The 136,483-nt window shown below is 54.2% G+C and overlaps 7 protein-coding genes and 1 long non-coding RNA gene across 36 annotated transcripts in view; 5 read left to right on the top strand and 3 right to left on the bottom strand.

Annotated features, from left to right (window-relative positions):
* Positions 1–1,751: 1,751 nt before the first annotated feature.
* Positions 1,752–12,781, bottom strand: CDC25B (cell division cycle 25B). 8 transcript variants are annotated; one of them, XM_054467933.2, is made up of 16 exons: positions 11,312–12,763; positions 10,286–10,371; positions 9,577–9,628; positions 7,691–7,732; positions 7,518–7,554; positions 7,136–7,273; positions 6,923–7,045; positions 6,628–6,762; positions 6,079–6,159; positions 5,781–5,957; positions 5,505–5,600; positions 4,910–4,972; positions 4,650–4,748; positions 4,319–4,452; positions 3,178–3,289; positions 1,752–3,036 (listed from the first exon to the last, which is right to left on the bottom strand). In XM_054467933.2, the coding sequence occupies exons 1-16, from the start codon at positions 11,509–11,511 to the stop codon at positions 2,896–2,898; spliced, it is 1,716 nt and encodes a 571-aa protein (XP_054323908.1). In that variant the 5' UTR covers positions 11,512–12,763; the 3' UTR covers positions 1,752–2,895. The 8 variants fall into 8 exon arrangements, 7 of the variants coding, with proteins under 7 accessions (XP_054323908.1, XP_054323906.1, XP_054323909.1 ...); XM_054467931.2 differs by having other exon boundaries at positions 10,286–10,413; positions 11,312–12,761; XM_054467934.2 differs by having other exon boundaries at positions 7,151–7,273; positions 11,312–12,760.
* An 8,884-nt stretch (positions 12,782–21,665) lies between these two features.
* Positions 21,666–24,313, top strand: CENPB (centromere protein B). The gene has a single exon (XM_054467929.2). It carries the CDS (start codon positions 21,667–21,669, stop codon positions 23,476–23,478), a length of 1,812 nt encoding a protein of 603 aa, XP_054323904.1. The 5' UTR covers position 21,666; the 3' UTR covers positions 23,479–24,313.
* Positions 24,314–26,683: 2,370 nt separating this feature from the next.
* Positions 26,684–30,646, top strand: SPEF1 (sperm flagellar 1). 2 transcript variants are annotated; one of them, XM_063659035.1, is made up of 7 exons: positions 26,684–26,968; positions 28,378–28,489; positions 28,801–28,957; positions 29,162–29,201; positions 29,343–29,403; positions 29,608–29,731; positions 29,833–30,646. In XM_063659035.1, exons 1-7 carry the CDS (start codon positions 26,860–26,862, stop codon positions 29,938–29,940), a joined length of 711 nt encoding a protein of 236 aa, XP_063515105.1. In that variant the 5' UTR covers positions 26,684–26,859; the 3' UTR covers positions 29,941–30,646. The 2 variants fall into 2 exon arrangements, with proteins under 2 accessions (XP_063515105.1, XP_063515104.1); XM_063659034.1 differs by having other exon boundaries at positions 26,853–26,968; positions 29,608–29,845.
* Positions 30,647–40,205: 9,559 nt separating this feature from the next.
* Positions 40,206–54,575, top strand: ADISSP (adipose secreted signaling protein). 4 transcript variants are annotated; one of them, XM_054467940.2, is made up of 7 exons: positions 40,206–40,504; positions 41,865–41,918; positions 47,902–48,006; positions 49,411–49,553; positions 52,481–52,619; positions 53,567–53,689; positions 53,925–54,575. In XM_054467940.2, the coding sequence occupies exons 3-7, from the start codon at positions 47,988–47,990 to the stop codon at positions 54,023–54,025; spliced, it is 525 nt and encodes a 174-aa protein (XP_054323915.1). In that variant the 5' UTR covers positions 40,206–40,504; positions 41,865–41,918; positions 47,902–47,987; the 3' UTR covers positions 54,026–54,575. The 4 variants fall into 4 exon arrangements, with proteins under 4 accessions (XP_054323915.1, XP_054323917.1, XP_054323916.1 ...); XM_054467941.2 differs by having other exon boundaries at positions 40,407–40,958; XM_063659037.1 differs by lacking the exon at positions 40,206–40,504 and adding an exon at positions 41,116–41,316.
* Positions 54,576–54,984: 409 nt separating this feature from the next.
* On the bottom strand, positions 54,985–75,336 carry HSPA12B (heat shock protein family A (Hsp70) member 12B). 2 transcript variants are annotated; one of them, XM_054467944.2, is made up of 13 exons: positions 75,217–75,331; positions 69,354–69,413; positions 67,151–67,248; positions 65,679–65,803; positions 62,986–63,172; positions 62,476–62,580; positions 62,042–62,158; positions 59,710–59,884; positions 58,783–58,869; positions 58,247–58,351; positions 57,874–58,132; positions 57,194–57,297; positions 54,985–56,595 (listed from the first exon to the last, which is right to left on the bottom strand). In XM_054467944.2, exons 2-13 carry the CDS (start codon positions 69,394–69,396, stop codon positions 55,940–55,942), a joined length of 2,061 nt encoding a protein of 686 aa, XP_054323919.1. In that variant the 5' UTR covers positions 69,397–69,413; positions 75,217–75,331; the 3' UTR covers positions 54,985–55,939. The 2 variants fall into 2 exon arrangements, with proteins under 2 accessions (XP_054323919.1, XP_054323922.1); XM_054467947.2 differs by lacking the exons at positions 65,679–65,803; positions 67,151–67,248 and having other exon boundaries at positions 75,217–75,336.
* Positions 75,337–99,339: 24,003 nt separating this feature from the next.
* Positions 99,340–121,297, top strand: SIGLEC1 (sialic acid binding Ig like lectin 1). Of its 3 annotated transcripts, none has more exons than XM_063658973.1 (21): positions 99,340–101,014; positions 101,388–101,747; positions 102,054–102,350; positions 104,202–104,468; positions 104,842–105,096; positions 106,646–106,945; positions 108,820–109,077; positions 110,146–110,481; positions 110,938–111,195; positions 111,392–111,694; positions 113,350–113,610; positions 113,740–114,051; positions 114,596–114,847; positions 115,162–115,431; positions 115,521–115,772; positions 116,090–116,389; positions 116,692–116,952; positions 118,018–118,320; positions 118,580–118,682; positions 119,055–119,127; positions 119,512–121,297. In XM_063658973.1, the coding sequence occupies exons 1-21, from the start codon at positions 100,966–100,968 to the stop codon at positions 119,737–119,739; spliced, it is 5,298 nt and encodes a 1,765-aa protein (XP_063515043.1). In that variant the 5' UTR covers positions 99,340–100,965; the 3' UTR covers positions 119,740–121,297. The 3 variants fall into 3 exon arrangements, with proteins under 3 accessions (XP_063515043.1, XP_054323923.1, XP_063515044.1); XM_054467948.2 differs by having other exon boundaries at positions 119,649–121,297; XM_063658974.1 differs by having other exon boundaries at positions 115,521–115,583.
* On the bottom strand, positions 117,608–119,755 carry LOC134738883 (uncharacterized). The gene is made up of 2 exons (XR_010125103.1): positions 119,590–119,755; positions 117,608–117,878 (listed from the first exon to the last, which is right to left on the bottom strand). It is a non-coding gene; the product is annotated as an uncharacterized LOC134738883 (long non-coding RNA).
* A 5,251-nt stretch (positions 121,298–126,548) lies between the features above and the next one.
* ADAM33 (ADAM metallopeptidase domain 33) overlaps positions 126,549–136,483 on the top strand; it is a 14,346-nt gene continuing 4,411 nt past the window's right edge. For 2 of the 15 annotated variants that reach the window (XM_054467950.2, XM_054467951.2), the window contains exons 1-14: positions 126,551–126,741; positions 129,039–129,118; positions 131,463–131,539; positions 133,508–133,625; positions 133,763–133,839; positions 133,919–134,108; positions 134,328–134,393; positions 134,477–134,548; positions 134,701–134,867; positions 134,954–135,038; positions 135,119–135,261; positions 135,714–135,891; positions 135,986–136,075; positions 136,283–136,478. In XM_054467950.2, the coding sequence (XP_054323925.1) occupies positions 126,645–126,741; positions 129,039–129,118; positions 131,463–131,539; positions 133,508–133,625; positions 133,763–133,839; positions 133,919–134,108; positions 134,328–134,393; positions 134,477–134,548; positions 134,701–134,867; positions 134,954–135,038; positions 135,119–135,261; positions 135,714–135,891; positions 135,986–136,075; positions 136,283–136,478 (1,636 nt within the window). In that variant the 5' untranslated portion in view covers positions 126,551–126,644. Of the gene's footprint in view, positions 126,742–129,038; positions 129,119–131,462; positions 131,540–133,507; positions 133,626–133,762; positions 133,840–133,918; positions 134,109–134,327; positions 134,394–134,476; positions 134,549–134,700; positions 135,262–135,713; positions 136,076–136,282; positions 136,479–136,483 lie in introns of those variants that run through there. The other 13 variants (XM_054467953.2, XM_054467954.2, XM_063659429.1 and 10 more) reach the window with 11 other exon arrangements.

Genomic DNA, 136,483 nt, shown 5'->3' on the forward strand with positions numbered 1-136,483 from the left:
TATCTAATAGTGTCTAGAGCATACTAATTGTCCCATGGCTGCAACTAAGACTCTGATGGTGAGTTACAATGGGGACAGATGTGGCCATGGACATCAGCACTTGGCACAAGGCCTGGGCATTGTAGACACTCAGCCCATGTTTCCTCCTCACCACGTGGCCTGATCCCGGAGTGGGAAGAGGACGCTCACAGCAGAAGTGAGGCTGCCCAGCCCCACCTGCCTGGGGGCTCTGGGACTAAGATGGGAGGTAAGGGGGGATGGGATACTCCTGGGAAGGCTGGAATGGTTGCTCTGCTTAAGTCTTCTGTGTGCCCTGGGGCAAGTGAGTGCCTTCTCTGAGCTTCTGAAGCTGCTTTCCTCTGTGAAACCAGGAGGAATGGTGGCTTCACGAGATCCCCTAAGCACTTAGGGTGGAGCAGGCATGCCAGCATGATGGCGCCCAGGGCCCATCGTCTCCCCTCCTCCATCTTCCTTTCTCAGGGGTCTGCACAGCTGTTTCCCCTTTTCTGGGGCAAATCCTCTCACCAAATAAACATTTGCCTTTCTATCGCTGCCTGCTAGGTGGAGGGGACTTCTGAAGCCTTGAGGTCCCTTCCCTCCCTGAGAACAGCCCAGCCCCAAGACCAAAACCACACCCCAATAACTCCCACCTATTGTGCCCTTGCAGAGGGCTCTGAACCAGGAGTGAAGACCAAGCTCTTGGGCATAAGAAACTTGAGAGAACAAGCTAGAGATAGGGCAAGTGTCCTTTAGACTCAGCATGGGGATCTGGAGTCCCCTTTTTCTGTTCTGATAGGAAATAGCCTCCATTTTCCCAACTGAAAAATGGGGTGGATAATCATTGCATCACCTACTTCACAACATAGATGAACTGTCCCAGAAAGTGGTAATCACGCCTGACATGTGTGTGCACTGTGTGTCAAAGACAGCATCTTATATATACAGATGCAAAGGAGTCCCTCCCATCGCACAGCTCCCATTTGTGTGGTGGGGGGAGCTGGGGGAAGGGTCACCTGCAGTGGTATTCAGGGAGGATTTCCTCAGAGATCTGGGTTTGGCCTGTGCTCCCAGATTGGCCCTTTCCCAATTTCTTGAGGGAATGAGGCTGGCGAGGGCCCAAATCTTAAAAGGCCATGCCAGGAGTTCTTTTTTTTTTTTTTTTGAGACGGAGTCTCACTCTGTTGCCCAGGCTGGAGTGCAGTGGTGCAATTATCAGCTCACTGCAACCTCTGCCTCCCAAATTCAAGAAATTCTTCTGCCTCAGCCTCCCAGTTAGCTGGGACTACAGGTGTGTGCCTGGCTAATTTTTGTATTTTTAGTAGAGATGGGGTTTCACCATATTGGCCAGGCTGGTCTCGAACTCCTGACTTCGTGATCCGCCCACCTCAGCCTCCCAAAGTGCTGGGATTACAGGCGTGAGTCACTGTGCCTGGCTTTAAGTTTATCCTGAGGACAATGGGGAGCCATTGATGATCCTTGAGTGATGAGGTCACTCTTGCCTTTTGGTGCCGAGTTTACGAAGGGCAAGCCTAGAAGTGCTTGGGAGGCCAGGTGAGGGGAAGGAGGGGTTGAATCCAAAGTCCTGGCAGGAGTGTCACCCAAGAGATGGAAGACATTGGGAGAAGGGACAAGAGCATGAGGGCACCTCTCCAGCAACTCTTCCTGCCTCTGCTGACCCTGTCCCCTACCCCAATCCCGCCACTGGCGGGCTGCTGGGGTCTTACCCAGGGCCCCACAGGACACAATGCTGGTTTCTCAACTTGCTCAGTGCTTTATTGAACCAGGGCCCTAACAGATGACTCAGCAGGGCCTTCAAGCACAGCCCTGCCCCCATCTTGAGATTCAGAATCCAGAGGGTGCTCAGTCCTTGGTTTAGCTGCTTCTGTGACATTTCCTCTTGAATAGTTCCAAACCCTAAGTGTAAAGATTTTTGTCCACACAAATAGACACACATATATTCCTGCTGCAGGCTGTCATGCTCAACAAAACGCTCCCACCTGGTTTGGGTGTGCAAGGCACTGTGCATCCACGGCCATCCACCCATCCATCCAACCTTCCATCCATCCGCAACAAGACAGCAGCAAGTTCTGACCAGTCAGGCCCCAGGGTTCACAGCAGTAGGGGCTGGGCTTCCAGCAGGCTCACGATTCAGGCCTTAGCCCTTGCCCTGGGAGCCCCCAAGGATAATAACATCCCTTTCTGGGGCAACAAAACTGGGACCGAGTGGGTAACTGATATTTGACAGGGGAACCTAAACAGTCTATGGAAGTGTCCTGAGATAGGTATAAAGTCAAACAGACCAAGCACACAGGTAACACTGAAATAGGAAAGAGTAAGAGCTTCTGTTCAGGCTGGAGGTGCTCATATGGTGGGACAGGAAAGGGGAAAAGAGAAAGGGGCAACATGGCAGACATACCACGGTTCCTACAGAGGTTAGGGGCAGCCCTGGCCCGGGAAGTACACAGGGCAGAGCGCTGACTCCCAGGCCAGGAAGGAGTTTAGCGCTGACCCATCCTCAGGGACCATGGCTCTCCCCCAGCCTCAGCTGACACACACACAAAGGAGCGTTTCAGGACACAGGAAGATGAAGGGTTAACCCTAACAAGGAAACAAGAAGCTCCTGGAGGACACAAAATACTGCCTTTAAGCTGGTATTAACCCAACTTAACTAACTGAACAGACTGGGCTCTTCCAGGGGTGGGGGGCACCAGGATATGGAAAATGATGGGATGACACAGGGGAATCGGGGCTGGGGCAGACAGGCAGGACACCCACACCATCTTTCCCATGGACAGCACCTGAGGCCTCCGGCAGGCCCTCAGCCCGGCAGGCCCATAGGGCAGCTGGCTTCAGGCCTCGAAAGGCAAGGGAGGTAGCAGGACTGATGCAGGCCCCTCACTGGTCCTGCAGCCGGCTACAGAGCTCCCGCCGGCTCCGCTCCCCAGCCCAGCTGCGAGTCTTGAGGCGGAAGGTCTTTAGCTCATCCTTGAAGGCCTCGTGGTTCATGGGCCGGTAGTCCTGGGGTTCACAGAAGTTCTAGGGCAGGACAGGAGGGGTCAATGCAGTGGAATGGGTAAGTTTGGCAGGGACCCAACCCTCCCACCCCCTCATCCCACGGCTCCAGCCTGGCGAAGCCAACCCTCACACAGAGACTGTGGCCTTCCCCACCCACACTACCGGGTGTTGAGGGAAGAACTCCTTGTAGCCGCCTTTCAGGATATACATCTCGGGGTAGTAGAGGCTGGGGTAGTCGTTGACAGCACGGTCTCGTTCCCTGATGAAACGGCACCTGGGGTGTCACGGGCAGGGTGTGGTCAGAGTGGGGCATGCAGTGGCTTGTACATCATGGGACCTATCCCACACATCCCCTCCTTTGAGGGCCTTGGAGAGCCACAGAAGGCTTTAGAGCACAAGAATGTAACCACAAGAACACTTTTAGATCAGTCTGGCTACAGAAGAGGGTGGGGAGGTGGAAGGAAGGAGGTAAAATCAAGGGGATGAACTCTCCATTTCTAGAAGGCAGTTGCACAATCTTTGTTAGAGATATCTGTGCCTGGACCAGGAAAGGAGAAGCAGGAGAGGAGACAAGTGGGCCAAATTCAAGGGATCCATTCAGGCCACTCCTGGACAAGACCCGGTGAGGATCAGTGGTGGGGAGAAGGGAGGAGGAGGACCCAAGACTGAAGCCAGTGCCCAGGCCCAGTGCCAGGGTGGAGGTGGGTGCCACGTGCTGGGATGCCTGGAGAAGTTGGGAGGGCCTCAGGGATGTGACTCTGTAAGGGGTGTCTGGGTGCAGATTCCTACCACATGGGTGAGGCCAGGCTGGGGAGCCACTAGCAGTCAGAGGGACCAGTGGCAACCCAGGAGGAGGCAGGGGTGGGAGGACAGATGGCCAGGCAGAACAGGAATAGAGACAGAAGGAGCTCAGCCAGGGAGGCCCAGGTGCTGTGATGCCAATGGAGGAGGTTGCAATGGAGACCTAACAGCACTGAACAGGCAGAGGGTCAGTGTACTGGGGACTGACACAGGGCCCTTAGATTTCGAGAAAGACATCGCTAGAGACTTGGAACTAGATTTTCTGAGGGTGGCAGTAATGGATGTGGGGTGGACATGAGGCTTGATAGGCAGGACAGTGAGGGAGATGGGAGGCGGGTACCATGCACAGTGAAGTGGGGCTGAGGTCAGCTCTAGGCCATCAGATGGGACAGAGGAGGACCTGGACTTGCACCCCTGGCCATTTCAATGGTGCCAGCACCTGTGAGCCTGGGCAAGGAAGGCCGGGGCAGACACTAGCTGGCTGGGCGGAGCTGGGACTCACATGCGGGGCCCACGCTCAGATGAGAATTCACAGTGGAAAATGAGAATGACTCTCTTGTCCAGGCTACAGGGTGTGATGGGGCTCTGCAGCAGGAAGCTCTCGGCGTCGCGTTCCAGGGGCAAGTTCACCGCAGTCTGTCAGAGGAGCCAGAGGTCAGGCATAGCCCTGGGTCCAGGAGGCAGGCCCCTCCCCCTGCAGTCCCTCTCCTTCTCTTAGTAGGAACCCTCCCCATGAGAGGGGGCACCTGTCCTCCACCCATTCACCCTCTTGGCAGAGCAAGGACCTAAACCAGGTGGGATCTTCAGGGCCTCTCCCCATTGCCCCACCTTACCTTGATGTGCCCGCCTTCATACTCATAGGGGTATCTGCAGTCTACAATCACAAACTTATCCACGATGTTGCTGAACTTGCCCATCAACAGGGCCACCATCTGTAGGAGGTCATGGGGGTTGGTTCCGGCAGGTCAGGCTGGCAGCTGGAAGGTGGCCCTAGCCTGTCCTCTGGCCTAGTCCATACAGCCTGTCCCCAGGGAAGGTCAACAGTGGAGCTACAGTCCCAAATGTGCCTAGAAAATGGCGCAACACTGTTTACCGTTTCTGGTGAGATGTACTTGAGGTCTTGGTGCTTTCCATCTACTGTCTGTAGGAGGAAGGCCTGAAGGGAAGGGAAGGGATGCAGGAGAAAGGAGAAAGTTAAATTGGTAAGATCAGGAGCCTAAAAGAATGAAGTTTCATTCCCAAAATCAGAGGCCACACCTGCTTTGGCCTTCAAATTCAGTTCTGGTTCCCATGGCAACTGAGAGGCGCCTCTTGGGTCTGACACCCAGGGAACAACCTTCCAAGGGGAAAGAGAAATGAAAAAGGGAAGTGGAAGAGATGAACTCCACACTCTGCTCCCTACCCTCTGCCAAGCCCGAAGCTGAGGCATGAGGGGGTTCCAAGCCAGGTATGAGCTTGGAAATAAGATGGAGACGCAACAGATGCCTGGACTGACTTGAGGTGGAGTCAGGAGACAAGGAGGGCCAGAGGGAGGAATCTATGTGAGAACAAAGGATGAAAAGATACAAAGGACAAAGAAAAGGGGGGCTCCGGGGAGAGAGGGAGGAACCCAAGCAGCCCCTGGGCTAGAAGACCCCTGGTCAGTAAAAGGTCAAGCCCCCAAGGGGCCCCTTCACTGCTGCAGGTACCTTAGAGTAATCTCCAATCAGCTCTCGGTGGTCACTGTCCAGGAGGTTCTCGATCTCATCGTGACACAGTGATTTGGAGCGGAGGACGCGGGCTTTCTGGAAAGTGAGTCAGATGGAGGCCAAGGTCAGGGTGGGGCTGCCCTTCAGTGCTCTGTCTGGCTGGTACCCCCTTTCTCTGCCATGCCCAGGCTGCCACCTGCCCTCTGCCACAAACTTAGCCAAGGGGGTGGCTGCCCAGGTGCATGCCAAAGTGGATCCTAGGAGGAAGGCACTCACAGGTTCCTCAGCCTCCTGCTGCTCCTCAGGAGGGGTCACGCTCCGCCTCCGCTTATTCTGCACGGGTGTGTCCCTGTCCTGGGGCCGCTCCAGCCTCTTGAGGATGGGCCGGATCACGCTGCAGGGCATGGATGGAGAGCGGAAGAGCCGCTGGCACTTGCTGTACATGACGAGGTCCTGGCAGGGACAGCAGGTTAGGGATCAGAGTGCCCAGGCCCCACCCCATCCCTCAAATCCACTGGAGAGTAGGATGGACCCCATGCCTCCAAATTCAGAGGGGGCCACCCCAGAGGCCCACCTGTTCATCTTCCTTTTCCAAAGTCTTGACCAGTGGGGCACTAATGAGACTCTCCATGCCTGGGGGAACTGCATCATCGTCCTGAGGCCAGATTAGCAAGGACAGGGTCACACCCACAGGAATAGGCCAAACCCCTCCAGTTCCGGAATCCTCCAGCACAGCCTTCCCTGTTTCCCTGGCAAACTCCAGGTTGGGGTGAGAAGCTCCCCTACCTCCCAAACCTGCCCTCCACTGTGGCACCAGCCACCTGCCTTTCAGGGCAGCCTTTAAAATTCCAAGCTGCCTCTTATCTCCCCCCTCCCCAATACCTGGGCCCCCTGATGGTGGGCGTTCTTCCTACCAGGAAGAACTAGTTCCCCCTAGTCCACCAGGCCCCTAGTCCCCCCTAACCTCTCATTGGCCAGAGGTTAGGCTGTGACTCAGTTACCTCAAATTCTTCTTCTGACACTGGAATGAGGTCACGGTCCTGCCACAAGGGCTCAGAGCTCTCTTCTTTTAGGCGAACCCAGGGATAGGGAGGTAGGGGCCTGGTGGGACAAGGCTGTTTACCTTTAAGTCACTCTCTAGGATGTCCACAAATCCATCATCTTCCTCAGTATCCCCCTCTGCAGGGGTCAGAGAGAAGCGACCTAGGGCCAGGGGGCTGAGCTCCTCCACTTCCATCTTCCGCTCAGGACTGAGACACTGTCCACATGACAGACAGACACAGACTTAGAGGTAGAGATAGTTCCCACCCTCATCCTCCTGAGGAAAAGTTCCCAGTGCCTGGGGGTTCAGGGCCACCCTCCTCTTCCCCGAGGATGCCTCCCCAGGCCCCTTCCAGGGGTCTGCTCTCTGGACATACCATCAGGTCGGGGGCCGAGCTGGGTCTCTGGGCAAAGGCTTCCCTGCGGCTGGCCCACTCTGCCAGAGCATGGGTGGAGCTGGGATGTGTGGGCTTCCATGGCATCTTGAAGACAAATCCATCCTGCAGCCAAGATGGGAGAGGAAGGTCCTCACATGCCAGGGAACCACTCCAGCATGCCCCCTCCTCTCCCCGGAGAGCTCCCACTCCTGCCTTCCAGAAGCGCACATTCTCCTTGTCTTCCCCAGAGCTGCTGGCAGCTCCACTGCCCGCCTCGTTCTTCCTCCGGCCGTCGGGCGCCTGGGAGTTGGTGATGTTCCGAAGCACGGGGCTGTGGCCCAGCAGCCTCACCTAGAGAGCCAGGCAGGGCGGCAGGCAGAGGAATGAAGGCTGCATTCCTCCGGCACCAGCCCAGGCCCTACCTTCTCCACCTCTCCTCCAGCTCCTCCCACTTACCTACCTACCTCTGAAACCCTATCTCCCACAGCCTGCCTGGGGACACCCAGCTGGGAGGTGATCCCTGGATGCATCCTGCTCATCTACCCCATGCCTGGCCAGCATGCCTAAGCCTCAGTCAGGCCTCGAAGACACTCACCGGCATAGACTGGAAGCGTCTGATGGCAAACTGCTCGCTACAGGAGGAAGTGGGGACAGGTGAGAGCTGGGAGAGGCAGGGCGGGGACTGACAGCATGCAGCATGCCCTTCTGGAGCCCTGTACGTCTTAGGGGAAAGCTTGTGGTAGATGGAAGAGGCCCAGGAACACTTACTTTCGAATGACCCGGCTGGCTGCCTGGATGGCCTGTTCAAACCTAGGACAGAGAAGGGTCCCATGCAACCCATGCTCCCTCCGCACCCGTCACCCACCCCAGCACCAGGCCCCTAGTCCCCAGCACCAGGTCTCCAGTCCAGGGGGTAGTGAGGGCAAAGACAAGGGCCAGGGCTCAAGGCAGTGGAAGGGGTGGGGTAGGAAGAACGCCCACCATCAGGGGCCCCAGGTATTGGGGAGGGGGAGATAAGAGGCAGCTTGGAATTTTAAAGGCTGCCCTGAATGAAAGAAAGCCCAGAGAATGGCAGTAATAGAGACAGCTGGGGCAGGTCACAGGGTCAGGGAAGCATCACCAAGGCAACAGTCTCGCCAGCCTGCACCAGGCCTTCCACCTGTATGCAAATCACCTCAGCGGGGCCATATGGCTGCCAGGAAAGGCATCCATCCATCCTATGATGATAGGCCAGGGGCACCCAGCAATGTGGGTGTCTCCAGGGCCTGGACAACAGCAAGGCTAGGCTTCCTCTCCCCTGTGAGGAGCTGGCCTGGCTCCAGGTCCTCCGAGGACTGGGGCATGCTTTAGGGCTCCCCCAATCAGCTCCAGTCTGATACAGTAGACCCCCTAGTGACAAACGTGCAGGGTCACATCCTCTCCTCCCTCCTATGGAATTTTCCAGGACCAGCCTCTCTCCCACCCCCTCCTCCTGCCTTAGAAGAGGCCAGCAGGCAAGGAATTCCAACACATGTTCCCTCTGAGGCCCCGCCCCCCAGCCGTGTTACAGGAGACCACCTGCCACGTGGAGCTTTTGTGCATCTACACACACACACACACACACACACACACACACACACACACACACACACAGCTTCTGAGAAACTCTGTATAACTGTCAAAGCAGGTGCAGGGCAGGGAACCACTCAGGGATAAAGTATGAGGGGGATGCCCCCCTGGGGGAGCTGCTGTGCCCAGCCAACCTGGCATCAGGGACGACCAATTTCATTGGCTTGCACATGGGCCTTGGGGGTAGGGCAAGATTGCTCTGTGCTGCCACCAAAACCAACCTGCAGTCCCCCAACCCCACCCAATCCTCTCCCCATTTCCTGTTTGTGAACCGATCTGCAGCCCAGCCCAGTCTGATCAAAGGCAATGGGAGGTAAGACAAGTCACTACCCTAAACCCAAAGCCACAGTCCCCAGCACAGGCCAGGGACGCCCAGCTGTCCCTACTAATGGCTGGCAGCTGCCCCGCTGCTTGGGCTTTAACAACTGGACGGGAACAGCTGTGCTCTGGAAGACACCACCCATGCCCACAGCCAAGGGGAAGGTCTGTCCAGGCCAGAGCCCACAAACTCTCTGTCTGTTCCCTTGCACAAAGGGCCTAGACCAGGGCTGGCCAGAGGGTAAAGTGTCATCGAAGTCAGAGGTTGCTGATCGGCCAAGAGCCAAATCAATCTGCAGGCAACTGTATTTTGTTTGGCCTAGAGTGAGTTAAAGTTTTGAATTAGTTGGATCATATTTTTAAATTGTAATATTTCACAGAAAAAAATGGGTATAGGCAAGAAAGAAAAACGGGACATACGCTGGGCTTGTATTCCTGCAAGACATGGGCTGTAGTCTAGTATCTGCTCTCCCAGTGGCCACTGTCCCCACTATCCCTGGCCCTGAGCCCACTCTCGGTTGGCTCCCATGAGAGCAGATCCTTCTCTGAGACAGGGAGCAGAATGCCAAGGCCTGAGAAGGTCAGTGAGCCCCCCGGCCATGGGGATCCTGAAGCCACCCCATGGTCTGTCTGCTTTCCCAGGCCTCCCAGGTGAGTTTATGGTAGAACTAGGATTCTTAAAGACAGGTGCTGAATGCTTGGTAGTACACATTCCCATCTCTACTCACGTCTGCTCTGCCATCTGGGGATCCATAGGACTGGGGGAATCCATGCAGAGACCTGAGGGGACAGAGCACCTTGGTTTGAAAGTAGTGGCACTTTCTGTATTCTTTCCCCACCATGTCCCAATAAGAAAAAAAAAAAACAACAAAACAGTTTCTAGTTTGGCTTTGACACATTAGAAAACGAAACAAAAACCCAACCATGGACCCTGAGAGCTGACACATCGTTCCCCAAATGGTACAGGGCTCCACTCCCTGTTTACTATGGAAGTTCCTTCATATGCGTCTTTAAACCACAATGCTCACTAAGCATTTTTGTTGAACTAGTTTAAAATAATTTGTTCTAGAAGAGACAACAGATTTTTAAAGAGGTTATCGGCTAAGAATGTTCTAAAGACCAACTCTCAGCCCTGGGTGCTTCCCAGGTAGGGTTGTGGTTTAGGAACTTTGGTGCGTGATTTTACATAGGTAAGATCTCATCTGCCTAGAGGGCCCCACCCTCTCTCATCCACTCAGCCAGTCCTCGTTGGGTGTGGTGAGCCCCACAAGAGGTGTGTCTTCCTCCCATCTCTGTGGAGGGTGGGGGAGAGGCTCCTGGGCCCACCAGGTTGTGGGGAGGATGTTAGTTTGATCGGCAGGGAAATTGGGAGGCCCAGGCAGCCCCCACAAACTCTCCTGGCACAGGCAGATCTCCCCAGGCTCTCCTGGGCCTCACCTGCATCAGAATATTCGGAGGATTCAGACGACAGGGAGGATTCAGATGCCCGTCGAGACAGGGATAGGCGCGTCAGGCGGCTGTGGCTGCGGAAGAGCAGGGTCCCTACCTGACTCTTTGGGGTTTCGCTGGGAAGGGAGCAGGGACCCGGGAAAGGAGAAAGGTAAACGTGGGGCTCAAGGCCTGGCTAGCCCACATTCCCACTCCCTTGCTGAGAAAAGAACTGAACGAAACACTACACCAGGAAAGCAATGGCCCCGAGGGCCCCCTCTTCTCAGGTCAAGGCAGGTTCATTCTACAGAGGCCCTAAAGGGTCTTCTTCTTCTCTTTGTTGACTGGTTTAAGAAAGGTCCTCCCAGGTGCAGGGCAAGGTGAGCCCAGGGTGTGAGCAAGGGGGCCTGGCTGGAGGCCAGCCTAGGGGTTGGTGGTCTAGCAGAGCCACCCCGGAGAGCCTTCCCCTAAACTGTCAGACCCCCACCTTTCCAGGACCCTTCCTGAAGGATGGACCAAGACCAGGTTCTCCTACTGGAACAACCCAGCTCTCCCCTTGCAGACTTAGGGAGCAGGATCAGTGTTTAATTAATTGCCTTAATTCTGGGGGCAGAATTGGGGTGGAGGGAGCAGGGGCATGGATGTGTGAGTGCTCCACGGCTCTGCCACCCTCAAGTTCCCTCTCCAGGCTTGGGATTCCCATCCTGGGGCAAAATGGTGTCTATCTGGGCAGAGATTAGGGAGGCAGCGTGGTGGAGGCACAATGAGGGAGGAGGGAGTGAGGGGAAAGAAGACTTGGAGAGGCTTGTGCAGACTCAGAGCAGGTCACCTGGAGGGTGTGGGGGGCACAGCCCAGGTCTCACTTCCCATGTCCTGGGCCCCTATGAAGGGACAAGGGCGTACCTCTCCACTGCTCAGGATGCCTCCCCGGGACTCCACCTGCTGGATTAGACTACCATGCCTAGTTCTCCAGGAGGCCCAGGACTCCAGACCGAGCCTTTCACCCCCATATCCAGCCTCCTTGGGGTGTCCTACCTGCCGAGCCCGGCGAGGTCGTGCATGGTCTGGGTGAGGGTGGTGACCGGCGAGGAAGCGGCCGCGCGCACCGGGGACCCCAGGAGGCCATGAGATCCCAGCAGGAGGCCCGGGAGGTGGCCCGGACGCTGGGCGCCACCGCACACGCCCGCTGGACTGAGAGCCGAGCCTGGCGCGGGCTCCGGCTGGGGCACCTCCATCGCGGCGGGGCCGGCAGAAGGCTGGCTGGAGGGCCGGGCGCAGGGCAGCCAACAAACGCCGGCACAGCTGGCTGGGCCGAGGGAGGCAGCGGGCGAGGGGTGGGGGAGGGAAGGGAGGGAGGGAGGAAGAGCCACAGGGCCAGGCGCGAGGGAGGAGAGGGATGCGGGGAGGGTAGGGGGCGAGGGACGCGGGACTCAGGCACCAGCCTGGGAAGCCTCTAGTTGCAGCTGCCACTTCCACCTCCTTATATATTCGAAAAATAACAGCAGCCGCGCCGCCGGAGGCCACCAATGGGGTAGCGGGTTAGATGAGGGCGGGATTGAGGGCGGGGCCCGCAGGGCAAGAGGCGCGGAGGCTGGATTTCCAGGCTTTCGGTGGGCCGGAGGAATTAAGATTTATCCCACACACTCGCACATCCCCCTGGCGCGAGGATCCTGGCCTCCCAAAATCCGCCTCTCGCGACATGGTTTGGAGCTCCACACTCCCAAAGGCAGCAGCAACGCCCTAGGGTGGCCTCCGCAGGACCCCCCACGGCATGTCGTCACCTGGGATCACCGCTAGGGACGGGGAGAGGCTCCAACCGGCTCCCGGAAGTTTGCTAAACCCAGCTGGGCTGTACGGTCTGCGTTAGATACCCCATTTTACAGACCTGGACGTTGAGGCGTGAAGTTCATTAACTCAATCAAGGTCACGCGGTTGGGCAGGCTGTAGGCCAGGATTCGCTCGCTCCAGGCGCCTCTGACCGCGCAGCCTCCCCGCCTCCGCGACTGGCTGCGCTGAGCAGCAGCAAAACGTCATTCGCAGGCGGAGCGCCCAGCGTAGGAGGTGGGAGGGCAGTGGGGCCCCCAAGCGGAACTGATGGGCGCTTTCGGGGGACCCCAGGTTAGATGTTATCCCAACCGGCCCAATTTTCGCGGCAGCCTCAGTAGAGGCTCTAAACGGTGGAACTAGGAATGGATTTCCGCGGCTGGGGGTCGAGGAGGGTGTCAGCAACCAGAGAAGCGAATTAAGTATCACGCCCATTGATGATTTGGCTAACTTGGTGCCAATGGCACCATATTATTTAATTGGTGTTTCTTTGATGACCAGACCAGAGAGGCTGAATTTGTCATTCGTTTTAAGCGGAGCATCTTCCAATTATCTTTTTTTGTTTTGTTTTGTTTTTTTGAGATGGAGTCTCCCTCTGTCAACCCGGCTGGAGTGCAGTGGCGATCTCTGCCCACTACAACCTCCACCACCCGGGTTCAAGCGATTCTTCTGCCTCAGCCTCTCGAGTAGCTGAGACTACAGGAGCGCGCCACCACGCCCAGCTAATTTTTGTATTTTTAGTAAAGACGAGGGTTTCACCATATTGGCCAGGCTGGTCTCGAACTCCTGACCTCGTGATCCACCCACCTAGGCCTCCCAAAGTGCTGGGATTACAGGCACAAGCCACTGTGCCCGGCCCATCTTCCAATTATCTAAATGCCTTCCAGCCCCGCTCGTTTTCCAGGCCTCCTGGAACAAGAGGCCTGAAGGCTGCACCCAAAAGCCAGTGGGTAGTGAGCAGCTTTCGCATCCTGTCTCCCCAGGTTAGAAGTGGCCTCTGGCTGGGCGGGTGGTGGTGCAGGGGGCGGGCTGCAGCTCAGCAAGGCAGGAGCACCCCTTCTTGTGCAGTCCCAGCCACCCGGACCCAAGGTACATTGGATGGGGGTGGCAAAAGGGAGGGCCTGGTGATGGGGGGCTGGGTGGGCCAATGCATCTGAAGGGGAGGGGAAGACCCCAGCCCCACCTGAGAGGGGTGGCCAAGGTGGAACCGTGACCTTTCCTTTTCTCCACATTTTGCCCAGCTCCTGTGCTGTGCAGAGAGCTCTGCAAGACTGAATTTCCGGTTCATCCTCCCTGGGTCAGGGGTCATGCCCTGGACCTCCAGCCACTACTTCCAGTGAGGATGTGACTGCCCTTAGTGCCAGGAGGGAAGGGGAAGTGCCCTTGTGAAGCCACCCAGCCCAAAAACCAGAAATAAAACTGCCCCGAGATTTGCATTTTCAAAATAAACACAACAGGTATCCCCCCACCCCCCACCCAGCCAACATACGTCTGCACAGGGTGTATGTGGCAGGGCAGGCATTATACTATTGAATCCCTTGAAATCCCACAGTTAGGTCACCTCTGGGCCAGTGAGGGGGGAGGTGGGCAAGACCACAGAGGGGTTCTGGGTTTTTTTGTTTGTTTGTTTGAAATGGAGTCTCACCGTGTTGCCCAGGCTGGAGTGCAGTGGCACGATCTCGGCTCACTGCAAGCTCTGCCTCTCGGGTTCAAGCGATTTTCCTGCCTCAGCCTCCCGAGTATCTGGGATTACAGGTGCCCGCCACCATTCCTGGCCAATTTTGTATTTTCAGTAGAGACAGGGTTTTGCCATATTGGCCAGGCTGGTCTCGAACTCCTGACCTCAGGTGATCCACCCACCTCGGCCTCCCAAAGTGCTAGGATTAAAGGCGTTAGCCACCGCGCCTGGCCCACATACATAATTTAAAATATTCTAGTAGCCACATTTAAAACAGTAAAAAAGAAACATGAAATTACTGTAATATTTTATTCAATGTAATGTATTCAAAATATTATTTGACATGTTATCAATATAAATTAATGAGATATTTTGCATACTTTTTTGGATACCAAGTCTTCAAACTAATATGCATTTTACACCCCCAGCACATCTCAATTTGTACTTGGAACATTTAAAGGGCTCAATAGTGCTGGCACTGTGGCTCACACCTATAATCCCAGCAACTCCTGAGCCTGATGCAGGAGAATTGCCTGAGGCTAGTAATTCAAGACCAGCCTGGGCAATATGGTGAAACCTTGTCTCTACAAAACATTTTTAAAAAACTTAGCCCGGTGTGGTGGCCCCTGCCTATAATCCAAGTGACTCGCTGGGCGCGGTGGCTCACACCTGTAATCCCAGCACTTTGGGAGGCCGAGGCAGGTGGATCACAAGGTCAGGAGTTTGAGACCAGCCTGGCCGACATGGTGAAAACCCCTCTACTAAAAATACAAACATTAGCTGGGCCTGGTGGCACGCACCTGTAATCCCAGCAACTCGGGAGGCTGAGGCAGGAGAATCACTTGAACCTGGGAGGCGGAGGTTGCAGTGAGCCAAGATCACGCCATTGCACTCCAGCCTGGGCGAAAAGAGCAAGACTCCGTCTCAAAAACAGACAAACAAACAAAAAATCCAAGTGACTCTGGAGGCTGAGGTAGGAGGATAGCTTGAGCCCAGGAGTTTGAGTCTGCAGTGAGCCATAATTCCACCACTGCACTCCAGCCTGGGCAACAGAGTAAGACTTTGATTCTAAACATAAAAATAAATTAATTAATAGTTCAGTGGCCACTTACGGTTAGTGGCTGTAGGTCTATATCTTTACAAGCGTAAATCCGTCTGTATTTTAAAGAATATACAAACAGCATACAAACATTGTTCTAGGCTGGCATGCTGGCTCACACCTGTAATCCCAGTACTTTGGGAGGCCAAGGTAGGTGGATCGCCTGAGGTCAGGAGTTCAAGATCAGCCTGGGCAACATGGTGAAACCCTGTCTCTGCTAAAAATACAAAAATTAGCCAGGCATGGTGGTGTGAGCCTGTAATCCCAGCTACTTGGGAGTCTGAGGCAGGAGAATCACCTGAACCCGGGAGGCAGAGGTTGCAGTGAGCCAAGATCGTGCCACTGTACTCCAGCCTGGGTGACAAAGTGAGAGTCTGTCTCAAAAATAAATAAATAAATAAAAATAAAAAACATTGTTCTATACCTTTCTTCATCTTACTTGGAGATGGATCCATATTAGTACCATAACAATATATATTTACTCAAGCCCCTAATGCTGAACATTTAGGATATTAGCTTTCACAATGATGCAGTAAGTATGCCCTTACGTGTCTGTGTGCTATCTACAAGATGAATTCCTAGGGAGGAACTGATGGGAGGCACAGCATTTAGTTTGTTTTCTGTTTTTATTTTGAGTCCAAGTCTCTCTGTCACCCAGGGTGGAGTGCAGTGTTAAATCTCGGCTCACTGCAACCTCTGTCTCCTGAGCTCAAGCAATCCTCCCACCTCAGCCTCCCGAGTAGCTGTGATTGTAGGCGCGTGCCACCATGCTTCGCACATTTTTGTATTTTTTGGAGAGACTGGGTTTTGTCATGTTGCCCAGGCTGGTCTTGAACTCCTGGGCTTAAGCGATCCACCAGTCTCAGTCTCCAAAAGTGCTGGGATTACAGGCATGAACCACCACACCCAGTAGCATTAAGTATTGAAATCTCCTTTTCCCTTTCTTGAATCTCATCTCAAGCTGACTGGACTATCGAAGGACAAGGACCAAATCATTTACCTCTCTCCCAGGCTCCCAGAACCTTGCTCCCAGAACTTTGGTTCAAGACCAAAGTTGGCCACGACCCTAATATCCCACTTCTCAGCATTTCTCTTAAGGAGATGATAAACGTACACACAGATGTATGTTCATTGAGTTATTGTCTTCAATAAGGGAGGTGATTCCTCTACACTGTGCAATACCTGCAACCTTTAAGGAGAATGGGCAGTCAGGTGGGGATGCCTGCTTGGTAGGGGCTCATTATTGAAAGACTACATATTGAGATCATAGCAAATGGACTTCTGAACAACAGGTTCCTAGAGTAAAAGAAGTGTAGGTGGTGGCTCATGCCTATAATCCCAGCACTTTGGGAGGCTAAGGAGGAAGAATCGCTTGAGCTCAGGAGTTCGAGACCAGCCTGGGCAAAATGGTGAAACTCTGTCTCTACAAAAAATACAAAAATTAGGCCGGGTGTGGTGGCTCACGCCTGTAATCCCAGCACTTTGGGAGGCCCAGGCAGGTGGATCACCTGAGGTCAGGAGTTCCAGACCAGCCTGGCCAATATGGTGAAACCCTGTCTCTACTAAAAATACAAAAATTAGCCAGGTGTAGTGGTTGGCACCTATAATCCTAGCTACTTGGGAGGCTGAGCAGGAGAACTGACTGAACCCATGAGGCAGAGGTTGCAGTGAGCTGAAATTGCGCCACTGCACTCTAGCCTGGGTGACAAGAGTGAAACTCTATCTCAAAAAAAGCAAAAAAAAAACCCCAAAATTAGCCCACCATGGTGGTGGGTGCCTGTAGTCCCAGCTACCCTGAAGGCTGAGGTGGGAAAATTACTTTAGCCTGGGAGGCTGAGGTAGCAGTGAAGCAGTGAGCAGTAATTGAGCCACTGCACTCCAGGTTGGGTGACAGAGCGAGACCCTGTCTCAAAAAAAAAAAAAAAAAAAAAGTGTGAAATTCACTGATGTAGCTATTTATTGACATGAAAAGATGTTCACAATATGGGCTACAAAATACTATGCCAAGTGTAGTCACATTAAACACAATATGCATGGCCGGGCGCGGTGGCTCACGCCTGTAATCCCAGCACTTTGGGAGACCGAGGCTGGCGGATCACGAGGTCAGGAGATTGAGACCATCGTGGCTAACATGGTGAAACCCTGTCTCTGCTAAAAAAATACAAAAAAATCAGCCAGGCGTGGTGGCGGGCGCCTGTAGTCCCAGCTACTCGGGAGGCTGAAGCAGGAGATTGGCATGAACCTGGGAGGCAGAGCTTGTAGTGAGCTGAGATTGCGCCACTGCCCTCCAGCCTGGGCGACAGAGCTAGACTCTGTCTCAAAAAACATAAAATAAAATTTAAAAAACCACACAATATGCATGTGAAAACATTCTACAAGGATATTCTTTGAGTGGTGGAAATAAAGTTGATTAAATGTTTTTATCTTCAAAATGTTCTGTATTTTAAAACATTTTTCAAAGAACAGGTATAAGTTTTTTGATTATCATTATTATTATTTTTTGAGACAGAGTCTTGCTCTGTCACCCAGGCTGGAGTGCAGTGACATGATTTCAGCTCACTGCAACCTCCACCTCTCGGGTTCAAGCAATTCTCCTGCCTCAGCCTCCCAAGTAGCTGGGATTACAGGCACTCACCACCACACCCGGCTAATTTTTTTGTATTTTTAGTAGAGACAGGGTTTCACCGTGTTAGCCAGGATGGTCTCGATCTCCTGACCTCGTGATCCGCCCGCCTTGGCCTCCCAAAATGCTGGGATTACAGGCGTGAGCCACCGTGCCCAGCCCGAGATGTTAACTTTTAAGCAAATCTTTTTTTTTTTTGAGACAGAGTTTCTTGAACCTGGGAGGCGGAGGTTGAAGTTGAAGTGAGCCGAGATCGAGCCACTGCACTCCAGCCTGGGCAACAGAGTGAGACTTGGTCTCAAAAAAAAAAAAAAAAAATTCCAAAATGGACTGTGGTGACAGTTGAGCATATCTGTGAACTGTACAATTTAAATGGGTGAATTGTATGCTTTTTGAAATATATCTTAATAAAACTTTTTTTTTTTTTTTTTGAGACGGAGTCTCACTCTGTCACCCAGGTTAGAGTACAGTGCCGTAATCTTGGCTCACTGCAATCTCTGCCTTTCCTTTCCTTCCTTCTTTCCTTCTTTCTTTCTTTTTCTTCCTTTCTTTCAAAACAAAGTTTGTTACCCAAGCTGTAATGCAGTGGTGCAATCATAGTTCATTGCAGCCTCATGCTCCTGGGCTCAGGTGATCCTCCCGCCCACCCCAGCCTCCCTAGGAGCTAGGACTACAGGCTCAAACCACTATGCCTAGCTAATTTTTTTTTTTTTTGAGACGGAGTCTTGCTCTGTCGCCCAGGCTGGAGTGCAGTGGCGTGATCTCCGCTCATTGCAAGCTCCACCTCCCGGGTTCATGCCACCCTCCTGCCTTAGCCTCCTGAGTAGCTCGGACTACAGGCGCCTGCCATCATGCCTGGCTAATTTTTTGTATTTTTAATAGAGATGGGGTTTCACCTTGTTAGCCAGGATGGTCTCGATCTCCTGACCTCATAATCCGCCCGCCTCGGCCTCCCAAAGTGCTGGGATTACAGGCATGAGCCACCGCGCCCAATGTTGTTTTCTTTATTTTTATTATTTATTATTATTTTTTGGACGGGTGAGGTGGCTCACGGCTGTAATCCCAGCACTTTGGGAGGCCAAGGTAGGCAGATCACTTGAGGTCAGGAGTTTGAGACTAGCCTGGCCAACATGGTGAAAACCTGTCTGTACTAAAAATACAAAACTAAGCCAGGTGTGGTGGTGTACGCCTGTGATCCCAGCTACTTAGGAGGCTGAAGCAGGAGAATCGCTTGAACCAGGGAGGAGGAGGTTGCAGTGAGCTGAGATCGCACCACTGCACTCCCAGCCTGGGCAACAGAGTGAGATTCCATCTCAAAAAAAAAAAAAAATTAAAAATTAGCCAGGCATGGTGCCTCATGCCTGTAGTCCTAGCTACTAAGGAGACTGAGGCTGCAATGAACTATGATCGTGCAACTGTACTCCGTCCTGGGTGACAGAGCTAGAACCTGTCTCAAATAAACAAAAGGAGAATGGAAAGCTTGCTGAGGGGCCTGAAGGACAACTTTGGGCAGGCTGGACCAAAAGAAGAGAAGGTGAGTTATGGATTTCCCAAACAGTCCTAAAAGCAGAAAGCTGGGACTTACAGAAAGAGGTGGGGGAGCCCAGGGCCTCAGATGGATTACTGGGGTAAATGGTCACTTGAGAGGGGATGGAAATGGCCCCGTGCACTGCTACAGGCAAAGGGTAGATGAGGTATCTGGAAATGGCTATGATATCAGCATATGATGGGCGTGGCTTTTCTGTCCTAGAAGTGATTGTGCAAATGCCCTTTGTATGGCACCAAGGAGGGGTCATAGGAAAGGAAGAGAAATGAAGGAAGGAAAGAAGGAAGGAAAGGAAGGAAAAGAAAGGGAAAGAGAGAAAGAAGGGAAGGAAGGAATGAAGGAAGGAAAGAAAGAAGGAAAGGGATGAAAGAGAGGAAAGAAAGAAAAGATGGATGGCAAGGAGTTCTCATCCAGGTAATCTTAGATTCATTTTTGCCCAGTGACCACACACTCCTCTTGGGCCAAGCAGTGCTCTGGAAAAGTCTCCCACGTGTTCTTTTGGACCTTGAGATTAAAAGAATATCTTTTATATCTCAGGGATAGGGAAGGCCTCTCTAAGTAAGACACAAAACCCCGAAGCAATAAGGAAAAAATTGACAGGTTGAAGATTAAAAACTTCTCATATCCAAAAGATTCTCTAAGCTAAGTTAGACAAGTGGCAGACTGAGAGAAAACATTTGCAACATACTTAACAAGATCTTTTCTTCAGAGCATGTAAAGAGCTCCTAATAAAAGTCAAGAAAAAGACAAACACATGGTCAAAGGATATGACTAGAAAATTCACAGGATTCAAATGGCCAAGAAACATATGAAAACAAAAATTTGCACTAAAACAGCAGTAAGTTACACTTTCTTCCTTTGGCTTCCAGAATGCCACAGTAGCCTGGTTTTTCTCCTGCTTCAGGGGCTCCTCCCCTTCAAGAGTCTCTATTTGGTTCTTTCTTTTTTTTTTTGAGATGGAGTCTCACTCTTTTGCCCAGGCTGGAGTGCAGTGGCATGATCTTGGCTCACTGCAACCTCTGCCTCCCAGGCTCAAGCGATTCTCCTGCCTCAGCCTCCCAAATAGCTGGGACTCCAGGTGAGTGCCACCACACTTGGCTAATTTTTTGTATTTTTAGTAGAGATGGAGTTTCACTATATTGGCCAGGCTAGTCTTGAACTCTTGATCTCAGGTGGTCCCGCCTGCTTCGGCCTCCTAAAGTGCTGGGATTACAGACGTGAGCCACTGCACCTGGCCTCTTTCTTGAGCTCTTAACCTTGGAGGACCCAGGGCACTGTCCTTGGTCCTCTTTTCTTCTTTGTCTACACTCACCCACAGCTTCATCCAGCCCCAGGTCCTCAGCCTATCCCCCTGGGTCACAGCCTTCCCCTCTGCTAATGCTGGAGTTCCCCTTAATGCTGCCCTAAGAGATTTTTAAAAACACAGCTATACATTCATTGTTTTAAGAGCTTGGCATTTTAATGTCTTGCTGCAGGAGAGCGAGGCTTCAGGGATTCACACTTAGGTATATACATGATGTTATTTCTGTAAATGCAAACACATACATTTATGGCTATATGCATGGAAAAGCCCAGAAAGTGACACACCAAGATGTTATGAGTGTTTATCTATGGGTTGTGGGATTACTAGAACTTTAAAAATGTCATTAGCACCATCAAATAGATTTACAACTGTTAATGCTGATTTTAAAAATCACTTAAGTGTGTAACAATAGGTTACATACACTAGTGTTCATTCATAGCTGGAATGCTACACAATCATTAAAAAGCGTGTTGGCAATGATACTTACCGATATGGCAAAATTCTCACTACTTGGTGCCAGGTAAAACAGCAGGAGATGCCAGATATACAGTCTATACAGTCTGATGCCAGTTTTATATAATAAATTTTAAAAGAGAAAACTACATGCATCTAGAGAAAAGACTGGAAGGAAATGTATCAAAATGTTACCTGTGCATCTCTCCAGGTGATGTGAAAAGCGTTTTTCAACTTCTTGAATTTTTCCGTTTCCGCAAAAAAAAAAAAAAAAAAAAAAAAAGTGCGTTATTTTTACCTTAATTTAAAAAAACAAATAAACAAAAACCCTGGTTCTTATTCTTTTTGAGCAGCAAGTCGCTGTCCGCGGGGCGCAGTAGCGATGCACCGCGTCCTCGCCCGCGTTGCTGCCGGGTCGCCGGAGGCCGCAGCACGGGCAGGTCCAGCAGGCCGCAGCGCCCCCCCGCGGTATGTCCTGGCGGCGGGAAGGGGGTGGGCGCGGAGGGCGGGGAGGAGGTGCCGGGCGTCCCCGCGCTTCCCGCGAGATCCCGCTCCGCCCGCTCCGCCCCGCTCGCCGCGCTCCCAGCTCCCCGCGCCGCGGCACTTCCTGCCTTCCGCGCCCGCGCCGCCCGCTCTCGTCTGCGCCCGTCGCTTGCCGCCCGCCGCCCGGCGACGCGCCCGCCGGCGCCCCCGGAGGTGCCCCCGGCCCGGCCGGGTCGTCGCCCCGCCGCCGCGCCCGCGAGCCGCTTTGTCTCGGGCGGGGCGCGCGGGAGAGGCCGCCAGGTGCCCCCCGCCACGGGCCCGGGCCCCCCGCCCCGGGGCGGCGGCGGCGGCGCCGGGCCCCGGGGCGGGGGGCGCGCCGGGATGGGCCCCAAGCGGCGACAGCTGACGTTCCGGGAGAAGTCACGGATCATCCAGGAGGTGGAGGAGAATCCGGACCTGCGCAAGGGCGAGATCGCGCGGCGCTTCAACATCCCGCCGTCCACGCTGAGCACGATCCTGAAGAACAAGCGCGCCATCCTGGCGTCGGAGCGCAAGTACGGGGTGGCCTCCACCTGCCGCAAGACCAACAAGCTGTCTCCCTACGACAAGCTCGAGGGCTTGCTCATCGCCTGGTTCCAGCAGATCCGCGCCGCCGGCCTGCCGGTCAAGGGCATCATCCTCAAGGAGAAGGCGCTGCGCATAGCCGAGGAGCTGGGCATGGACGACTTCACCGCCTCCAACGGCTGGCTGGACCGCTTCCGCCGGCGCCACGGCGTGGTGTCCTGCAGCGGCGTGGCCCGCGCCCGCGCGCGAAACGCTGCCCCCCGCACCCCGGCGGCGCCTGCCAGTCCGGCCGCGGTGCCCTCGGAGGGCAGCGGCGGGAGCACTACTGGTTGGCGCGCTCGGGAGGAGCAGCCGCCGTCGGTGGCCGAGGGCTACGCCTCGCAGGACGTGTTCAGCGCCACCGAGACCAGTCTATGGTACGACTTCCTGCCCGACCAGGCCGCGGGGCTGTGCGGAGGCGACGGACGGCCACGTCAAGCCACCCAGCGCCTGAGCGTCTTGCTATGCGCCAATGCCGACGGCAGCGAGAAGCTGCCCCCGCTGGTGGCCGGCAAGTCGGCCAAGCCCCGCGCAGGCCAAGCCGGCCTGCCCTGTGACTACACCGCCAACTCCAAGGGTGGTGTCACCACCCAGGCCCTGGCCAAGTACTTGAAGGCCCTGGACACCCGAATGGCTGCAGAGTCTCGCCGGGTCCTACTGCTGGCCGGCCGCTTGGCTGCCCAGTCCTTGGACACCTCGGGCCTGCGGCATGTGCAGCTGGCCTTCTTCCCTCCGGGCACCGTGCATCCGCTGGAGAGGGGAGTGGTCCAGCAGGTGAAGGGCCACTACCGCCAGGCCATGCTGCTCAAGGCCATGGCCGCGCTAGAGGGCCAGGATCGCTCAGGCCTGCAGCTGGGTCTCACGGAGGCCCTGCACTTTGTGGCTGCCGCCTGGCAGGCAGTGGAGCCTTCAGACATAGCCACCTGCTTTCGTGAGGCTGGCTTTGGGGGTGGCCCTAATGCCACCATCACCACTTCCCTCAAGAGTGAGGGGGAGGAAGAGGAAGAGGAGGAGGAGGAAGAAGAAGAGGAGGAGGAAGAGGGTGAAGGAGAGGAAGAGGAGGAGGAAGGAGAGGAGGAGGAGGAGGAAGGGGGGGAAGGAGAGGAATTGGGGGAGGAAGAAGAGGTGGAGGAGGAGGGTGATGTTGATGACAGTGATGAAGAAGAGGAGGAAGATGAGGAGAGCTCCTCCGAGGGCTTGGAGGCTGAGGACTGGGCCCAGGGAGTAGTGGAGGCCGGTGGCAGCTTCGGGGGTTATGGTGCCCAGGAGGAGGCCCAGTGCCCTACTCTGCATTTCCTGGAAGGTGGGGAGGACTCTGATTCGGACAGTGAGGAAGAGGAGGACGATGAGGAAGAGGATGATGAAGATGAAGACGACGATGATGATGAGGAGGATGGTGATGAGGTGCCTGTGCCCAGCTTTGGGGAGGCCATGGCTTACTTTGCCATGGTCAAGAGGTACCTGACCTCCTTCCCCATTGATGACCGCGTGCAGAGCCACATTCTCCACTTGGAACACGATCTGGTTCATGTGACCAGGAAGAACCACGCCAGGCAGGCGGGAGTTCGAGGTCTTGGACATCAAAGCTGAGTCACTGGACCTAGCTGTGCCCCCAACCTAGATTGGCAGCACCACCCCAGGGCAGAGGACTCTCTGGGCACCCACTGTGCATGGAGCCAGAGTGCAGAGCCCCAGATCCTTTAGTAATGCTTCCCCTGGTCTTGCAACAGGCCCGGTCACCTCGGCCGGGCCTGGGGCTGAGGTCAGCCTCACTGCCTGCTTATTGCCTCTTTCTCAGAATCCTCTTTCCTCCCCATTTGGCCCTGGGCTCAGGGGACCAGGTGGGGCGGGTGGGGAGCTGTCCGGTGCTACCACACCGTGCCCTCAGTGGACTAACCACAGCAGCAGCCAGGGATGGGCCCTGGAGGTTCCCGGCCAGAGAGTGCCTCTCCCCTCTGCCATCCACACCAGGTCTTTGGTGGGGGGGACCCCAAAGCCATTCTGGGAAGGGCTCCAGAAGAAGGTCCAGCCTAGGCCCCCTGCAAGGCTGGCAGCCCCCACCCCCAACCCCCAGGCCACCTTGAGAAGCACAGTTTAACTCACCGCGGGCTCCTGAGCCTGCTTCTGCCTGCTTTCCACCTCCCCAGTCCCTTTCTCTGGCCCTGTCCATGTGACTTTGGCCCTTGGTTTTCTTTCCAGATTGGAGGTTTCCAAGAGGCCCCCCACCGTGGGAGTGACAAAGGGCGCTTCCCTTGTGGGCAGCTGCAGGCCCCATGCCTCTCCTCCCTCTCTGGCAGGGCCCCATCCTGGGCAGAGGGGCCTGGGGCTGGGCCCAGAGTCCAGCCATCCAGCTGCTCCTTTCCCAGTTTGATTTCAATAAATCTGTCCACTCCCCTTTTGTGGGGGTGAACATTTTAACAGCCAAGGGTGCATCCTTCATGGTCTGGGCTTGCGTCTGTCTTGGGGGACATATTCGTCCTGGCTCCCTTTGGTCCTTGCTCTGGTGGGACATGAAGGCAAGTATTGAGAGGGTTGCCCTGACCGGAAGAAGGGCAGGAGGAGACCTCAAGCTTGGGGTCACTTGGCTGGGGCAGGAGGGAGGGAGCCATCAGTCTCTGGGGGCAAATCAATATGCACGTGGGGACTAGGCCTACCGAGGCTGGTTTGAAGGCCTTTGCAGGAGTGGGGTCAGGACAGAAAGAAAGGAGTGTTGGGGCAGCTTCTGGAGTCCAGATTGGAGTTTGGAGGGGCATATAGGGCACCCTTTGGTTTACCTTTGGTGCCTTAAGAGGGAGCCCTTTAGGCCTTTCAGTGATTGGCATATCCAAGCCTGGTGGCCACCTCTAGGCATAGTGGCAGGAGGAAGGTGAAATTGCTAGGAACAGGTTGAACCCCCAAGAGGCAGAGGATGGTTGGTAACTCCCTGTGCAGTGCCTTCCAGGGGGCCCCCAGTACAAAGGTGAGGTCAGGTCCCTTTGCCGATCCTACCCTTTTTCCTTTCAGAGCCAGCCCCTCCCTCCCTACCCCTCCCTCACTGAGGCCCTCAGGCCCCAGCGGTTCCAGCCAGGGGAGGGCCTGGGCTTGGGCATGGCTGGCAGCTCTGGGCCCCAAACCGGTTTTCCCACCTCACCTGAGGCTGGCACATCACTTCTGTGTTTCCTTCCCATCCCCGGCCCGCCTTTACCACCAAGTTTCTCCTCTCCAACACCGGGAATGTTAATGGGGGAGTATCCAGTTCATCTCTTGTCCCTGGCCTGCCCTGGTTATGGCCCCTTGTGGAAAATCAAGACCATTATATATGACTTTAAAACAAGAAATGGGGGTGACTTCCACTCTTGGCCTGCACTTCTGGCATTCAGGAATCCCCTCCAGGCCTTGAGGGCTTTGAAGTGACAACAAAAAGTAGTTGGGATACCCCTTGCCACCACCTTCCCTCCCCAAATCCAAGCCCTGGAGTTGGAGACCAGAAGGCCACAAGGAAGCCCCACCTGCTCTCGAGTGAGCAGGAGGAGCATTGCCTGCTTGCCCAGGTGCTCCTGTTTAACCCAGCTGCCTCACCGCAGGTTCCAAGGCAAATTACTTGCATTTGTCTCCTGCGAAAAAGAACAGTTCTTGCTGGAACTGAGACTGTGTCATTAATGATAGTACCAGCTGATACTAATAGGGCCCCTGCTCTGTGCTAAATGCTTTAGATGCTCACAAAGCCCCTATAAGGTAGGTAAAGCCATGAGAAACCAGGCAGAGGTCCGGTCAGGTGCCCAAGGCCGTGCCATTAGTCAAGCTCTCTTCTCATCCTGACTCTAGAAGTACCTCTTCTCTAAGGAGGGACCCATATTCCTAACCCTCCTATGGGTACTGCAATGAATTTCTTTCTTTTCTTTTCTTTTTTTTTTTTTTTTGAGACGGAGTCCTGCTCTGTCGCCTAGGCTGGAGTGCAATAGTGCGATCTTGGCTCACTGCAACCTTTGACTCCTGGGTTCAAGCGATTCTCTTGCCTCACCCTCCTCAGTGGCTGGGATTACAGGCATCCACCACCACGCATGGCTAACTTTTTTGTATTTTTAGTAGAGACGGGGTTTCGCCATGTTGGCCAGGCTGGTCTCGAACTCCTGACCTCAGGTGATCTGCCCGCCTCGGCCTCCCAAAGTGCTGGGATTACAGGTGTGAGCCACTGCGCCTTGCCTGAAATGAATTTCTAATCTATGGAATAGCTCATTGACGGGTGATGAGGGGTTTGGGACAAATAAGAACCATCATCATTTCACAAAGGAGGAAATAGAGTTAAGAAGTTAAATGACCTGCCAAGGTACTGGCCTTGAACTCTGGTGTTTCCCTGGGAGTCTGGGTTACCTATTAAATAACCACTAGAACACTGCTGGGAAGGGTGAGTGGCAATGGCCCCATGAGCATAGAGTTTTGGAGAGGGACGAAGCAGGAAGCAGTTGTATCACGCAATCCATTTGGGTGGCAGATTATCAACAATGCACCCCCAAATAAAGGGGACAAACATTGGAGTGCTCCCTTCATTTGGGACTAAAGGGCTAAAGGGCCAAGAAGGGGAATCCCCACCCTAGGGGTGCAGATGCAGGAATTCTGGGGTCCTGGTTGGCTTTGGCTAGTCTCAAAATGGATGAGTGGCTGGTCACCAGGTGGCGCGGGCACAGAAGTGATGCTTTCTTGGGAAGAAGACAAGGGCAGCTAACCGCCTTTTGAAAGCTCGGGCCTGAGAGGAGGTAGCGGGGAGGGGATAAAACTACAACTCCCAGAAGTCTTTGTTCACAGGCGAGTCGGGGATGGTTTCCATGGTTTCAGAAAACAATATGGCCGCTCCCAGCTGGGACGTGAGTCTCTGGATTAGGCAGGCAGAGGCAATTATGGGCTTCTGCAGTGGCGAGAAAGGAAGCGCCTGAAGGGTCGTGAGGCCGGGGCTGGACCCGGCACCGCTGGGGCGGCCAGGCCTTGAGGACGCCAATGGCGAGCAGCGTGGACGAGGAGGCGCTGCACCAGCTGTACCTGTGGGTAGACAACATCCCTCTGTCCCGGCCCAAGCGAAACCTCTCCCGGGACTTTAGTGATGGAGGTGTGTGCCCTTGTGTGTTCATGTTCTGTCCTGTATGTTCGTGTGTAACGGGTCTCTGCGCAAACTCTTTGTGTTTGTGTGCTTATGGGAGTGGGGAGGAATCTGCCTCCTGGGACTTCAAATTTTAGACGTGTGTGCTTGTTTTCTATTTGCATCTGTGTGTGAACGATGCGTGTCCATATATGTATGTCTACATGTTCTATCCTGTGTGCATGTGGGGGGAGTGTGTGCCTCTAACTCCCTCCAGGGACATTAATGATTAAGATATGTGTCTGCATATGTATTTGTGCATTTCTGTATGTGCTCACTCATTGCTATGTGTTCTATGTCTTGTGGGAGTCTGAGCATGTGTGTGTTCATATGTGTGTTGATATGTTTAGTCTTGTATTTGGGGGGGTCTTGTGTGCGTGTGTTTCTTTGTGATTGTGAAGGTGTTTGTGTTTCTAGGAATGTCTCCTGGGATCTCAATGACAGAAATACATATCTGTCATCTTTTCATGTCAAGTACTTCTATGCATCTCTGTATCTGTATATTTGGGGAGGCTGTGTGCATATGCGGCTTTTTGTGCTTCTGTTTATGTGTGTTCTACATGTGTGCCTATGTGTGTCTAGCATGTGTTTGTTCTGTGTCTACACATTCTGCCCTATGTATCTATGTGTAGGGGGATCTTATCACATGTGTCTCTGCTTATGTGAGTCTTTTACTCTCCTGGAACTTTGGTGTTGGAGTGTGTGTGTGTGTGTGTGTGTGTGTGTGCGCGCGCGCGCGCGTCATGCATCCATGTGAATTCCCTGGGCTCCTGAAAGCTTATCTTGGAGACTCATTCTTTTTTTTTTTTTTTTTTTTTTGAGACAGAGTTTCACTCTTGTTGCCCAGGCTGGAGTGCAGTGGCATGATTTCAGCTCACTGCAACCTCCACCTCCTGAGTTCAAACGATTCTTCTGCCTCAGCCACCCAAGTAGCTGGGTTTACATGCACCACCATGCCTGACTAATTTTTGTATTTTTAGTAGAGACGGGGTTTCACCATGTTGGCCAGGCTGGTCTCGAACTCCTGGCCTCAGGTGATCTGCCTGCCTCAGCCTCCCAAAGTGTTGGGATTACAGGTGTAAGCCCCTGCGCTGGCTGACTCATTCTCTACTAGAGGATCAGAGACTCAGTATTCCCATTCCTAAATTAATGGGGAAGGGATGCAGCTCCTCTGAGGTATGCTGGAGACTTAGTCTCCTCTACCTATCACTAATCTTAATGTCTTTGTCTCCCTCCTTATCCTTCCCCTTTCTGCATCTCCACCCCTCCTATTGGGTTCCATCACTCTGCCATGCCTGATTCTCCCACCCCCACCTTCTCTCACCTCCTCCTTCCTTACCCATGCCCCCACTTTCCATGTCTGCTCCCCTCTCCCTCAGTCCTGGTTGCAGAGGTCATCAAGTTTTACTTCCCCAAGATGGTGGAGATGCACAATTATGTCCCTGCCAACTCTCTCCAGCAGAAGCTCAGCAACTGGGGTCATCTGAACAGGTAGCAGAATACCTGTTCAGCCCCATCATCTCCTATGGTCTTGGTTGCCCAGGCTGAGACTGTTTTGGTGGCAGGGTGGGGAGGGTCAACGCAGACAGAATCCCTCCGGTTACAAAATCAAGAGACTCTTCTATTCGGAAGGAGGCAAGGAACCTCGGGACACCCACACAAGGAAGCTCAGATGCGATGCGCTTTCACTCCCCCAGGGCTGTGCACTCAGAACAGCAACCACCATGCCCCCTTCCGTCTCCCCCATCCCCTCGCTTCATTTCCCCAGGACCCAATCTGCTATCCCTGTGTCTACCCCTCAGGAAGGTACTGAAGAGGCTGAACTTTTCAGTACCGGATGACGTGATGCGCAAGATCGCGGAGTGCGCCCCAGGCGTGGTGGAGCTGGTGCTCATCCCGCTGAGGCAGCGCCTGGAGGAGAGGCAGAGGCGCAGGAAGCAGGGCGCGGCCTCCTTACAGGTGCCACTCCGCTCCAGCTTCTCCCACTGCTCTGGGGGCTGGGTGGGGGGCGCTCCCCAGACCACAGAAAAGCCAGCTTGGGTGATAAGTGTGGGGGAGGGGTGCTTGGCTAATAGAGCCTGGCCTGGGGGCCGTGGAAGGGACATGGGGCTCCTTGGGGATGACTGAGCCCGGGCTTACAGCGGACCCCCGGGGTTCTTTCAGGAGCTGGCTCCCCAGGATGGCAGTGGCTACATGGATGTGGGTAAGGTGGCCTTTTCCATTTCTCCCTCCCGGTTGGAGCTTTCCTTCTGTCCTTCCCGTTGCTTGTGAGAGTGGAAGTAGGGAGGGGGAAGCAGGAGAATGAGACTCCAGCACAGTCATTCCTCCACTTGCCTTGTCTCAGGTTTATCCCGGAAGGCCCGAGGTGAAGGTGCCCCGGACCCCCAGGGAGGGGGTCAGCTCAGGTAAAGAAGCTGGAAGTTCCCGACTTCACCAGGCTGGTGATCTCTGCACACAGCTGGGGTTGGGGGGCACGGTACGCTGAGCCTGAGACAGTCGGGAGGCAGGAAAGGGGCTGGGGGGGAGAAGGGAAGGCCTGGTCGAGGGCACTGAAAGGGTGAGTGTAGGGCCCGAAGTCCAAGCCTCCGCTAAGCTGCTTCCCACCCCAGCTGGGACCGGCCGCCGGCGCCTCGGCCTCCAGCATATAACCAGGCGTTGCAGGGCGATCCAAGCTTCGTCCTCCAGATCGCTGAAAAGGAGCAGGAGCTGTTGGCCTCTCAAGAGACTGTGCAGGTGAGGGGTCTAGGAAGGCTGCGGGTGGGGACTCGTGGCCAGCAGAGGCCGGGCAGAAGGGAGCAGGCCGCCAGGCTTGACCCCTGCGCGGTGCGGCTTAGGTCCTGCAGATGAAGGTAAGGCGCCTGGAGCACCTGCTCCAGCTCAAGAATGTGCGAATCGAAGACCTCTCCCGGCGGCTCCAGCAGGCGGAGCGTAAGCAGCGGTGAGCCGCGGCCCGGGCCGCGCGGGGACGCCCGGGTACCCGCCAGAGCCCCGACGCCGCGCCGGACCCACCCACCGATGGACAGACCATTGGGAGGGCGGAGCCTGCTGCTCTCACGAGCCTCTTGAGGCCCGAGTGCCCTCCTTCCTTGGGATGGGTGAGCGTGGGAGGAGATGGGACAGGAACTCTAGGAGCGGAGGCCCGGGACTGAGCCGCCTCCTCCCACTCCGGAAATCCGGGTCAGGAGAATGGACCGCTTTCCAGAGCCCAGAAGCCACGTGCAGAGACCTAGCCTGCCCCCCAAAGCAGTGTCCAACACCTTGGGCCCGGCCTTGCAGCTCCCGGCGCTGGGCCTTGGGGGGCGGTCCCTTGGCTCTGTCCACACCCCCAGAATCAGGTCCCCGCCCAGCTCCGAGGACGGCGGCGTCTCCATCCAGGCCAGTTTCCCATGCCCTCAGCCATGGGGGAATCTGTCCCGGGCCGCTGAGGGGCTCCCCTGCCCCTCCTGGGAGCTTACCTGGGACCCACCTCGGCGACGGAGACCGCAGCAGCTCGAGAAGGGGTGAGGAGTGGGATCGCCAGGAGTAGGGAGGACATCGACGATGTGCCTGTAGCAGTCGCCCCTCCCTCCTCGCGCACCGGGTACTGAGGGGGAAAGTTTGAAGGATACAGCTCAGGGCTGCCCCATTAAAGTTAGTGTTGTGTTCTGTTTCCTGTGCCTGCCTTCTCTTTTTGCATAGATCTCTGAGGGAAGCGAGTTTCTTCTTGTTCTCCATCTCCCCACCCCCGCCTTGAGTGAAAGAGCTTTCTGGACCCAGAGTGGATCTCATCTTGTGGGTGGCTGGGTCCTGTGTGGCCACAGCTTGATATCACCAGGGGTCAGGTTTTGCACAGGATGACAGCCTAACTTCTAACCCTGGCCTAAGATTGACCGCCAAACCCACCCTCACAGTGTTCTCCAACCTTGTCCAAACCCAACCCCAAACCAGGCTTCAAATTCTTCCCAAATGTGGCCACGCACTCACCCTCAACCCTACGTAAGGACTGACCCGTAACTCGGCCCTCTGTACGACTCCAGCCCTGCCCACAGACAATCCCAACTTCAATGGATTGAGGCCAGGCTTTACTCCCAACCCTGGCCAACACACTACAGCCATGGCATGACCCTAACTTTAATGGTTTTTTGACTACCAGTAATGTGGAACATTTGTAAATCCTGAGATCCAGCTGGGCATGGTGGCTCAGGCCTGTAATCCCAGCACTCTGGGAGGCCAAGGCAGGTGGGTTACTTGAGGCCAGGAGTTCAAGACCAGCCTGGCCAACAGGGTGAAAACCCATCTCTATTAAAAATACAAACAATTAGCCAGGCGTGGTGGCAGGCACCTGTAGTCCCAGCTACTTGGGAAGCTGAGGCAGGAGAATTGCTTGAAGCTGGGGGGCAGAGGTTGCAGTGAGCCAAGATCGCACCACTGCACTCCAGCCTGGGCAACAGAAGGAGACTCTGTCTCAAAACAAAACAAACATCCTGAGATCTAACAATTCCATTCCTAGGCATATACCCAGCACATACCCAAGGGAAACCTAGGCTCTTGTGTTCTGTGTTCTGGGAGACATGTTACAGCAACGTTCATAGCCAACACTCTTTTTGTTTGTTTTTTTTTTGAAATGGAGTCTTGCTCTGTTGTCCAGGCTGGAGTGCAATTGCACGATCTCGGCTCACTGCAACCTCCACCTCCTGAGTTCAAGTGATTCTTCTGCCTCAGCCTCTCAAGTAACTGAGATTACAGGTGCATGCCACCACATCTCGCTAATTTTTTATATTTTTGGTAGAGACAGGTTTCACCATGTTGGCTAGGCTGGCCTCGAACTCCTGACCTCAAGTGATCCACCTGCCTTGGCCTCCAAAAGTGCTGGGATTATAGGCATGAGCCACCATGCCTGGCCCATAGAAACACTCTTTGTAATAGCAAAAGAAATGAAAAGAACCTGTATACATTATCTTACTGTGTAGCAAATTACCACCAATTTAGCAGCTTAGAACAACAAATACTTATTATTATATCTCACATTATTATATCTCACATGGGTCAAGAGTCCAGGCCAGGCTTGGCTGGGTCCTCCACTTCAATGTTTCCTACAAGGCTGCAAACAAAGGGCCAACAGAACTGCAGTCTCATCTGAAGGCACAACTGGGGAAGGATCCAGGCTTCCAGGCTTACTTGGTTGCTGACTGAATTCACTTCCTAGTGGGCTGTCAGACTGAAAGCTTCAGTGTTTTACTCGTTGTTGGCCAATGGCCACCCTCATTTCCTTGACACATGGCCATCTCCAGTATGGTAGCTTACTTCATCAAAGCCAGGAGGGGAGAGAGTTGATAGAGTCTGCTACCAACAAGGGAGTTACAGGCCTGGTGCTGTGGCAGAGGTGCACTTCTCAGAGACAGACTTAGCTATATCTGGATACCAGGAGCAGATGCCTCAAAGAGGAAGAACCATCAGGACCTGGCCCAGCCTTTGCCATGCAGGAGGCCAATAGGTGAGGTCGTGACACCAGCCATCAAACCTGTATTCTGGGCCCACAGTGCTACTGCTAAGGCAGAACTGTTAGCCTGCCCTGTCTCCTGGTCCTCGGGCCACTCCATCAGCCATTCCTACTATCTTTACATATAGCAGCCTACAGGTGAGGTTACATGGATAAAAGTTTCAGAGAATAGAACTCTGGGGGCCTATTGCAGACTATGGAGAGATCGTGGTGCTATAGCAAGGGTCAGTGTGTGTGAAGGGCTAATGGTTAGTTTGGGGCAAGTGGAAGGTCAGGTGGAGCCAGTGTTAACCTAAGACCAGGTGAAGTGCATGGATGGGGCTCAGAACAAGGTCAGGAGTAGTTGGTAATTTTTATTTCATTTATTATTGAATATTTTAAATATTACTGAATTCGACTAAATATAATCCTTGGTTCATGACACTCTCTCCCCATTTGTCCATAATCAACTCACTTATGAACACCTATAAACCCACCACCTGCCCCAAGAATGGAATTATTACAAATAACTTTCACTGGCCATGTGCTTCTTGCATCTCTCCCCCTTGCTTCCACTCAGAGATAACCACCATCCTAGATTTCATCCTTTCATTGCTTTTTCCTCCTTGTAGTAGATAGCTCCTAACGTGGCTCCCAGTAATCCCTGCCTCCTGGACGTCACCCCCATGTGTACCCTTTCCTTGAATGTAGGCTGGACTTAGTGACTTGCTTCTGATAAGTAGAATACAGCAAATGTGATAGGATGCCAACTTTTGTGATTACATTAGATAAGATTATAACTCCCTTATTTTTAATTTAATTTTTTAAAATTTTTTCTTTTTTTTTTTGAGACAGTATTGCTCTGTCACCCAGACTGGAGTGCAGTGGTATGATCTCGGCTCACTGCACTCTCCACGTCCCTGGTTCAAGTGATTCTCCTGTCTCAGCCTCCCAAGTAGCTGGGATTACAGGCACACGCCACCACACCCGGCTAATTTTTGTATTTTTAGTAGAGACGGGGTTCCACCATATTGGTCAGGCTGGTCTCAAACTCCTGACCTCAGGTGATCCACCAGCCTCAGCCTCCCAAAGTGCTGGGATTACAGCCGTGAGCCACCGCACCCAGCCATAACTCCCTTCTTTTTTAGAGACAGGGTTTTACTCTGTCACCCAGGCTGGAGTGCAGTGGCACAATCTTGGCTCACTGCAACCCCAGCCTCCCAAGTTCAAGCAATCTTCACACCTCAGCCTCTGGAATAGGTGGGAGGACGGGTGCATACCACCATGTCCAGCTAATTTTTTTTTTTTATGAGATGGAGTCTCACTCTGTCATCCAGGCTGGAGTGCAGTGGCATGATTTCAGCTCACTGCAACCTCCACCTCCCAGGTTCAAGCGATTCTCCTGCCTCAGCCTCCTGAGTAGCTGGAATTACAGGCACCTGCCACTACGCCCAACTAATTTTTCTATCTTCAGTAGAGATGGTGTTTCACCATGTTGGCCTAGCTGGTCTCGAACTGCTAACCTCAGGTGATCCACCCACCTCGGCCTCCCAAAGTGCTGGGATTACAGGCGTGAGCCACTGTGCCTGGCCGTTTTTTTTTTGTTTGTTTTTTTTTTTTTGTAGAGACGGGATCTCGCTTTGTTACCCAGGCTGGTCTCCAACTCCTAGGTTCAAGTGAGCCTCTTGCCTCGGCCTCCCAAAGTGCTGGGACTACATGTGTGAGCCACTGTGCCTGGCCCCTCTCCTCTCTCTAACCAACACTAAATCTGCTATCTTCTGGTTCATTCATTCGTTCTTTCCTCTATTTATTGAGTACCTACTATGTACTAAATACCAGGAATACAAAAATGAGTACAAAACATGATTTGTTCCCTCCAGTGTTCACAACCCTACAGGAGAAGAAGGCATGCAAGGGTATTTAAACTTTGTTACTTAATGTTTTGAATAGATAAAACATATATATGATTTAAAAAACACACATAAAAAGTGAAAAGTCTTCTTGTTCCCAGCACATCTCTAATAGGGAACCTCTATCTTTAGTTTTTATGTATCCTTCCGGAATGACTTTATGTGACTATAAACAAACATGCACATTTGTCTTACTCTTATTTTTGAGAGAAGAGTCTTGCTCTGTCACCCTGGCTGGAGTGTAGTGGCACAATTTCAGTTAACTGCACCCTCCAGCCTCCTGGGTTCAAGTGATTCTCGTGCCTTGGCCTCCTGAGTAGCTGGGACTACAGGCACATGCCACCATGCCCAGCTAATTTTTATATATTTAGTAGAGGCAGGGTTTCACCATGTTGACCCGAACACCTGAGCTCGAGTGAGCCGCCCGCCTCGGCCTCCCAAAGTGCTGGGAAAACAGGCGTAAACCACCGCACCCGGCTAAGGTTAACATTTAAATCAGCAGATGAGGCCGGGCACGGTGGCTCACGCCTGTAATCCCAGCACTTTGGGAGGCCAAGGCGGGCTAATCACCTGAGGTCAGGCACTCAAGACCAGCCTGGTCAACATGGTGAAACCCCATCTCTACTAAAAATACAAAAATTAGCCGGGTGTGGTGGTGATTGCCTGTAACCCCAGCTACTCAGGAGGCTGAGGCAGGAGAATCGCTTGAACCCGGGAGGTGGAGGTTGCAGGGAACCAAGATCATGCCACTGCACTCCAGCCTGGGCAACAGAGTGAGAATCCATTTCAAAAAACAAAAGGAAAAAAGAAATAAATCAGCAGATGAGTGAAACAGATTTCCCTCCCTAATGTGAGTGGGCCACATCCCATCAGTTGAGACCTAAATAGAAGAAAAAGGCTGGCCCTCCCCAAATAAGAGAGAATTTTTATTGCCTGATGGCCTTTGAACTGGATCATCAGCTTTTTTCTCGCCTTTGGGCTCAAACTAAAACATTGATTCTTCCTTGGTCTCAAACCTGCTGGCCTTTGGACTGGAGCTACATCATTGACTTTCCTGGTTCTCAGGCATTGGGACTCAGACTGGAACTAAACCATTGGCTCTCCTGGGTCTCCAACTTGCCAACCCACGCTGCAGCTCTTGGGACTGGTCAGACTCCATAATTGTGTGAGCCAATTCCTTATAATATGTCAGTCTTTCCTATCTTCCCTCTTTCCTAGTTCTGTTTCTCTGGAGAATCCTAGCTAATACAAAATCTTTCCTTAGCAGGCTGGGCACAGTAGCTCATGCCTATAATCCTAGCATTTTGGGAGGCTGAGGTGGGTGGATCGCTTGAGGCCAGGAGTTCGAGACCCGCTTGGATAACATGGCAAAACCCAATCTCTACTAAAAATACAAAAATTATCCCGGCATGGTGGCTCATGCCTGTAATCTTGGCTACTTGGGAGGACATTGAAAACTTCCTCTGTTTTTTTTTTTCTTTTTAAAGCCATATAAGATTATATTGTCTGTACCAAATTTATTTAAGAAGTCTTCTATTTATGAACATTTGAGTTATTTCCAATCTTTTGCTATCACAAGAATGCAACAATAAATAACCTCATATACTCATGATTTAGTGTCATGTGGAAGTATATCTAAATGACAAATTCCAGAACTGGGGTTCCTAGATCAAAGAATATATGCATCTGTAATCTTTGTTGTGTTTTTTCCTCTCTCTTTTTTCTTTTTTGAGTCAGAATCTCTCACTGTGGCCCAGGCTGGCGTGCAATGGCACTATCTCGGCTCACTGCAACCACTGCCTCCCGGGTTCAAGCGATTCTCCTACCTCAACCTCCTGGGTAGCTGGGATTACAGGCACCTGACACCACGCCCGGCTTATTTTTTGTATTTTTAGTAGAGATGGGGTTTCACCATGTTGGCCAGGCTGGTTTTTTTCTCTTTTTTTGTGTGTGCATTTGCAATCTTGATAGCTGTTGTGAAATTGTCCTCTACAAGGGCATGGCTCAGAGGAGAGGCTGAAGACTGGTAGTCCGTTGCCCTGCTTTGTTTGGTTAGCATGGTGTAGCGTTTTTTACAAAATTGCAAATTTTTATGTTGATGAGGATGTGACGCAACAGGAACTCTTATACTCTGCTAATGGGAGTGTAAGTAAGTACAATCATTTTGGAAAACAATTTGCCAGTTTCTTTTAAAATTAAACACATGCCATGGCTGGGCATGGTGGCTCACGCTTGTAATCCCAGCACTTTGGGAGTCCGAGGTGGGTTGGTCACCTGAGGTCAGGAGTTCGAGACCAGCCTGGCCAACATGGTGAAACCCCGTCTCTATTAAAAATACAAAAAAATTGGCCAGGCACGGTGGCTCACGCCTGTAATCCCAGCACTTTGGGAGGCTGAGGCAGGCAGTTTACCTGAGGTTGGGAGTTCGAGACTAGCGTGACCAACATAGAGAAACCCATCTCTACTAAAAATACAAAATTAGCCAGCGTGGTGGCACATGCCTGTAATCTCAAAAAAAAAAAAAAAAACAAAACAAAAATTAGCTGGGTGTGGTGGCATGCACCTATAGTCCTGGCTACTGGGGAGGCTGAGGTGGGAGGAGTGCTTGAGCCCAGGAGGCAGAAGTTGTAGAGAGCTGAGATCGCAGCACTGCACTCCAACCTGGGTGACAGAGTGAGACTCTGTCTCAAAAAAAAAAAAAAAGTGGAATTACTCATTTCATTTATCATTTTTATTAGGTACTGCCAAGCGTTTTCCAATGAGGTTATAGTTGTTTAATTTTTAATTAAAAAGAACAGAGGGCTGGGCACAGTGGCTTGTGCCTCTGGTCTGGTCCCAGCACATTAGGAGCCCAAAGTCGGGGAATCGCTTGAGGCCAAGAGTTTGAGACCAGCCTGGGCAACATAGTGAGACCCTGTCTCTGAAAAAAAAAAAAAAAAAAAAAAAAAAACTAAGAGGGTACAGAATACCATGTGTTTGGAGCTGTAGCAAGTGTTGTGTTTTTTGTTTTTTTTAAAAAACTCACCAGGTTCTCATGGTGAGTATATTTTTTTTTTTTTTTTTTTTTTTTTTTTGAGATGGAGCCTTGCTCTGTCGCCCAGGCTGGAGTGCAGTGGCGCAATCTCGACTCACTGCAAGCTCCGCCTCCCAGGTTCACACCATTCTCCTGCCTCAGCCTTCCAAGTAGCTGGGACTACAGGCGCCCGCCACCACACCCAGCTAATTTTTTGTATTTTTAGTAGAGACAAGGTTTCACCGTGTTAGCCAGGATGGTCTCGATCTCCTGACCTCGTGATCCACCCATCTCAGCCTCCCAAAGTGCTGGGATTACAGGCGTGAGCCACCGCGCCCGGCCGTGAGTGGATGTTTTATACATGCTCCATCTGTTCTCCTAACCTGGAGTTGTTCCTAATTCTTCTTGTCCTGCCTCCATCTCCAGGGAGCCTGGTAGGGGCCTGTGGTTTCCCTTGCAGAGCCATCTAACTTTGGTAAGGCCCTCTGCACAGGAAGCCCCAGAGCCTGGGCACCACTCGTGTGGTAACACAGACACATTGGGCAGTGATGGGGCAGCCATGTAACTCCTGCCCTGACTTCCTCCTGACACAAAGAGTCTAATTTTCTCCTGGAGGCTTTCCAGAACCATCTTTGGCCTTCCCTGAGAGCATGTAGTATCCCTAGATATGGGCAGCTCTGTATTTCAGCTCCTCCCAGTGGGCCAGACTGCCCGATGCCTGGGAGTGTGAGGAACATTTGGCAAGGACAGGAGACCACAGTTCTTTGTGTGTGGTGTCCCTCCCACACTAAACTGTGAGTGCTTTCCACTCCACAGAGCCTAGCACAATAACTTACTCATCAGATACATTCAGTAAATGTTTGCTGAAAGGAGTAGACAATTCGGAAATAACCCCGGGCTGTGCAGTTAGCAGCTAGTTTGTGTTTGAGAGAGCCCACACCAGAGATGGTTTTGAGAAGTTGGCTAGAAAGACTTTTGAAAAAGGCAGGCTTGGGCCAGGCGCGGTGGCTCATGCCTGTAATTCCAGCACTTTGGGAGGCTGAGGCAGGCGGATCACTTGAGGCTAGGAGTTTGAGACCAACCTGACCAACATGGTGAAACCCTGTCTCCACTAAAAATACAAAAATTAGCCCTGGGTGTGGTGGCGCGCACCTATAATCCCAGCTACTTGGGAGGCTGAGGCAGAAGAATGGCTTGAACCCGGCGGGGGAGGGGGTGGAGGCTGTAGTCAGCCGAGATGGCACCACTGAACTCAAGCCTGGACGACAGAGACTCTGTCTCAAAAATAAATAAATAAATAAATAAATAAATAAATAAATAAATAGGCAAAACTTACCTTGGTTGAAGAGGCCTTGAATTTTGGCTATGAGAAGAGACGGGGGAGGGCCTTCCAGGTTGGAAGGTGGGATAATGAGGGGGAGGGGATCACAAATGTCTGCACAGACCCAGAAGGTAATTAACCGTGAGAAATAGAGATTGGTGGGGACTATGGTAAATTGATGTGCTCTTAAAGGGGCTTGTAATGCCAGGCTGGAATGTGAGCCCATGTTGTTAGATCTTCTGATATTTCAAAAGAAGCCACGAAACCAGATTCCTGATTCCAGAAAGAGGCGGAGGAGGCAGGAGGGGGAAGGACTTCTTTTAAAAAGCCCCATGTGAGCTAAACAAAATACACCTACGGGCCACTTGGGGCCCACCGTCTGCCAACTTTAGACTTTCAAGACAAGGTCTAAAGGTAGTGGGGTGGGAGTGAGTAGAGTGGGCAGGAGTGGATGGGCTGAGATCAGAATGTGAAAAGCTCTCAATGTAAGCGCTGTGTCTCAAACGCGAGGGCACATGAATCACCCAAAATGCTGCTGAAGTTTGTGAAGCGCTACTGGAGACAGTCCCAGAGGGCTTTGGAGCAGGAGAGGGACGCGATGAAAGCAAGAGCTCAGAAAGATTAATTTGCCAACAGTGTGCAGACTGGAGATCAGCAGACAGGTTATGGGCCACAGGGTGGCAGACTCGAGGGCTCCTTTAAGGCAGCGACCCCGGCCCTGCTGAAAGGAGGCTGGCCTTCAGCCGCCCAGGCCGTCTCTCTAGTTCCGTTGGAAGCAAGGCGCTGCGTGCTCCGGCAGGCTTATTGAGGGCACTTTGGGGAATCCGTCCCCACGGGCGAAGTATAGGTGGGGTGTTCGCGAAGCGGCGGGCGGAGAGCACCGGCAAGAACCCCCGCAGACCGGAGGGCCACGCCTCTCGCTCCCCGGCTCATTGCAGGCGCCCACATCCCACCCCGCGGTGCTGAGCGAGGCGCATCTCGCTGCCATGGCGACCGCCTCCATGGAGACCGGGAGCAGAGGCTGCGGTCCCCGGGGGCGCGTCACAGGCTCTCCCAGCCCCCAGCCCGCGTGCCTTCTTTGTTCTGATGCTTCTCCAGGCCGGGCCGGGCACCCGGGACGCGTCTCGGGCCCGCACGGGGGCGCTTCTTTCGAGACAGGGGATGGGGTGGAAGGGGAAGAGGTCCAAACCCTGGGGTCGAAACAGGAGTGATGGAGGATTCCTCAGCTCCTGAACGAGACCAACACGGCCCGTATCGATGGCCGAAGCCGGCGTGGAAGCCCAGGGAGAAAGGCCACCTTCGGGAGCTCCACCCAGCCCCGAGACGCGCCCAACAGCCCTCCCTAGAGCGAAGGGCCCAAGCGAAGTGCGTCCTAAGCAAGGGTTAAGGCTAGAGGCGCTATACCCTAGGCGGAAGAAGAAGCGGGGGCGGGGCCTATCCGAGGCCCTCCTCCCTCTTCGAGTGGCCGGTTCTGGCCCCTGGCCTACTTGGGACGCCTGCCCGTCTTCCTCGCGAGAGCTCGCCCGGCAGGCGCGGACTAGCAGGGAGCTGCCTCAGCGACCCTGGCACGTGACGTAGGCGGCCCTCGCCAGTTGGCTATTCTTTGGAGCCTGCTCATTGGTCCGGAGCGTCCCTCGCCCCACCCCCCCAGATCAACCAATGGGCGGAGGCGGGGGCGTGCCGATAGGCGGGCGGCCGCGGCGCGGGGCTCCCTTCCTCGTGCTCGGCGTTGAGCTTCTGCAGCCGCCGCCGTCGCCGCAGCGGTCGTCCCTGCCTTTCCTGGCCCCGGGGTGCACCCCGCAAGGTGAGGCCACCCCTCTTCTCCCTGCCTCCCGGTTCCTTCCCGTTCGCCGAGGTCCCCTCCCGGTCCCGGCCCTGTCCTGAGCAGTCAGTGCCTGGGACCCCAGCGACCGTGATGGCAGGGCTGGAGTGGGGGGCTCCGCTGTCGGGGCCGGGCCTGGAGGACTCCCCAGCACCTGAACTAGAGTGATGTCGGATTCCCGGGGCGCAGTGACCGTTAGCTGGTGCAGCTGGGGTGTTTTCCGCCAAGCGATTGTCCGGGGGCACGAGTGCGGTAGTGAGGGCGGGGGCGTAATGGGGTCAGCGCCCCCTCCTCCCCACGACCCTGTTCATTGTCGCTGCTTCGCTGCATGACCTTGGACGAGTAGCATCTCTGAGCCTCCGAGCCTCAGCACCCTCAGGAAGGAGGGCAGTGATGTCTGGGAGTGCGGGCTCCGGAGACTCCTGCGTCAGCCGAGGTGAGTGAAGGTGGGGAGCGCACAGGATTATCTCCGAGGGACAGAGCCGCCGCCTCGCAGCTCAGGATGGATTGGATGGGGGGGATGTCCGATTACATTTCCCCCCTCCCCCTGAGATGACAAGAATGGGGTGTGGCGGGGGTGCCACACCCACAGGGATGGCTGCCGGAGAGGATAAAGGATCCTATACCTGGACCCCTGGGGCCTCGGGGGCTTGGGCTGCACCTCCCTCCCGGTGGTACGAAGGAGGAGGGACTGGATTTAGGTTCTGGACCGGTGTTTCCCTTAGTAAGCAGGGACTGAGAAAGGGAAGTCTCCGCTTGTCTTTCTTCTTGAATCTTGGCACTGGAAAGTGGAGGTAGGGCATTTTTCTGCCCCGGGGAGTTGAAGAAAGTCGGGGCAGCACCCCATCCCCCTCCCAGTCTGGTCTTCTGTGGAGGGAAAATGTAGCTGGATATCCCCCCACATTCTATCCATCCTGAGCTACGAGGCAGCAGCCCTGTCCCTGGGAGATAATCCTGTGTGCTCCCACCCTCACCTTAGCTGACCCCCTGGATCCAGCCTGGCCTCTGCTTCTTGGGACCTCTGGATCACAGGCCCAGGGCAGGGCCTAGGTGGGGCATGCGATCTGGAGGCTAAGCACCCACTAGCTGAGGGCAAAGTGGGGAGAATGCTGGGCAGAGGATGGCAGCACTTGTTGGGGAGGCAGGAGGGTGTGGGTGGTGAGGGTCCCTTCTCCATATTCCCCCACCCCCACCCCCAGCACCTCACTGTTAGAGGGAGAGAGAACAGCCATACTTATCTTTGCACCTTTGGCCCACTGGAGGGAGAAGGAAATTAAGTCACATTAAGGCTGAGGTGATGTGAAGCTGCCACAACTACTGACCTCCAGCCTTGCCTTTCCAGGCCTTGTTCTGAGTATGTGTGGCCCCTGCTGTGTCCAGTCCTGAGAGTCAGCAGGTCAGTGTGGCCCCATCTCAAGGCCTCAATGGGTGTTCTTTTCACAGGCGTGAGCTTTAATGGGAGGCTACACAGTGCTTCTGCTGGACTGAGTGCTTGAGCCAGGACTGAGCCCCAGGCTGGGGTAGGAGAGGAAGAGGTAGGGAGGGTGGAAAGGTTGCGGAGTTCCTGGCCCAGAGAGAAAGACTTCGAACCACAGTGAGAATGGGGATTGAAGAAGGAATGAGAAATGAGGTCTCAGACGTTAGGAGCATGCTGACCAGAGGTGAATGGGTGTAGCTCCTCTTCCTGCACCCTGGGCTGGGACCTGGAAGCTTGCTGACACTCCATCTCATGGGGGAGGGTATAATTTTTTTTTGCTGGAGGGGGTGGCACCGTGTTCCCCCCTGGTCATTTCCCAGTTTCCCAGGATGTTCATTCTGCACATCTTCCTTGTGAGCCCCTCTGGTTAAGGGGACTGGAAACTCCCAGCATCTGTTCTCTGACCCTCCCTAGGGACCTGGCTGCTTTGGGAGTGGGAGAGGGGGGAGGCAGGAGGAGGGAGGCCCCCTCACCCCTTGAGCTGTTTTCCAAGAAGGCTGATGTCCCTGGGGCCCACTCTAAGGGTCACTCCTGGCTCCTCCAGGATTGGCCTGAAGTGCCTCTCTGATGGTGCTGCTGAAATTGCTGTTGCTTTAGAAACCAGGCCTTTGGGGGTTTGCTTTTGCAGAGGTTGGGGGTGCATTGTCACAGAGCTTCAGGCACAGTTGCAGCAAACCCTGGGAGGAAGAGGCCACTGCTTATTCCTGTGTTACACATTAGGAAACAGGGACAGAGAAGTGAAATAACTCACCCATGCAGCTAGCAAGGGCAGATCCTGAATTTGAACCAGGACTGCTGCCTCTGGGGGCCGTGTGGATTGAGCCACGGTGAGGCCTTGGTTGGCACAGGAGGAGGCTGGAGGCAGGGCCAGGCTTGGGGTTGTGTGGTGGCCTAGCTGTGCCCTCTTTGCCTGTTTCTGATGAGGAATTGTATGTGGACAAGAGTCTAGCTCTCGGGGGACAGCGACCAGCAGGTTCTCCATTGAGAAAGGAGGTTTGGTTTTCCCAGTTTCCTTTGGGTTCCTGAAGTCACTTGCTTCCTGCCTCTATGTTCTCACTGTCTGGAGGGTTACAGGCCCTGAGTGTTTGCCCTTTACTGAGTACTGGCACTGCATGGATGTGGGTCCTACCCTCAGTGGGCATGAGTCATGTCCCTCTCAAAGCAGGCATGGACAGGTAACCAGCTGATTGCAGCAAGGCCTGAGGAATGCCAGTGGGAGGCCACTTGGTGGGAGCCAGGGAGAGGGAAGTGCCCCCCAGGGCAGGGGTGGGGTAAGAGAGTGGGGTGGGGAGTTCTGCTTCCTGAGAGCCCCCAGTGCAGTCACTGGCCCTGACCATATCATTTAGTGCTGAAGTACGGGCCTTGGCCAGGCCCTCCAAGCAAATGTGATGTGGTCATTCCTTCAACAAACATAAACCAAACACAGCTCCTCCCTGTCTGGTGCTGCGCTGAGTGCCGGGGACACAGAGTTTGACAAAAACACAGTCACTACCCTTGTAAGGTGAGGAAGAGGGATATCAAATGATCCCAGACATGAGAAAGGGGATTCCATAAAGAGCTGTAGTCCTGTCCTGGGATTTGCAGGGTGTGCATCCTTAAAAAAGAAATGTTGGGGCTGAGACCCTGTCGAAGGTGTGGCTGGGAGGGATGGGATTGTTCCTGGCTGAAGGGATGACCTGGGCAAAGGCAGGGTGGGGGGACGGTCAGGCAGTAGGAAGGGAGGAAGACAGGGAGGGTGCCCTGCATGGACTGGGTCAGAGTGTTTTGTGAAAAGGGCCTGCAGCCTTTGCTCACCAGCCACTGGTGCAGTTTAACCTGAGCCTTCAGGAAGCATCCTGAGATGGGGGAACCTTGTGGACACTGGGTTGTCACTGCCTCCTGGCTGCAGAGGAGGGCCTCACACTCTTGCACTTGGCCATTTGTCATATACTCTGAGTTCACAGCTTTGGGGGCAGCTGTAGTCCGGAGGCGGTTATGGCAGGCTGCTCTCCAAGACCAAGTTCCCTGGGGACAAGCTGAGCTTTCCAGGGCTGAGGCAACTGACCCCACAGTGGCCCTGGCCAGAGGTGAATGGGTGTAGCTCCACTTCCTGCACCCTGGGCTGGGGCCTGGAAGCTCACCTCCAAGAGGGGGTTGCTGGCCTGGTCCATTGGCCAAAGGGGGCTCCTGGTGGTACCCAAACTATGAACACCCTGCCCATGAGGCAAGGCTTGGGCCTGGGTGGACTTTGCCCACATTGAGAAGTGGGGAGTGAGGTGAGGCCACATCTGCTCCCAGGGCAGCTTGGCACCAGAGGGACCTTGAGGTCATGTCCTCCACAGGCTCAGCCCTAGACTATGAGGCCACCCTGTAGTTCCTCTTCTGTCCCTGGACTGACAAGCCAGTGTCACCCATCTCTAAGTTGTTCAGTGTGTTTCCCTGACAAAATAAGGACATACTTCTTTATATAATACAATTCCATGATCAACTCATTTCTTAGTGTCACCTCATATCCAGGCTATTTACATTTTCCAGATCCCCCAAAATGTCTTTTTTTTTTTTTTTTTTTTTTTTTGAGACGGAGTTTTGCTCCTTTTGCCCAGGCTGGAGTGCAGTGGCGTAATCTCGGCTCAACGCAACCTCCGCCTCCTGGGTTCAAGTGATTCTCCTGCCTCAGCCTCCCAAGTAGCTGCATGATAGGCATGCGCCACCACGCCTGGCTAATTTTGTATTTTTTAGTAGAGACAGAGTTTCTCCATGTTGGCCAGGCTGGTCTCGAACTCCCAACCTCAGGTGATCCACCCGCCTCGGCCTCCCAAAGTGCTGTGATTACAGGAGTGAGCCACCTCACGGGCCTTTTTTTTTTTTTTTTTGAGACAGAGTCTTGCTCTGTCACCCAGGCTGGAGTGCAGTGGCGGGATCTTGGCTCACTGCAACCTCCGCCTCCCAGGTTCAAGCGATTCTCCTGCCTCAGCCTCCTGAGTAGCTGGGATTACAGGTGCACACCACCATGCCTAGCTAATTTTTGTATTTTTAGTAGAGATGGGGTTTCGCCATGTCGGCCAGGCTGGTCCCAAACTCCTGACCTCAGGTGATCCACCCGCCTTGGCTTCCCAAAGTGCCGGGATTACAGGTGTGAGCCGCAGCGCCCAGCCCCCGCAAAATGTCTTCTTTGATAGGTAGTTCGAAACACCCTCTCCTTTATTTTTCTTCTTGCAGCTGATGTGGTGAAAAAAACAGATCAGTTGTCCTGAAGATTATCCTTTTTTGGTTTGTTAAGTGAGTGTTGATCTAGAACAGGGGTTGGCAAACTTTTGCTCTGAAGGGCCAAATAATAAATGGTTTAGACTTTGCAGGCCATATGGTCTCTATCATAACTACTTGAAAGTAACTTTGTTTTAGTGCAAAAACAGACAACATGTAAGTGAATGAAGTGTAGTGTTCTATTAGTAAAACTTTATTTGCAAAAAGCTTTATTTGCTAGGTCCGGCGGCTCACGCCTGTAATCCCAGCACTTTGGGAGGCTAAGGTGGGCGGATCGCTTAAGCTCCGGAGTTTGAGACCAGCCTGGGCAACTCTGTCTCTACAAAAATTAGCCGGGCATGGTGGTGCGTGGCTGTGGTCTCAGCTACTTGGGAGGCTGGGGTGGGAGGACTGCTTGAGCCTGGGAGATTAAGGCAGCAGTGAGCTGGACTCCAGCCTGGGCTGGACAGAGTGAGACCCTGTCTCAAAAAAAAAAACAAAAAACAGGCAGCAACTCTACCATCAGCTGTGTAATCAGCTGTAGTTTGCCGCTTTCCTATCCAGAACGATCTCCCTCGTTTTATTTTTCTTCTTTTTTTTTTTTCTTGAGACAGAGTCTTACTGTGTCACCCAGGCTGAAGTGCCATGGCGCAATCTCGGCTCACTCCAACCTCCGCCTCCCGGATTCAAGTGATTCTCCTGCCTCAACCTCCCAACTAGCTGGGACTACAGCTGCCCGCCACCACACCCGGCTAATCTTTGTACTTTTGGTAGAGACTGGGTTTTACTATGTTGGCCAGGCTGGTCTTGAACTCCTTACCTTGTGATCCGTGAAAGTGCTGGGATTACAGGCTTGAGCCACCGTGCCCAGCCTGCTTTCTTTTTCTTCTTGACATTTGAAAACAAAAACGAAAACAAAAAACAGGTCAGTCATCCTGTAGAATGTCCTGCCTTCTGGGCTTGTCTCATTGCTTTCTCATGGAGTCATTAAATTTGTTCCACCCTCCTCTGTGTTTTCAGCAAATGAGAAGTTGAAGCTAGAGGCTGGTTTAGATCCAGGTTAAACCTTTTTGGCAGGAATCCCTTATCAGTGATGCTGTGACTTTGGGCTGCCTTACTTCAGGAGGCATCAGTGTGACAGGCTGTCCTGCAGAGAGTAGAGAGATAGACCAGTATGTGACTGGAAGAAGTCACATACCTCCATTGCAAACTTGTGCTATTCCTCTTAAACACCAGGTCCTCGGCCAGGCATGGTGGCTCACACCTGTAATCCCAACACTTTGGGAGGCCGAAGTGGGCGGATCACTTGAGGAGTTCGAGACCAGCCTGGCTAACATGGGGAAACCCCGTCTCTACTAAAAATACAAAAATTAGCTAGGCGTGGTGGCGGGTGCCTGTAGTCCCAGCTACTCGGGACGGTGAGGCGGGAGAGTCGCTCGAACCCAGGAGGCAGATGTTGCAGTGAGCCGAGATCATGCCATTGCATCCCAGCCTGGGTGACAAGAGCGAAACTCCGTCTCAGGAAAAAAAAACAAAAACCACACCAGGTCCTCTGTCACTGACACTTGGGCGCCTGTGAGTATCTGCTTCCTGTCAACCTTCCCCTCTGGTTTAGCATCCACTGGCTCTTGTTGCCTCCAGCATTTGTTCCTTTAGGGGTTGCAGAATGACTTAGCATTTGGTCGTTTGTTATTTATTAGCAAGAATTCTTCCCGAAAGAAGAGCTTTCCGTCAACCACCAGGGCAATTTGGTTACAAGAAAGGCCAAGAGACAGGCTGAATTCTTTCTCTTTAATCCCCAGCTTTCGGAGTAAAGAGGGCACTGCTACCGTCAGTGGTGACAAATGAGGGCTTTTGAGGGCTTGGGTTTGTTTGTTTTGCTTTCTCTCTTCTTTTCTAATAATGTCTGTGAATGCACTGCTTTTATGTGTTCCATCTGTTTCCATCAGTTGCACTCATTATTCTTTTTGATGCTCAGATGGTCCCAGCTCGGCCCATTGGAGGCTTCCTGGGGCACCTCTCACTGCCCCTGTGCTGAGGCTGCCGTTGGGGAGCTGAGCCGGAGGCAGGCCTGAGACTCAGGGCAGGGTCTGAATGGCAGGTTCAGGTGGGGGCACACCCCCTCCACAGGCATCTGTTTTGCACATGGCCCTGACCGATCACCAGGAGGGAAAGCTCTAAGGGCACGTTTATTTTATGTGGTCCCCTGTTCTTGCCCACCATCGAGCACACTGTTGCCTCTGATCTCACCCAGCTGCATTGCTTCTGCGACCTGAATAAGGTAGCTCCAGGCCCAGCCTTTGGGGTCAGCAGCATCAGAACTGGTCCCTGGAAAATACCAATAAAGTCCTCCTTTCCAGGCTGCCCCTCCTGCCAGTCTCCAGGGGTGCTGGGGATAGGAGTCCTATGCTGTTGCTTTGGCACCTAGAAGCTACAGCTCAGCACATGCTGGCAGGACCCTGAGTCATTGGGGTATCAGGAAGCGGTGAGGGCTCTTGGTGAATGTGGGCAGTCGGTAGAGGGTGGGCAGAAGCCCCTGTGCTTGAGAGTACAGGTACCACTTGGGCTGCTGAGAGCAGTAGGGGTTTGAGTCCTTCCTAAAGGGAGCTCCTCTGCTGTCCTGGAGCCATGGGTCCATGGGTGGCCCTGACCCCTGCCCTCCCTACTCCCTATCCTTCAGGCTCCCACTGGTGTCCCTGGAGCATGGGAGGCTGCTGAGCGTGAGTGGCGGTGTCCCGCAGGAGCTGTGTGGCAGGGAGGGCGTCCATGGCTGCAGTCAACAAGGGTAAGTGCCTTCCTGGCCTGGTGGGGCTTGCACAAGCTCTTCCGGTGGGCCCTGGTAGGAGGGCCATTGCTGCAGGTAGGGCCTGCACCACCTCTGTGTGTGTGTGCATGTATGAGTGCGTGTGTGCTGGTGTGCAAATGTGATTGGGAATATGTCAGTGTTTGTGCCAGGTCCTGGGGCTCATGCAAGCCCTGGCAGGGACCCCTGCAGAGCCCTGCTGACTCCTTAGGCTGGTCTGTGGAGGTGTGTGCTCTTGTGTCCCTGCCGTTCCACTGTGGGGGTTGGGGGAGCTGAGGGGCTTATGGTGAGCACTGAGACTGGTGATGTGGGAGGGCCACAGCAGGCTGTGGAAGGGAATTTGGGTTTCTTTCAGAGTCCAGAAGGGATAAGGGAGGGTTTTAGGCCAGGGTGATCTGGTGAGATTTGAGGGTTAGTTCTGTGGGGCTCACCAGGGATTGTGGATGTGCCAGGCTGGTCCCCTGGGTCTCCGAGTATCCAAGAGGCCGGCTCAAAGCTGGATCAGGTCCTCCCACTAAGAGGACCCTGGGCAGGGCTCTTGGTGGGAGGGCCTAGGGGCCAGGGGTCAGAGGACTAGGGCCGTGCTCTCGGCCTCTGCAGCCTGATCATTCATCCACTCCAGGCCTTCAGCTCGGCTCCCGGCTACCCTGCCTGTCTCATCCCTCTGCCCTTTCTGGCCTTGGAGAACCCGACCCAGCTCAGAGACAGCTGAGGGCCTTGATGGTGCGCTAGGCAGAGGAAGGAAGGGGGTCTTGGGGTGGGTCTGGAAGCTTCCTTGGATTCTCTCTTCTTGCTGCCAGTGGCCAGTGAGGTTTAGTGGCAGCTGCAGCCTCGCCTAGGTGGGCTGAGTGTGTTTTTTGATCCCCTTTGTTTCTGCCACCCCTAGGCAGATCCCCTAGAGCCTGTTCCTGTCCCTGCCCTTTCAGGTTTGGGTCATGAGGTTGGGCAGGCAGGGGCCTCATGCACTGACACAGCTTAGGGATAGGCCCCAGGGATGGGGAGCTTTGCACTGTGAAGGAGAGCACTGGGCAGGGTATCCAGAGGACTGGGCTGAGCCCCATGCTGCCCTGGCTTGGTGGGAGTCTGGAAGACTGTCCCTTCCTGGCTCTGGCACCAGCCCCATCCCCTCCAAGCAAGGGTCATATTAGCCAGTCCCTGAGTCCCCCCACGCTCACTCTCAGGGGATGGATTTTTGTGGGAGGGGCAGGTCGGAGCCGGGGGAAGGCCTCAAGCCTCATGATCCTAGTGTCCATCTAGCCCTGAAAAGAGCCCAGCCAGTGGGAGCTGGATGATGTTAAGGGCAGTCTTAGGGGCGACGAGGGGACAAGGGGGAGGAGTTTCCTGGGGACAGGGAAAGCCCTCAGAGCCCTCTCCCACTCTTCCTAGGCAACAAGCCCAGAGTCCGGAGTATCCGCTTTGCGGCAGGCCACGATGCAGAAGGATCCCACAGCCACGTCCACTTTGATGAGAAGCTGCATGACTCGGTGGTCATGGTTACCCAGGAGAGTGACAGCAGCTTTCTGGTCAAGGTACATGCACACCTCCCCCATCAGCAGCTTCTCCCCCTCCCTGGCTCTGCCTGGCTTCTGGGTGCCTATCCCCATTCCTCTCAGCTGGGTTTATAGGCATGTCTGTGCCTTTCCCTGTGCCTTGGTTTCCCCATCTGTCAGATGGGAAGCAGTGAGATTTCAATGAGATGAGAGCATTTAGAATGTCATCCAGATCAAGTTGAGCAGAGCCATTGCTGTCATCTGCTTCACCCAGACAATAGCAATGGAAGGCAGTGTCGCGGCTGTGGTGCCAGTGGCCTGAGTTCAGGTCTAGGCCAGCCATTCTGGCTCTGTGACCTTGGGAAGGTCACCTGAGTTTCTCTTCTCTCAAGTGGAGACAATCACATCCCCTAGAGTTGGTGTGAGAATGGAAGAATATATGTATGTGATACAGGTGTGAAGCTAATTATGGCAATAACAAGGTGCGACTTTTTTTTAACCCTTCTTTGCCAAATCTCTGGCTGAGTTAGGCTCCTTGAAGTAGTATTATCACCCCCTGTTTTCTGCTTGGTGGAGCTGGATTGGGGAAAATGGAGACTGAGGCCTTCAGGTTGGTCAATAAATCAGGGGTCCAGAGTTGAACAGGAGTGCCCTTGAGTCGGGGGAGGTCTGGCCCATTGAGATGGCCCTGAGTGGGGGGTCTGCTGTGCTGCTCAAAAGGGGCCCAGGTTTAGCCTGGCCAATGGGTCGAAACCCATCTCTACTAAAAATACAAAAGTTAGCTGAGCGTGGTGGCACACGCCTGTAGTCCCAGCTACTTGGGAGGCTGAGGCAGAAGAATTGCTTGAACCCGGGAGGCTGAGGTTGCAGTGAGCTGAGATTGTGCCACTCCACTCCAGCCTGGGCAACAGAAAGACTGTGTCTCAAACAAACAAACAAAAAAGAACCTGGGGGGCCCAGGTTTGTATCCATTTCTGTCCAACTCTGAAGTTCCCACTCTTTGTCCTACAGCTGACAGCTTCCCCAAGAGAGTAAATGAAACAAACCAACACTTAAAAATAGCTCTCTCCCCTCATTGCAAAATCCACTCATGTCTTAATAGACATGAGAAAATTTGGAAGACAGAGACAATATGAAGAAATTTAAAAGTACCCACAGTCATACTATCCCAAAATAACCATGGTTAATATTCTGATGTGTGTTATTTCAGCTTTTTTTTTTTTCTTTTTGAGACGGAGTCTTGCTCTGTCACCAGGCTGGAGTACAGTGGCACCATCTCAGCTCACTGCAACCTCCAGCTCCCAGGTTCAAGCAATTCTCCTGCCTCAGCCTCCAGAGTAGCTGGGATTACAGGCGCGTGCCTCCACGCTCAGCTAATTTTTTATATTTTTAGTAGAGACGGGGTTTCACTCTGTTGGCCAGGATGGTCTCGATCTCCTGACCTTGTGATCCGCCCACGTCGGCCTCCCAAAGTGCTGGGATTACAGGCGTGAGCCACCACGCCTGGCTTATTTTAAAAATGTTATTATTTATTTATTTATTTTTCTGAAAACACTATGGCGATGGATCCAGCTTATTTTAAAAAGCTTTGTTTCCAAAAACAAAGGCTGGCATCACTGCGTCCACACTGGTTTTTGCTTGCTTCTGTTGTGAACTGTCTCCTACCTGTGTCAGTAAATAATTTTCCACGAGATTTTACAACTGCCTACTGGTCCATGATATGTGTCATCATTGACTTAGCTGGCTCCCTATTCCTGGGTGTTACAGCTGTTTTTGTTTTCATTGTTATAAATAGGGCAGCGAAGAGTATTTTTTTGCACATCTCTATTTCCCCTGGAAAATTCTATAAGTAGTACCCCTGGGTCACAGGTTCACAGTTAGCAGGTACAGCCAGAAAGCCGCCTTGAGGGGTGTGCCCTCTACCAGCAGAACATGAGGGGGGCACATGGATTGAGGTTTGTCACGTAGCAATATCAACCTGGTCCCACTGAATGGCTAAAACTCTCTGCAGCCAGTCCCAGTTGGCCCCCAGGGATGGGGCTGCCCAGCCCCAGTAACTGTGAGCAGGACTGTGTGTGCCCATGCGAGCTGGGAGTACAGCATGCACCCTTTGCCTTCTGGCCTGGCACCCCCGCCAGCCACCCTGCTCAGCAACCACCCTGGCTTGTGACCCTTAATACTACTGGAGTTTCCAGGAACGGCATTTGTCCCAGAGGGTGGTTGTCACCAAGCACTGTGAATGAACAACAGAAATTGCTTGGGTCGTGAGTATGGGCCATTGGACACAGTCAGTCTTTGAGTGGGCAGGCAGGCATCCACAGTCCGGTGCCAGCAGGGCAGCCAGGAGCCCCAGTTCAATGGCTGGTGCCAGGCCTGTCGGCCAGCTCTGGGCTGACACAGCTGGTCTACTGTCATATCTCTAATTTGATCCCATCCCTCATCCCGCGCTGTCTGTGGCCTGGTGTCATCCTATGAGCGAATGGAGGACCAGCATCCCTGACCCTGGGATACTGGCAGTGATGGGGACAGGTGGATGACCCATTGGACTTTGAACTTTCCCTTGTAGGCAGTGGGTGGTGCCTTGCTGGGTGCCATGCATGGCAGGAATGGCCAAGAAGTCTAGGGAGGACTTGACCCTGGCCACACTACATAGCCTTTGGCCAATCATTTTGTGGTTTCCATTTTCTTGTCTATGAAATGAGCCACTGGGGACTTTGGGGCCCGTGAGACAGATGCTGAGGATCTTGTTGACCAAGCTGTAGGGCTGGGACCCTCAAAGGGTCTGTGAAAGGGCTGGGGCCACTGGGCTGGGGGGTCGATCAGTTGGAGTGATGGGAGAGTTGGGCTTTCTAGGCTCTCTGGGGAAGCAGGTGCTGGGGCCCATGGGATCATAGGTGGCACAACTGGGTGGGCCTGCGGGAAGCAGGAAGTGAAGGTGCCTCCCTCCCTCACCTCTCCTGCTATAGGTTGGCTTCCTGAAGATCCTGCACAGGTATGAGATTACCTTCACTCTGCCCCCAGTACACAGGCTGAGCAAGGATGTCCGCGAGGCACCTGTCCCCAGCCTGCACCTCAAGCTCCTCAGCGTGGTGCCCGTCCCTGAAGGTGCGTCCCCTCCTCCAGCAGGGCCTGGATAGGCATGGGAGTGAGAACATGGGGTGCTCCCTTACCCCCAACTAGGGTGGATGGGCAGCTCAGCAAGTTGGGGATGTGGCACCTCTTTGTGAGCTTGCAGTGTGGCAGCATGGCAGGTCCCACACTCCACGCCTTGCTCCCTGTCCTGAACAGAAGTCCATGAGCTCATACTTGCCTGTACCTGCCCATGGTGTGATGGTTACCTCCATGGGGCAGTAACCAAGATGGGAGCTGCTGAGGAACTGGTTTGAAGCCTCCAGCCCTCCCTCCTGCCTCCCTAACCCTCTAGAAAAACCTGCTGGAGCTACACACACCGTGTGGATAACTCCTAGCACCCACCAGTCCCAGACCTTGGGTTTCAGGCTGCTGTTCCTATCAGGCTCACTTCAGGCCCTGCCCCACGCCCCATTCCCAGCCTGGCAGAGGCTAGGGTGTCAGTTTCGTGGAGCTCCAGCTTCAGTTTCATGTCCCCGTCACCAGCCTCCTCATGACCTTGCCCTTCAATGGACTGACACCCCTCAGGCCTTTACCTCTTGCCATCTGATCTGCTCCCCTCACTGCCCTGCCCCCCTCACTCCTCATCACCGCCTCTCCCTGCCTTCCTTTTGGGAGAAAACAGCCAGCCCTTCTTTTGGAGGCCTGAATTGGACCCTACTTCATTCACTCTTGGAGCCACATTGGGGTGGCCCACAGGCTGGAGGCATGTCCAGCTCACTGAAGAATGGGTTTTTGAGACCTGTGCACCCCTGCTAGGGGGAATGGGTCTCTGGGCTCTAGAAGGGCCATCCCTGCCCCTTTCTTGGGAGGCGGCTTAGCATGTAGCCCCCCCCATGGTGGTGGGTAGGGGCCAGTGAGTGCCAGGGGCAGGATCGGGAGGCTAGGGGAGGTGCTGACCAATTGCCCCTGTCCCCGGGCAGGTTATAGTGTCAAGTGCGAGTACTCGGCACACAAAGAGGGCGTCCTCAAAGAGGAGATACTGCTAGCCTGCGAAGGTGGCACTGGCACCTGTGTGCGCGTGACGGTGCAGGCCCGCGTCATGGGTGAGAGTGTGAGGCTCCTGGTTGGAGGAGGGATGCACAAGCTCGACTGCAAGGGTTTCTGTCCTCAGGGAACCAGGGCTGAACAAGGGATCCTTGCCCGGCTCGGGGGTTCTCAACCTCCTTGGCGGGTCCCTACCTCCAGCTGATCCCTGAGGGAAGGGGAGGGGTCGCCTTAGTGGGCCGCATGGGTGGGGCCAGGGGCCAGCATGGCACTGACTTGCACCCTGCCTTGCAGACCGGCACCACGGCACGCCCATGCTGCTGGATGGTGTCAAGTGCGTGGGCGCCGAGCTGGAATACGACTCAGAGCACAGCGACTGGCACGGCTTTGACTGAGGCCCGAGGCCCCGCCTGCCCCGGGCCCCTCAGCCTTAAACCCCGCCTTGTCCCCCCGACATGCTGCGTGATGGTGTGGCTTCCTCACCCCTCTCTGGGGTGGGCGTGGGGGTGGAGTGGCCTTGCCCACGCCTCTCACCTCTGCCTTCATTTGTGCTGCCACCCTGCCCCTCCCGCATCCTCCTCTCCCACTTCCTCCTCTCCGTGTGCCTCAGTCTCCTGCCAGAAGAAATGGGTTGAGCCCGAAAGGAGGCTGTCTGAGGAAGGGAGAGGGAGGGCCTGGGGTGGGTTCCCCACTCCCCACCCCAAGCCACAGGGGCTCCAACCAGGGTCTGGGAGAGGATGGAGCTGGCTCTGTGACGTCGTGGCCCCATTACTGCTGCTGCTGCCTTGCTTCAGCCACCTCTCCTGCCCCTCCCTAGTCCCCACTGCTGTCCACCATGAGTAGGAGGGAGGTGCAGTCCCCAGCCCCCCCCCCTCAGGTCTGTGTTACTTGGTTTTTAAGCGACTGGTTGGGATAGAACCTTAAAGAAATAAAACTTCCAGTGGATACCGGAGGCCAGGTGGATTTTTGTTCTCCTGGGGTTGGGGTAATGTCTACTCCTTTGCAGATGGGCCAAGGAAGGACTTGGGTAGACTCACTCTTTCAGGAGGCAGGGGCACCGCGTGGTATTATAGCACCTAGCCCCACAAGAGGTATGCACAGGTGGTGGGATTTTAGGCCAGAAGCTGGCTGCCAAGACAATTAGTTTGAATGAGGAGAGAGGGACCTCATGTGTAGGCCAGAGAGGTCTTAAAGCAGTGGAGTTGTTTGGGATGCTTGATGGGAGACAGCAGCACCCCCTTCTGGTCAGTTCCCTATGCACAGCTGAAAGCTTTCTCCCTTCTCTCTCTAGCACCGGGAACCCCTGCATTCCTCCCACTATTAGGGTCTCCAAACCATATCAGCAGGCTGTGGCTTCCCCTTGAGCATAAATGTTTTATTGTCACCTCAGGGCTCTCAGGCAGGTGGGGCTGTTGCATGTCACAGTTGGAGGGAAGTGCCTGACATTTCACACTTTAGGAAACTGAGGCCCATGGGCGGTCAGAGAATGTCCTAAAGGCACACCGAGTCAATAGCAGAGCTGGGACCACCCCTCAGTGCTTCCTCTGGGCTCCCCATCCACCCTCCAGCTGCCCTTCCATGGCTGGGGTGGGGTGCAAGTGGGGTCCTTCATAAGCTGCCCTTGGGGCCTTCCCAGATGGGTGTTTTGTCTCGAAAGAAATGCTACCCTCATATCCCCTCATAATTGCCTCCACCACAATATTCCCACCTCCCCATTAGAGATTACTGCCCTTTCCACAATTCACAGTCATATTTGGGTGGTCAGCACCACACCAGGACTGTGCTACCACACCTGTCCCCCTGGAGTCCACTTCCAGTCACTTTCCTACAGCACAGGGTTTTTCTGCCTGGCTCCCGGTTCGGGCCGAGTCCATCAATGAGTGAACTTCAGCCCTGCAGGTCCAGACCCTGCACAACCTACCTTCCTCCTGCGGCTCCTCCTGCCATCCCACCCCCACTCCTACTCGGCCGAGTTCAGACCAGGACTCTTCTGTTGCGTTCTTCCTTCGGGGTCACATGCCCCTTGCCGGGCTGCGCGCTCTGTCTTGCAAACCTCTTCTCTTACCCGTTCAGTCCTTGGCGGGTCCCTTCAGCCTGGCAGTCAGCGGACCAGTGCCCAATCCCAAAGCCAGTCTCTGGGCGTGTCCCCACCCACCCTCCCATGACCTCATCTCCCCGGGGCCGGAGGGCGTGGAAAGAGGCGCAGACTGCAGAACCATCGTTTCCCCCGCCCCACCCCGCTCCGCAGGCCCCTGGACCGAAAGAGGGCGGGGCCGGGCAGACGGCGCTGGCACCGCGCCGGCGCGCCCTCAGTTGGAAAGAAAGTCGATGGACGCGCGCACGGAGCGATTGGTGCTGACGTCGACGGCGGTGACCTTAATTTCGGTGTCGCCAAACTGCATGGCGGCGCGGATCTCGCGGCGGCCGGGAGGCGCGCCGGCGGTGTCCTGGCCGCAGTCGGCGGGCTCAAGCTCCAGGCTGAGCGCGCCGCATTTGCGCACGCCGGGGTCGGTGATGAAGCGCGCATCCTCTGCAGCGCAGCAGTACAGGTTGATGAGTACGCGCCGCTGGCCGGGACGCGCCGGGCAGTAGCTGCGCCGCACCTCCTCGCCCAGGGCCACCGACTGCTCGGCGGCCACGAAGCGCTCGAAGACGTCGGTGCACCAGCGGCGGCCGTCGCGAACCAGCAGCTTTTCGGGCGGGTGGCGCCCAGGCACAAAGCGGTTCAGCACGCCCACGCCATAGGTGAGCGGCGAGCGGCGGACCCGCACCACGCCCGGCGCCTGGCCGAACAGCACCGCGCCTTTGAGGATGGTGAGGCCCACGTCGTGCGGGACCACGACACGCAGACCGCGGGCGCCCAGCGCCGCCTGCACCGCGTGCTGCAGCACCGCTGACTCGGCGAAGCCGCCCACTAGGAACAGCAGCTTCACACCCTGCACCTCCGGCCGTGCCAGCAGCGCCTCTGCGGGACAGGACGGGGGGACGCGGGTGAAGGGGGCAGAGGAGAAGGGGCGGGGGAGAGAGAGCCACTGAGGCCACCACTAGGCGGCCACCGGTGCCTCCCCTCCCTAGCCTGTACCCGCCTGGCAACTAGAAAGTAGCCATTTGAGCACTTTCTTTGAGAGCTCACGGGAGTCCTCGAGGGCTTCGCCTCCCCAACACTCACGCTCCCCACTTCTCTCCCACCACGACGTGGAGGACAAGAGATAAGGATATGCATTTACACGTATTAAACACCTAGACATTGTGTGCAAGACATTGTGCTCATTCTAGGTACTTCAGCTCATTTTATCCGTGTGATAACGTTTTGAGAACCCAATACTATCACCCCATTTTATAAATGGGGAAACTGAGGCACCAGAAGTTTTTTGCCTTGGCAAGACTACATATCAACCCCCTAGCTCTTAATCACCACTGCACTTCATCCCCCAGGTGTTCTAGATGATTCTAGGTCTCATCCCAGTGTATGGATGTGTGGAGGTTTCTAGGCACTGATGGGGGGGAATTATTCCGCATCTGTTTATGTGGGGGCGGGTGGGGGACCAAGCTCAGGTGCTCACCTATGTGCTGGATGATCCCGCTGACGGTGGGCTGAAAGAGCTCGTTCATGGCTTCACAAGACATTCGGAGCATCCCCTGTGAGGACCACTTCACGAAGTTCACGCTGTTGGTGGTGAAAGGGGCAAAGATCCATCGGTCAGGGCCCAGCTGCTTGTCCCAGTTTGGGGTCCGTGGTCCTTATTCTCTACCTCTGCCTCCAGGCAGAAGTGCCTGGGCACCGACTGCACGTGGTGTCTGGAGGACTGGACCTGCTGGATGTTAGTCCCTTATCTCCACCCTACTCACTCAGGGGATTTAGTTGCCAGCCTGCTCCAGGTTCCAGGTACGAGGTCCTGGGAGGGGCCTCCCCTTGCTTTGGTGCAGGGAAACCAAGGAGCATGGGCCGGCAGGGCCCGGGGTAGGGGTGTAGAGAAGGCTGGGAGGAGATAGGCATTGCCGCCTCCCCGCCATGATTCTCTCTCTTGCCCCAGTTCGGGCAGCGGATTCCGTGGGTGGAGCCTGCTGGGCTGGGGCACTCACTCGCCGCTCCCCGCCGCCCCACCCCGACGCCCTGCTGGCTTAGTGTATATGTGGGATGAATCAGGCAGACCCCCACCGTTCCTTAGGGCTCGGGACCCTCCAGTGCACGGTCATTCCCGGGTCGGCAAACCCTGCCTGAGCCCGCGGGCCCAGGACCCACCTGCTCCTGCGCAGAGCGGTCTCCACGTTGTGGCCTCGCTGCTTGCGGTAGAAGTCAATGAAGGAGAAGGGCAGCGAGATGTTGAGCGCCCCCGCACGGTGCGGGCCAGCAGTGCGCTTGCGAGCCTCGAAGGCGATGGTCAGATCTACCCAGGCTGCCGGCCGTTGCCTTTTGAAGGTGGCGATGAAGTCCTCGCCGAAGATGCGGCACAGCAGCTGCTCGAAGGCCAGGTCCACGCCCACCGCGCCATAAGGGCCCCCTGGGGTGGAGCAGGGGGCGAAGGAGGCGTCAGCGCTCACCGGGCCGCCAGGGGGCGGTGGCAGGGCCGGAGCCCGGGTCGCGCTGGGTACCGGGGCACCGCCTGGCTACTCACCAGATGCCTTGTAGAGCTCCTTGAGGGTGCCATGGGGCTGCTCCAGCTGGTGCACCGTCAGGTCCACGGTGCCTCCGCCGCAGTCGGCCACCACGTAGCGGTCTCCTGCGGCGGCGAGCGCGGGCACACACTCATGGGCGGCCTCGCACCCTCAGCCCTGCGCCCCCTCCAGCCTCGCCCAGCCTCCAGCCCTGCCCCGGGTCCCAAGGCCTGTCTGCAGGGTCGGGGGAGGGACGTGAGGGGCTTCAGGTGCTTGAACCTCAGACCACCACATATGGGCGCAGGGTGTGGGGGAGAAATGGTTCCAGAGGCTCTGCAACTCCACCCGAGCGTCCGCGGAGAATCCCCTGGAGGAGTGGGAGTTAGGGGCGCCGCTGTGAGTGGGGTGGGGGTGCGGGTGACTGTGAGGGGACGGCCAGGTTAGGTACAGCGGATGGAGGAGGAAGAGACGGGCTTTGCAAACATGCCCTTCCCCCCATCAGTATATGGTGCCCCGTAGGGGCCAAGGATAACTCTCCATCCCCCTTTCCCTCTACCTGCTTGCATCTCTGCCCACAGCTCTCCTACGCCTGACTCCACCAGGAACGTGCGGCTGTGGCGAGACCTTCGCAGCTGCTCCCGAGCTGGGGGTCAGGAGACAGCAGGGAGTGAGATTAGAAGGAGGTGCTCCAGCTATGGCGTTCAACTCCCATCCTCCTGCCCAGGCCCTCCATGGGCACTGGGAGCAGCCAGTGCTCCTGAAACTCCAACCTGCTCCTGACTAGGAGAGGGCAATCCTGAACCCCAAACTCCCACCCTGTATCCAACAGCTGGGGGGAAATATTTATGGACACAGGGCCTTCCTTTAACCCAGGAGGTCTCAGGTAATGGCAAAATCAGGGTTAGAGGGGTTTGGAGGAGCGGAGGCAGGTAGGTCTTTGGAGTCTCAGAGGGGATTCAGGACTTAGGGCTTCTCCCTGCCCTGGGAGATGGCATTTGGGAGGATGACCATAGCTGTCCTTGACTTGGGTGCCTGGTCGTGGCAGCAGGAGCTTGGGGCTGATGTGTGTCGGGGAAGATGAGGGGAATGAAAGGGACAGCTGATGCAGTGGGCTGACTTCCTCCTTTGTCAGTACCCCAGCAATTTCCTCCTGGGGTAGGCTGTGTCTCCCCCAACCCTCAGACTCAGGGCTGGGCGGAGTCCTGCCCTCCTCAGACCTTGCTCCCCTAGGGCAAGGTGAAATCTCCACCCTGAGATTGGGCTGCCCTAGGTAGGGCATGTCCCACCCTGAGACGAGGTTGCCCTTGGGCAGGGCTGTGCCTCCCTCCCTCAGACGGGCTCCACCAGGCATGTTTCTGCCTGCTCAAATTGGGCTCCTCCAGGGTGGGTACCCCCTCCCCTTCATACTAGACATGGCTGAGCTTCTGGCTTCAGTGACCCTCTGACCCTCCAAGGGTGGGTGGTGTCCCTGGAGGTAGCTCACCCTGACGGAAGCTGGAGTCGATGGAGCGGCGCTCACCCAGGCGCCCACCACCTGGGGCCCGGCCACTCAGGTCCAGGAGCTGGTGCAGGCGCAGCTTGCGGCAGTATACCGAGGCAGCCTCGGGCTCCAGGGCAATGAGTAGCTGCTCTGCATTCTCTCGGGACACTAGTCCAGCCTGGGGATGGGTGGTGGGCAGGGTCAGGCAGCACTGTGGGCTGTCACACCTAAGATGGCACCGTGAGGTGGGGAACCGTGGCCTATGGGGCTCCCACCTCCTCCTCCATCACACCCCACCCATGTTAGGCCTCTCAGGCCCCTCTGTGCTGCACAAATTTGGAGCTGCCTCATAGCCACGCTGTGACCAGGCTGGGGAGGGAATGGCCCTGGCCAAATATGCCAACAAGTTGCCCAGCAGGAAAAGACTCTAGACAGAATGCAGACCTAGAACCCCTGGGATCTGCCCATTCAAATTTCCCAAGATAGCGGGGCTGCAGCAAGGTTCCCCTTCACAGGTACAAGTGGCCAGCTGAGCGCTGGCTGGGGGTGTTGGCAGAGACTCTAGCACAATGTGGGGGGATGTGGTGGCTCAGAGGAGGCGGTGGGGAGCCGTTTTAGCTCATTGAACCCTCTTTCTCCACTAGGCTGGTGTCAGACAGTAGCCATAGGCCACCCCACTTCCAGGAGAACTTTGTTCCCAGGGAATCTGATACAGCAGGGAGGAAGCTGAAATTCCAGGCACCAAGACAGGCCAATTGGGTGGAGAAAAACACTTGAGATCTGGAGTTATTTCCTTCAGGGCAGGGGATCCCTGTGGGAAGTACATTATGGTTTTGTAGGGTTCCCCAGATTCTGACCAGATAGGGGAGAGGGATAAGGGTGTGAATGGAGACTTTTCCCCAGGGCCAGACTTTCCTGAGCAGCCAGGGAATAGCGTGAGAAGAAGGAGGGTGGGGAAATAGGCAAGGGGACGCTGGGGGAGCAGGTGTTTGTTCTGGCTGGGGACAGCCTTGCTTCCGTCCTGATCCTTGCACAGGGATGTCACTGTGCTCCTTCCAGTGAAAAGTGTAGACATTTACAGACCTGGCCCTGGGTCATGCCTGGCCCATAGGTATGGGAGGATTGGGGGCCCCTCCAGGGTGTCTACAGGCAGGCTTGAGATCCCTTTTGGAAAGCCTAGGGTCTGTATCCAAGGCTCCAGGGTTACGACCAAGAAATGAGTCTTGAGGCTATGCCCTCTCTGTCTCCACTGGAGCCCCCACAACTCCTTGCTCTAGACCTTTGAGCATCTCAGTGGTAGGAAGACCTGTATGCATTGGCCAGAATCGCCTCCCTTTATTTCATAGTCCTATTTCCCCTGCTCAAGAACCAACAAAGGTGGGCAGTGGTGGGGGTGTCCCTCAAAATACTGATGCCAAGTGAAGTGAATGTTCTGGGTGCCCTGCCTGCCACTGTGAGTGTTGGCTGCTATTGGCTCACAGCTGCTACCTCCTCTGGATAACTGCCCTCAGCTGAATGGGAATGGCCTCACTTGGAGAGGTTTCCCTCCCATTTCCCCAGAACCAGTGACAGACCGATACGGATGTGCAAGAAGCCGGCCCCAACTCTGTGCTACAGTTCTCCCTCTGCAGCTCCCCATGGGATCTAGCTGAGGCTAAACCTGAGGCTAGACTCCAGCCAAGACCACATCCTTCATAGCTCCTTCTCCTGTCCCGCCTCCCTCTCTCGCCTTTCTCCTGAGAAACCTTCTTCAATAGACCTCACATATAAGACTCTCCATCTTGGCCGGGCGCGGTGGCTCACGCCTGTAATCCCAGCACTTTGGGAGGCCGAGGCAGGCGGATCACGAGGTCAGGAGATTGAGACCATCCTGGCTAACACAGTGAAACCCCGTCTCTACTAAAAATACAAAAAATTAGCCGGGCATGGTGGCAGGCACCTGTAGTCCCAGCTACTCGGGAGGCTGAGGCAGGAGAATGGTGTGAACCTGGGAGGCAGAGCTTGCAGTGAGCCGAGATCGCGCCTGGGCGACAGAGCAAGACTGTCTCAAAAAAAAAAAAAAAAAGACTCTCCATCTTGGGCTCTGCTTCTAGGACACCTGACTTAAGGCACTCTCTACACTGGCCTGGGCTGTGTCTTTTGTCCCTCTGTCTCCTGTTCCTGCAGGCCCACTCCCTCTCCCGGTGGGAGCAACTCTACAAACTCCCATCAGGAGCAGGCTGAAGTTCTTTCCACAATGACTCTGTGGTCTCAAGGGTGGTGGGGTGCATGCAAGCATGGGGACAAGCCTGGCCCTTCCTGAGCAGTGTTCTCGGGCCCGCCTGCACGTCCTCACCAGATAGGCAGCCTCCCGCATGAACTGCTTGGCTGGCTGTTTCCAGATGGCAGGCACCGTCAACACCCAGCGCACAGTGTCCTTCTCTGGCAGCGATGGGCTCTGCTCCCTCAGCTCCTGGTACAGGAGGGGGCAGTGAGAGGAAAGCTGGCTTGGAGGGAGGGTGGTCTTCAGCCTTCTGCGGAACTGGAGGTACTAATCAAACCACAGGAAGGACTTCCCAGCAGAGCTGGAAGAATAGGCCCCCCTCCCATCAGTATGGCTTGGTGCAGGCTCTACCAGACAAAAAGGGAGGAGGGTACTGGAGAAGATGACCTCTGAGCTCCGGCGGTGTCTACCCATCCAATGTCGGGGACGGGATGGGGGAGCGGTTTCGGATGAGGGGAAAATAGGGGGTCCCTGCCACAGTCGGCAGAGGTGGGGCCGCAGCGCACCTGAAGGGCGTGCTCCCTGAAGAAGCGCAGGGCATGGGCGAACACCTCCAGGGCGGGCATCATCTTTCCATTTACTGCCTCTAGCTGGGTCTTCAAGGTGAGATCCTGGCAGGGACACAGGGCGGCTCTGCAGGAGGCCTCAGCTCGGCACTCATTTCCTGACGACCTCGCTCTTAAAATCACCCCGTTTCCTGGAGCTTCCCCTCCTCTTTACCACCGTCCCACTCTTGCCCCAATCTGACATTAGCTCTGCCCCAACCCCTCTCCTTAGCCCCACCCCTCCTGCAACCCCAGCTTCACTATTAGCCCCACCCACATTAGCCCCGCCTCCACCTCATTTCTGAGCTCCGCGCACACCGGAGTCCGACATCTCCCTTTAGCCTCGCCCCCTCTCAGCCACGACTCCATCGGGCCGGTCATCACATGTTTTGGTTTTGTCCCACCCACCCCCATTAGCCCTGCCCTTTTCCATGCTGGCCCCGCCTCCCTGTCTGGAGCCCTGTGACTCACCGTGGCGCTGTGGATCTTCATCTTGAACTTCTCGAAGTAGAGCCAGTCCCGCGCCTCTTCGGGGTCCAGGTCATGGTAGTAATCGCGGGCGGTGTAGCCAAAGCTGTGGAAGGCGCCCTCCGGGGTCAGCAGCAGGCAGGTCGGGGTCTTCTGGTGGGCCACGCCCGGGTCTCCGCCCTCCCATTTCCTGCGAAGGCACAGGGCAGTCAGTGCAACCCTCCCTTCTTGGGTGGGAATCCAGGCAGAGGGACCAGCATGTGCAAAAACTTCCAGATGTGAAAGAGCAGGGAGAACTAGCTATGGGTCGGCTCCATAGGCAGCAGGAGAAAATACAAGAATGCTAAGGTGAGATCATGAAGAGCACAGAAGGCCATTCAGAATTCTGTCTTCGTGGATTTAAAGTAGCGAAGACGTATGACCACATTTGACTTTAGAAAGAAAGGTCACTGGCTCCCATGGAGCAACAGAGTGCAGGGAAGGGAGCATGGAGAAAGGATATTGCAGCCATCCAGGTGAGAGAAGGTCGGGGCTGAACTTTGGCACGATCAGTGGCCATGGAGAGAAGTAGATGGATATTCTAGAGATGTTAGGGGCTTGGTGTCTGGTGGGAAGAGAGAGCTTGGGAGGAGGCTGGAATGTCCCCCAGTTATTTCCTGTGACTGTCACCTCCACAGGACAGAGACAGTGTTCCTGGATGTGTCCTTAGCCCCACCATGGCCTCAGCCATGTGTGTTGATCAGCAAGACATCTGGGATGCCGTGCAGCTCCTAGAGGGCTGTAAGTGCTCAGAGCCTTTGTAGTTTCCTGTGATGTGGAAGGAAGGACAGTCCAATCTCACGAAGCTCAAGTCCCATGTATTTTGGGAGCAGTTATTTGTCTGTCTATCTCTCCATTCACCCTTCCATCCAGTCTCCAGGCCTTGGGAAGCCCCTCTTACCTCCCATCCCAGTCTGGGTTGAGAACTTTGAGGTCTCCTATAGCTTCACCTACTGCCTGCCGACCCTCTAGGACACATTCAGAGGACTGGGGTCTTGAGGTCCCAAGGGGAGTGTTCACACAAAACCCAACAACATCTGAATGGATTTTTGAAACATGTCTTTCAAAACAGCTGTGTGACTTGTCAACTCAGCCCTTAGAACCTTCATTTTCTTGTTTTTATTTTTATTTCTTGTTTTATTATGTTTTATTTTCTGAAAGGAAAAGAAAAAAGATTTGAGATGTTGGACCTAGGAATCACCTCTAGGAATTTACCCCATAGAGATTGCAGCACAAGTTTTCAAAGAAGGATATTACTGCTGCACTTTTTGTAATAGTGAAAAATAAGAGGAGGAAAAAAAACCCGTAAAACTGTCAATAGGGGAATGGATAAATTATGACACATCTGTACTATGGAATACTAGGCCGTTCAAAGAAAGTGGTAGCTTTGTATGTGCTGACATGAAATATCTACAAAATAGTGTTGAAGCTTTAAAACAAAGCAAGTTGTATATCTCACTTTTACTTAAAAAACACATACATGTTTGTATATGTGTGTGTTTGTCTACAAGCTTAGAAAAATATTTGTGGGCTGGGCATGGTGGCTCACACCTGTAATTCCAGCATTTTTGGGATGCTAAAGTGGGAGAATCATTTGAGGCCAGGAATTCAAGACCAGCCCTGGCAACACAGTGAGACCCTGTCTCTCCAAAAAAAATTTAAAAAAAAAAAATTAGCCAGGTGTGGTGGTGCTGCCTGTAGTCCTACCTACTCAGGAGGCTGAGGTGGGAGGATTGCTTGAGCCCAGGAGTTTGAGGCTGCAGTGAGCTATGATCACACCACTGCACTCCAGCTTGTGTGACAGAGCGAGACCCTGTCTCAAAGAAAAAAAAAGAAAAGAAAAAAGGCCAGGTGTGGTGGCTCACGTCTGTAATCCTAGCACTCTGGGAGGCCGAGGCGGGCGGATCGCCCGAGGTCAGGAATTTGAGACCAGCCTGGCTGACACGGTGAAACCCTGTCTCTACTTAAAAAAAAAAAAAAAAAAAAAAAAAAAAAAAAAAAAAAAAAATTAGCTGGATGTGGTGGCGGACGCCTGTAGTCCCAGCTACTCGGGAGGCTGAGACAGGAGAATGGTGTGAACCCAGGAGGCAGAGCTTGCAGTGAGCTGAGATCGCGTCACTGCACTCCAGCCTGGGCGACAGAGTGAGACTCCGTCTCAAAAAAACAAAAAACCCCACAAAAGTTAGCCAGGCATAGTGGCGCATGCCTGTAGTCCCAGCTACTTGGGAGGCTGAGGGGGGAGAATTGCTTGAATCCGAGAGGTGGAGGTTGCAATGAGCTAAGATCATGCCATTGCACTCCAGCCTAGGCGACAGAGTGAGACTCTGTCTCAAAAAAAAAAAAAGGAAAATAAAAAAGATTTGCATATTTTATTGTTATGTTTATTGTAAATTTATTATGTTTGTTATATCTCAAAAAAATTCAAAATTAAAAACAAAGTCTGACTTTTCCTACAGAGGGTTGGGAGCTGCTCCAGCTGAGGCCAAGGACCCAGGCCTGGGGCCCATCCTCCAACTTTTGCCGCAGTGGGGAGCCCCAGACTAGGGGTGGCAGGGCCTCCAAGGAGACCCCGTGTCTCGGTGACAGTACTTTTGGGACCAAGGTATAAGGAACTCCCCACCCTCCCCGCCTCACTCTCCCACCCCAGCCGCCCTCACCTCATCATGTGGATGGCCTCAGGGTCACTGGCAAAGCTGAAAGCATAGCCACTAGATGTGGTGCCAAAGTCAATGGCCACCACCACAGAGAAGGAGGCCGGCTGGGGGGCTCGGGCCTCGGGCTTCTGCAAGTGCAAGACTTAGAATTAGCAAGCAGCCAGCAGGGACACCCCCATCCCCCACAGCCCCAACGCTTCCTCTGCATGGGGAAGACACTCCCTTCCACTGACCTGCCCTGGACCTGGCCCACCCCACCTGCCCAACTGCTCGGGCTCCCTTGCCCTCCAGGCTCCAGGCTGAGCCTTGGACGTGTCTCTCAGGTAGCCCCAGGCAGGGTTTGGCTCAAGCTCCTGCTTTCCTACTTCCAGCCTCTGCCCACCCTCCCTCTGGACTGCCTTAGCCCCACCCCCACCTCACACCATCTTCATAGGCAGCCACTAGTCTGGGCCCAGCTGGGAGAAATTTTGCTCCTCCAGGCAGTTTTACAGCACATGGACCAGTGTATATATTTTATCCTCTTGCTCTTTGTGGCCACAGTGACACAAACCAGACTGTTTGATTCCGTGGCAGAGAGGAGAGGGCACGTGCATGTCCCCAGAGAAGTGTGTGCCTTCTATGCCAGGGCTGGACTCCCTAAGAATAAGGGGGTCCCTAAGCTGGATCACCAGGGCAAGGTCATCCAGGTGGGGTGACCCAGGGAGCTTGGGGGTGGGGAGGTGGTGTCCTGGATACTTCAAGCTAGTAGTTTCCTTTTTATTTGAGACAGGGTCTCACTCTGTCACCTAGGCTGAAATGCAGTGGTGCGATCTTGGCTAACTGCAACCTCCGCTTCCCAGGTTGAAGCGATTCTCCACCCTCAGCCTCCCGAGTAGCTGGGATTACAGGTGTGCGCCACCACGCCCAGCTAATTGTTGTATTTTTTGTAGAGATGGGGTTTCGCTATGTTGCTCAGGCTGTTCTTGAACTCCTGAGCTCAAAGAAATCTGCCCACCTCGGCCTCCCAAAGTGCTGGGATTACAGGTGTGAGCCACCGTGCCCAGCCCAAGCTAATGGTTTCCGGACTATTTTTTTTAGCAACACGTCTCCTTTCCTTCAGATATGACTTGGATTAAGGTGGGCTGTGGTCAACAGGAGGCGCAGTGCTCTGGGGACCTGGGGACCTAGAAAAGCCACATGCTCAGAGGAACACTTGCCTCAGCCAGGCCAGCTGCAATGGCCGTGGGTGCCTCCTGTGTGTTGGGGTTGGGAGTTAGGGGGTCACCTTCTCAGTAGAATTGTTACCCTTATAGTCCAGGGCCACCCAAGGTCAATCCTTCTGGGGGGCACATGACTGGAGTGTACGGGGACAAGAGGCATGGTGGTACCCCCATCTTCTCCTCCTTCCTAGCTGAGGCCCTGTCATGACTTTGCCAGGCACGACCCTGTCCACACCACCCAGGCCACCCACCACCTGATCCCTGCTCTGGGCTTACTGGAGACTGCGAGGGTGTGAGGGGGGCAATGCCGCAGCTTTCCTGGGTCCTCGGGGAGCCGGGTGGGCTAGGCACTGGGGACCGCTCCGGGCTGGAGCCTGCAGAGAAGAGACGGCAGTTCATCCTGGCACAAGCAGGGTAGGGATGGCAGCGGGGCCCCAAGCCAGGCACCCAAAGGTTCTCCATCAGTCCTTGCTGGGCTAAGGCAAAGAGCTGTCTGCTGGGGAGGAGGACTGGGGGGGTGTAGGAAAGACACGCATGATATAGGGGCAGGAGCTGAGGGTCTGCTATCAGAGGCAACGTTTCCCTAGCGGGTGACCCATGCTTTCTCTGGGGACTCACTGTCTCCCCACTAGGGCCCCTCTGACACACAGTGTGGGAGGGGAGAGAGACAGAAAAGCATTGTGTGGCAGGGAGACTCAGTCCAGAGAGATGGAAGGGCAGGGGAGATAGGGCAGGTGAGCTCCTGGGAGGGAGTAGAGGAGAGAGAAGCCCTCCTCCTTCAAAAGGTGGAGCTACAGATCTAACTGGCTAGGAGGTGGGGTTGCCCCCCTCCACCCTAAAGTTGGGCCACATGGTTCTAATCAGGACTTGAGGGAACTCCGCAGCTCCCATGCCCACAAGGGCCACAGACAGGCCCAGCTGGCTGCTTGAGGAGGATCCAGGAGGGGCAGCACCTCCTCCCACACTCATAGAGATAGCCCAGTACTGAACTGGGGGTGTCCACAACATTAGGAAGTCTGATTCCCACCCCCCACCCACACACATACACACACCCTGAGCCAGCATTTCAGGGCAGGAGGCCCCATCAAGACCCTCTTGCACGCCTGGGACTGAGCTGGACCTTTGGTGGGAGGGAGTGGAGTAGCCCTGGAGGACAGCCCCAGGCCTGGCCCCGAGGATCAGGCAGCTCATGGGGCAGGAGGGCCTGCTTGGCTGGTAGCTGCCACCATCACACTGGGCATTGCTAAGGGGCATGTGAGGAGTACTGGGGCGGCCTTGATATCCATGGACAGGCCAGGAAGCCTGGCTAGGGAGGGAGAGTGAGATCTGGTAGGAAGCTCCATGGACAAATCAGGCAGGTCGGGCTCGCCTTAGGCTGAGCCGGGGCAGGCCCTGTGCTCCCTCAGCCACAGTCCTGTCATGTGCTGCCAGGCAGGTCTCCACTCTCCCTGGCCTTGGGGGTAACCTGGGAACACAGGCAAAGGGCCAGGCATGAGGGGGACTCTGGGAAGCGCCTGGACAGGGCCAGAGTCTGAGGTGCTGGAGGGGCAGGGACAAAGTGGCCACATTTCAAGGGCTCCCTCTCCTCAGGCAGCCAGGGCAGGCTCTGGCCCTGCCACCAGCTGCAGCCTGAGAGGCCAAGTTGCTGTGGCTCGAGCTTGGGAAGGGAGGCAGGAAGGAAGGGCCCAGCCCACCAGGTCTTTGTGAATGGACTTCCTGAGGAGTGTCCCTCTTGCCTCCGGCCTCCCACCCCTGCAGAGAACCCAAGCCTGCTCCCAGACCAGGCTATGGTCAGACGCACAAGCACATGCAGAATTCTCTGCATGTGTGCCCACCTGCAGACTGTACTCCCATACACAGATCCTGTGCACAGAGACCTGCCCACAGAGACACACACTCACTGATGCACTCACACGGACTCCTGTGCACATAGCCTGAACAAAACACATGGACATGCAAACACTCCTGTGCACACAGACCCTCCATGCACACGCAGAATTCTCCACATGTGTGCCCACTTGCAGACTATATTCCCGTACACAGGTCCTGTGCACAGAGACCTGCCCGCAGAGACACACACTCACTGACACACTCACACAGGGTCCTGTGGACAGAGCCTGAACAAAACACATGCACATGCATACACTCCTGTGTGCACAGACCCTCCTGGCACACACACACATGCACTCAGCCCACACACATATACACATGGGGGTCCTGTGAATAGACCAGTCCTGTGTGCACACATACTGACACATACTCACATACACAGACCTGTGCACACAGACCCTTCCTGCACACACAGGGGGGTCCAGTAAACACAGACCTGCCCTGCACACACGCACACACACACACACACTCACAGAAGGGCTGTTGGGAAGCTCTGTGGGAGAGGTACATTGGACAACCTGTAGGTGGGTCTCAGTGCCTGCTTGGGTGAGTGGGTGATGGGTCAGGGCAGAGTGGTGGGGGTTCTTACCGATGTACAGCCCCTGCAGGCCCATCTCCGGGACAGCCAACATCCTTGCAGGCCCTGTAGCTGTCAACAGGAACAGACAAGCAGAGTGGGATTTATTTGTCCCTTTGTTCCCTCATCTGAATGCTTATTTATTTTATTTGTTTACTTTTAGCTGGAGTCCTTTGAAGCAAATCCCAGCCATCATGTTGTTTCACCTGTGAACTCTTTAATACATCTCTCCAACAGATAAAGACGTTTTAAACAATGTCATCGCAACACCATTCTCATGTCTAACAAAATTAACAGTAATTCCTTAAATCTCATCTAAAGTCCCACAGTTCCCAGCTTCTGTCAAAAAATGGCTTTACTTTCTTGGAATCAGGATCCTCCTAAATGTTTTCTGGTGCCTGCTCTGTGCCAGGTGCTGGGAGATATCAGTGACCCAGAGAGACACTGTCCCTGCTCTAGAAACCAACAGTCTGATGGAGGAGATAATCAGCCAAGTGATTTTGAAATGACAAGCATTGCTGAGTGCTAGGAAGGTCAAAGTTGGATAATGCGGGGTGGGAAGGGGACATGGTAAGTCTGGACGGAGGGCTGGGCTGGGCTTACCCTGCAGGCAGGGCCTGTGCACCCTATTTCAGGTTTGATTTTATATGAAGGGCAACAGCAAATCTTGAAAGGTTTGAGGTGGCAGGGTGGGGTGGGGGCATGACTCAATTTGTCTTTTCTTTTTTCTGTTGCCCAGGCTGGAATGCCATGGCACGATCTTGGCTCACTGCAACCTCTGCCTCCCAGGTTCAAGCCATTCTCCTACCTCAGCCTCCTCAGTAGCTAGGATTACAGGTGAGTGCCTCCATGCCCAGCTAATTTTTGTATTTTTAGTAGAGACAGGGTTTCACCATGTTGGCCAGGCTGGTCTCGAATTCCTGACCTCAGGTGGTCCGCCCACCTCTGCCTCCCAAAGTGCTGGGATTACAGGCATGAGCCACCGTGCCTGGCCTTCCTTTTTTGTTTGTTTGTTTTGAGATAGGGTGTCACTCTGTCATGAGGAGAACCTACATTTAAAGGCTGAACAGAGGAACATATACTGGCCAAGGAGATTGAGATTCCCCATGGTCTCATGAAGATTGTACCAAGAGATGGGTAAAGCTAGATCCCTGTAAAAGGTCCTCAGATGAGACTGGAAACACTGTTTTTAGTGGCCCAAGGCAGGTAAGCTTAGGTGAGGAGTGAGCAAGAGGTCACATGAGCTAGAACTTCTTTTCTTAAGATGGAGTTTCACTCTGTTGCCCAGGCTGGAGTGTAGTGACGCAATCATATTGAGCTAGAATTTCTGAAAAGCTTGGCTGAGATCAGGAATGCATGTGAGGGCAGTAGTTGGAGGGTGCTACAGCTGAAGGGAGGTGAGGAAGAATATTTATTTTCTAAGATGGGAGGGGCTCAATCCTGTCTGTGAAGTTCTGGAGCCAGGCTATAGACAGGATATTCCAAACCATCAACAGCTTTGTTACTCAAAGTGTGGGCTGAGGATCAGCAGCATTGGTATCAACTGGAAGCTTGTTAGAAATGCAGAACCTCAGGCCCCATCGCAGACCTGCTGAATCAGAACCTGTATTTTATTTTTATTTATTTATTTATTTATTTATTTTTGAGGCAGAGTCTCACTCTGTCCCCCAGGCTGGAGTGCAGTGGCGTGATCTCAGTTCTCAGCTCACTGCAATCTCCACCTCCCAGGTTCAAGCGATTATCCTGCCTCAGCCTCCCAAGTAGCTGGGACCACAGGCATGCACCACCATGCCCGGCTAATTTTTTGTATTTTTAGTAGAGTCGGGGTTTCACCATATTGGCCAGGCTGGTCTTGAACTCCTGGCCTCAGGTGATCTGCCCATCTCAGCCTCCCAAAGTGCTGGGATTACAGGCGTAAGCCACCACGTCTGGCCTAGTTTAACAAAATTCCCAGGTGATTCAGGTTTGAAGTTTGAAGTTTGAGAAGTGTTGCTCAACAGTGTGTCTCAGCCAGTCTGTAGACCACTGACACTATGTTCTCATTGGTGGGCCTGGCTGCTCCTCTAAACAAAAGGGGAGGCTACATAGGGCCAATGCATTCCCTCTCTGTCACCAGCAGCCCAATCAGAAAGTTTTGCTATAGAACACAGGCAGACACAGAGCTGGCTCTGGCATGCCCATACACACAGGCACACACCCTTGCTAACACAGTTCACACAAACCAGCCCCACTGTGGACAGACACCTGGACTCCCACACACTCTTGTATGTCCAGGATTCTCCTGCATGGCTAGCACCATGGAGATTTCCAGACACTCTTGCTGTCCTCTGTACCATTGGAGGTACACAGTTGGATGCTCAGGAATCAGAATCAGAAGAAGGATGGGTGCTGGTTGTGGGCACGCATATAGCAGCTGGCTGTTGAGGAGAAAAGGGAAAGCACAGAGAGGGGAGGGGAGGGTTCTTAGGAGCCAGGGGCAGGAGCCCAGCTCAGGATGATGGAGTGGGATGCTGAGGTGGGTCCCGCCAGCTCATGCGAGCTGATTCTATCTCTTCCCAGTTCTGCATTCAATGACATCACATTGGTAGCTTGAAATCAGTCATGGCTGGGAGTATTTACACGACAGAAATTGGCAAGCACTACAAATCAGGATTTTATCCTTCTTCCAGAGCTGATTGGAAACCATTAACCAGCATACTACTGGATCAAGGTCTCGAGGGAGGAGCTGGCAGCCCTATTTGTATGTTGTTCTGATTCTTCAGCAAACACTTATCGAGATTCTTCATGCCAGGCTCTGTGCTAAGCACTGGGGAACCACTTTGTTGAATGAATGAATGGATTTTCTGGACCAAGGCTATTGTACCTGGAGGAGAAACAACCTAGAACCATCAGAAAAAAAAGACTCTGGGCCGGGCGCCGTGGCTCACTCCTGTAATCCCAGCACTTTCAGAGGCTGAGGCAGGTGGATCACCTGAGGTCAGGAATTCGAGACCAGCCTGGCCAACATGGTGAAACCTTGTCTCTACTAAAAATACAAAAATTAGCCGAGCGTAGTGGCAGACGCCTGTAATTCCAGCTACTCAGGAGGCTGAGGCAGGAGAATCGTTTGAACCTGGGAAGCAGAGATTGCAGTGAGCCAAGATCGCGCCATTGCACTCCAGCCTGGGTGAGAAGAGCGAGACCGCATCTCAAGGAAAAAAAAAAAAGACTGAGTCATCACTCTACACTGGATTCCACATCCAAACCATGGGCCTGTACTCTTCCCAGCTATCGGAAGCTTGTCCAGTTATCTACCGTCTCTCATTGTGCGATATGCTGAGTGCCCCTATGCTGGGGTTTCAGGGATGGCAAGAGCCTATTATGGCACCTGGCGTGAGTGCATCATGCCACATCTCTGTGCCTCAGTGCTCTTTCCTGTAGAATGGGTGACACAGAGGGCTTATGTTAACAAGTCCAGATATGCAAGGTGTTGATAAAAGCAGGCAGGTGGGCAGGTTTGAGCAGTGTTCTTTCCCTTCGTGATGTGGATTCTGAATTTTCTTGTTAGATATTTTGGTCTTACTGAGAATCGCATTCTAGTCATCATGAGTTCTTTAAGGAAGGAGGTAGGAACTAAATCAATTTGTGTTAAAGGCTAGGTGTGGTGGCTCATGCCTGTAATTCTAGCACTTTGGGAGGTCAAAGTGGGTGGATTGCTTGAGCTCAGGAGTTCGAGACCAGCCTGGGCAACAGCAAAACCCCATCTCTACAAAAACTACGAATATTAGCCCGGCGTGGTAGTGCATGCCTAGAGTCCCAGCCACTTTGGATGCTGAGGTGGGAGAACTGCTTGAGCCTGGAAGGTTGAGGCTGCAGTGAGTCATGATCACACCACTGCACTCTAGCCTGGGTGACAGAGTGAGACCCTGTCTCAAAAAAAAAGAAAAATTGTGTTAAAGAAGGAGGATCCCATGGATTCCCCGAGAGGCGGAGGTAAGCCAAGAGGTGGCTGACTGCCAAGCGAGCACACACACCCAGGAACACTTAAGGAGAATGCTGACCACAGAACACGGGACAAGCCCAGTTCCCAAAAGCTAGGTCTGGGCAGAGTCCACAGCTGAAAATGAGGGGAGGCTGAGCCCCGCTTCAAGGGCCTACTAATTTCAGACTGGTGGTGCCTATGGGTTTGAGAGTAATTGAGTGGGACAGTTTGATTTACACGGAAAGGAACTCCATTTCCTGGCTACAAGCACATGCCAAACTCTGGCCCCAGCCTGATCCCTAACCCTGCCCATGGACTGACCCCTAACTCTTGGCTTCATATTGACCTCTAGTCATCAGCTTCACCCTGACCCCTGGCCCTGACTTCTACCCAATAGGCAGGGCCTATTAGTCACTAGGGACCAGGATAGGGTGTGGCCCAGCAGGAACTCACAACCAGAGACTCCCATCCCAGAGTATCCCCTGGTCTTACAATAGCCTAGGACGAACCCTGCCCCCATGCCCACCCCTGCTCCTTTTTTTGAGACAGGGTCTTGCTCTGTTGCCTAGGCTAGAGTACAGTGGCACAATCATGGCTCACTGCAGCCTCGACCACCTGGCCTCAAGCAATCCTCCCACTTCATCCTCCCAAAGTGCTGGGATTACAGGCGTGAGCCACCTTGCAGGGGCCCGACCCTTTGCCTGATAGACTCCTCGGAGGATCTCTTCCTGGGTGGGGTGTTTCAGCTGGGTACTCATGTCCCCAGGAGCACTATGGGAATGCAGTGTTCTGGGTTCCAAGGCTCCACACAATGCCTGTGTAGACAAAGAGCCCACCCAGGTCCTTCCAGCTCCCCTCCTCACTAGGACCCTGCCTCTTCCGCCTGCTGCTCTCTGCTCAGCACCCAGCCAGCCCTGTAATGGAACAGGACTCCGTCAGCGGGCTAAGTGAGGCCACAGGCGTTTCTTCCAAGCCACAGACTGGGCCAACCAGGGCCCAAAGCACAGATCAGAAACGGCACCCAAAGGGCTGCCCGACTCTGTTCTGGAGAGGAGCCCTTAAGAAGATGGGACCATGTGTGGCTGAGTGAGGTGGCTGCCCCATCCTGCGCTGGGGCAGGGAGTGACAGAAATGGCCTCCCATGGCCCCTCCCTGTCCTCATCTTTGCTTTCCATACATCCTGCCGCACCCCCTTGGGTCCTCATCATGGGAGCAGCCAGTTCACAAACAACAGAGCCCCTCCCATGCTCTGCCCACAGCCCCCCATTTACCCCTCTCGCCTGGGATTCCTGCGCTGCGTCTGCTCTCCGGAGAGTCCCTAGTTTCGTTCTCACTCCCTTCCAGTCTCTCTCATCAACACACGCTAGCCTCACAGACAGGCTCCACTGCTCTAGCGGGAACCTGGACCCCACCCCACCTGGACCTCAAGCTGGCCCGGAAGACCAGGTCCCAGCCTCAGACCCTGGCACCGGACCACTCAGTACTCTGTTGCGCTTCGGGACCACAGGGCCTGGAACCCCTGAGGCACCTCCAACACACATACACTCAACTCTCAGGTTTCCACCTCAGACCTAGGCACCGGGTCCCCCAAATTGGCTCCCTGGAGCGGGCCCCAGCCCACACCAGTCCTGCCAGCCCCTAAGACACAGGAGTTTCTCCAGCCTAAGCCTCTGAGCAGCTGTGCGAGGGACAGGGGAGGTGGTCCCCCGAAGCCCAGGTGGGAGACCAAGGTCGCTGCCCCAAGTGCCTTCCCGAGCCCGCAGCCTCGCTGAAGAGAGGGGCTTGCAGATCTGTCCCCACCAGACACCCGGAGTCTGGAGGCTTTTGGTGGGGTCTCAGCCGACAGCCCGGGACGGCAAACCTCCTCGCCTTTCTCCACTCGGGGCGCCCACCAGCCCCCGCCCCACAACTCACCTCCGCCCTCCCGGCAGCTCGAGCCCCGTCCAGCCGCCGCGATCCCGGGCCCGCAGCCCGTTGGCCGTGCCTGCTGCGGCGGCCGCAGTCCTCGACGTGCGCCCGGCCCTGAGGCCTCCCGCCTCCTCGCGCCGCCCACCCCGCCCGCCCGCCGCCCCCTCCCCCAGGCCGGATGGCCGCGCCGCCTGCGCCGCCGGGTCGGCCCGCGCTCCGGGCCCAGATGTGCGAGGCCGGGGCGGGGCCTGCCTGCGCGGGCCTCCGCCGAGGGGCCCAGCCTGGTCCCGCGTCCAGGGCCCCTCCCTGAGCCCCTCCTGCGCCTCCCCCGCTCCCCTAGCAGCCCAGGGGGTGGGAGAAGGGAGAGGGGGCGGTGGAGGGAGAGGAAGAGGAATTCCAGACCCTCGTCTGCCTCCTGCGGTCCAGCTGCTGAGGGGCTCCCCTGCCCCGTCCCCACAGGCCCACCTTGGGGCTCAGCCTCGGCCTCTTCAGCGAGGGCCCAACAGCTGAGGGGGAAGGGCCCGCCCTAGACCCCTCCACTTCCTTGCCTCAGACCCCTCCAGTCCCTTGACCCAGACCCCTCCAGTCCCTTGACCCAGAACCCTCTCTCCTCCCACCCCCACTGCCCCTACAGTTTCCCTAGCCCAGTCCTCAGTGGCCAGAAAAGAGGCAGAATTGCGGATGAGGGCAGGCCCTCGGGTCCCCAGGCTAGGCCTAGCTCTGTCTTTGCTCAAGTTCAGACGACCGAGGCGAGGAGTCTCACAGACTGAGGCCCCATGCCCGGCAAGGGGACCACTCCGCACCAAGGGGCACCCAGCCTCTCCTCCGAGGCTCACAGCCTTTTTCTTGTCCTAACCGGGGCCCTTTTGGGCATGCTGGGACTTGGCCTCCAAATAGGGGGTTTGTGGGGTGAAGATCTCTTTCTGGGCTGGGAACCGTGGCTCATGCCTGTAATCCAGCGCTTTGGGAGTCTGAGGCGGGAGGATGGCTTGAAGCTGGCTGGGCAACAAAGGGAGACCCTGTCTCTAAAAAGTTTTAAAAATTAGCCAGGTGTAGTAGCTCACGTCTGTAGTCCTAGGTACTCAGGAGGCTGGGGTGGAGGATTGCTTGAGCCCAGGAGTTTGAGGCTGCAGTGTGATCACACCACTGCACTCCAGCTTGGGTGACAGAGAGACCCTGTCATAAATAAATGAATGAACGGATGAATGAATGAATAACTTTCTGCTAGGTCCCTCGAGGAGCTTTCAAAGGCAGCTGACTCGTTCTGCCTGTTCCCCTTCCCCTCTGCCCCATGTGCCCCCACAGAAGTTCCAGATGCTTCTCAGTCCACCTCCCTTTGTGCCTGGGAAGGCCGCCCGTCAGAGAAGTGCCCCACAGCCCCATCAAATGAGGCACAGTTCTTGGGACATCCCTTTTGCTCTTCCACTCCAAACCTTTGCAACGGCTATTTTCCCTCCCTGAAATGCTCTCCTTCCTCCTCTCTGCCCAGCCAAAATGCTCCCCAGCTACAGTGTCACCTCCCTAGGCTTGCTGCCTTTCTTCTCAGGGCCACTGCCCCAGAGGGCCTCCTTAATGAGGTCAGGCATGGGGTGTGCGCTGCACCAACAATTCTGGATACCAAGCCAGCGTGGTATCCAATCAGCAGTCTCCACAGGCCGCCTCCCATTGTGCGTCTATGTGTGTCCGTCTGTGCATCTGTTGGTGTGTTTGTGTCTGTGCTTAAGTGTGTCTTTGTATGTGTAAGACTGTGCTTGTATGTCTGTGTTCATGTGTGAGTGTGTTTCTTGGATTGTCTGACTGTGTCTGTGTGTGTGCTAGTGTGTGACTGTGTTTCTGTATTATGTGTGTGTGTTGCTGCATCTTGTGTCTTTATGTCTGTGTGTGAGTGTGTGTCTGCATTTGTCTGTGTGTAACAGGAGTCCTTGGTCAGGGCCTGCAGGCCTGTACCTCGTTTGAGGCTGAGCAGAGCCAGGAGGGATTGAAGTGTGTGTCTGCTGTGCATGTCCTGGGGGCTCCAGGGTCTGGCCCCTCACACTCATGCCTGCCCCTTTTTTCTTTTTCCCTTCCACCTGGTTTTCTTCTGTCCCCACCTCCAGCTCCAAATATGGGCTCGTCTCTGAGGGCCGCAGCAGCAGGTTCCCAGCAGGGGTGAAGACTCATGGGGGGCGTATCCCCTGTCCTCAGTGCCTGCGCCCTCCAAACCTTCCTGTTTGGAAGCTCCCTCCTTCCCCCACCCCTACATTTCAGCCCCCCTCAGTCTGATGAGGGAGTCACAGACCCCACCCTTGGGCCGCGTCCGGTCTGACATGAGAGAAGGATAGCAAATAGCCCCAGTGAGCCCACATTCCACACTAGAGGAAGCTCGATTCAATTGTCCAGGTGGGCATGGATGAGTGTCCTCAGAGTCCCTGCCCTCCACCTCTCTGTGCCCTCCCATCTCCCTCCTGCTCCTCTCCAGCATGGTTGTGCCCCACCCACTGACCTCACCAGCTTCCTGCATCTCCCTGGGTGGGGCAGCACGGGGAAGAATCAGGCTCTGAGTAGGTCCTCCCCAGGAGCAGCCTCTCCCCAGGCCTGCTGTTTTCCTCTGGACTGTGGTCAGGGTCTTCCCCTCCCATGAGATGTCCTTCCTCTCAGCCCTGCCCCCAATCCATCTCTATCTGCAACCAGAGGTGACTTTCAAAGGCACAAATCGGGTGCCATCCCATCACCACTCCCACACTCTCCGTGGCTCCCCATGACCTAGAGAAGAGCCAAGGCGTGGACTGCCCTTGGCTGATCTCCCAAACTCTCTTTCCCAGCCCTAGCCTCCAACCCCATGTCCCGCCCCTCGGGCACATCCTGCCTTCTGTGCTTCTGAACCTTCCACCTAGGCCAGCCCCAGCCCTGAGCTACTTGTCCACATCCATCCCTACCTCAGGCGGTTGGGGAGAAAGGGGTCCCTTAGACCCTTGTGTGGGTGCTGTGTCTGCTTGGGGAGTCCCCTGGCCCCAGGTCCCCTCCATGGGGATTTCAAGAAGACTTACTGGGTTTGGAAGGCAGGAGCAGGGCCCTCTTTCCAAGTACCCACTGCTTGGCCCCATGTGGCAGACCAGCAGGCAGTTTTAGGGCAGAGGGTGAAGTTTGTTTCTAAGACATGTCATCCCCCACCTCAGTCTGTCAGCACTGAGGGGCTGTGGAGAGAAATTTGCATGTCCCCCATTGCCCCCGGGCTCCTGCCCAAGCCTGGCTGCTTGTTCTCCAGAGCTTAGCACACATGCATGTGCGTGCACACACACACGTGCATGCACACACACACATACATGCACACACACACTCATGCACACACAATGGGGAGGGCAGGTGCCTCCACCACCTGCCTCAGGAGGGACGGGAGGGTGGGCGAGGTTTTCTTCACCAGTGGGCCTTGTTGACTGAACCTCAGGTGTGCTGGTGCCCCGCTGGGTCCCCTACCCTGACACTTCAGTTACCCTCACCACAACCATGGTGGGGAAGGGCTCTTCACCCTCTTTCTACAGATGAGAAAGCTGAAGCTTAGAGAGAACAGGTCACTGCCCCATGCAGACCCTGTGGGCCCGTGCTCTAGCCTGTGCCACAGCTCAGGAGGCTGGGCCAGAAGCGTGGTACCTGAGCACCCAGGGGTGGCTCCCAGCTGGTCACCTGGGCCCACCTGCTGATTCATGGGGATAGGAGGTGGGCAGCTCCTGGGCCACCTGTGTCTCTAGTGTCCCTCTACCCCAGTGCTGAGGGGTGAGCTTCCTTCCAGGAATTCCTCTGCCTGCCCCGCCCAGCTGAACTTCCTCAATGTGGCCAATTGCCTCAGGCTGCATCATTTTCCTCCCTGGAAATGGGAGTGTGAGAGGCTGAGCTGCTCCCAGTTGCCTGCAGGAGCCTGGTGGCCCAGGGTTCAAGGCTCAGCCTTGGTGGCTCCCTGCTGTTGCTGCTCTGTCAACAGCTGGTGCCTCCTCCTTCATGAAAAGAAAGCCTTGGGGTCCCACTTTCCTGCTGAAACTCCCCAATACCCTGTCCCAAATGACACCCAAAGCCAGGTCCAGCCAGGATTGGACCTACCTCCCACACCTCTATACTGACCCCCCCACTTTTGGCTTCTTCTCCCAGTGTGATGTGAGGGTTCCCAGCAGACAGGTGGAGACTTCTTGGAGGAGGTGGCTCTGGATCTGAGCCTGAGGGGTGGCTGAGAGTATACCACATGGAGAAGCAGGAAGGGCACTCCTGGTGGAGGAGATGGTACAGACAAAAGTGCAAAGGGTGGCACAGGCAGGAGGCAGAGTGGAGCTGATGTGCTTGGTGGCCAGCCGGATGAAGGGCTGGGTGACTTTGCCCCTGGTGCTTTCAGTACAGACCTGCCCTTGTGTCCTACTCTGCTGACATTCTGTCCCCTTGGACAAGAACTCTCAGCTGCATTTGTTCCACCTGGACATCTTCTGTTTGGGGTTTTCAGTGTTTCCTCCAGACCCCTGGAAATTCAGCTTCCTTGTACAATTCTCTCTGCTCACTCTTGACTGAACTTGGGTGAGACCTCCCCTTGCCAGTGAGCCCACCCCACAGAATTGCCCCTCTGCTAGGGTATGGGGTACAGAAAAGGAACAAGACTAAGGGAAAGGAAATGTTGGGGGGAGATGCTCTTTTTATTTCAGCCACATCAAGCATGAGGAGGTTGTGGGGCTGCAGTGTGGCCAATGCTGGTTGTCCTCCCCCAACCCAGTCTATTCTCATTTTCCTAAGAACAGAGCACTCTCTTTTTAGTCATGCATACGGTAACCCAGCAGAAACAGTATATTTCCCAGCCTTTCTTGCTTCTAGGTGTTGCCACGTGACTAAGCCTGGCTAATGAGATATAAACAGAATTGTTATGTAGCATCTTCCAGGAACCTTCCTTGAAACAGCTGGAGGGCGCCTGTGGTTCCTCCTTCCTCAGCCTGTTCTTTTCCATTCTGTTGCCTGGAATGTCAGTGGGAGGACTGGTCCTTCAGTCACCACTTTGGACAGTGTGGTTGAGGGACACACCCTGGTGATAGCAGAGGGGCAGCCTGCAAGGAGGCGGAGCCCCCCAGCAGTATCCCTATTCCAGCCTAAGGCTGTGTACTTCTAGACTTCTCAGCACAAGAAAAAGAAAGTCTTTTGTTTAGGACTCTGAATTTTCAGTCTCTGTTAGTCACAGCAGAATATAATCCTATCTGATTCGACCCCACAGAGAAAATGTTGACTAGGCAATTAGTAGATGGATCTGGAGCTCGGAGTGGAGTTTGGGATTGCGGGTAGAAATTTGGCAGTCGATCTCCCGGAGGTGGAAATTGAAGACACGAGGATGATGAGCTCACCCAGGCGGAGCGTGTGGTGTGAAAAAGAAGGGAAGGGAAGAGAGGGAGAGATGAGCCTGCTTCCCTCTGCCCACTGCCCCCATCTTTCCACAAAAGAGGATTCTGGCTTTGTCTGCTCGATTTCATCCACCCCCTTCCAATATCATACGAGGAGGCTTCTGCCTCCCCAGAACTCTGCTTGGTTTTTATGATGCAGAATCAAAATGGAGCAGGTTTGAGGGGAGGACAAGAAGTGGATAGATAGGTTGGGGGAAAGTTTTTTGAGTTTTTAAGGAGAAAATGGTAAGAGCAGCTATGGTGTGTAGTAAAGCAGATAGGAGAAGAAAAGGAAGGGGCTTGAGAATGTGTTGCCATTTAGTATGAGTATCCTTTTGACAGTATGTAAGAAAACACACAAGCCGGGCAGGGTGTGGTGGCTCACGCCTGTAATCCCAGCACTTTGGGATGCCGAGTCAGGTGGATCACAAGGTCAGGAGATGGAGACCATCCTGGCCAACATGGTGAAACCCCGTCTGTACTAAAAATACAAAAATTAGCTGGGCATGGTGGTGTGCACCTGTATTCCCAGCTACTCAGGAGGCTGAGGCAGGAGAATTGCTTGAGTCCGAGAGGCGGAGGTTGCAGTGAGCCAAGATCGCGCCACTGCACTCCAGCCTGGGTGGCAGAGTGAGACTCCACCTCAAAAAAAAAAAAAAAAGAAAAAAGAAAACACACAAGCCAGATGTGGTGGCACACACCTGCAGTCCCAGCTAGGAAGGAGGCTGAGGTGGAAGGATCACCTGAGCCCAGGAGGTTGAGGCTACAGTGAGCTGTGACTGTGCCACTGCACTCCAGCCTGGGTAACATAGGAAGGCTCTGACTCTAAAATAAATTAATTAAATAGAAAAAAAGAAAAGAAAAGAAAACACAAAGAACTTGAAATTTGTTGCAGCTGTCTTTTTTTTTTTTTTTTTTGAGACAGAGTTTTGCTCTTTCACCCAGGCTGGAGTGAAGTGGCACGATCCCAGCTCACTGCCACCTCTGCCCCCTGGGTTCAAGCGATTCTCCTGCCTCAACCTCCCGAGTAGCTGGGATTATAGGCGCTCACCACCACACCCGGCTAATTTTTGTATTTTTAGTGGAGAGGGGGTTTCGCCATGTTGGCCATGCTGGTCTCGAACTCCTGGCCTCAGGTGATCCACCCACCTCGGCCTCCCAAAGTGCTAGGATTACAGGCATGAGCCACTATGCTTGGCTGCAGCTGTCTTTTGGTTGCTGTCTTCTCATAACACCACTCTGAGACAGGTCCACTTGGTTAATTATGTTAGTTAAATGTTCCACAAGTAACAAAAACTCATTAGAGCACATGAAGGAAAGGAGAAGTTGATGTCAAGGATCCAGGGTTTGTATGTAGGGGCAGGTGGGGACATCTGGGCTTCCTGAGGGCTGGGAACAGGGAATTGAACATATGCCAGGAGCCTGGGAGCTGCCACCGTGAGCACTTTCCTCTCCTTTGTTGTTCATGGATTCTCCTCTGTCCTGCTCTCTGTATACCTGCTAACTTCATCTTCTCTTGCTGCAGATTGCCTTTTAAAATTTTATTTTATTTTTATTTATTTATTTTAGAGACAGGGTCTCACTCTGTCACCCAGGCTGGAGTGCAGTGGCACCATCATAGCACACTACAGCCTCGAACTCCTGGGCTCAAGAGATACTCCCTGCTCATCCTTCTCCCATGGTGCTGGGATTACAGGTGTGAGCCACTGCCCCAGCCAGACTGCCTTTTAAAAATGGACATTTTAGACCAGGCATGGTGGTTCAACCCTGTAATCCCAGCACTTTGAGAGGCTGAGGCGGGCGGATCACCTGAGGTCAGGAGTTCTAGACCAGCCTGGCCAACATGGCGAAACCCCATCTCTACTAAAAATACAAACATTAGCCAGGCGTGGTGGCGCATGCCTGTAGTCCCAGCTACTTGGGAGGCTGAGGTGGGAGAATTGATTGAGCCCGGGAGGCAGAGGCAGGAGAATAGCTTGAACTAAGGAGGCAGAAGTTGCAGTGAGCAGAGATTGTGCCACTGCACTCCAGCCTGGGTGACAGAGCAAGATTCTCTCTCAAAAAAAAAAAAAAAAATTGACTTTTTATTTTATTTTTATTGTTTTCTAAGAGACTTTATTTTAAAAAAAGTTTTAGATTTACAAAATTATTGAGCTATAGTACAGAGTTCCCATGTATCCCCTCCCTCACACGCAGTTTCCCCATTATTAACGTCTTGGATTAGTGTGGTACATTGTTACAATTAATGAACTAATATCGATACATTGTTGACTAAAGCACATGTGCTTTACATTAAGAATCACTCTTTGTGTTGTACTTTCTATGGATTTTGACAAAAGTATATCATGGATCCACCATTACAGTATCATATAGAATAGCATCACTGACCTAAAATTCCCGTGCGCCACCTATTCATCCTTTCGGGTCCCCAGAACCCCAGGCAACCATTGATCTTTTTACTGTCTGTAGTTTTGCCTTTTCCAGAAAGTCAAATATTTGAAATCATACAGCACGTAGCCTTTTCAGACTGGCTTCTTTCATTTAGCAATATGGATATTACTTTTTGTGGCTTGACACGTCTTTTTTTTATTGCTTAATGCATATTAATATTACTAAATGCATATTTAGTATGCATATTACTTTTTGTGGTTTGCTAAGTCTTCTTTTTATTACTTAATGATACTCCATTGCATAGATATACCACAGTTTGTTTATCCTTTCACCCACTGGAGAGCTTCTTGGTTGCTTCCAGTTTTTGGCAATTATGAATAAAGCAGCTATAAACATTCTTGCACAGGGTTTTGTATGGATGTAAGGTCTCTCTCTCTCTTTTCTTTTCTTTTCCTTTTTTCTTTCTTTCTTTCTTCCTTCCTTCCTCTCTTCCTTCCTCCCTTCCTTCCCTCTCTTCCCTCCCTTCCCTCCCTTCTCTCCCTTCCTTCCCTTCCCCTTCCTTCCTTCTTTTCTTTTCTTTTCTTTTCTCCTTCCTTCCTTCCTTCCTTCCTTCCTTCCTTCTTTCCTCTCTCTCTCTCTTTCTTTCTTTCTCTTACTCTGTTGCCCACGCTGGAGTGCAGAGACATAATCGTGGCTCACTGCAACCTCAAACTCCTGGGGCTCAAGTGATCCTCAGCCTCAGCCTCCCCAGTAGCTGACACTACAAGTGTGTGCCACCACATGTGACTAATTAAAAAAATTTTTTTTTGTAGAGACAGAGTATCACTGTGTTGCCAGGACTGGTCTAGAACTCCTGGCCTTGGCTGAGCACAGTAGCTCACACCTGTAATCCCAGCACTTTGGGAGGCCGAGGCAGGCAGGTCACTTGAGGTCAGGAGTTCAAGACCAGTCTAGCTGACATGGTAAAACCCTGTCTCTACTAAAAATATAAACATTAGCTGGGCATGGTGGTGTGCACCTGTAATCCCAGCAGCTACTCAGAGGCTGAGACAGGAGAATCGCTTGAAGCTGGGAGGCAGAGGTTGCAGTGAGATGAGATCACTCCACTGCACTCCAGCCTAGGTGACAGAGCGAAACTCTGTCTCAAAAGAAAATAAATAAATAAATAAAAAGAAAGAACTCCTGGCCTCAAGCAATCCTTCCTCTTTGGCCTCCCAAAGTGATGGGATTAGAGGCATGAGCCACTGTGCTCAGCCCTGGATGTAAGTTTTCAACTCAATTGGGTAACTATCTAGGAGTGTAATTGTTAGATTGTATGGTAAGACTATGTTTAGTTTTGTAAGAAACTGCCAAACTGTCTTAAAAATGGCCATACCATTTTACATTTCCACCAGCAATGAATGAGAGTCCTGTCACTCCACATCCTTGCCAGCATTTGGTGCTTTCAGCATTCTGGATTTTGGCCATTATAATAGGGGTTTAGTGGTATCTTGTTGCTTCAATTTGTAATTCCTTAATGACATCAGGTTAAGCACATTTTCATATGCTTATCTTCCATCTGTATATCTTCTTTGATGAGGTGTCTGTTCACATCTTTTGCCCATTTTTTTTTTTTGAGACAGAGTCTCACTGTGTTGCCCAGGCTGGAGTGCAGTGGCATGATCTTAGCTCATTGCAACCTCCACCTCCCAGGCTCAAGCTATTTTCCTGCCTCAGACACCCAAGTATCTGGGACCACAGATGCATGTCACCACGCTCGGCTAATTTTTGTATTTTTAGTAGAGACGGTTTCACTATGTTGGCCAGGTTAGTTGAGAACTCCTGACCTAAGGTGATCTGCCCTGCTCGGCCTCCCAAAGTGCTGGCATTACAGATGTGAGCCACTGCCACCATGCCTGGCCCTTTTGCCCATTTTTTAATGGGGTTGTTTGATTTCTTAGTGTTGGGTTTTAAGAGTTCTTTGTGTATTTTGGGTCATCGGATATTTGTTTTGCAAATATATTCTCCCAGTCTGTGGCTTGTCTTTTTATTCTCTTAACAATTGCTTTTTTGTTGTTGTTGTTGAGACAGAGTCCCACTCTTTCGCCCAGGCTGGAGTGCAGTGGTGCAATCTTGGCTCACTGCAGCCTCTGACTCCCGGGTTCAAGCAGTTCTCATCCCTCAGCCTCCCAAGCAGCTGGGATTACAGGTGCACACCACCATGCCCAGCTGATTTTTGTATTTTTAGTAGAGACGGTATTTCACCATGTTGGCCGGGCTGGTCTCGAACTCCTGACCTCAAGTCATCTGCCTGCCTTGGCCTCCCAAAGTGTTGGGATTACAGGTATGAGTCACTGCGCCAGGCCAACAAATGCTCATTTATTTATTTATTTATTTATTTATTTATTCTCCATGTATACGACCGTTCCACATCTCGTGAATTTAGTTGCCCAATTCCAGCTACCAGCAGATTTCAAATATAGCTAACCCTTGAACATGGGGGTTGGGGTCACTAATCCTCCTCATCATCAAAAATCTGTGTATAACTTTTGACTCAAAAACTTAATTACTAATAGTCTTCTGTTGACTGGAAGCCTTACTAATAACATAAACAGCCAATTAACATATATATTTATGCATTCATGACCTACCTCTGTTTCAGTTTTTTTTTTTGATATTTCTAGCTATGTGGCTTGCGAGTTTTTTCAAATTGTCACATCTCTCCAAAATTTTTTTCAATATGTTTATTTTTTTAAAAATCTGTGTATAAGTGGACTAGCACAGTTCAAACCCATGTTGTTTAAGGGTCAGCTGTAGTGTCTCTTAGTCCCAATTTTAACATTTTTAGAAGAGACAATTATTGACCAGTTTGGTGAAGTGGAGAATCAATGATGGCTGGATGAGGTGGTAGCATTAAGGTAGCTGGAAGGGAATCTGGGTGATATAAACTTAGTTTTCTAGCCTCTGCAGTACAGGAGGACGAACTGGAAGGAGGCAGGAATGATTGCTCAACCCTCCATATAAACACAGCAGTTGGAGCCTGGTGGATGGTTGGGGGCTGCGGATATGACGTAGTACATGTAGGTTAAAAAAAAGGTCAACATATACAGAGAGATGAAACAAAACGCAAAATTTTCTACCCCGCATTTCCACTCTTCCGCCCTCTTTTCATTTTTGTATATTTTCTGGAATTTTCTTCTTCTTCTTTTTTTTTTTTTTTTTTTGAGAGAGGGTCTCACTCTCATTACCCAGGCTGGAGTGCAGTAGTGAGATCCTGAGTAGCTGGGACTACAGGTGTGCACCACCACGCTTTGCTAATTTTTTGTATTTTTTTCTTTTTAGTAGAGATGGGGCTTCATCATGTTGCCTAGGCTGGTCTCAAACTCCTGGGCTTAAGTGATCTGCCCACCTCGGCCTCCCAAAGTGCTGGGATTACAGGCATGAGCCACCGCACCCAGCCTTTTCTGGAGTTTGAACATCACACCTCTAAACAATATATTTTATCTTTGTTTCTCAATTTAGTAACTCAAGAGAGCACCTACTGACACCTCATCATTAAAGCAGGGAATGGAAATCACACTTTCTCATCTCCCCACCATGTCTGTTTTCTCAGTTTTGTTTGCTGTGTGATTACTGGAGTCCTGTGTTGGTGCTACTTATAGTTCTAAACAATCTATATTTAAAATTTCATTCCTCATGCATCAATTTTAGAAAGAATTTCTTGAGCCCTATCACTATGTAAGAAAAACTGTGCCTCCCCCAGCCCCAGGTCACCTGCCATCTCCCTCTAATTTCTGCTGTTTTCTTTTCTTTTCTTTTTTTTTTTGAGACGGAGTCTTGCTCTGTTGACCAGGCTGCTGGAGTGCAGTGGCATGATCTTGGCTCACCACAAACTCCATCTCCTGGGTTCAAGTGATTCTCCTGCCTCAGCCTCCCGTGTAGCTGGGACTACAGGCGCGTGCCACCATGCCTAGCTAATTTTTGTATTTTTAGTAGAGGTGGGGTTTCACTATGTTGGCCAAGCTGGTCTCAAACTCCTGACCTTGTGATCCACCCGCCTCGGCCTCCAAAAGTGCTGGGATTACAGGCGTGAGCCACTGCGCCTGGCCTCTTTTTTACATTTTCATGGTCAAAATTTGTAACATTTACATGATGTTCGGTAATTATAATGAAATCTTCCATGCTTTATCTTCAGGTTGATTCTGAAAATTGAAAACCAACGAATGTTATGATTGTATAAACGTTATTTACTGCAGGACCAAGTAACCAGAATAGCTCCTTTGAGAAGGAAATATAGTATAATTTCCTCTACCCTAAAGTGGCTTGATGGAGAATATTTGCTGTTTCAGATGTCAAGGTCAAATGGATTCTCTTTTCTTACACTCCACTAATTGTTCAAAATCATGCCTCAGATGTGTTTTCTTTCTATTTGGTCCTGGAATAGATTTTGTTGTTTCTGGTTCTCCAATTGTCTTTCTTATTTCTTTCTGAGAGAAGAAACAGATGTTGTCTCCGTTATGTCAACCAGAAAGACCACTTGCTGTGCTTACCTTTCTGTGCCTGGATTCTTTGCAGGTGCACTGAGATGAAGTAGTTGTTGTGTTTATCCAGCATTCCTTCTCCCCTGTCTTTTGGGGAACTGCAGCTCTTTCAGTTCAATGATGTGACTTGGGTTTTTTCCCCATTTTCAGTGGGTGGGCTTGTCACCAAGGTCTGGCAGTTTCCCTTGATGATAGCTCATCTGAAGGCTGGACACACAACTGAGGCAAGGATAATTGGAGTCCTTCTATGGAATTTGATCAGTGGCTATTAACAGTGAGAAGTACTCATCCCTTTAGCTTCAGGTAAGGCTTGATCCAGGGACTCAATGATGTCCACAAGGACCCAGGGTCAGTATATATCTTTCATCTGCCCTCAGTGTTGTCTTTACCTGCTGGCTCCTCATATGAACTGTGAGCAGCAACATGCTTCTCTTGTGCAGTAAATGGAAGAGGTGTCAATTCCACCAATCCACAGGGCTTGAGAATACAGGAGGAAAATCAGGGCATTTTTACCAAAAGAAGAGTGAACTAATTTTGGAAACCAAAACCACAGATGTTCACACCCTTTTCTATTGAATTTCTTTTTATTTCAGCAATTCTATTTTAAATTTCCAAGAATTATTTTTTGCTTTCTTTTCATAGCTGCTTTTTTTGTTTTATGAATATATTGGCACTAGAATCTTTCTTTTCATAAGTTTTCTTGTATTCCTTGAATTATCTGTTCCCTCCGGGATTGGTTTGTTCACTTTTTGTTTAGTTTATTAAAGAGGGAGTATTGGTCAGGCATGGTGGCTCACACCTGTAAATCTAGTACTTTGGGAGGCCAAGGTGGGTGGATTGCTTAAGCCCAGGAGTTAGAGACCAGTCTAGGCAATATAGTGAGACCCCCATCTCTATAAAATTTTTTTTTTTTGGATTAGCTGGGCATGATAGTGTTTACCTATGGTCCCAGCTACTTGGGAGGCTGAGGTGGGAGGATCACTTGAGCCTGGGAGGTCGAAGCTGCAGTGAACCATGATGGCACCATTGCACTCCAGCCTGGGTGACAGAGCGAGACCCTGTCTCCTTGTTGTCCAGGCTGGTCTCCAACTCCTGGCCTCAAGTGATCTGCTCCCCTCTGCCTCGCAAAGTGGTGGGATTACAGGTGTGAGCCACTGTGCGCGGCTGACCCCGTCTCAATAAATAAGTAAGTAAATAAATAAATAAATAAATAGGCAGTATGGCTGAGTAGTTCAGAGCCCAACTCAGGAAACAGGTTGCCTGGGTTCAAGTTTCATTTCTCTGCCACTTACCAGCCATGTAAACCTCGGTCAAGGTTTACTGTACCATTCTGTGACTCAGTTTCCTGTAAGTGGAGATAACAATAGCGCCTAGCTCAGAGGGTTGCTAAGTGAGTTAATAAGTATAAAATTGTCAGAACACTGGATGGGTGTGGTGGCTCATGCTGTAATCCCGGCACTTTGGGAGGCTGAGGCAGGTGGATCACCTGAGGTCAGGAGTTTGATACTAGCCTGGCCAACATGGTGAAACCATGTTGTAACCCAGTCTCTACTAAAAATACAAAAATTAGCCGGGTGTGGTGGGATGTGCCTATAATCCCAGGTACTCGGGAGTCTGAAGCAGGAGAATCGCTTGAACCCAGGAGGCAGAGGTTGCAGTGAGCTGAGATTGAGCCACTGCACTCCAGTCTGGGTGACAGAGAAAGACTCCATCTCCAAAAAAAAAAAAAAAAGAAAAGAAAGTTGTCATAATACTGCCAGGCCCACAGTAAGGGTGCAATAGCTCTTTGCTGTTGGTTTTTATTTTTTATTTATTTTTATTTTTTGAGATGGAGTCTCACTCTGTCACCCAGGCTGGAGTGCAGTGGCGCGATCTCGGCCCTCCGCAACCTCCACCTCTAGGGTTCAAGCAGGAGGGCAGGGCTTCATCTCCCCCTACTTCTTAGCACTGGGGCCCCAGGATTTACTCGGGCACATCACCTGTTAGAATGAAGACATGAGACCATGTGACTAACCTCTAGCCAGTGGAATATAAGCAGCAATGAAGTGTGCAATTTAAAACATTACCTTTTTTGTTGTTGTTAAGAGACAAGATCTCACTCTGTCACTCAGGCCGGAATGCAGTGACACAATTATAGTTCAAAGCAGCCTCGAGCTCCTGGGTTCAAGTGAACCTCCTACTTCAGCCTCCCAGCTACTCGGGAGGCTGAGGCAGGAGAATCCCATCACACCCAGCTAATTTTTGTATTTTTAGTAGAGACAGGGTTTCACCATGTTGGCAAGGCTGGTCTTGAACTCCTGACCTCAGGTGATCCACCTGCCTTGGCCTCCCAGAGTGCTGGGATTACAGGCATGAGCCAATGCACCTGGCCTGTTTGTTTCTGGATCTTTCTCTTTGTGTTGGTCTTTCTCACCTGTCTGGTAATACCTGGTAACCAATTCATCTTTATGAACAAAGGGCAGGTTGATTGATACTGGAACTCACATAGGGTATTTCCTCTGCCCTGCAGTGTTACATGTGGGGGTGGAGAGGTACATGTGCCAGCTGCCAACCCTTTGGGGTGTGTTGAGTCCCTGTAGAGAGTCCACTCCTGCTCCGGCCTCTAGGGCAGCTTTCTCTCAGCGTGCTTTGGCTCTGGTTTCCTTTACCCACATCTGTTCCTGAACGAGATCCCCCCTCTTTCTATCTTCTAGAAGTAAATCAAAATCCCTGTGCAGTGGATACTTCCCATCCCCCAGCCATCCTGTTCCCAGCCCTTCTATCTCCTTTTCCCTTTGCTTACTGTGCTCTCAGTGGTATTGGATGGGCCAGGAATGGCAGAGACAAGTTCTCAATCCACCATCTTGAACCAGATGTTGGTGTGGTGGTTTAAATGTGTGTGTGTGTGTGTATTTAGATGGAGTCTTGCTCTGTCACCCAGGCTGGAGTGCACTGGTGCAATCTTGGCTCACTGCGACCGCCACCTCCTGGGTTCAAGTGATTTTCCTGCCTCAGCCTCCTGAGTAGCTGGGATTACAGGCACCTGCCACCACGCCTGGCTAATTTTTGTATTTTTAGTAGAGATGGGGTTTCACCATGTTGGCCAGGCGGGTCTCAAACTTCTGACCTCAAGTTATCTGCCCACCTCGGCCTCCCAAAGTGCTGGGATTACAGGCATAAGCTTCCGTGCCCGGACTAAATGTTCTTTTTTTTTTTGAGACAGAGTCTCTCTCTGTGGCCCAGGCTGGAGTGCAGCAGCGTGATCTCGGCTCACTGCAAGCTCTGCCTCCCAGGTTCATGCCCTTCTCCTGCCTCAGCCTCCCAAGTAGCTGGGACTACAGATGCCCGACACCACGCCCGGCTAATTTTTTATATTTTTAGTAGAGACGGGGTTTCACCATGTTAGCCAGGATGGTCTCGATCTCCTGACCTTGTGATCCGACCGCCTCGGCCTCCCAGAGTGCTGGGATTACAGGCGTGAGCCACCGCGCCCGGCCGGCTAAATGTTCTTAACTCCATCTGACTCTGTACAGATAGTGTCCCTTGGGGCCTGCATGTGTTCACACTGTATGCCCAGACCTTGCACAGGGAATAAACAGGGAGGACATGTACATGGGTCTTTTAACTTTCTTGTAACAGGCATCTTTGGGCTTGTTGACTTTCCCTGGAAGTCTCTGGCTTCAGAGCCAGTCCCTTAGTGGGTCATTCCACCTAGACCTTGTGGTTGTGTGGGGAGGGAGGTCCCTTCAGTGTCTCTGAAAACCCGAGCCTTGAAACACTCAGGGACGGAAGTGGGTGAGTACAAGACGAATGAACAGGAGAGGAGAGCCAGAGGGACAGATGACAGACTGGGTGAGGTGACTGAAGGAGTGAGGGTCCAGGGTGTGGCTATGAGAGTAGAGGTCACCTCGGGTGGAGGAGAGAGGAGAGTACGGCCTTCAGATACCCAATAAGAGAAGCAACAGCAGAGCCAACATTCTCAGAGCTCTTTTGATGTTCCAGGCCCTGGGAACTCTTCATACAAGCTTTCCAGAGGACTCCAGCTTCTGAGTCATTGAGTGACTCCTGGGATCGTACAGCAGGTGACGGATATGCCTGGATTTGAACCCAGCTCTATGCAGGGCCTAGGCTTTTAGCCACTGAGCTACATGACTCCCATCTGCCCCAAGCTGACTACAGTATGGGTCTCAAAGATCTCCCTTAGGCGTCTATAGACTGAGCTGTCCCCACCTGAGACGCAGCAAGTGGGGCTGAAGGCTGAGGAAGCAGAGGGCTCTGGCACCCTCTGGGGGAGGCAGGAGGCTCTGCAGAGATACTGGCAAGGAGGTGGGCAGGGGCCTGAGGCTGGAATCTGGGTAGGTCCAAGGAATGAACGACTGAATTAAGGTCCTGGTTGCTCCACAGGAGGGCAGGGCTTCGTCTCCCCCTACTTCTTAGCACCGGGCCCCCAGGATTTACTCGGGCACATCACCTGTTAGAATAAAGACATGAGACCATGTGACTAACTTCTAGCTTCTAGTGAAATATAAGCAGCAATAAAGTATGCAATTTAAAGAATTACCTTTTTTGTTGTTGTTAAGAGACAAGATCTCACTCTGTCACTCAGGCTGGAATGCAGTGACACAATTATAGTTCACTGCAGCATCGAGCTCCTGGGTTCAAGTGAACCTCCTGCTTCAGCCTCCTGAGTGGCTGGGATTGCAGGAATGATCCACCACATCAGCAATTTAAGGAGTTATCTTAAAGTAGAGGGCATGGCCTACTTTGTCCCTTCCTCCATCTTGCTTTCCCGAATGCAGATACAGCGGCTGGAGCACAAGCAGCCACTTTGGACAAAGACTGGAAGCAGCCCATTGACAATGACCGAGCCAAAAAATAAAATGGGATCTAGTTTCATGATTGTGGAGTTGCCATACCATCTTGGATGCCAACACTTACTTGAGGGAGAGGGTGAAACACTTCTATTTTATTTAAAATACTGTTATTTGGTGTTTTCTGTACTCGTAGCAAAACTTATTTTTTTTCAACCAAAAAGTTTTGCCTTTGGCAAATTCTCTAACCTCCCTATGCCTTGGTTTTCGTATCTGGAATGAGAATAATTCACCGGGTATGGTGGCTCATACCTGTAATCCCAGCACTTTGAGAGGCCAAGGTGGGTGGATCACTTGACTGGGAACTCTCAGGAGTGTGAGACCAGCCTGGGCAACATGGTGAAGCCCCATCTCTACAAAAAAATACAAAAATTGGCTGCGTCTGGTGGTACTCATCTGTAGTCCCAGCAACTCGGGAGGCTGAGGCAGGAGGATCACTTGAGCCTAGGAGGTCAAAGTTGCAGTGAGCCGAGATTGTGCCATTGCACTCCAGCCTGGGTGACAGTGAGACTCTGTCTCCAAAAAAAAAAAAAAAGAAAAAAGAAAAAGAATACTTAGATGAATGTATAACAGTGTGACCTATTGAGAAATTACATTTTTAAAAATATTTTGAGGCAGAGTCTCGCTCTGTCATCCAGGCTGGAGTGCAGTAGTGGGATCTCGGCTCACTGCAATCTCCACCTCCCGGGTTCAATCGATTCTGGTGCCTCAGCCTCCTGAGTAGCTGAGATTACAGGCACCTGCCACCAGGCCCGGCTAATTTTTGTATTTTTAGTAGAAACGGGGTTTCGCCACGTTGACCAGGCTGGTCTTGAACTCCTGGCCTCAAGCGATCTGCCCACCTTGGCCTCCCAAAGTGCTGAGATTACAGGCGTGAGCCACTGTGCCCAGCCTACCTAGTTATTTTTATTTATTTACCTAGGCTGCTGTATACTCAAGGAAATGACAGGAAGCAATGCTCCCTGACTAATCAAGGTAGACAAGTCTTTACTCTCCTCACGCTAAGGAAAGGTAAGCAAGTTCTGGGTGTGTTGTTCTGGGACTTAGGCCTTGTATCATTTTGCTAATGTAGCCACAAAATTCTCAGCAGCATCCAGCAATAAATTCACGCATCCACAGCTTGACTGGTCTGGTGGACACAGGCTGGGCTCAGCTGAGTTTTGTTTCAATCCATGGGTCTGATTCAGGTCATCTGCATGTGTTCGTCATCCTCTTTGGACCAGCAGGTTAGTTGGAGCCTGTCCCTTGCATGGCAATGACAGAAATTCAGGGGGGAAGGCAAACTGCTTAAGTACGTTTCAAGACTTAGCTTATGTCATGTCCATGCACATTCATTGGTCAGAGCAAGTCATATGACTAAGGTCAAAGTCAAAGGATGCTTTCCGGCCATGAAGCCAACGGGTGGATGTATACAGTCCCAGTGGACTGAAGGATTGGTACCCATGTGTCACAACCCCACAGGCCTAGAGCTGGGTGTCTCCGGACCAGCTGTTGAGGGAGGAAGTAATGGGATGAACCCTTTGTGTTTTGGCCAAAAGAGGAAATGGCCCAAGCATAGGAGTGGTTGCAGGGGCTATAAAGAGGAACAGAGTGATAGAGACCTAATATCTCTGTAGCCTGAGCTTTTCAGGGTAGAATGTCACCAGACATCTGCTTTGGGGCACCATGGCCTGAGATTCTGGATCCACCCTGATTTAGGGTTTCACATCCTTTTATACCTGCACATGTGGCCTTGCCCTCAGGGTACAGGGGCCTAATTAGCTGTGGCCAGCTCCCCACCAGTACAGGTAGGCAGGGACTGAGTTGAATTAAGTTTGAGTTGTGAAATTAAAAAAAAAAATGGCCAGGAGTGGTGGCTTACGCCTGTAGTTCCAGCACTTTGGGAGGTCGAGGTGGGAGAATCACTTGAGCCCAGGTGTTTGAGACCGGCCTGGGAACATAGGGAGACTCCATCTCTACAAAATAATTTAAAAAATTAGCCGTGCATAGTGGCAAGCGCCTGTAGTCCCGGCTTCTTAGGAGGCTGAGGCAGGAGGATTGCTTAAGCCTAGAATTTCAAAGCTGCAGTGAGCCAAAGTGAGCCAAGATTGCACCAGGACACCCCAGCCTGGGCGACAGAGCAAGACACTGTCTCAAAAAAAAAAAAAAAAAAAAAAAAGTCTTGTTGCTTGTATCTGGGATTGCTTGGAGCAATTAACATCTGCTTCACATGTCAACTGCCTGCACAAACTAGGCCCTCAATAAAATGGGCTGCAGTAATGTAACAGTAATTAGCTGTGGTGGGGGCTTTCCTTTCCTGTCCCAAAGTGGGGGTGAAGGTATAGGATAGTGGCCAGGTGCAGTGGCTCACCTCTGTAATCCCAGAACTTTGGGAGGCCCAGGTAGGCAGATTACTTGGGGTCAGGAGTTCAAGACCAACCTGGACAACATGGTGAAACCCCGTCTCTACCAAAAATACAAAAATTAGCCGGATGTGGTGGTGCATGCCTGTAATCTCAGCTACTCGGGAGGCTGAGGCAAGAGGATCGCTTGAACTCGGGAGGTGGAGGTTGCTGTGAGCCGAGATTGTGCCACTGCACTCCAGCCTGGATGACAGAGCGAGACTCCATCTCAAAAGCAAAAACAAAACAGAACAAAATCAAACCAACAACAAGAAACCAAAAACCAAAAAACGTACAGGACAGTGAGGGGAGAAAGAGAAAACCTGAGGAGTGTCCTGGACATTGGGGCCCTATGTCCTCCACAACAAGGGACTGCCTCTTGGGGGCTCTTAAGAGTACTCAGTGGTACAGGGAGGCTCCTGAATGGCTTGGAGAATAACTGCCTTGGTCTGGGCATCGTGCAGTGCATCCCCACCCCAGGCTGGGCGCGCCTCCCTCTCAGGTGTCAGGGAGGAGCTGTGTGCAGGAAGCCCCCTTCCACGTCCCCCAGCCTCCCTAAGGGGCTCAGAGAGAGTGGGGTGTGGATTTGGCTGGTGAATGGGAGTCCCCCACTCCATTTCTCACTTTGCCTGCTTGCTCGCGTCCCTAAGTCCCTGGCCTTGCCGCGGGCCTTCCCCTATGGAGGTCTTTCCCGTTTTGGCATTGCGCAAGGCCTGCAGCTGCCTCCCTGACCAGCCTCCGGGTTGGACAGTAGAGCTGAGGCTTTGGGAAAGAGGAAGCAGCCCCTGATACGGGATCTTTCTCTCTTGAGCCGGCAGAGCCCTGGGGAGCCAGCTGCACCAGGAGCTCTTGGCCGTCCTTCCTGTTCTCTCCGCAGGTCCAGCACCCCTGCAGCCACTTCCTCCTGTGGAGCAGGTACCCCTGTCCCTGGTCCCTGGGCCCGGAGGGTGAGTGGAGCATTAGGAGCGGGGCTGGGCTGAAACTGGCTGAGTGGGGTAGGAGCAGGGGTTGGGGGGGAGGTGCATCTGGGTGCGAGTGGTGGACCCCAAACCAACCCAAGTCCAAGACACTAATCAAAGCTGGACTCAACTGAAACCCTTCCACCACCTCAAATCCTTCCAACCTGCATCCCAATCCCAGTCCTGACCATCACCCTGCTCTGACCCTACCTCAGCCCCAGCCCCAGCCCCTATTCCAACCTTGCCTCACCCTCACCTCACTTGCACCCCAACCCTAACCATTTACTCATCTCATCCAATCCCAACCATCCATCATCCCAATCCTAACCACAACTCCGATTCTATCATCCTCATCTCAACCCAGCCTCCACTGTATCTTAACCATCACCTGCACCCAACTCAACCTTCACCCTTATCCCCACCCATCACTCAACCTCAATATCCACCCCAATCCCAGCCTTAATTTGCTTCCAGAATTCCAACCTGACCATCACCCTGACCTCAGCCCCAGCCCAGCCCAACGATAATCTCTCCTTACTCTAACCCCAGCACCATTCCACTTCATCCATCACCACTTCGTCCGTCTACAGGAGGGCTTCTGGTGCTGTCTAGCACAGTTCGGAGAGTGGGCACTCCAGCCAGAAGCATTTAGAGCCAGATTAAGGAATGAAGTGTGAAATTTCTACTGCCCATGTCAAAGCCAATAAGCATTAGTTATGGATTCTATGGCTCTGAGAATTAAACATCTGGCCTGTGATTGGGGATTTCCACTATTTTGACCATAATCTGCTCCAGGAATTGCCCATCTGTACTCTGACTCCCTATCTGTGGGCCAGTAACCTCCAGCTGGCCATGTCATCCTGTGTTCTTCCTTCTCTAGCCCAATGGGGAAGTTGAGGAGAAGCCTTCGTGTCAGGAAACAGAAACTGAATCCTACACCCGGGCCTAGCTGTCCACAGGGAAACTGCCTCTGCCCTTTCTTCCCCAGCTAAACTTGGCCTCTGGAATCAGAGGTCAGGGACTTGGGGCCCTAGCCCACCCTCCAAGACCTTCTGAGGCACTTGGTCTCAAAAAGGCAGCAAACGTGAGTGCCTACTGTGTACCAGGCCAGCCCAAGCCACCCTGATGCAACACATACCAATACTAGGAGTGAGGATTTAAAATCCTGTCTTCAGAGCACCCAAGACTTAGAGACCCAAGGATGAACCTCAGGAACTTCCTCTCTAGGGGACAATGATTTCCAAAAGAGTCACCCAAGGGATGGTTCAGGGCTGCAGAGCTGCTTGCTCCCTGTTGCTAGCACACCGCTCCCTTTCCCGAGACTCGCAATTCCCCCTCGACCACCAGGGGGCGCTGGGTGCTCACTAGGCCACAGCTGCAACCCAAGTTGCGGGGGGCGGGGGGTGGGGCACTGTCCTCTCAACTCCAGTCTTTCAAACAGGGACAGAGATCTCCTTTCTGGGCTGTCCCTGCTCTTTCTGTTTCCAGAACAGTTATCTGGGCTGAAGCTGGCCTTTGTGGTGGAACAGGCTGAGCCAATAGGCTGGACTCTGGTGGGGCTGACCCCTTTGAGGTTAGGGCTGGGCTAAGCATAGGTGGCCTCTACATTATGTGATTGGAGTGGTCCTGGAAAGGGTCCTCCGCCACGCCCTGTTCCAGGGTCGCTGTGTCCAGAACCCCACCATTCTTCCATCAGGTTCACGATTGCCCTTTTCAGGACCCCAAATGGGAGGAACAGGGGAGCTGGGACAAGATAGCTGCCCTGGCCATAGCAGAGCTGACCCTGACATCCCCTGTGGCCAGGGACACATCTGACCCCCAGTGTGCCCAGCAGGCTGCTTTTCTTCACGGTGAGGTGTCCAGGTCCCAGGGCCCCAGCTATACCATTCTCCAGTGGCCAAGAACCTGGTGTGGAGGCTGGGGGTGCATCTTCCCAGAAGAGGAGGAGGCCTAGGGCTTCCCAGAGAACTGGAGATGAGCCCTTGGGCCTCCACAAATGGCCAGATCAGTCCACTCCAGCAGCCCGCGAGAGGGCTGTGTTCCCTGGGGAGCGGTGTCCTTCCTGTCCCAATCCCGCCCTGAACTGTGTTCCCTGCCGGGGCACCTTCTGCCTTCTGCAGCGGGCTAAGTCCCACCTGTTCAGCCTGACCGGCCCTGGGCCTCGGCTCACCCCCTTCCCAGGTGTGCCCCCTGGTAGTCATCGGAATCTGCTGAGCCCAGCCCCTGAGGCGGATGGGGTGGGGGCTGGGAGGTCATGAGTTTCCTGTCCCCACTTCCAGCCTCCCCGTTCACTTGGCCAAGTCAGCATTTAGGACCAGGGAAGATTGCAAAGTTGGCAACATGGATGTGTATGTGGTGAAATATACATAATATAAAATTTACTGTTTTAACTGTTTTTAAGTGTACACCCCATGACATTAAGTACATTTGCAATATTGTGTAACCATCACCACTATTTCCAGAACTTTTTCATTATCTGAGAGACTCAGCAATCATTAAACATTAACTGCCCCTCCCTGCAGCCTCTGGTTACCTCTGTCCTACTCTACTTTCAGTCTCTGAATATACGTAGTCTAGATATTTCATGCAATTGGAACCCTACAATATTTGCCCTTTTGTGTCTGGCTGATTTCACTGAGCATAATGTTTTCAAAGGTTCACATATGTTAGAATTCATTCCTCCTTATGGCCGATTGATATTGCATTGTATGTACATACCACAGTTTGTTTATCCACATCCATTCACTGATGGACACTTGACCTGTTTCCACCTTTTAGTGGAATAGTGCTGCCGTGAACATTGGTGTACTCTGTTAGAGTCCCTGTTTTCCGTACTTTTGGGTATATACCTAGGAGTGGAATTGCTGGATCATATGGTAATTCTATGTTGACTTTTTGAGGAATGACCAAATTGTTTTCCACAGTGACTGAACCATTTTATATTCCCACCAGCAATACACAAGAATTTCAACTTCACATCCTCACCAATATTTATTGTTTTCTGTGTTGCTTTGTTTGTTTGTGAACAGCCATTCTAACGGATGCGAAGTGGTATCTCATTGTGGTTTTCATTTGCATTTCCTAATGCCTAGTGATGTTGAGCATCTTTTCATGTCCTTATTAGTCAGTTATATATCTTCTTTGAAGAAATGTTTATTCAAGTGTTTTGCCCATTTTTGGAGTTGGCTTTCATGGTTTTTTTTTTTTTGTTCATTGTAGGAATTCTTTATATATTCTGGATATTAGTCCTTTATCAGATAAACGATTTACAAATATTTTCTCCCATTCTGTGGGTTGTCCTTTTATTCACTCTCTGGATAGTGTTCTTTGATGCATATCCTTTTTTTTTTTTTTTTTTTTTTTGAGACAGAGTCTCACTCTGTCACCAGGCTGGAGTACAGTGGTGTGATCCTGGCTCACTGCGACCTCCGCCTCCTGGGTTCGGGTGATTCTCCTGCCTCAGCCTCCCGAGTAGCTAGGACTAGAGCTGCACACCACCACACCCAGCTAATTTTGTATTTTTAGTAGAGCCGGGGTTTCACCATGTTGGCCAGGATGGTCTCAGTCTCTTGACCTCGTGATCTGCCTGCCTCAGCCTCCCAAAGTGCTGGGATTACAGGCGTGAGCCACCGCGCCCAGCTGTTTGTTCTTTTGAGACAGGGTCTTGCTCTGTCACCCAGGCTGGAGTGCAGTGGTGCAATCATGGCTCACTGCAGCCTCGACCCCTCCCCTGGGCTCAAGCGATCTTCCCACTTCAGCCTCCAGAGTAGCTGGGACCACAGGCCTGTTTTTTAGTTTTTCGTAGAGACAGAGTCTTGCAGTATTGCCCAGGCTGGTCTTGAACTCCTGGGCTAAAGTGATCCTCCTGCCTCAGCCTACCAAAGTGTTGGGTTCACAGGCATGAGCCACCGTGTCTGGCCAAGTCTTAAATTTTGATGAAGTCCAACTTCCCTATTTTTTTTTCTGTGCTTTTAATTTCATACTTAAGAAAGCATTGCCTAATCCAAGGTCATGAAGATTTTCACCTATGTTTTCTTCTAAGAGTTTTATAGTTTCACTTGTATGTGTTTCTGGCATCTCTTCCTTTTGGACTCAGGTCTATGGTACCCCTTAGACACTCCCTGACCATGGGCACTCCGTGGTTGAGGGCCTGCCTTTTTGGATATGGTATACTCAGCACACATCGAGCTCATATTTGTGGGGTATGTGTTCCACAGGGCTCTCATGCTATCTTTCAAACCTAGACTTGCCCTGCCACCTCCCCACTCCAACTCTGAACCTCAACTCTGAACCCCTAAAGACCTCACCCCTCTCTTAGTCACTAAGGGGTTTGCTGAATCCCTGGTGGGCTCCGCACTGCTATGGGGCACATATCTTCAGTTCTAGGTCCTGAGAAATGGGCTCTCACAAGCTGTAAAAAACAAGGCAAGAAAAATAGAGACAGCTCTGGGGTAGCTACAGGAACCTCAAAGGAGAAGTTCTAGCTGGAAGCCAAATTCGTGCTGCTCCTTGAAGGTTGAATAAGGTTTCAGTAGGCAAAGATTATTTGTGGTGGAGATAGAGCTGGGCAGCTAGGGAGCCCGTGAGCAGACAGAACTGCCCCCAGAGTGGGTCTGCGGAGAGCAGGGAATGGGGACAGAGCTGGGGGCAGGAAATGAGGACTTTTCACATCTCACGGGCAATGGGGAGCCACAGAAGGTTTTTGAGCAGGGGAGTGACTGTTAAAGGCAGCACTTTGGCAAGTTCAGTAAAGCCCCATTATGGTCTATAGCTAGTAAGGCAGGTGGTAGGAGACAAGCCTCAGGAAGAAACCATCATTCTAGCTGGGTGTCTTGGAGTGAGTCACTGGGCATCTCTGGGCTCCAGTTCCTGTTGGTTTGGGTGTTGGGGAGGGGGCAGGGAAGTGAGGAAGAGGGAGAAACAGCTGTTCATCTGCCTTAGGGTGGTATCCTTGAGGGGCTGGGAAAGGAGAACTTGGGATAGGGCCAAGGGACACACAGGCTTTTCCGAGGCAGGCCACCAAGTGAGGGCATTCCTGGGCACAGCCTGAGCTGGGAACGTGGCCTCCTGGCTCTCTGCTGGTGGCTGACTCAGAGGTCTTTAAGAGCCCTGCCCTCTTATTGGGTTGGCCAGCAGAGGAGGTGGGGACACAGGCTCGGACTTCTAGCAGGTGCTGGGGCTAAAGTGCCCAGAGGTGTCCCTGGAGGCCCCTGTGTGCCCAGCCAGTGCAGTGCGCACCACCCTCTTAGGCAACGGGAGCCGCACAAGAACCTGCTATGGGCTTCTTGCCCAAGCTTCTCCTCCTGGCCTCATTCTTCCCAGCAGGTAAGCTTTGCAGGCCTAGTGCCTGTCTTCCAGGGTCCAGCCCTCATAAGTCCAGCCCTTGGCAGATTAGACTATGCCTGGGTCACATGTTTGGTTGCTGAGGTCAAGGGAGGGCCCAACCGGGCAGTGGCCGGGAGCTGGGCAGGAAGCTGCGATCTGTCTTGCAGCCACCCTACCAAACCTCTGAGAAGCCTCGGTCAGTGGACTGACCCCTGGGGCACTGAGAAGGGCTGCTCTAAGTGTACATTTCTCGGGGCAGGGCAGAGTTTGGGAGCCCAGCTGGGGCACCTTCCCTGGGGCAGGTCGCAGGGCTCTGCGACACCCTGAGGCCTGTATCACGCTCCTCTCTGTACCCCTGCCATTCTTCCCCCAGGCCAGGCCTCATGGGGCGTCTCCAGCCCCCAGGACGTGCAGGGTGTGAAGGGGTCTTGCCTGCTTATCCCCTGCATCTTCAGCTTCCCTGCCAACGTGGAGGTGCCCGACGGCATCACGACCATCTGGTACTACGACTACTCGGGCCGGCGGCAGGTGGCGAGCCACTCGGCGGACCCCAAGCTGGTGGAGGCCCGCTTCCGCGGCCGTGCCGAGTTCATGGGGAACCCTGAGCACAAGGTGTGCAACCTGCTGCTGAAGGACCTACAGCCCGAGGACTCTGGCTCCTATAACTTCCGCTTCGAGATCAGTGAGGTCAACCGCTGGTCAGATGTGAAAGGCACCTTGGTCACAGTAACAGGTGATTAGTGGGGTGGCCTGGCTGCCCCCCGGGAGGGATTCCCAAGCTGCTTCTGGACCCCTTGGCTCTCAGCCCCAGCCCTTGTCCTGACTCTAACCCCAGCCAGTCTCAGCCTCTGTTCCAGCCCCGGCGTAGGCCCAGGCCTGGTTCTCCCTTGTATTCACCTAAGTGGGGTTGGAGTAGAAAGCGCCTTTCCTTCCCCTAAAAGCCCCCTCCCCAGGGCTCTCTCCTCAGCTGGGGTTTCCAGGGCAAGGGATCTCAGGGGTGGCGAAAGCAGGTCCTGAGCACTGCTGTCTCTGTCCTCAGAGGAGCCCAGGGTGCCCACCATTGCCTCCCCGGTGGAGCTTCTCGAGGGCACAGAGGTGGACTTCAACTGCTCCACTCCCTACGCATGCCTGCAGGAGCAGGTCAGACTGCAGTGGCAAGGCCAGGACCCTGCTCGCTCTGTCACCTTCAATAGCCAGAAGTTTGAGCCCACCGGCGTCAGCCACCTGGAGACCCTCCACATGGCCATGTCCTGGCAGGACCACGGCCGGATCCTGCGCTGCCAGCTCTCCGTGGCCAATCACAGGGCTCAGAGCGAGATTCACCTCCAAGTGAAGTGTGAGTTGACTGGGGACACACCCTTGTGGCTGAGCACATCTGTGGCTCCCTGACAGAAACCAGCCCCTCTCCAGCCCACAGAAACGGAACCCTTGCTCCTGACGCAAAACCAGCCTGTACCTGGGCCTCCAGGGTAGGGCAAGTGGAGAGACACTGCTGAGCCCCGAGGGCTTCGTTAAATGGTTCCCTTCCACCTCCTACTGCTTCGAAGGGGCCTGTCCTTGGGGCCAGGCTGGGCAGAGAAAGGGAGACACAAAGGGTTGGGGAACAGGAGCTCCCACGCAGCTTCAGGGTTGGCAGCAAGTGCCCCGGGATTTACCCCGCGCTGGAGGATGCTGGGGAGGTGGGGTTTATCCCTTTCCTGCCTTAAGCCATGGTGACCAGGGTGTCACGCAGGCACGGCTATGAGTCAGTGGGGAGAAAGCCCGGGTTTCCATTGGTTATGCATCTTCCATCTCAAATGGGGCAGCCTATTCTAGAACAATCGCTGCTCACAGGCATCCGGCTGCTGGCTCCACCCATCCACTAGATGTGAAAACTTCGGGCAAGTTCCTTGCCTCCCAGAGCCTCTGTTTTCTCATGTCTATGGTGAAGATAACAATAGATGGTTCCTGTCTCATAGATTTATGATAAAAATTAAAGGAGATGGGCCAGGCGCGGTGGCTTATGCCTGTAATCCCATCACTTTGGGAGGCTGAGGCAGGTGGATCACTTGAGGCCAGGGATTCAAGACCAGCTTGGCCAACATGGTGAAACCCTGTCTCTACTAAAAATACAAAAATTAGCCGGGTGTGGTGGCGCATGCCTGTAATCCCAGTTACTAAGGAGGCTGAGGCAGGAGAATTGCTTGAACCCAGGAGGTGGAGTTGCATTGAGTTGTGATTGTGCCACTGCACTCCAGCCTGGGTGACAGAGTGAGACTATGTCTCAAACAAACAACAACAACAACAAACAAATAAAGGAGATGACCCAGGTAAGGTATTCAGAAGAGTTCCTGGCACATATTAAACACTTGAGGCCAGATACAGTGGCTCACACCTGTAACCCCAGTGCTTTGGGAGGCCAAGGCCGGAGAATTGCTTGAGGCAAGGAGTTCGAGACCAGCCTGGGCAACATAGTGAGACCCTGTCTCTACAAAAAATTAAAAAACAAAAATTAGCTGGATGTGGTGGCTTGTACCTGTAGTCCCAGTTCCTCAGGAGGCTGAGGCAGGAGGATCACTTGAGCCCAGGAGTTTCAGGCTGCAGTGAGCTATGATTGTGCCTCTGCACTCCAGCTTGGGTGACTGAGCCAGACCCTGTTTCTAAAAAAATAAGAATAAAACACTTGAATAAAACACAGAGAGAGGCTTTGGAACAAGATTTAAGGAAATGCAGTTTCTTTGTATTGTTGGCCTCTTGCTTACAAACTGGGTAACTATTTTCAGAGCTAGTTTGATGCTGCCTTTGGCCCCTTCCCACTAGGTGGTTGGTCCCTTACCAATAGCTTCCACAGGCCACTAAAGCTAGCAGTGGGGTACCCATGACCCTGTGTGTGGAGCTCGCCCCAAATAGAGCAGGGGCAATGGACAGCATCAGGAAGCAGAAAACTACAGCTGGTGGGGTAGGCTGGACGCTGCCCAAGCGTCACATGATCAGCTCTCAATGGGCACAGGAATGCGTCAGGCACAGGGGGCGGGAAAGGGATGGACATGGGCGGACAGAGCGTGCCCTGGGTGAGGATTGAAGGGGACTGCCGTTTTATCTGGGCATACTTCCTTAGGACAGAGCTTTTAAAGGGGGGCAAGAAGAAGCGTGCCATCCTCTGCCCTCCCCAAGCACCTTACCCAATACCCCCCACTGTGACTTGCAGATGCCCCCAAGGGTGTGAAGATCCTCCTCAGCCCCTCGGGGAGGAACATCCTTCCAGGTGAGCCGGTCACACTCACCTGCCAGGTGAACAGCAGCTACCCTGCAGTCAGTTCCATTAAGTGGCTCAAGGATGGGGTACGCCTCCAAACCAAGACTGGTGTGCTGCACCTGCCCCAGGCAGCCTGGAGCGATGCTGGCGTCTACACCTGCCAAGCTGAGAATGGCGTGGGCTCTTTGGTCTCACCCCCAATCAGCCTCCACATCTTCAGTGAGTTCTTGGGAAGGTTGCGTATTGGCCAGAGAATAGGGAGGAGCTCAGGCCTCAGGGACGGAGGGGAGACAGGGCAGGGCAGGGCCAGCAACTGGCATAACCCAGTGCTTCCTGGATGCAGGTGTGGAGTCCCAGCCCTGCCTTACCATGAGACAGGTGACAATACCCCCCCGAAGGGTGGGGTGTCAGGGGGATCCTGGTGAGCAGGACGAAGAGATGCAGAGCACTCCAGGAGCCTCCACTGTAGCAGCAGGCGGGTGGTGTAGGATGTGCAGAGATTGAGGCTGATTGGCTGAGACCCGAGGACTGTGTGGGGCTGGGGCTGGAAGTCGGCTGGGACCCCCCAGCACTCCCTATGCTGCCCTTGCAGTGGCTGAGGTCCAGGTGAGCCCAGCAGGTCCCATCCTGGAGAACCAGACAGTGACGCTAGTCTGCAACACACCCAACGGGGTGCCCAGCGATCTCCGTTACAGCTGGTACAAGAACCATGTCCTCCTGGAGGACGCCCACTCCCATACCCTCCGGCTGCACTCGGCCGCTAGGGCTGATACTGGCTTCTACTTCTGTGAGGTGCAGAACGCCCATGGCAGCGAGCGCTCGGGCCCTGTCAGCGTGGTAGTCAACCGTAAGTGGCCAGGGTGGGGTGGCAATGGACACAGTCAGAGCAGGGCCAGACGGTGGAGCCCCAAGGAAGGGTTGAGGTCCTGGGCATGGGAACTTCAAGGCCACTTACCTGGAGGTGGCCTTGAGCTCACGTCCCAGCTCTGCACACCTGGGCAAGGCTTTGACCTCCCTAGTTCCCTCCTATTTTATATTTGGAAGTTTAAACTTATGAAAAGTTGCAGAGAAAGACAAAGGATGATTATATACCTTTAACCTAGATTTCCCATTTATTAACATTTTGGCACATTTGCTTTATCTTTCTCACTGTCTACACAGACACACACACGCACATACATACATATAAATGTATGGATATAGACTTGCATATATACATGTGCACTTGTGTGTATGCACATCCACTCTATGTGGACACGTGCACTTATACATATATGGACATTCTATATACATATGAATGTTATCTATCTATGTATCTATCTACATATTTATATTCCTGAAGTTGCAGACATGATGCCTCTTTACCGCTAAATTCCTAAGATCATTCTCTTACATAACCACAATGCAATGATCATGATCAGGAAATTTAGCATTGATAGAAGACTTTTTTTTTTTTTGAGATGGAGTCTCGCTCTGTTGCCCAGGCTGGAGTGCAGTGGTGCGATCTTGGCTCACTGCAATGTCAGGGGCTCAAGCGATTCTCCTCCTGCCTCAGCCTCCCAAGTAGCTGGGACTACAGGCACCCACCATCCTGCCTGGCTAATTTTTGTGTTTTTGTGGAGACAGGGTTTCACCATGTTGGGCAGGATGGTCTTGAACTCCTGACCTCAGGTGATCCACCCACCTCAGCCTCCCAAAGTACTGGGATTACAGGTATAAGCCACTACACCCGGCTGATAGAAGACTGTTAACTAAGCTATAATCTATATTCACATTTTACCAATGGACCTAATACTGTCTTTTGTAGCCATTTTTTTCTGGTCCAGAATACGATCACAGTTCACTCATTGCATTGGGTCGTTGCGTCTCTTCATTCTCCGTTAGTCTGGGACTGTTCCTCAGTCTTTCCTTGTCATTCTTGACATTGAAACTTGCAGAGTTCAGGCCTGCTGTTCTGAGGAGGTCCCTCACTCCACATTTGCCTGACTTGAATGGCCTGAGACCATGCCCTCTGGGTGGGAAGGCCGCGGACGTGCTGCTCTGCCCTGTCAGGAGGCACTCTGTGTCAGCTTGTCCCATTGCTGATGATACTCACTTTGGTCACCTGGCTGAGGTGCTGTCCCTCGCCAGGTCTCTCTATTAGTTTTCTCATCTTTGAAGTGGGGCTCCTATCCCCACTTGCAGGGTGGCCTTGAACACTGACTGGGACAACAGAGTGATGTGCCCAGCCCAGCCAAGGACAAAAGTGTATTCAGCAGGCACTCAGGCACTTTGGGATCGCCCCCTTCTCGCAGGGCAGTGTGGGACAAAGGGGTGCAGAGGTCACGGGTTGTATCAGGGTATCCAGGGAATGCCCTTGTCTGAGGGTGACAGGCCCACCTCTCATCTCCACACAGATCCGCCTCTCACCCCAGTCCTGACAGCCTTCCTGGAGACCCAGGTGGGACTTGTGGGCATCCTTCACTGCTCTGTGGTCAGTGAGCCCCTGGCCACACTGGTGCTGTCACATGGGGGTCATATCCTGGCCTCCACCTCCGGGGACAGTGATCACAGCCCACGCTTCAGTGGTACCTCTGGTCCCAACTCCCTGCGCCTGGAGATCCGAGACCTGGAGGAAGCTGACAGTGGGGAGTACAAGTGCTCAGCCACCAACTCCCTTGGAAATGCAACCTCCACCCTGGACTTCCATGCCAATGGTAAGATGGGCACTGGCAGCCAGGGAGAGTGGAGGGAGCCTGAGGAGGAGCCTGCTTCAGTCTGTTCCTTCTAGAAGTCTAGTGGACTCAACTGCAGGACTGAGCTAACTGGCTACATCACATAAAAGACAGGGGCTGTGCAGTGACCCAACCTCAGAGCTTCCTGAAAGTCAAGGCAAAAAGGAAAACACAACAGGTCACATCATTCCTTTTGCATATACCCTGACCCTAAACTTGGAGAGTCCCTCAGAAGCATTCATTATTTTTAAATTATGAAACTTTGGGAGCAGGCTGTATGCTAGCAGTCAGATGTGGGAAGCCAAGTGGAAAAGTAGGGTCTTCTGGCTGGGCGTGGTGGCTCACTCCTGTAATCCCAGCACTTTGGGAGGCCGAGGTGGGTGGATCACGAGGTCAAGAGATCGAGACCATCCTGGCCAACATGGTGAAATCCCGTCTCTACTAAAAATACAAAAATTAGCTGGGCATGGTGGTGAGTGCCTGTAGTCCCAGCTACCTGGGAGGCTAAGGCAGGAGAATCACTTGAACCCGGGAGGCAGAAGTTGCAGTGAGCCAAGATAGTGCCACTGCACTCCAGCCTGGGTGACAAGAGTGAGACTCTGTCTCAGAAAAAAGAAGAAAAAGAAAAAAGAAAAATAGGGTCTTCCAACTTTCGGTATGTGCACTGTCCTTCCCTCCTCCTGAGGGCATGGTAGCTAATTGATCAAGCCAGGTTTTTGTTTTTGTTTTTTGACATAGGGTGTTGCTCTGTTGCCCAGGCTGGAGTGCAATGGTATGTTCATGGCTCACTGCAGCCTCAAACTCCTGGGCTCAAGCCATCCTCCCATCTCAGCCTCCCAAATAGCTGAGACTACGGTCCGTGTCACCACACCCAGCTAATTAAAAAAAAAATTGTGGCCAGGCATGGTGACTCATGCCTGTAATTCCAGCACTTTGGGAGGCCAAGGCAGGCGGATCACCCGAGGTCAGGAGCTCGAGATCAGCCTGGCCAACGTGGTGAAACCCCATCTCTACTAAAAATACAAAAATTAGCCGGGTGTGGTGGTGCACACCTGTGGTCCCAGCTACTAGGGAGGCTGAGGCAGGATAATTGCTTGAACCTGGGAGGCAGAGGTTGTAGTGAGGTGAGATTGCGCCACTGCACTCCAGCCTGGCTGACAGAGCAAGACTCCGTCTCAAAAAAAAAAAAAAAAAAAAAGCTGGCCACAGTGGCTCACACCTGTAATCCCAGCACTTTGGGAGGCTGAGGCGGGTGGATCACCAGAGGTCGGGAGTTCGAGATCTGCCTGGCTAACATGGTGAAACCCTATCTCTACTACATGTGTAACATTAGCTGGGTGTGATGGCACACCTGTAATCCTAGCTACTTGGGAGGCTGAGGCAGGAGAATCGCTTGAACCTGGGAGGCAGAGGTTGCAGTGAGCCAGGATCACACCACTGCACTCCAGCCTGGGAGACAGAGTGAGACTCAGTCTCAAAAAAAAAAAAAAAAAAAAAAATTGTTTGAGATGGAGACTCACTATGTTGCCTAGGCTGGTCTGGAACTCCTGGCCTCAAACGATCCTTCTGCCTCAGTCTCCCAAAGTGCTAAGATTACAGGCATGAGCTACCATGCCCAGCCAAGCCAGGTGTTGGACATAAGCCTGGGATCTGGCTCTGAATCTTCAACCACGCTGCAGCCAGCTACTACCAATAGATCTGATTTGGCATTAAAGGGCAAACCCTCCTGATGCACCACAAAGCCCAGAGCTACCTACAGTAGTGTGGAGAAAGGAGAACCCTGGAAGGCTTTCTGTATAGGGCAGCATGTGGGGTTGAGAGGCAGGACCCTTCCCAGCCTCTTCCTCTCCCCGCAGCCGCCCGTCTCCTCATCAGCCCGGCAGCCGAGGTGGTGGAAGGACAGGCAGTGACACTGAGCTGCAGAAGCGGCCTAAGCCCCACGCCTGATGCCCGCTTCTCCTGGTACCTGAATGGAGCCCTGCTTCACGAGGGTCCCAGCAGCAGCCTCCTGCTCCCCGCAGCCTCCAGCACTGATGCCGGCTCATACAACTGCCGGGCCCGGGACGGCCACAGTGCCAGTGGCCCCTCTTCGCCAGCCGTTCTCACTGTGCTCTGTGAGCAGCCACCACCTGTTGCAGCCTCCTGCCGGGACCCACCAGCCACCCCACCTCCTCCAGGCCCCCCAGACCTGTCCTGCCCTGCCCCACGGTCTATATCAGGAGGGCTGGGTCACAGACCTGGCCACAATGGGCCTTTCCATCTGGGGCTGAAGTTTAGGAAATGAGGCTGGGGCCTTCTCTACCTCCCCATGTCTTTACCCTCCAATCCCAGCCCTGTGGGCTCCTCTGTCCCAGCATCAAGCTCAGCATGGGCACCACATCCATGCTTTGTCCTCATGGGTGAGCCCTGGGACACCACACTCCTCTATTCGTGCACACGCCCCACAGGCTGCTCTGGGCTCCCATAGACACCAAGGCAAAGCCCCTCAACACAGGGACAGAGAGCCCCTCTGCATCCGCCAAGCGGGGAGGCTCCGTGTAAGACCAAGGGCCTGATTCCAGAGGCTTCCCCTGACACGTGTGTGCCGGAGCCACATCTCGGAACTGTCAGAGGGCAGCCGCCTCTGCAAAGTTTTCTGGTGTCTGAGTGAGATCACATGGGGGCCTTGGCTGATTGCTCTCTTTTGGCCAACTGTCTCCAGAAGCCTTCAGGAAGAGGCCATTCTATGCATTCGCTAGTATCACAGGAGCTGGCTTGGAGATCAGAGATAAGCTGCAGGGCAGATCTTGAGGGGAGGCTCCGTGGTAAGGCATTGGGTGCAGGGTGGGAGCAGAGAGCATGACCCCCAGGGATTGCTAGGTGGACACCCTGCTCAGCAGCAGATGGGACTTATGCAAGGTGGCAGCCAGCCCATACAGCACCTTTGTCTGAGCTAGAAAATGGTGCTCCTTCTTCTGGGAAGACTCAGTAAGCATCAGGGCACAGCCTCGCTTGAGGAGCATGAGCCTAGCTTGAGTTCCACCCACCCTGGTCTGGCTGCCCTTGTGCAGTGCACAGTCTGCACAGCTGCTTGGGGCAGCCTTGGGGATCTGCCTTTGTCCAGTATATTCTGGGAGCCTAGCCAGGCTTGTGGGGCCCTGGAGCAACCATGGGATGAGTGCCCATGTTCTTCCTCCCTGCAGACCCCCCTCGACAACCAACATTCACCACCAGGCTGGACCTTGATGCTGCTGGGGCCGGGGCTGGACGGCGAGGCCTCCTTTTGTGCCGTGTGGACAGCGACCCCCCCGCCAGGCTGCAGCTGCTCCACAAGGACCGTGTTGTGGCCACTTCCCTGCCGTCAGGGGGTGGCTGCAGCACCTGTGGGGACTGTTCCCCACGCATGAAGGTCACCAAAGCCCCCAACTTGCTGCGTGTGGAGATTCACAACCCTTTGCTGGAGGAGGAGGGTTTGTACCTCTGTGAGGCCAGCAATGCCCTGGGCAACGCCTCCACCTCAGCCACCTTCAATGGTCAGGGTGAGTCTGGCAGGGAATGGGTGGCCTGGGAGCAGGGGCTGGAGCTCTGGACCGTTCTGCTCCAAGGAGGATCTAATCAGGCAAAACCACTCTGTGCAGCAGTGGGGGCCCCTCGCTGCTGTCCTCCACATTCAGGAAGAGCGGAGCTGCTCCTGCCCATGATCTCTGTTCAGGCTGGGGACAGGCGACACAGCTGGTCTCTGAGGAAGGACTCCCCAGCTGGGACAGTTGGGCTGCCTTGTCCTCCTTCCCTGTACTGCAACCCTCTCTGCTCAGGGCCCCCACAGTTCCCAGGGCCCACTTCTCATAGGCTGCCCTGTGAGCTGGCTTGCTTTTCTCCCCAACCCTGTGGGCACCCCAGAGGGCCTCCTTCCTGTTCCTTCCAGGCTGGGCGGCTGGACCTCTGGCTCCTGGGGGCCAGGGGTGGTCAGTGAGCCTGTGCTGCCTGCTCTCCAGCCACTGTCCTGGTCATTGCACCATCACACACGCTTCAGGAGGGCACAGAAGCCAACTTGACTTGCAACGTGAGCCGGGAAGCTGCTGGCAGCCCTGCTAACTTCTCCTGGTTCCGAAATGGGGTAATGTGGGCCCAGGGTCCCCTGGAGACTGTGACACTGCTGCCCGTGGCCAGAACTGATGCTGCCCTTTACGCCTGCCGCATCCTGACCGAGGCTGACGCCCAGCTCTCCACTCCTGTGCTCCTGAGTGTACTCTGTGGGTGACTGGCATGGGCAGCCTGGGGACTTGGAGGGTGGAGGGGTGGTCTGGGGAGAAGCAGGGGCTAGGCTGGGGTTTGGGGAGGAAAGGGCATGGCTTAGGCTGTGTGTGTGGCAGGAGGTGGGGGACACAGTGTGGCAGTTGTAATGTGGTGAGCTAGGCTGGGTGGCCTCAGCTCTCTCTGTTCCCGCAGATCCCCCGGACCCTCCAAAGCTGTCAGCCTTCCTAGACATGGGCCAGGGCCACATGGCTCTGTTTGTCTGCACCGTGGATAGCCGCCCCCTGGCCTTGCTGGCCCTGTTCCATGGGGAGCACCTCCTGGCCACCAGCCTGGGTCCCCAGGTCCCATCCCACGGTCGGTTCCAGGCTAAGGCTGAGGCCAACTCCCTGAAGTTAGAGGTCCGAGAACTGGGCCTTGGGGACTCTGGCAGCTACCGCTGTGAGGCCACAAATGTTCTTGGATCATCCAACACCTCACTCTTCTTCCAGGTCCGAGGTGAGTGTCAGTCTTCTGAAGATATGGTAGACTCTGATGCCCTGGGGGCTACTCTGGTCAGACTTTGGGCTGGGTGCTGTGAATTTTGTGCAGAAATGTGTCTTTTTCAGTCCTGGTAAGGGCAGTTTCCAGCCAGCCAGCAGAAGGCCTCCCTTTGCCTCCAGCTAGATATTTTCACCTATAATAACTGCAGCAGCCACTAGGAGGCAATGGCAATTCACAAGGTGGCTTGCTTGGTGGGAGCACTTTCTGAAATAACTTGTTTTGTGATCATATAATTTTGTTACATAGTAAACAGTCTCATATATATGTATATTTATATTATGCATATATGTTTATGTATGACTATATATATACATACAAATATACATTATGTATATTCTTATGCATAATATATTCATATTCTTTATTTATATACACATACGTGTGTGTGTGTGTGTGTGTGTGTGTGTATAGTCTCTATAAAAATCCTCCCTCAGGCTGGGCACCATGGCTCATGCCTGTAATCCCAGCACTTTGGGAGGCTGAGGCAGGCGGATCACTTGAGGTCAGGAGTTCAAGACCAGCCTGGCCAACACTCTACTAAAAATACAAAAATTAGCTAGGTGTGGTGGTGGGCATTTGTAATCCCAGTTACTTGGGAGGCTAAGGCAGGAGAATAGTTTGAACCTGGGAGATGGAGGTTGCAGTGAGCCGAAATTGTACTTCACTCTAGCCTGGATGACAGAGTGAGATTCTGTCTTAAAAAAAAAAAAAAATTCTCCCTAAACAAATAAACCAGGAAAAAGGGAAGATAATACCCATAATGCGAAGGTCAAAGGAACATGTGTGCTTCTTCCACCACGGTGACCGACAGCACCAATTTTGGGACATTTACTTTGAGCCTCGGTTCTGTGTATCTTTTCTTACTTAGCATACCTATTTTGCAGGAAGAAAGTAAAGGTTTGAATTTTAGGAGCTTTTCCCCAGTTGCATGACCCGTCTAGCTGTGGTCTCAGGTGTGGTCTGTGTTCTTGCTTAGCATTCCAGCTGTCCCTCCATCTCACTCCCTGCAACCTGGGGTTCTCCTGCTTCAGACCCAGGGGCCACTGAGGAGCTGCCCTTTGCCTGGTCCCCAGGTCCTGTGCTCTTGTGGCCTGGAGTCTGGATGCAGGGCCGGCCTGGCGAGGGCACTCAAGATCACATAGCTGCTAACATTCCCTTCCAAGCCTTCGGTCACCCATGCTGAGTCCAGCTCCTAGTTAGGACAATGGCCCTGGGATGATCTAAATCCCTCCCTTTTCAGTACTTTATGGGTTGAACCAACATTTGTCAGGAGCTAACACATGTAGACACAGTGCCTGGAACTGGGGTCACAGGTCACACAAGTCCAGTGCCCATAAGGCTTACGCTTTGGTAGGCGAGATATGACTGACACAGTAAAACCATCCTACCAGGTGGTGGGAGGTAAATGCCAGGATGGAGCCTGTGCAGGAAAGTGGGGAGCAGGAGGGGCCAAGGCATGGGTCTGAGTGGGCCCTGGCGGTGGTCTGGAAGGGGGCTGCAGCTCCAACACATGGGGTTGGGTTGTGTAGTCCTAGGTGGACACGCACATGGTCCCAGACTGTGAGAGGTGTGGTGGAGAGCCCTCACCTGCTCTTGGTTTTCCCCTGCAGGAGCCTGGGTCCAGGTGTCACCATCACCTGAGCTCCAAGAGGGCCAGGCTGTGGTCCTGAGCTGCCAGGTACCCACAGGAGTCCCGGAGGGGACCTCATATCGTTGGTATCGGGATGGCCAGCCCCTCCAGGAGTCGACCTCGGCCACACTCCGCTTTGCAGCCATAACTTTGACACAAGCTGGGGCCTATCATTGCCAAGCCCAGGCCCCAGGCTCAGCCACCACGAGCCTAGCTGCACCCGTCAGCCTCCACGTGTCCTGTAAGGACTTTTGTCACATCCAGGTGTGGGGGAAGGAATGCAGTCCCCCAGTCCTGGGCTCTATCACATGACAGAGCCCTGGATGAGGGACCCTCTGGCTGGGTCCTTACCACTCCCCACCCTGTGTAGACGCCCCACGCCACGTCACACTCACTACCCTGATGGACACAGGCCCTGGGCGACTGGGCCTCCTCCTGTGCCGTGTGGACAGTGACCCTCCGGCCCAGCTGCGGCTGCTCCACGGGGACCGCCTTGTGGCCTCCACCCTACAAGGTGTGGGGGGACCCGAAGGCAGCTCTCCCAGGCTGCAGGTGGCTGTGGCCCCCAACACGCTGCGTCTGGAGATCCACGGGGCAATGCTGGAGGATGAGGGTGTCTATACCTGTGAGGCCTCCAACACCCTGGGCCAGGCCTCGGCCTCAGCTGACTTCGACGCTCAAGGTCTGTGTGTGTGTGTGTGTGTGTGTGTGTGTGTATGTGTGTGTGTGCGCGCATGCATGTGTGTGGTTCCTTTAAAAGAGGAGAGGAGGTGGGACAGGGTTCTAGAAGCCTGGGGGCATGGGAATAGTCCCCATTCCCACCTTTCCTAAGGGTGGTGGACTCCAGACTTGAGTTTCTTGGGAGAACCTGTTTTAAACACCAACTTTTACAAGTATGCCCAGTGGATAAAACTAAACAGGGAATTTCAGGAGAAAGTGCAGCAGGGGAGGGGAGGTCTGTGGTCTTCCCATTTGCCCCCAGCCAGGGTCAGGGAGGGGCTCAGGGCCTTCCAGGACTCTGTGGAACTCTACTTGGGACCACTCAGGAGCCAGTGGGCTATTCCCAAGCTTGACCTCTAAGCCCCATTTATAGGTGAGCCACCCAAGGCTCCCAAAGGCCAGGGGGCTCCCCAGCAGTAGGGGCAGCTCACCCACATGGAGACAGGTGGCCTGCTGTACACAGCCTCAAGACCCTCACTGGTGTCCTGTGCCCTCCCTCTCCCCAGCTGTGAATGTGCAGGTGTGGCCCGGGGCCACCGTGCGGGAGGGGCAGCAGGTGAACCTGACCTGCCTTGTGTGGACCACTCACCCGGCCCAGCTCACCTACACATGGTACCAGGATGGGCAGCAGCGCCTGGATGCCCACTCCATCCCCCTGCCCAACGTCACAGTCAGGGATGCCACCTCCTACCGCTGCGGTGTGGGCCCCCCTGGTCAGGCACCCCGCCTCTCCAGACCTATCACCTTGGACGTCCTCTGTGAGTCTGGCTGGATGCAGGGTGGGCCTGACAGGAATGACAGAAGCCCACAGGGATCAGGGCATGGCCGGAACCCCACAGGTGTCCAGTGGGGAACTTGGTACCCAGTAGCTAGTGGAGCACTGGGCAAGGAGCATTAAGAGTAGGGGGCACTGGGGTGAGTCCTGTCTGGGCAGAGGAGCAGTGCCTCAGATTGGGTGGTTGGGAGCCATTGGGGTGGGGAGCCATGGCCCTCCTGAGTTTGAATGTACCTGCAAACTGGCCTCCTGCAGGCTGCTGCCTGTGACTCCGTGTATGCCTCCCATGCCCTGCAGACGCGCCCCGCAACCTGCGCCTGACCTACCTCCTGGAGAGCCGTGGTGGGAAGCTGGCCCTGGTACTGTGCACTGTGGACAGCCGCCCACCTGCCCAGCTGGCCCTCAGCCACGCCGGTCACCTCTTGGCTTCCTCGACAGCAGCCTCTGTCCCCAACACCCTGCGCCTGGAGCTGCGGGAGCCACAGCCCAGTGACGAGGGTTTCTACAGCTGCTCTGCCCGCAGCCCTCTGGGCCAGGCCAACACGTCCCTGGAGCTGCGGCTGGAGGGTAAGGCAAGGCCCAGGCCAAGCCCGCTGAGATGGAAACCCACTGTAGTGTCTGGCTGGGCCCAGCTGATCCTGGCCTCCTTGGTACAGGTGTGCAGGTGATCCTGGCTCCAGAGGCTACCGTGCCTGAAGGTGCCCCCATCACAGTGACCTGTGAGGACCCTGCTGCCCGCCCACCCACCTTCTATACCTGGTACCACAATGGTCGTTGGCTGCAGGAAGGTCCAGCTGCCTCGCTCTCATTCCCAATGGCCACACGGGCTCATGCAGGCGCCTACTCTTGCCAGGCCCAGGATGCCCAGGGCACCCGCAGCTCCCGTCCTGCTGCCCTGCAAGTCCTCTGTGAGCAGAGGGTCCTTGGCCAGGGCTGCCCAGGAGGAGGGTGGTGGAGGGTGCTTCTGGGCTCTGGTGGGAGTGGGCACAGGACTGCAGTGGGCCCAGGAATGGGCAGTTGGGGAAAGAGGACATAGGTGCTGGAGAAAGAGACAGTCCTATAAGCCCTGCCTGGAGCACTCTGCCCTCAGGACTCCTGGGAATGTGTCACTTTTAGGAAGTGGCCATTGGAGCAGAGGCTTCAGCCTGGCCAACCCCAGGCAGCTGGGCAATGGGCAGTACAGGGTGCCTAAGCAAGCCCCCATCTGTGCCCTGCCTGCCCACAGATGCCCCTCAGGATGCTGTCCTGTCCTCCTTCCGGGACTCCAGGGCCGGATCTATGGCTGTGATACAGTGCACTGTGGACAGTGAGCCACCTGCTGAGCTGGCCCTATCTCATGATGGCAAGGTGCTGGCCACCAGCAGCAGGGTCCACAGCTTGGCATCACGGACAGGCCATGTCCAGGTGGCCCGAAATGCCCTACGGCTGCAGGTGCAAGATGTGCCTGCAGGTGATGACACCTATGTTTGCACAGCCCAAAACTTGCTGGGCTCAATCAGCACCATCCGGCGGCTGCAAGTAGAAGGTGAGTGGGAGAGAGGGGAGGAGGAGGGGCTCTGATGCTGTCAGGTCCAAGTCCATGAGAGGGGCTGGAGCTTCCACTACAGCGGGCTGTCTGCTCTGAGAAAGCCCTGCCTTGAGAAGCCTAATCTGGTGGAGGAGGCACAGCTCCCACTGGAGGGGGCACAGTTCCACCTTGGAAAGCCCAATACCAAGTCAGACTGAGACCTTCCCACAATGCGCAGAGGCCCCTCAGAGGTCCCACCCAGAGGCTCCAGCCCCCAAGGCCTACAGATCCCCAATCATCTCTCTATACTCCTCCCGCAGGTGCACGCGTGGTGGCAGAGCCTGGCCTGGATGTGCCTGAGGGCGCTGCCCTGAACCTTAGCTGCCGCCTCCTGGGTGGCCCTGGGCCCTTGGGCAACTCCACCTTTGCATGGTTCTGGAATGACCGGCGGCTGCACACGGAGCCTGTGCCCACTCTCGCCTTCACCCACGTGGCTCGTGCTCAAGCTGGGATGTACCACTGCCTGGCTGAGCTCCCCGCTGGGGCTGCTGCCTCTGCTCCAGTCATGCTCCGTGTGCTCTGTGAGTGTGAGCCCCCTCCCTCAACTTAGTCTCCCCGCATCTCACACACCCATCTCAGTTCTTCCTCCTCTTCTGTCTGCCAAGAGTGAAGGCTTCACGGATATTGAGTCCTGGGTTGGAATCCTGGCTCTCCCGCTGTCTGGTTGTGTGACCTTATAAAATGGAGAATACATCATTCACCTCATCTTGCAAGTAGTATAAGAAATAAATGGCTGAGTACGGGGGCTCATGCCTGTAATCCCAGCACTTTGAGAGGCTGAGGTGGGCGGATCACTTGAGGCCAGGAGTTCGAGACTAGCCTGGTCAATATGGCGAAACTCCGTCTCTACTAAAAATGCAAAAATTAGCATGGCATGATGGCATACACCTGTAATCCCAGCTATTCAGGAGGCTGAGGCAGGAGACTCGCTTGAACCTGGGAGGTGGAGGTTGCAGTGAGCCAAGATCACCACAATGCGCCCCAGCCTGGGTGACAGACTGAGACTCTGTCTCAAAAAAAAAAAAAAAGAAAAGAAAAGAAAAAACCAAAAGAAATAAAGCATGCTGAGTGTCTGGCACACAATAAGCCCTCATCAGTCTTGGTCTCCCACTCCAGCCTTCACTAAGGCCTACACTGTATCAGTCAGCTATTGCTATTGACCACACCAAAACTTACTGCTTCAAACAAAAGCCATGTTATTTGCTCAATTCTGTGGGCTGGGGTCAGCTGGGGAGTTCTTCTGTTGTTCACACCTCATGTGGCTGCAGTTGTCCAGTGGTCTCAGATGACTGCACGCTCGTGGCTGCCGGTTGGGCCACACGTGCCCAGCAGGCTGGCCTGGGCTTCCCACATTGTTGTGTTCCAACAAGCAGAGCAGAAGCTACAAGGCCTCTTGAGGTCTGGCTCTGAAGTTGCACAAGGTCACTTCTTTCTTCAGTTGGTCAAACTGAGTCACAGATTCAAGGAGTGAGGAAATAGGTTCTGCCTCTTAATGGGAGGAGCAGCAAAGTCATTGTGCATGGGTACAGGGAGGGAGGAATTTGTGGTCATTTTCTGCAATCACCACACTCCCTTCCTCCCCACAGACCCTCCCAAGACGCCCACCATGATGGTCTTCGTGGAGCCTGAGGGTGGCCTCCGGGGCATCCTAGATTGCCGAGTGGACAGCGAGCCGCTCGCCAGCCTGACTCTCCACCTTGGCAGTCGACTGGTGGCCTCCAGTCAGCCCCAGGGTGCTCCTGCAGAGCCACACATCCATGTCCTGGCTTCCCCCAATGCCCTGAGGGTGGACATCGAGGCGCTGAGGCCCAGTGACCAAGGAGAATACGTGTGTTCTGCCGCAAATGCCCTGGGCTCTGCCTCTACCTCCACCTACTTTGGGGTCAGAGGTAAGGGGAGGGGGCTCCATCTCCTAGGCCACTCTGCACAAAAGCCCAGCTCTTAGGCCCAAAGGCATCCTTCCCTGTATCCCTCCTGCTGTGGCACGATTTGCCTGTCTACGCTAAACTGATTGCTAGGAGCTCCCTTGTGTGGAGAGCTTCAGAGATAAAGCAAAAGTTAGAAGGTGTCATCTTGGGTGGGTCCCCTTGGAAGGAAGCACTGGGGGCCTGCAGCTGTGGCTGCCCTGAGCCCCGCTCTGTGTTCCAGCCCTGCATCGCCTGCATCAGTTCCAGCAGCTGCTCTGGGTCCTGGGACTGCTGGTGGGCATCCTGCTCCTGCTATTGGGCCTGGGGGCCTGCTACACTTGGAGGTGGGTCTGGAGCTGGGAGTGGGCCAGAAGATTGGGGTAAGGCAGCTCACCTCATCTTCTCCCCAGATTCCCCCAGGTCCTTTAGGACCTCCTATTAAGTTCACAGGCTGTCTACTTCCCAGACTGCCCCTCCAAATTGGGAATCCCTTCTAGAATTGCCCCTAAATCCTCCTTGCTGTAGTTTTCTTCTTTCCTCCTCTCTGTCCTGGCTGTGCTAAAGCAAGGGCTAGGGAGGAAGACAGAGGAAGCACCCACTCTCCTTGAGGTTCCCACGCTCTGGTGGTCTGGAGCCAGCCTGTGGGGAGTGGGAGAGGAATGGGGGCAGGAGGTGGGGAGGGGAGAGGCTCTCTGAGTCCACTCTGGGCCTTGCAGAAGGAGGCGTGTTTGTAAGCAGAGCATGGGCGAGAATTCGGTGGAGATGGCTTTTCAGAAAGAGACCACGCAGGTATCCATTCAACACACGCGGGCAGATAAAATACCCAGCTAACCCACAGTACCGACTGGCATCTGGAGACTGCTGTCATTTAGAGGATGGTGCCTGGGACCAAGGGGAGGTTGGGGAGAGCATGCAGGGAACCAGGAGCCCCTCAGGAGACTGGGGAGCCCTGTTCTGCTTGGGGCAGAGAGAATCCCTGTGTCAGCTGGTGGCTGGCTTAGAGGACTAGGGGAGACTTTCTGGACTTAGCAGCATCCCCTCCATTTCCAAGACACATATGTTCTGACTCCCCCACCTTTGTTCTGCGGCCTCTTCCCCACTCCCAAGCCTGCCCATCACCTGGGCAGAAGTGAAAGTCAGTTTCTCCTCCCCTGTGATGTGTCCCTTCTGCAGCTGATTCACCTGGTAGGCCAGGGCTCCAAATCACACTTCCAGCCATGCACACTCCCACCAATCCTCTTGGGATCCTACCTGAGGGCCTGCCCTGGCTCCCAGAGGCCTCCTGTGACCAGGGTTTTTTCTGTGGGAAGCTCATTGATCCTGATGCAGCCACATGTGAGACCTCAACCTGTGCCCCGCCCCTGGGCTAACCAGTGGTGTTGCCTGCCCTCCGGAGGATAAAGTGGCCAGCATCTGTGATGACTCCAGCCTGTGAATGTGAATGAGGCACTGTTGGGTCCTGCCTGCCTCTATGAAAACAGCTCTGTGACATCTGACTTTTTATGACCTGGCCCCAAGCCTCTTGGCCCCCCAAAAATGGGTGGTGAGAGGTCTACCCAGAAGGGTGTTGACCCTGGAGGACACTGAAGAGCACTGAGCTGATCTTTCTCTCTCTTCTCTGGATCTCCTCCCTTCTCTCCATTTCTCCCTCAAAGGAAGCCCTGCCCTTTCACATCCTTCTCCTCGAAAGTCGCCCTGGACTTTGGTTGGATTACAGCATCCTGCATCCTCAGAGGCTCACCAAGGCACTCTGTATTCAGCAGAGTATCAGTCAGCCTGCTCTAACAAGAGACCAAATACAGTGACTTCAACATGATAGAATTTTATTTTTCTCTCCCATGCTAGTCTGGCTGTTATGATGGTTTATGACGTTGGGGCTCAGGATCCTTCTGTCTTCCTTTTCTCTATCCCTAAAATGTTGCCTTTGATTGTGAGGCTCACCATGGCCCTGCTTTATCCACATGCCCTCCAGCCAGAAGAAGGAAGAGTGGAGGTAGAAGCACACCCATGCCCATGGTGGACGAAACCCAGAAGCTGCACATGACTTTTCCACTCACTTCCCATTGGCTGGAGTATTGTCACATGGCTACTGCAAGCTACAAGGGAGACTGGGAAATGTAGTTTTTATTTTGAGTCCAGAGGACATTTGGAATTGGACTTCCAAAGGACTCCCAACTGTGAGCTCATCCCTGGGACTTTTGACATTGTTGGGAATGCCACCAGCAGGCCATGTTTTGTCTCAGTGCCCATCTACTGAGGGCCAGGGTGTGCCCCTGGCCATTCTGGTCATGGGCTTCCTGGAAGAGGTGATCACTCTCACACTAAGACTGAGGAAATAAAAAAGGTTTGGTGTTTTCCTAGGGAGAGAGCATGCCAGGCAGTGGAGTTGCCTAAGCAGACATCCTTGTGCCAGATTTGGCCCCTGAAAGAAGAGATGCCCTCATTCCCACCACCACCACCCCTACCCCCAGGGACTGGGTACTACCTTACTGGCACTTACAAGAGAGGAGGGCAGACACAGATGTCGTCAGCATCCTTGTTCCTGCTCCAGATGCATCCCTGTTCATGACTGAGTGAGCTCCTGTCCTTTTCCTGGAGGCCCTGTGTCGGGCTGTTAAAGAGAATGAGTTACCAAGAAGGAATGACGTGCCCCTGTGAATCAGGGACCAAGAGGAGAGAGCTCTTGAGTGGGCTAGTGACTCCCCCTGCAGCCTGGTGGAGATGGTGGAGGAGCTAAGAGCCCTCTGCTCTAGGATTTGGGTTGAAAAACAGAGAGAGAAGTGGAGTTGGCACAGGAGCTAACAGGCTGGGAGGCAGTTGGGGGCCAGGTGAACTTTGTGTAGCAGAGGCCGCACCCTCACTCATTCCAGGCCCATTCATTTTTCATGCTCCATTGCCAGACTCTTGCTGGGAGCCCGTCCAGAATGTCCTCCCAATAAAACTCCATCCTATGACGCAACTGGAGTGAGTCTCTTTCTTGCAACCCAAACAGCTGGGCTAGAACAGAGGAGTCACATGTTAGTGGGGTTTATTCTTAGACACCATCTGTAGGAGGGGGCAAGGGGCTGCAAGTTACATGACATTTATCACAAATTACCTTATGCTGAAGTGATTTGTGTCCCTTTCTGCTCCTTGAGGCTTCGTGTGTTGCTCACATTTGCCACCCACGATGACCAGCCCCGTGCATGGCATTCAGTGGGTGGGCACGTGAACTGAGCATTTGTCTTGTCTACATTGCTGACAATGGGGAGGGTGGAGAACATGGACTAAATCCAGAGGTGGGACAGGGATAGAGCAAGCCAAATGCAGCCAGATGTTTGGGGGCTGTCTGAGGAAGAGAGGGTGTAGGGAGGACCATAAGCAGCTGCTGAAGCTGCGGCTACTGGGGGATTTGGGAATATCCGGCTTCCGTGTACTTCCAAGGGGACATATGTCCATCTTGGATTGGAGGGCTCTCAGAGGGGTTAGTTGTGTCCGCTTCCAGTGGTCTGAGGCCTCCTGAGACTTTTTGTACATTTAATTAAAGTGTAACATACAGAAAAGTTCACACGTTATAAATGCAACTCAAGGACTTTTCCAAAAGCGAACACACCCAGATCAAGAAACAGACCATCCCACAGTCCCCTCTTACACCCTGTACCAGTTGCAGCCTCCACAAGGTTAACTACTGTCTTGACTTCGAACACCATAGATTTGATTTGCCTGTTTTTAAACTTTACATAAGTAGAATCACAGAGTGTGTACAATGACTTTGGAAAACTGTTTGACAATATCTATTAAAGCTAAAATACCCTTGTCCTATGAACCTGAAATTCCACCCACCTTGCCAAGGGACAAAAAGTTCCCCTCTAAATGCACCAGGCTGTCAGGGATGAAGCGTTGGCTTTGGGGCCCCCATTCACACACATGACTTTTTCTAGGGCACCCAAGCATCAGCCTGTCGTCACCAGGTGCCACCCTGGAGATCTCTGAAGGCTGGAGTCAGAGTGCCTCCCTCAGACATCCTGTTCTGCATCACTCCTTGGGAGGAGTCGTGTTTACAGATGGTGGGTGTCACCCATGCCAAGCACTTCTAAGAGTTAATGCTCACTGGTTTGCCTGGTTCCCAGGACATTTCCCAATGCCCCTCTGAAGGGAGACGCCAACAAGCCAGTGGAGAAGCCATCTTTCCCAGGTGCTGTTGGGTGTCCCCGGAGCTGCTTGGTGCATCCTAGGATCCCTCTTCCTCAGCTTTGTTTTGATGGCCTCATCTCCTCCCCTGCAACCTCAAAATGTAAATAAACCCTTTCTCAGAGACTTCGGCAGAAAATTCCTCTGACCCGCACTTGGACACAGCTCATCTGGGTTTGGGAGGTGTCAACTGTGTAAGGATGACTGTGATCCCCATGTGGCTCTTTGACTGTGTCCCCTCTACAGTCAGTTATTAGCACTGACTGTGCTAGGAAGTGAGTAACACACATATTCCCAGACCACATGGAGCTCAGGAGCTCGGGGAGAGAGACAGGGAAGTGGATGACTACAGTGCCTTCTGAAACGCGTTGCAGGGAGAAGTGTCATTCAGGGGATGCGGACCTGGCTTTGGGTAAGGGACAGTCTCTGAATGACAGGACATTAAAGCCATGGCCTGCAGTTTAAGTAGGAGTTGGCCAGTTCGAGGTAAGAATAACAGTAAGCAAGAACGCCAGAGTAGCTCCTCGAGCTGCCTTCTCTACCTGACATCCACACTGAAGCCCGCCCCTCTGTGGTCAGCCTTGCCTTACTGAAGAGGTGTCACTGAGGGGCTGCTCTGGGGTGCTGCTCTGCTTTCCTGTCCCCAACTTGTTCTGAGCTCGAGCCACCTCCATATTGGTGCTCCTGGTTCTCAGGCCTTTGGACTCAAACTGAATCACACCACTGGCTTTCCTGGTTCTCCAGCTTGCAGATGGCAGATTCTGGAACTTTTTGGCCTCCATAATCACGTGAGCCAATTGCTATAATAAATATCTCTCTCCCTCTTTCTTCCTCTCTCTCTCTCTGTTCAAATATAGCTCCAATTATAAGAGCCCCAAACTGGAAAATAACCCTATGGTGCACTGGTGAGTAGAGAAACTGTGGTTCCCTCAAACCACCGAACACTATTCAGCAATACGAAGGAACAAACTATTGATATGCAAAATAGTGTAAATGAATCTCAAAAACATCGGAAAGAGGGAAGGAAGCCAGACACAAAAGAGTGCATGCTGGATGATTCCATTTATATGAAATTCTAGAACAGGCAAAACTTATCTATAGACAAGAGAACAACAGATCAGTGGTTGTCTGGGATTGGGAGTGGGGAAGTTTGGCTGGAAGGGCACAGGGCTCTTTCTGTGGGTGAGGGAATGTGTCTGCATTATAGTGATACTTATGTAGTTATATACACTTATCAAAACTCATCTTACTGGCCACTTAAAATAAGTGCATTTTACTGTGTGTAAATTATACCTTAATGAAGTTGATTTGAAAATCCAAAGTAGTAATAATAAGTAATAATCTCATAGCTGGGCAGGTGTGGTGACTCATTCCTGCAATTCCAGCGATTTGAGAAGCTGAAGCAGGAGGATCACTTAAGATCAGGAGTTCTTTTTTATTTTTATTTTTTGAGACGGAGTTTCGCTCTTGTTGCCCAGGCTGGAGTGCAATGGCACGATCTTGGCTCACTGCAACCTCCACCTTCTGAGTTCAAGTGATTTTCCTGCCTCAGCCTCCCAAGTAGCTGGAACTACAGGCACTCACCACCATGCCCGGCTAATTTTTGTATTTTTAGTAGAGATGGGGTTCCACCATGTTGGCCAGACTGGTCTTGAACTCCTGACCTCAAGTGATCTGCCCGCCTCGGCGTCCCAGAGTGCTGGGGGATTACAGGCATGAGACTCTGCGCCTGGCCAAGACCAGGAGTTTGAGACCAGCCTGGGAAACAAAGTGAGACCCCCTCTCTACAGAAAAATTGAAAATTTTAGAGGGGCCTGGTGCCGTGTGCCTGTAGTTCCAGCTACTCAGGAGGCTGAGGTGGGAGGATACCTTGAGTCCAGGATTTCAAGGCTGCAATGAGGCATGATCAGGCCACTGCCCTCTAGCGTGAGTGACAGAGTGAGACCCTGTCTCTAAATAATAATCATAAGAACAACAAGGGCCCTCTAAATGCACTGATATCTAAGGTGTATTAAGTGACCAAAAAAAAAAAAAAAAATCAAGGTGCAGAAAAATGTTAATAAGAGAAAAAATATGTCTGTATTGTCTTGAGTATGCAAAAAAAAAAAAAAAATCTAAAAGCCTATGTAAGAAACTAATCATATTGGTTTCCTGTTGGAGAGGAGGGCTAAGAGCACGGAGACTTTTCCCTATGCTTTCTGTACTTTTTGATTTTGAGATATGTGAATGTAGGTTTATCTCACTGCTCGAACTTTCACTAACCAAATTACTACATTCCAAATTCTCAAAAACAAATAGATTTGCTTAAAAGTAGGCCGGGCATGGTGTCTCACGCCTGTAATTCCAGCGCTTTGGGAGGCCGAGGCGGGCAGATCACCTGAGGTCAGGAGTTCGAGACCAGCCTGACCAACATGGAGAAACCCCATCTCTACTAAAAATACAAAATTAGCTGGGCCTGGTGGCGCATGCCTGTAATCCCAGCTACTCGGGAGGCTGAGGCAGAAGAATCACTTGAACCTGGGAGGCAGAGGTTGCAGTGAGCCGAGATCGTGCCATTGCACTCCAGTCTGGGTAACAAGAGAGAAACTCCGTCTCAAAAAAAAAAAAAAAAAATTTGCTTAAAAGTTAACGTTTCGGGCCAGGCACAGTGGCTCACGCCTGTAATCCCAGCACTTTGGGAGGCCGAGGCAGGCAGATCACGAGGTCAGGAGATCGAGACCATCCTGGTAACACGGTGAAACCCCGTCTCTACTAAAAATACAAAAAAATTAGCCGGGCGTGGTGGCGGGCACCTGTGGTCCCAGCTACTCGGGAGGCTGGGGCAGGAGAATGGTGTGAACCCGGGAGGCGGAGGTTGCAGTGAGCCGAGATGGCGCCACTGCACTCCAGCCTGGGCAACAGAGGGAGACTCCGCCTCAAAAAAAAAAAAAAAAAAAAAAGTTAACATCTCGGCCAGGGGCGGTGGCTCATGCCTGTAATCCCAGCACTTGGGGAGGCCGAGGCGGGTGGATCACTTGAGGTCAGCAGTTCGAGACCAGTCTGGCCAAAATGGTGAAAACTCGTGTCTACTAAAAATACAAAAATTAGCTGGGGGTGGTAGCGCGTGCCTGTAATCCCAGCTACTCAGGAGGCTGAGGCAGGAGAATCGCTTGAACCAGGGAGTCGGAGGTTGCAGTGAGCCGAGATCGTGCCACTGCACTCCAGCCTGGCCACAGAGGGAGACTCCGCCTCAAAAAAAAAAAAAAAAAAAAAAAAAAAAAAAAAAAAAGTTAACATCTCATCCAAATTTGCACCGAGTAGGAAAACAAAACTTTAAAACATGAAACAGATGCTACTGAGTCTGAAAGGGTCTCCCAGGTCTGGGATTCTGTAGCTTTTACACAATTCTGTCCTCTGGCCACCGCCAGGGACAGAGGATTGTCTCGTCTGCTGCATCGCCTTTGCCCAGCAATGAAGCTCCCAAGACCTTCGTCTCCACTGGCTCACTCCTCCCCGGGGGCAGCGGCTGGCGGCCACCGTGGTTTAGAGACAGCAACCCTGACAGCGGCAGCCGGTGGCCTGGACCTTCCTATCCCGGGGCACCCAGTGCAGGTGGATGACCCGACTCAACCTCCGCCAGGGTATCCTCGGGGCAGAACGGGTAGCAAGGAGGGGACAGAGATTGTCCCCAGGAGACCACGGAAGATTGCACTTCTGGGGCCAACTTCAGCAGCGAGAGGTGGCCTTTGCCCACCGCCTCATCCCACCACGCTGCGGTCCTCAAAGAACCTTCTCAGCGGTTCTCTACTCCTCTCAGGAGCAGAGGCCCTCTGAGACCGACGAGGAGGGACGGCTCGGGCCGGTCATCCGAGGGGCCGCACGGATTCCCTCCTCCGCCCAGCTCCACCCCTCGAGGGGAGGCGGTCCCGGAGTGGCGTCCCGGCTCCCCCAGGGCCCACGCCGTCGGGGCTCCTGGCCAGGCTCCGAGCGGGATTGGCGGGGAGGGGAGGCGGGAGCGAGGGCGGGCGGTGGGGGGTGGGGGCGGGAAGGTCCGAAGGCGGAGGCCTGGGGCTGCACGGGGCGTGGGTCGGCCGCAATCCAGCCCGGGCGGAGCCGGAGCTGCGAGCAGCTGCCTAGAGGCCGAGGAGCTCACAGCTATGGGCTGGAGGCCCCGGAGAGCTCGGGGGACCCCGTTGCTGCTGCTGCTACTACTGCTGCTGTTCTGGCCAGTGCCGAGCGCCGGGGTGCTTCAAGGTGAGGAAGCGGGCGGGGTACGCCCTGAGGGGCGAGGTAGTGGTGGCGGGGATGGGTTCTGCTCAGAGCCCGGGTCAGCGCGCGGAGGGTCTCACAGCCCCGGGACCATATGGCCAGTAGGTCAGGGCGTGGGGACTGTTTGGGGGGGTCTCCGTGGGACCTGCCCAGGGACGCTCAAGTGTGCTTGGGCTGGCCTCGGGCCCGGACTTGCCCACACTGCCCGGCTGCCACTCCGCTGGCAAAGCAGAAGGCATGGCCCCCTCCCCCTCGGGGGCAGCCCAGCCCCCAGCCCGTAGCCCGCAGCCCCCTCTGCCTGGATTCTCGCTCTCACGACCAGCTCCCATCCGCCGGCCACCGTGTGACCCGCTCCTGCATCTCCACCCCTTAGGACTCAGCCGGGCTCCATCCTCCAGGAAGCCCCCATGCCCAAGAGTCCCCCAGAGTCCCTGCTTTGCTCTCAGGCTGCAGAACTAGCTGTGGCCTCCGCCCTGCTCACCCCTCCTCCCTCCTCCCAGGGTGGCAGGGCAGTGTGTATGTTGTTTATATTGTTGCCTTGTTTGGTGAGATAGAGAAGGGCCTCTCCAGATAGAAGGTGTCTGTTTAGCAGTGCTCTGGGAAGACTGCAGCTGTCTCCTCCGGGTAACCCCTTCCAAACAAAGATGTTAAGATGGGGCTGGAACAACCTCTGCAAGCGGGCGGGAGGATTAGCCAGTCCTGCACAGCAAGTGCCTGGCCGGGGACAGGGAGGGCAACCAGGGAGGAGGCATGCGGGGCTGGGCTGGGCTACACAGCCTGGGTGGTGGCTTCCACAGCACTGTGCGGGGACCATACAGGTCCAGGGGCCTGGTCTGTTCTGGCCCCAGGGGAGGGTCCCAGGTGGTCCACTGCTCCCTCCCCTCTGGGCCCTATCTTGGGGCCAGGGGAGGCGATGGGACCCCTGGGAGAGGGGGGTCTATGTGCCCAATACCAACCTGGCTCCCTCGGGTTCCCCTCCCATCCACCCGGTCACCGGAGCTCCAGCTCCAGCTCTGCCCCTCTCTCCCTCATTGGGGTCAGGGTGCCCGTGGCCAGCATGTGCATGTAAGGCCATGTGGACAGCACCCACACACCACACTGCACCCATACCACACCTGTGCCTGGGCCCACCCTACCTCTTCCCAAACCCTTAGAGGCCTAGGAGCAGCAAAGCTTGGTTCTCTATTCTCAGTTAAGTGCTCTCTGGGCTGAGAGACCTCCCCTTCTTCCCTTCCCCCAGATCCACTCAGAGCCCTCCCTGCACTGGCCCCTCCTTTCCAAGGTGGCAGACTCCTCTCGGCCCTCATCTGCCTGATGGCAATTCACTCATCCAATCAAGGAGGGCTTCTTGGAGGAAGGATCTTTGATGTTTGTAGTCTGGGAGAGAAGGTGGAGGAAAAAAAAGGAGTTGGGGTGGCCTAGCAGGAGCTGAGTCACTTCCACAGGCAGCCATCAGCCCAGCAGGACTGAGGCCAGGGCTGCGTGGGGGCGGGGGCTGTCTGTTCTGGGAGCTGGGACTGGGTACCGGGGTAAGGAGGGCTGCTGCAGGCTCTGGATGCCTGGGGCCTGGCTCCTGCAGGGTGGGCGTGTGAGAGTGGTTGGGGCCAGTGGGGGGCTGGGAGCATTCCAGGCGCCCTCTGAGTAATGCTTGGCTCTGGGATTCCTCCTAGAGCCCCCTTAGGCACACCCGGCCAGGGAGCACCAAGGCTCCGTCCGGAAGCCTCCCCTCCCCTTGAAGAGAAGAGGAGGGGCCTTCTGGGCCAGGGTACCAAAACCCTGCCACCAGGACAGAGTCCCCGAGGGAGCTCCGGGCAAGGTGGACCTCGCAAGGCAACATCTGGCTGTTGTTTTTCTCAGATGATGGGGAGGCACAGGCGTCCTCTCTTTGTAGATCTCTCACCCTAAAAGCATCTGCTGCCCATCTAAAAATCCCTAAGGCTGCCTCCCTCTTCCCTTCCCCTCTGCACTGGCGGCCTTGGCCTCTTCCTTGTGATCGCCGAGCCCAAGCCTGCCCCCCGACAAAGGTCAGGGGACTCCCATGTCCCCAGCTGAGCTGTCCCTTTCCAGCCTTCTCTTTTCTTCCTCCTTGATAGCTCCTCAGATCCAAGGATGTCCATGGGTGTCCCTCCTTCTCCAGGCTGAACCCATGCGTGTGGAAGAAGTCTGCCCCGAAAGGCCTCCAGTGCCTCCCTGGGGATGTCCTCTAACCCCCTCCCTCTGCTTTGTCCCATGCCCCTGTGTTCCTCAGGTCCCCCTTACCCTGTGCTCTGTCTTCACTCCAGGACATATCCCTGGGCAGCCAGTCACCCCCCACTGGGTCCTGGATGGACAACCCTGGCGCGCCGTCAGCCTGGAGGAGCCGGTCAGTGCCATGTCACCCCGCCCTCCACAGGGGCCCTGAACCTCCCAGCCCTTTTGTCTCTCCCTACATTACAGCTTCTAGTTTTGCTGGGGTCCCCAGAACCACCAAGTCACTACTCCTGTAGGCCCCTGCCTCCCCCGCCCCTCAAGTGGGCAGAAGAGGGCACTGGGGTTTGGACATCTAGATCTCGTTAGCCCGCACACATGGAAGTCATTTCAGCTTTCTCCGCCCCACCTCCCCCTTTCCCTCCCTCCCTGGATGATCTGGGCCACCCCCAGCCCTACCAGGCAGAAATGAGTCCAGGGTTTGTGGGTCCTGAAGCTTTTCAGGAGCCTCTAAAAAAAAAAAGCACCAAAAAGAAAACCTTTTGCAAAGTTGACCAGAACATGTGACCCTGTGGACACACTGCTGTCCCTCTCAGGGCCCTGCCACCGAAGGCCTGAACCTTCAGCCTCACCGGCTCCTGTGGAATCCACTTCTGGTGGGGGGTGGGGCAGTGGTCACTCTCCTGGTGCCCCCCAGATGTAAGACCACCCCATGTGCTTCTTCTGCAGGACGCTCTGCCCCAGCCTCTTCCCAATCCCGCCCTTCACACGCTTCCGGAATAACCATGCCCCATCTGTTTGTGCCATAATATCTGTGCTGCAAACTAAGAGGGCAGTAGCCTTGATATGCTCATTTTACAGAGGGGCAAATGGAAGCCCAGAGAGCTTGGGGAAATTGTCCATGGTCACACAGCTCTTTAGGCTGGGAGCCTGAGACCCACTAAGGTCTGAATGATTTTAAAGCATTGGCTACACCCCTGCCCCTCGTAGAGAGCCCTCTTTGTTTGGAATTTTCAGCCCTACTGTCCAAATCCAGCAAGAGCGAGGCAGGGGAGCATTGCCATGAAGGCAGGGAGGCCCCCAGAGACCCAGCAGCTCCCAACCCAGGGCCCTCACTGGAATCCCCTAGGCCCATAAGGCCCCCATTCCACTGGTCAAGCACAGCACTGGCCTGAGCTTTGAGACTTCCCTCCCCATCCCCAGGAGGGGAAGGCTGGACACACATTGGGGTCACTCTGCCTCTGGGCCTTCCTGTCTGTCTGGCCTGGGCTGTGACCAAGAGGAGAGCCCCAAAGGGGCTCTGCTTCCCCCAGCTGTGGGCCCCTGCCCCCAGGAAGCCTGCCAAGATGGTACAGAAGAAAGAGTAGAGGCTAGGTATCCCCTCCAACAGGCAGGAAACACTCACATTTCAAGATGAGGGGTATATATCGAGGGGCAGGGTACCAGGAGGGCAAGAGTAAAGACAGCAGGGGCTGCAGAGGAACAGGGACCTCGAGTATGGCCTTTCTCCCAGGGCAGACCTTTCCCCAATAAAGCAAGTGGCATTCCAGCCACATGAGCTCATGCTGGAGGCCTTGTGGGGCCTGTGGCCAGGGAGGCAAGGGCCATCTGCTCCCCACTTGCAAAGGAAGAACTCCCTCCAAAGACTCTGAGACCCTTGGACAGAGCCCCAGCCCAGTGCATTTTTGGAGAAAAGGAGTCGGGGGTTAAACATTCCGAAGGCACAGCAGCCTCCCAGGAAGCTCCTGGGCCGGCTCCAACTCTGGGCCCCCAGCCAGGCTGAGTGGACAAGGGGGAAGTGGGGTGTTCCCACAGGGTGGGAGACGCCAAGAGGGTGGGGGAAGGAGAGAGGGCTGGCCGGCCAAGCCAGCCTCCTGACACCTAGCTGAGAGCCAGTGTGCTCTCTTGGCTGGAATGGCGTCCATGTTTACCTCGTGGGTCCAGTGAAGCAGGTGTCGGAGCAGGAGGGACAGGGGCTGCTGGAGGCCCAGGAAAACTTTGGAAGAGGGAGCAGTTTGCCAAAATTGGAAATGGAGGAGTAAAGTTTGAATTCCATAGGCAATGAGCGGCAGCTTATTTGGAAACAAGCCTCAGGTAGCAGAGGCTCTGAGGAGGCCCTGACCATGGCTACCCGATGCCCCCATAACGTCCTCAGCACCCCTCTGTCTTCCCCTGCTTTTGATGCCCCTTCTGGGTATGAAAGAAGAGGGTGGGCCAGGGCAGGGGCACCTTTCTGGGACCTCTGGTCTCTAGGGAGGATGTTGGTGCGCCTGGCAGGTTGTGCCAATGCCCTTCCAAGTGGCTGTTGTCAGGACTGCAAACATCCTGAGTTTGGGAACATCTTTGTATGTTCTCACCTCCTCCAGGCCCTCCATAGTATGCGGGGGGGGTCCTGCTGACTCCCCAGTCCACGTTCTCCCCAAGAACTTCCTCCCCAGCCAGCTCCACAGGCCACCTACTCCCTGGCAGGCAGGAGGCCTGGAGGCCACCATCTCAGCTCCACACTCTTTCTTGCCCAGGTCTCGAAGCCAGACGTGGGGCTGGTGGCCCTGGAGGCTGAAGGCCAGGAGCTCCTGCTTGAGCTGGAGAAGAACCAGTGAGTGCCAGGCTGGGGTAGGGCTGGGAGGAGGGGATCAGTGTTGGGGGGCAGGGACTGACACAGATCTGTGCGGGTGGTTGGATGGGCAGAGGACCCCAGAGGGGGTGCAGATGACAGGAAGAGTCACACAGGCCTGTGGCTGGCTCCCTGGAGGCTGAAGAGGACCGCTGAGGCTGTCAGCCCCGCTGTGGGGCACATCCACCCTCGCAACCCCAGGAGCGACTTGTCAGCTCCCTGCTGGAGATGAGTGAGCACCACCTATTGGACATTTGCAAGATATGCTGAGTCTAAAGAAATCCTAGAGGGATCCCAAAGATGAGCCGGCACTCCAGGCTAAGGGAATGGCAGGGACAAAGATGCAGTGGCTATGGGAGGCCGAGGCGGGCGGCTCACCTGAGGTCAGGAGTTTGAGACCAGCCTGGCCAACATGGTGAAACCCCGTCTCTACTAAATATACAAAAAATTAGCCGGTCGTGGTGGCGGCGCCTGTAATCCCAGCTACTTAGGGGGCTGAGACAGGAGAATTGCTTGAACCCCGGAGGCAGAGGTTGTGGTGAGCCAAGATCACACCACTGCACCACTTCGGCCTGGGCAAAGTGTGAGACTCTGTCTCAAAAAAAGAAAAAAAAAAAAAAAAAAAAGAAAGAAAATAAAAGAAAAAAGAAAAAGATGCAGTGGCTACACTTGGGGGCAGCAGTTTGTCTGACCTGCCTGGAAGGTCTCCATCTACATGCAGGGGAGCAGCGGGGAATGAATTTGGGGAGTCCCAGGAGGGCCAGATCACAGAAGGCCATTCTAGTGCTCAGTGTCCTGGACCATCCAGAGCCAAAGATTTTGAGCAGGGGAAGGGACAGGCAGACCTGTGCTCAGGAAGGTACCTTGGGCTGGGTGGGGTGGGTGTCCGAGTTGGAGCGCAGGCTCTTAAAACCACCCAGATTATGTTATTAATATATATCACCTACTGAGTGCTTGACCGCAGGCGCTGTTCTGAGCACTTGAAACGTATTTTATTCTCCCTCGTGGAGTCGGATGGACGGGGAACAAACTCTAGTTCCACTGTGCCCAACCATATTTTCCCTGGGGCCAATGTCCCTACCTTTTCAATGGGGTGGTCACATCACCTACCTCCTAGGGTGGTGGGTGTGTGTGGAGCAGGGGTGGGGGGCAGAGCTGGGGCAGGTGGTGGAGTGCCTGGGAGGGGGGAAGCAGCCATCATTAGGGGGTGGTCTGGAGGTAATGAGGCCAAGGTGAGGTTGGGGTAAAGGATTTTCTTTAAAGAAGACAGATTGACTTATGATTGATCCATCCATGTGGGAAAGATCCTGTTAAGATGGAGCCTGAAAATGGAATCATTACTGGAGTGGGTGTGGAGAGGGCGGGGAGGGTGGAAGCAGCGTGGGCAGGTGGCGATTCTGTTTTCTCTGGAGGCAGGGGGTGAGCATCAATCACTGAAGGACAGGTGGGAGGTATGTGGGGTCTAGAAGTCTGAGGAAAATATTTCAAGGATCTAGGGCAGGTGGGGACAAGAGGGTTGACCAGATGCCCAACAAAGGAGGGCAGCAGGCAGGGGAACCTGGGGAGGTCACTGCATTTCCCCAACTCCAAGTCCCATTCCTCGGCAGTGTCTCCTGACTCCTCCCCTCCCGGCCTGTGGATCCTGCTGGCTGCTGCAGGTCCCCTGGGAACCACAAACTCTTCCCCTATTCCCACTCCTCCCTGGCGTCCTCCCTGGGCTTCCCATATTCACACCTCCCACAACTACGCCATCACCAAGGCTCCTTCCTCTAGCCCCAAGAGTTTCTGATCTGAGCAAGTCACCATTGCTCCTGTCCCTTCCCTAAGACACACTGTGAGTGTCTCACTCATAAAGCTGCTCCATTAGCATTTAGGGAGGAAGGCTGGGAGACATCCTGGAGGAGGCAGGAGGAAGCTGAATTCAGTGTTCCCTGTAACACCCCCTCTCAGCAGGCTGCTGGCCCCAGGATACATAGAAACCCACTACGGCCCAGATGGGCAGCCAGTGGTGCTGGCCCCCAACCACAGGGTGAGATGCTTCCATGGGCTCTGGGATGCACCCCCAGAGGTACCCCCCACCATTCCTACCCCTACTCCTCCTTGCATTCCTAAGGGGAGGTTGGAGCCAGCCCCTACCACACCCTCCCTCTTGCCCCTCTTGCTCCAGCCCTGGCTGAGATTTGGGGCTGGCCCCTTCCTCCCTAGGATCATTGCCACTACCAAGGGCGAGTAAGGGGCTTCCCCGACTCCTGGGTAGTCCTCTGCACCTGCTCTGGGATGAGGTGAGCTCTGGGAGAGGAGGCTGGGCCTGGGATGGGGAAAGAGCTCCCTCACACCCGTTCCTACCTCTCTGCACCCTAGTGGCCTGGTCACCCTCAGCAGGAATGCCAGCTATTATCTGCGTCCCCGGCCACGCCGGGGCTCCAAGGACTTCTCAACCCACAAGATCTTTCGGATGGAGCAGCTGCTCACCTGGAAAGGAGCCTGTGGCCACAGGGATCCTGGGGACAAAGCGGGCATGACCAGCCTTTCTGGTGCTCCCCAGAGCAGGGTCAGGGGCATCGAGCGGATGGGAGTGGGAATGCTGTATCTATAGCCCTCCAAATCAGAAGAGACAGGAATTCACAGGCCTCCAGTCCCAGTATTTTTATTGGAGTCTGAAGAAACAAGTTCCAGAAAACATGTTAAACTTCCTTCTGGGAGCTGGGGTTGGTGGTCAGGGCTCAAGCCCAGCAGCTTCCACTCAGGGTCCCCATTTGCCCCTCCACAGGACAGGCGAGAAGCGCGCAGGACCTGGAAGTACCTGGAACTGTACATTGTGGCAGACCACACCCTGGTGAGGAGAGACCCCAGGGGTTGGCGGGGTCTGGGATGGGGCCAGCTCAGCCCCTCAAGCCACCGGGATTTCTGCCTTCCCAGTTCTTGACTCGGCACCGAAACTTGAACCACACCAAACAGCGTCTCCTGGAAGTCGCCAACTACGTGGACCAGGTTGGGGGCGGCGGGGAGAGAGCGGTGATGGGGGTGGCGGCGGCAGGACGGGCAGGTGCTAGTGGGGTTTGGGGAAGAGGAAGGGCGCCCCACGAAGGACCACCGGCGCGATGGGGCGCCCTGTCCCGGCTTCAGCCCTGCCTCGCCCTCAGCTTCTCAGGACTCTGGACATTCAGGTGGTGCTGACCGGCCTGGAAGTGTGGACCGAGCGGGACCGCAGCCGCGTCACGCAGGACGCCAACGCCACGCTCTGGGCCTTCCTGCAGTGGCGCCAGGGGCTGTGGGCGCAGCGGCCCCACGACTCCGCGCAGCTGCTCACGTGGGTGCCTCTGACCCGGACGCGGGTCACGGGCGGGGCGGCCTCACCTCCTGGCCCCGCCTGGTCACGCCGCACTCCGCCCCCAGGGGCCGCGCCTTCCAGGGCGCCACGGTGGGCCTGGCTCCCGTCGAGGGCATGTGCCGCGCCGAGAGCTCGGGAGGCGTGAGCACGGTGAGCCCAGCGGGCGGGGGCGAGGGGAGAGACAGGAGACTCTACGGCCGCAGTGACCGCCCCCCCCCACGGCCCCCCAGGACCACTCGGAGCTCCCCATTGGCGCCGCAGCCACCATGGCCCATGAGATCGGCCACAGCCTCGGCCTCAGCCACGACCCCGACGGCTGCTGCGTGGAGGCTGCGGCCGAGTCCGGAGGCTGCGTCATGGCTGCGGCCACCGGGTATGCGGGTGGGGGGTCGGGGCTGCGGCGGGGCGGCTAGTCCTGGGGACTTCCTCCGCTGCGTTTCTTTGGTCGTCCCTCAGTTTCCTCTTCTGTAAAATGGGGATAATGATCATAGTGTCCGCTTCAGGGTGGTTTATGAGGCTTAAAGGGAAGAAGCTCAGGCAAAGTGGATCCTCAACGGTATGAAGATTATTTTCCGAGTAACCTGGCGAGGTTACTCCACCGGGAGGAGCACCGTCGGGTCGCGATTCCACCTTGGGTCCCGGGCTGCTCACTCTTGGGGCCACACCGTCCCCCGTCCCGCTTGCTGTGTGACTTTGTGCGGGTTACTTCCCCTCTCTGGGCTCTGCCCATCTGGCGGCTGTAGCCAAGTCCAGGGGTGGGGATCGGAGAAGCGCGGGGGTTGGGGGACTGTCCCTCCATGCCCAATGTGCTCCCCGTGCCGGTAGGCACCCGTTTCCGCGCGTGTTCAGCGCCTGCAGCCGCCGCCAGCTGCGCGCCTTCTTCCGCAAGGGGGGCGGCGCGTGCCTCTCCAATGCCCCGGACCCCGGACTCCCGGTGCCGCCGGCGCTCTGCGGGAACGGCTTCGTGGAGGCGGGCGAGGAGTGTGACTGCGGCTCTGGCCAGGTTAAGTCGGCTCGCCCGGCCCCCACTCGCCCTCTCCGCTCAGGTCTGGGGCGCTGCGCCGTCACCTGGTCCCTTCTTGCCTTTCTGGTCCCAGGAGTGCGGCGACCTCTGCTGCTTTGCTCACAACTGCTCGCTGCGCCCGGGGGCCCAGTGCGCCCACGGGGACTGCTGCGCGCACTGCCTGGTGAGGGCATGGAAGGTTCAGGGTGAGGGTTTCGGGGAGCTTGGGAGCCGGCCTGTTGGCCTTAGCTAATTGGTGCCCTCAGGTTCCCCGGTTGGGTGCTGGGCTTGGGTCGGCCTGGTTCCCCCAGCTCCGAGCCGCGCTCTCGACATGGACCTCTCACTGCACGTGGCTTCTCTCTGCCTTCCCCACCACCCCTCACCTGCGCAGCTGAAGCCGGCTGGAGCGCTGTGCCGCCAGGCCATGGGTGACTGTGACCTCCCTGAGTTCTGCACGGGCACCTCCTCCCACTGTCCCCCAGACGTTTACCTACTGGACGGCTCACCTTGTGCCAGGGGCAGTGGCTACTGCTGGGATGGCGCATGTCCCACGCTGGAGCAGCAGTGCCAGCAGCTCTGGGGGCCTGGTGAG

The sequence above is a fragment of the Pongo pygmaeus genome, chromosome 21 (assembly GCF_028885625.2).
Source record: "Pongo pygmaeus isolate AG05252 chromosome 21, NHGRI_mPonPyg2-v2.0_pri, whole genome shotgun sequence".
Taxonomy (NCBI): domain Eukaryota; kingdom Metazoa; phylum Chordata; class Mammalia; order Primates; family Hominidae; genus Pongo; species Pongo pygmaeus.

Bases quoted from the DNA above. Each gene is read 5' to 3' on its own strand.
- CENPB (XM_054467929.2), top strand. From the start codon at position 21,667: ATGGGCCCCAAGCGGCGACAGCTGACGTTCCGGGAGAAGTCACGGATC.
- SIGLEC1 (XM_063658973.1), top strand. From the start codon at position 100,966: ATGGGCTTCTTGCCCAAGCTTCTCCTCCTGGCCTCATTCTTCCCAGCA. The intron at 114,052-114,595 runs GTCTGTGTGTGT...CCCTCTCCCCAG, and splicing joins AGCTGACTTCGACGCTCAAG to CTGTGAATGTGCAGGTGTGG. The intron at 114,848-115,161 runs GTGAGTCTGGCT...CATGCCCTGCAG, and splicing joins TATCACCTTGGACGTCCTCT to ACGCGCCCCGCAACCTGCGC.
- HSPA12B (XM_054467944.2), bottom strand. From the start codon at position 69,396: ATGTTGGCTGTCCCGGAGATGGGCCTGCAGGGGCTGTACATCG. The intron at 62,159-62,475 runs GTGCGCTGCGGC...CTCCTGTACCAG, and splicing joins TCAGGGAGCACGCCCTTCAG to GAGCTGAGGGAGCAGAGCCC. The intron at 58,352-58,782 runs GTAGAGGGAAAG...TCGCCGCCGCAG, and splicing joins GTGGGCAGAGATGCAAGCAG to GAGACCGCTACGTGGTGGCC.
- CDC25B (XM_054467930.2), bottom strand. From the start codon at position 11,511: ATGGAGGTGCCCCAGCCGGAGCCCGCGCCAGGCTCGGCTCTCAGTCCA. The intron at 10,372-11,311 runs GTAGGACACCCC...GCTCTTCCGCAG, and splicing joins GACCTCGCCGGGCTCGGCAG to CCACAGCCGCCTGACGCGCC. The intron at 3,037-3,177 runs GTAGTGTGGGTG...GTCCTGCCCTAG, and splicing joins AGTTCTTCCCTCAACACCCG to AACTTCTGTGAACCCCAGGA.
- SPEF1 (XM_063659034.1), top strand. From the start codon at position 26,860: ATGGCGAGCAGCGTGGACGAGGAGGCGCTGCACCAGCTGTACCTGTGG. The intron at 26,969-28,377 runs GTGTGTGCCCTT...CCTCTCCCTCAG, and splicing joins CCGGGACTTTAGTGATGGAG to TCCTGGTTGCAGAGGTCATC. The intron at 28,958-29,161 runs GTGCCACTCCGC...GGGTTCTTTCAG, and splicing joins AGGGCGCGGCCTCCTTACAG to GAGCTGGCTCCCCAGGATGG.
- ADISSP (XM_054467940.2), top strand. The intron at 52,620-53,566 runs GTGCGTCCCCTC...GTCCCCGGGCAG, and splicing joins CGTGGTGCCCGTCCCTGAAG to GTTATAGTGTCAAGTGCGAG. The intron at 53,690-53,924 runs GTGAGAGTGTGA...CCTGCCTTGCAG, and splicing joins GGTGCAGGCCCGCGTCATGG to ACCGGCACCACGGCACGCCC.